At 40.7% G+C, this 120,349-nt stretch overlaps 2 protein-coding genes across 7 annotated transcripts; both read right to left on the reverse strand.

The window, feature by feature from the left end:
• Nucleotides 1-7,858: 7,858 nt before the first annotated feature.
• Nucleotides 7,859-78,366, reverse strand: LOC110958063 (supervillin-like). 5 transcript variants are annotated; one of them, XM_051953511.1, is made up of 38 exons: nucleotides 78,288-78,366; nucleotides 75,124-75,187; nucleotides 72,566-72,657; nucleotides 72,414-72,471; nucleotides 72,146-72,294; nucleotides 66,290-67,106; nucleotides 60,012-60,049; nucleotides 59,848-59,909; nucleotides 59,530-59,666; nucleotides 59,188-59,268; nucleotides 53,742-54,033; nucleotides 52,667-52,732; nucleotides 48,023-48,719; nucleotides 44,771-45,290; nucleotides 34,738-34,870; nucleotides 31,609-31,665; nucleotides 30,742-30,819; nucleotides 30,088-30,235; nucleotides 28,223-28,318; nucleotides 27,837-27,917; nucleotides 27,400-27,577; nucleotides 27,117-27,289; nucleotides 26,695-26,850; nucleotides 25,948-26,084; nucleotides 25,323-25,470; nucleotides 25,080-25,225; nucleotides 22,258-22,433; nucleotides 21,999-22,146; nucleotides 21,446-21,725; nucleotides 20,239-20,390; nucleotides 19,916-20,021; nucleotides 19,237-19,444; nucleotides 18,740-18,873; nucleotides 17,555-17,710; nucleotides 15,137-15,280; nucleotides 13,647-13,768; nucleotides 12,820-12,975; nucleotides 7,859-8,596 (listed from the first exon to the last, which is right to left on the reverse strand). In XM_051953511.1, the coding sequence occupies exons 1-38, from the start codon at nucleotides 78,349-78,351 to the stop codon at nucleotides 8,510-8,512; spliced, it is 6,537 nt and encodes a 2,178-aa protein (XP_051809471.1). In that variant the 5' UTR covers nucleotides 78,352-78,366; the 3' UTR covers nucleotides 7,859-8,509. The 5 variants fall into 5 exon arrangements, with proteins under 5 accessions (XP_051809471.1, XP_051809474.1, XP_051809473.1 ...); XM_051953514.1 differs by lacking the exon at nucleotides 59,188-59,268; XM_051953513.1 differs by lacking the exon at nucleotides 52,667-52,732.
• Nucleotides 78,367-94,020: 15,654 nt separating this feature from the next.
• On the reverse strand, nucleotides 94,021-108,381 carry LOC110958062 (junctional cadherin 5-associated protein). Of its 2 annotated transcripts, none has more exons than XM_022204366.2 (4): nucleotides 108,210-108,381; nucleotides 102,695-103,127; nucleotides 96,710-100,605; nucleotides 94,021-95,843 (listed from the first exon to the last, which is right to left on the reverse strand). In XM_022204366.2, exons 2-4 carry the CDS (start codon nucleotides 103,018-103,020, stop codon nucleotides 95,809-95,811), a joined length of 4,257 nt encoding a protein of 1,418 aa, XP_022060058.1. In that variant the 5' UTR covers nucleotides 103,021-103,127; nucleotides 108,210-108,381; the 3' UTR covers nucleotides 94,021-95,808. The 2 variants fall into 2 exon arrangements, with proteins under 2 accessions (XP_022060058.1, XP_051809477.1); XM_051953517.1 differs by having other exon boundaries at nucleotides 108,174-108,381.
• Between the last annotated feature and the right edge of the window lie 11,968 nt (nucleotides 108,382-120,349).

The raw sequence follows: 120,349 nt of genomic DNA on the forward strand, positions 1-120,349 counted from the left end.
TCTTATTTTCAGGAAGTTATAATCTCTCCTTACCTGTAAAGACCCTACATCCTTGTCCCTGCTGCTGGCCTCTGATCCATCTCCTCCCTGACTCTGCTCTTTCTGTTATGGCAATAAACATAAAAAATGTGGTAAGAAAAATTCTGAAATAGCATTAGGAAGAGTAAAAATTGCAGTAGAATTTAACCTCAAAATCACTTTAACCCATAGATACATATTTTTTTCTCAGCCACTTATATATATTTTTTTCACCTCTGCAGACCCTGCATGGTCAACATTACTGCTGGCCGCTGCCTCTGGTCCATCTCCTGCCTGACTCTGCTCTTTGTTATGGAAATAATCATTAAAAAATCTGAAAATCAAAATTCTGAGATAGAATTTGAAAGAGAAGCAGTAAAAATAGTTGTAAATTTATACCATAGATAGCCAATTCTTTTTTCTCCTCCCTGACTCTCCTCTTTTGGGACCAAAAGACTTAAATACATGGAGAGCAATTGTGAGCACATCTTCTGCCCAGAAATGAAAGAGGACTGGGTTTATTCCAAGAATAAACTAATTAGCAAGTAATGTAACAGAGGCAACCACATTTGAATTATTGTTAACTAGCTTAACATATTGAGATATTGCCACGTTTTACCTTGTCATCATTTAGCTAACATCATTTTGCATCCAACAAGGTCACACAACTTACACGGTTTCTTTTGAAAAAACTGTGTAAAGTTTTTTGCTTCTTGCTGGCTGTGGCTGGTTTGCTAAACATTACTCCAGACGCACGTTCAGCACTGCTCAGCACAGCAGCACGTCTCCTCTGGAACACCTGCGTTAGCATGCGCTCATGGTGCATTCAAAGACGGCTCGGGAAAACACGTCACTGGATGCTAATAACGGGTTTAGCTGTTGTAACGGCTGAAAAAAGTGCGGGAGACAGAGCGGACAGATGTGGAAAGTGCGGGGAACATGTCCCACGTGTACCCCGCGTCCGTTACGCCCATGCTCCTTCCACTCTCTCGCCTCACTCTCATATCACCGCTCTGCAGTGCATGCTTCCCCATTTTCGCTATGAAGAGGCGGGCCATAAAGCAACTAATCATGGCACGTTTCTTCTAAAAAAAAAGTCACTTTGACCAATCCCTATCCTTCTGATTTAGCGCTCACAGCACTTGCTTTGTGTGAGTGACAGGAGGGTGGGCGTGTACTCTGTAAGGCTTCTAGCGCTGCTGTCTCTGGCCTGTCTGCCAAAAAGCCGATCAACTTTTTTTCATTGGCCTGTCAGTCCGTGGCTGGCCTGTCCAGGCAGGCCAATAAGGAGGCAGGCCACCGGGAAAAGTCCCGCCTCTCCCGATTGCCAGTCCGGGCCTGGTTGGAAGCCAGATTTGGGCTGAATCCCAAACCGCCCCCTACACACTCCCCCTCCACTACCGAGTGTCACTCCAAAAGAAGTCACACTCGCAGCTGTGGAGGGTACTTTAATTGAAGGGGGAGGGTATAAATACGATCGTCAGGAATGGGACGCCCTGTCGCCTCACCGGAAAACGGAAGACGTCATCGCCATGGGAACACAAAGACGCCTACTGTCATGGCTGTAGCGCTGTGGCACAGGTTGCAACTAACAAGGATCGCTGCTGCTTCCAGAAGACGAAAGCATCCCACTTTTTTTCACTCACATGTTTTCCAATCCTATTATCTGGCATTTCAAATCCAACAAATAAATGAATGAATAAACAAATTCTGTCAGTTGTGTTCAAATTTTAAGGTGTCAGGGGATGCACAATTAAATCAAACGTCAGCAGAGAAGAAGATTTGTTTCTTTTGATTTATCTTTTTACACCACTCTTTTTGTGATGTTCTGTCAGTGTGAAAAAGGCGTGTGAGAAATAATGGACACATGTGGAACTTACATCGATATGTTGTTTCCTCCTCCATTTTGATGTTGCACTTCCTGAAAAAGTTGTCCAGAGTGAGCATCGATGCAGACTCGCTATTTAAGGGCTGAACAATCCACTCTCCCTCCGCACTACGCGGTTTGGGACGGCCCTTAATATGGAAGACCCTCCACGGGAACGCGCAAACGGAGGGGTAGTGTGTAGGGATAGTGTGTAGGGGGCGGTTTGGGATTCAGCCGGAGTGTGTAGGGGCGGTTTGGGATTCAGCCGTAGTGTAATGCACAAAAAGGGCTTGACAAGAGAGGCGCTGTTTTGCTCCTCACAAAGTGGAAATGCCTGATGTAGTGTTTTGACAACAAGGAATGACAAAAATATAAAACATAAAATACATAGTGGTGAAGATTATTTATATTTTTTCTTTCTTGCATATTTTTGGGGAAGCCAGGCTTCCCTTGGCCTCTGTGAAAAACCGCCACTGTCTATGGAGACGCCAGCGTGTCGTCATTTGCTATGGTCACGTGGTACAAGACTGCTACTGGATGGCAAGAACTGGCAGTAACATAACGGCTTGCTACGAGAACGGTGTCGGGTTTGAAACAAATACGTAAAGTTATCGCTTTTCATGAATGAAATTGCACATGTATTTACCACAATGGTAATATCGTGTGTAGTTGTTGGTTGTACGAAGCGTTTTGAGAAGGGATCAGGCTTGGAATTTCACCGTATACCGATGTCAGGAGAGAGAATATGGCGGTGGCTTCAGCCATCAACAGGAAAAATTGTACCCCAGTAAGCAGCAGAGATCGTGTTTGTGGCTCCCACTTTTCTTCGGGTAAACTATTCAACAGTTTAGCATGTTTAGTATGTCCAACTTTGAACTTATTTACCAAAAGATATTGATTTAGTGTCGCATCCTTCGCGTGAAGTGATCTCTACACTTTCGGTTTGGTTCAGTGTTGTCATGTGTTACCGATCGCTTTTTAGGTGATGAAAGTATACTAAAGTCGATTGAAGTATATTCAATAACATCTCCTTAAGCCAGCAGCCTCCTATTTGTAACCACATTTGTTTCTGTATGTGTCTAGCGATCGTTTTTTTTAGAATTGTCCTATTTTCGATCACCAATGCTGTGGGTCTGTTACTGTTACATAGAAGCCATACTGCAGACAAAAAATACAGCAACGTATTGACGTTTCTTTGACATCTTGTTGAAGATTAACAGAAGATATATTATTTTTAATTCATAATTATATATTTTTGGGTGGGTGAACTGCCCAGCGGTGTCAATCAAGTAAAAATAAATGTCGGTGAAGGAAATGTCTGGCCAGAATGAAGGATCGTCAACCCACCCAGTCTTCAAATTGTAGGGATCTGGCAAGGTTTTACTGTTTCCCTGATATTTCAGCTTACTCACGTATATTTGTCGGGCCTCAGGTGATAAGGATTGAGCATAATCGGACAATTTCACGGAAGGATAGTTCGCATCAGCCATTGTTCCTCTGGTTCCTTTTGCCAACCAGCGCGGTAATCACGTGACTTCGTGACGTCACTGTTTGTAAACACTGGCGTCTCCCATACACAATTGAATAAAACCTAGTTATTTGTAAAGATATTGCAGCAACACTGTCGACATGCGATAAATCCACACTTGACTCGCACACTATTTTATGTTAAATAAATAAGAAAGAGGAGAAAAAACATATTTTGGAGTCTTGTAAGTCTTTTCTTCAGGAGGAAATGACATCATGTGGAGCAGGTCATGTGATCTGGAATTAACACACTTCCTTGAGGTGTTTTTGTAATGGGTAACTTAGTTGGAAGTTATCTCTCAGACACAGATGCAATTTGTTACTTTGCATATAAAATTTGATATATTGCCAAAAAACATCTGTCATGATTATCTCAACTTAAAAAGAACACAAAACAATTTTGGAATAAGTTCATTTTATTATTGTTAAACCTAATGAGAAGGTGGTTGTTGTTAAATTTGGACATTAAACTAGTTGACATTTTAGGTATCCAGTAAAGACATGATCATAATTAACATATAAAATTATTTTGTTACTTTTAAGAAAAATGTATGGAAGATATATTCCATGCACTTCAAAAGTCCTTCAGTTATATGGTTCGTTACAATATCTATACATCCAGACTACACCCAAAAACCATGCCGCTGGTGCTCCTGGAGAAAGCAGCTCCTGTCTGACAGAGAGCTTCAATGGAAGTAAGGTGGATTTTATGAAGGTGTGTCACTTGATACTAGGTGTGGTTCAATTCGCTGACGACCCTCCCTCAGCTCTGAAAATGAAAAGACCTGGGTTATTTCTCAATATGCATACTTCTCTGTACTTGCATTCTGACGTACTTGTGAAGCATCATCAGTCAGAGACCAAGTACTGTTCAAATTCAAAGTACGTCTCTGGACAAGAACAGATGAAATTCCTGGATGTGTTCTCATGCATTTCGCACCGACCAGCGGCAACGGCAGAGGTAGCTCAAGTATTTTCAGGAAGACTACACTGTAACAAGTTTCTGTAGTTTTAACAGTATTATTATTGTAAAATGACCAAATATCTACTGTAGAACCTGTTTACAGTAAGTTGCTGTAGATCTGCAATGCATCATGGGTAAAATTCACTGAGAGGCTAGATTTACAGTAAATAAATTTTTTACTGTAAATCACATTACAGTAATTTTGAGCACGAATTTTCAGCAGCACATTTTGCATCGTTCTAACAAACATTGTCTTCATCATCACGCAAGGATCCGCCATCTTAATATTCTCCTGAACTTTACCGGATGTCTGGCTACCTGTTTTATTCCAAAGTCGTTTTCTGGACCTTGCTCATCAAGATTCTACTTTTTTTGTCCATGACTCCAGCAGGTAACTTACTTCATTATTTGGTAATTTTACGCTAAATTGAAGCAGTTTGGTCAGGTAACGGCTGGTGTGTCCAAGGGTAACTGAGAGAAGAAAAGAGACGCTCTCCTCAGCTAGTCAGAGGACTGGACTTTAGCTGACTACTTGCTGATGAAATTTTGATAGAGTTTGGTTTTTACATTTGTTGATAATGTTAAGAAGTTAGCCAAGGTAATGTTACCGTATAAACGTTAAATTTAAACCGTGGGCGTCAGAGCGCGCGCGTCTCTCGCTCTGTGTGTGTGTGTGTGTGTGTGTGTGCACGTGTGAGTGCACGCGCACATATATGAGAATCTGACCTGGCTTTGGTTTATGAGGCCGGAGTATACCCACTAGAAAAAACTAGATTACACCACTGGACATAGCACTTTAAATTTTAATCACACTGATTTGCAGATTTCAAATATAAACACACTTTCTACATGACAAACCTGATGGTGCAGTACTTGATCCACATTGGTCCCCTTGCTGCCCCTCTGGTTGTTCCTCTGCCCCTCTGGTTGTTCCTCTGTTCCTCTGGTTGTCCCTCTGTTCGTTCCTCTCTCTGTCTTGCATGTTTTCTTCATCCTCATCCTCTGGAAGGTCCCTCTCTGACTTTCATTTCCTGTCTCCTCTCCATCCTCCTCCAGGGTTCAGTGAATATCAATCATAACTCTCAATAATACCCCAGTTTTTCCTGAAACGCTGCTGCATGACCAAACTTAACAACAAAAATAAAGGCTTTGCAATGATTACTGGGGAAAGGTATGAGTACTTTTGGACACATCATTTTAACTAAAAGTGGAAATTATATAATATAGAAATAGTTAACATTCATCTTTCACATCTCTGACACCACACCTTACCATATTTCATCACTTTTCATGTCATTTTTAACATAAAAACATCACCATAAATCTATGACCAATTAACTGTATATATGATGGGGTTGTTCGTTTCTGTCTCATCTGATCAGCGAGTACACATGGAAGATTCAGTTATAATTAACAAAATTAGCATGCAATGCACCAACAAGAATAGGGACAGCAGCTGCCTGGTTTATGTCGCCATCTAGTGACCACACTGAGCAGTGACAGGCTCCTGAAAGAGGCTGAGATTCCTGCAAAGTCCTCCATATATACACCGACGAGGCATAACATTCTGACCACTGACAGGTGAAGAGAAAAACACTAATGATCTTTACATCATGGCACCTGTTAGCAGTTTGTATGTATTAGGCAGCAAGTGAACATTTTGTACTCAAAGTTGATTTGTTCGAAGCAGGAAAAATGGGTAAGCATAAGGAATTTAAGTGAGTTTGACAAGGGCCAAATTGTCATGGCTGGGTCAGAGCATCTCCAAAACTGCAGCTCTTGTGGTGTGTTGTGAGAATCTATCAAAAGCGGTCCAAAGAAGGAACAGTGGTGAACCAGCGACAGGGTCATGGGCAGCCAAAGCGCATTGATGCACCGAGGGAGGAAGGCCGACCCATGCTGTCCGATCCAACAAACAAGCTACTGTTGCTCAGATTGCTGAAGAAGTTAATGCTGGTTCTTTCTGATAGAAAGGCGTCACAGTATACAGTGCATCCCAGTTTGTTGGATATGGGGTTGCATAGAACAGTCAGGGTGCCTATGCTGATCCCTGTGCACCACTGAAAGACCAACAATCAGAAGCATCAGAAGAAGGAGCAATGGAAGAAAGTGGCCTGGTCTGATGAATCACATTTTCTTTGACATCACTTACCTGAGGAACACATGGGACCAAGATGCACAATAGGAAGAAGGCAAACCAGAAGTCTCTACTTCGATAGCACTTACCATAGACTAAACTTTTCAGTTGTATTCATTTCTACATCCTGAAGGTTTATCTAAAAGGATTTGTTCAAATATCAATCATAGTCTCATTCATGAAGCATTTCCATCCATCCATTATCTGTAACATTCAAAGCTACTGACAATTTAGAGTTAACAATTAGCCTGGGCATGTTTTGGACTGTGGGAGGAAGTCGGAGTACCTGGAGAAAACCCATGCATGCACAGGGAGAACACGCAAACTCCATGCAGAAGATTCCAGGAAGGCGGGGACACAAACCAGGAATCTTCTAGCTACAAGGCATAAATACTAACCACTACCCCACTGTGCAGCCTATGCAGCATTTCATTTCTAAAAATAGATTGAAAATTAGTTTTCTCTGACTGGTGATGGTATATTGTATTTGACTGAGTGAAAAAACTTACACTGCAAAATTTCAAAACAAGACAGCCATTTTGAAGCTGCTTTTATTGGACGTTCAGATTTTTGCTCTAGAAAGTTTTTAATGCAAGTTCAGGCTTTTTTTTCCAGATATAATACAGTATTTGCATATTTAAATAAAAAAAAATCACAAATTATGTAATACAAATGTAAGCAATAAACTGGGAAACTTAATGGCTACATTTGTTGATTTAAACTTTCACCTTTAAATGGCAGTTTTCAATAAATTTACAAAATAAAGGACAGGTTGAGCCAGAAAAATCAACTTCAGTTGCATTTACATTTGTTCATATATCATTCATAGCCACATTTATGTAGCCTTTTATTCCTAATACATGTGCTGCAACTAAGTTTCTTCTGACTTGTGGCAGTATTTTAATTATTGTTTTTTTAGTTTAGAATCAGGCTTTACCCACTGATTTTGGCAAAATAGTGCATTTTTTAGAAACATAGCAACCCAAATTCATTTTTAATTTTACAATTTCACAAAGCTTGCCATTTAAAAAATACTGTTCTACTGTAAGAAATTCACTGGAGAAGTTTCATGTTGATATTCAAGTGTAATTTCACCCTATATACACCCTATACAGAAGATTAGATATTGTTTTCAAGCATGGTGACAAAGGTTTAAAGTGCATTTTGGACAAAACAAGCAATTTGATTATATGAACTTTGAAAAATCCTCTAAATTTACTCAGACAATATCAATCTCTGCAAGTTATTTGTTATTTTTATGACTCGCAGCTGTACAATTTGAACTCAGTGCTTTAATGTATGAAGTGCAGTAACCAAAAACAACAATAAAAAGACTTCTTTTGAGTTGAGCATTATTGTGATTTAATTCACTATGTCTTATATCACAAAGAAAGTCTTAAAAATGCAGACTAGATTTTCTGTATATAAACTGTACACAAAAAGCAAGGCACTATACATTCAGATTCGTCAAGCTGCTGTTTCTCTTCTCATTAAAGTCAAACCCTTAAATTACAGTTTTCCTCTCAGGCGCTCGGCGGGTCGGAGTCACTTCAGCAGTCGAGTTTCCTACGAGGCCTGACGGCATCTGACACGACAGGATTTTGTCTTCTTTTTTTTTTTACATAGATACAAAGTCACAAACGCACCTACGCTCACATTTCCACAAACGAATGTTACGTACACACATTATATACACGACCACAGCATGGCACCCCGACGACGAGCGTTTTCTTCCACGAGTTCCACTTCAGAAGAGATTTCAGACACACAGACACCATGTATGAACCAAAGCGAGGTATTTTTACCTGACATTAAACCGCTTGAATTTAATTTTTGTTAAGTAATGACAAAGTTGAGAAGTAAAACATGACTATAAAGCGAGGCGAGTGCAGCTCCGTTTTTCTCCTTTGACGTCGTTTTTCTTAAGAATCGGGTACACAACAGGTCGATCTCTCTCCTGCTTCTCACTTTCCACTTTTTACCGCTTCACGTTCTGCTAAAACAGTCCTTTGGCCTTCTTTAAGTTCACTTGCTTCCACCCTGGCAGACGTTCGTATTCCTCCCTCTTCATTTCCAATGCTTTCTGCAGACGGGAAAAAAAAACACACACAGTTAAATACTGTTTCAGAGAGAAGTCTTGGTGTTTTCCTGTCACTCATACTGGTTTTTAGCTGCTACACCCCCTGGCAAAAATTATGGAATCACCAGTCTTGGAGGATGTTCGTCCAGTTGTTTAATTTTGTAGAAAAAAGGCAGATCACAGACATGCCACAAAACTAAAGTCATTTAAAATGGTAACTTTCTGGCTTTGAGAAACACTAAAAGAAATCAAGAAAAAAAGTGGTAGTCAGTAATAATTGCTTTTTTAGATCAAGCAGAGGGAAAAAGTCATGGAATCACTCAACCCTGAGGAAAAAATTACGGAATCATGAAAAAAAAAATCACTACAACACACCACTAGTACTTTGTTGCACCACCTCTGGCTTTTTAACAGCTTGCAGTCTCTGAGGCATCTACTCCACGAGTGACAAACAGTACTCTTCAATCTGGCTCCAACTTTTGCAGGTTGGGGCCTTGTCATGGACCATTTTCTTCAATTTCCACCACAGGTTTTCAATTGGATTGAGATCCAGACTATTTTCAGGCCATGATACTGGCCTTGTGTCTTTCTTCAAGGAAAGTTTTCAGTTTTTGCTCTATGGCAAGATGCATTGTCATCTTGAAAATTGATGTCATCCCCAAACATCCTTTCAACTGATGGAATAAGAAAAGTGTCCAAAATATCAACAAAAACATGTGCATTTATTAAAAATGTAATGACAGTCAGCTCCCCAGTGCCTTATCTGACATGCAGCCCCAGATCATCAATTACTGTGGAAATTTGCATGTTTTCTTCAGGCAGTCATCTTCATAAATCTCACTGGAATGACACCAAACAAAAGGTCCAGCATCATCACCTTGCCCAATGCAGATTCACGATTCATCACTGAATATGACTTTCATCCTGTCATCCATGACTGCTTTTCCTTAGCCCATTATAACCTTGTTTTTTCTGTTTAGGTGTTAATGATGGCTTTCATTTAGCCTTTCTGTATATAAATCCCATTTCCTTTAGGCAGTTTCTTGCAGTTCAGTCACAGACGTCGACTCTAATTTCCGCTCATTTGTTGCTCATTTGTTTTGCTGTGCATTTTCTGTTTTCAAGTTTTCTGTCTCAATGCTTTGAAGTCTTCCTTGGTCTACCAGTATGCTGCCTTTTACAACCTTCCCATGTTGTTTGAACTTGGTCCAGATTTTAGACACAGCTGACTGTGAACAAACATCGTTTGCAACATTTCGTGATGATGTACCTTCCTTAAGAAGTTTGATAATCTTCTCCTTTGTTTCAATGGACATCTCTCATGTTGGATTCATGTCAATCCACTTGGTGCAACAGTTCTCCAAGGTGTGACACTTCTTTTTAACTGCAGACTAACAAGCAGATTTAATCTGATGCAGGTGATAGTTTTGGAAATAGAAAGTTACAGGGTGTTTCCTTTTTTTTTCCTCAGAATTGGTGATTCCATAATTTCTTCCCTCTGCTTGATCTAAAAAAGCAATTGTCATTGATTACGATAATTGTTTTTCTTGATTTCTTTTGGTGTTTCTTAAAGTCAGAAAGCTGCCATTTTAAATGATTTTTTTAAAAAATTTTTGTGGCATGTCTGTGTTCTGCTTTTTTTTCTACAAAATTAAACAACTGAATGAGCATCCTCCAAGACTGGTGATTCCATCATTTTTGCCAGGGGTTTACTAAAGACTAAAGGACACAAGAAATGCAGCTTGATGATCTGATGGGAGTCTAAAAAGTTGTTGATGTCAGTTCACCGGCATAAGTTTATTCTTTGATCCATTCTTCTTAATTTTTCCTTTTAGCACCTAGAGAAAATCCTGTTCCTGAGATATCCACCATATCCCAACGAATTACGTGTAATTTCAGAGGAGTTTTCTTTACTATTCATTCAAGGGCAGGGCTCTGAAGAAGCTATTCTCTTCCTCTGTCTCCTGCACTGCAACCCTAATCTACTAAAATTCCAAGCGCAATGGATGAAAGACTGACTGTAAAATGACCCAAAAAAAAGGTCTAAGGACTGCACCACCTTAAAGAAAGTGAGTTTACACTTATCAAACACCATAATAAAACAGATTCTGCTTCATGCTGATGTGATTGCAGCACATCATTCATGCTGGATTCAGATCTGTTGACTTGGGAAACCTCTGAACTCCTGAAACCAGTCTGAGGCTACGTTTTTGCCTCCTGACGTCTCGCCGACAGCTGCTCTCTCGGTGCTCTGTGGGCTGCTAACTGAGAACAGATTCTGTCCAGTGAGGTTGTTTTCATGCCTTCATTTCGTGCTCCACAGACAGACGGTGAGTCAGACTGCAGTGTAGCTGCTGGTGAATCACTCAAGTGCTTTTATTTGCACTGAGAGGAGAAAAAAGAAAAAGAGTCTCAGGTGGAAGGACTGAGTGCGTAAAGAGAAGAGCGACAGCAGCAGAGAAGTGATGCAGGAGTGACGTGAGGCCGGAGAGACGAACCGCAGCTGCACAAATACATCTGACAATCATCACGACGGTATAGATCTGACAAAAAAACCCAGCTATTTTAAAAGCCCATTCCTGCTAGGAATAAAGATATATGGTACAATACGGGTGCAGCTAATTATTAATCTGATGAAATATGACAAATAGAATTGCTTTGTCTATAAAATGCTGATAAATCCAACCAACTGTAAAAAAAAATACAAAATGCTTAATTTGCAATCATATATCAGCTCCCAGTTTGGGTTCGGGAGGCAGACACTCTCTCTGTTTTCAAGACCAGGCTTCAAACTTTCCTTTTTGGCAAAGCTTATAGGCAGGGATGACTTTGGAGTCCAAATGTACGGAGAACAACTGACTTCTTCGACATCCCTTAGTTATGCTGCTTGGTGCCATATATATAAAATTGAATATAAAACTGAGAAAATAGCAAATCCTTACATAATTGAATGCAACCAAATTACTACTAATCAAATTAATTTGTTCAGCTTCGACATATAATGCCATAATTACAATATAATATACATTAACACACCTTCTGTACATAAATACACATTGAAAGCTAAAATACTGAATTGTTTGATCGACTCATTTGTAACTTTCCATCTTCTTTCCTGCAGGAACGGGATCCAAATTTAGCTCATGTCATTTTCCATTTATCTACTGTGTGAGAAAGACCTTCGCGAATGTAGCTAATATAGAGAACTGTCCAACAGAGTTCTGCTCTTTCAGGATGATGTTTTCAGACATAACTGTGCAGCCGAGCGCAAACGTTCCGACTCCACCACAATCCGTATAAAGAAGGGAAAGGCAGTGCTGACGTGCTCGAGAAAAGAACAGCTCCCCAGTGCTGATGAGTCACACTCGTCTTACCTGAATCCACCTACAACTTGGTCTGAAAAGTGAGAGTTGGACGGAGTTAGATGGGTTTAATTGCGGGAGATGTGCAGTAGTAATAGATCAGATTAAAATGGATAAAATCGACCTTTGATTATAGTGTGTATAACGTTATATAATCTTAACATGCTGCTGTCATTTTCTTCTTATATCTTGATGTGTTTACAGCATAAATGTCAGTCAGAATCTGTGAAATACTTCAATGTGCACACCTCAGAGTGCTTCACAGTCATGTTTGTAACTGTTAAAATGTATTAAGGAGGATTTGTTTTTCATTTGGAGATTTTAATGACAGCTGCTACATTGTTTTTGCACTTATGTTACTTTAAAATTTATACAATGTATATATTGTATTTTATGCACATATTTCTGAATAATTTTTTACCAGTTCGATGGTGAGCTAATGCATCAAAGTTCATTCAAATGTGCACCATCTAATGCGTGTAATGATTGACAATAAAGTGGCTATTCTGTTCTATATAACTGACTGAAAACCTTTGCCTAGAAATGCAAACGTCTCCCTCTTTAAGCCCTAATTTCAGTCAGAGTTGATAATTAGATGTAAAATCTTCTCCTTTTATCGCATTATTAGTGATATAGTGTGTCAGGTAAAATTTACAAAGCAAAATGTAACAAATAAGTAGACATTTCAGTAGTCAGAAGTCAGCTGAAATAAAGACCAGATCTTTTCCTGTGATGACCATGTAGAGTTCCATCATTTAACAAAAAAAAAAAGATCTAAAAGTCTGGTTCGGTATATTTTTATCCTGTCTGAAATTTGATAAATAAACAAATGTGACGTTCTGTACAGCCGTTTCTGTTACCGACCTCAAAGTCCTGGTCAGACAGGTAGATCTCCAGGCGCAGCGGGTCGACTCCCTCTGGAAGAGGCCGGGCCTGAAGCTGAGCCAGAGGGAAGGTGTTCTGACAGAGTCGGGCCAACACGTCTTCCACCAGGATGATCTGGTTACACACCTCTGCCTCCTGCAGCCACCACACAGCAGGAAATAAAAACAGTATAATGTAAACATCATAGGTATTTTTCTGTATTTCCAACAAAGTATTTTCACTTTGTTTGCATATGTGCAGGAAAAGAGAGAGATCAGGTTATCGTTGCTGTTGTGTCACATTTTATTTTGCTGTGTAACCCTCTGAACCCACAAAACTGGCTGTGGGTTTGAAAGGCAAGGCATTTTTAGTTGTATAACGCATTTAATACACTGTAGTAGCTCAATGCGTTTCCTAAAGATTGTTTCCTCAAACAAACACACATATTTATATTTATGCAAAAAAAACTAATTGAGACACATGCGACACTTGGAAAAATGTTGAACGTGTTGATTCCAATTGTCTCACTTTTTGTGAATGAAATAGTTAAAGAAATTCTAATTTGTTTTTAGCATTTATTAAATTCTGTATCATACTGCACAGAAGACATTTATGAACTCTCTCTGCTTAAAGTCATGGTTATTCTGTTTCCATAGAGGTGCAGGATTTTATACTGCAGTGAAAAATGAACCCACGATGAGTAAAAATATGACAGGATCAGAAAATGCCCAGAAACTGCTCGGAGTTCAAACGTGAAGTCAGTGGAACCCTCCTGACTGCTTACTGATACGTACGACAGAATATTTCTATAATTCAGTGCCACTGACCCTCTCTGTGATCTCAGCCACGTCCTCTCTGTGCTCCCAGCTGGGAAACATGTTGGTGAAGGTGAGTGGCTCCAGACCGGCGTGGATCAGGTACGACTTCTGAGGCTTCTTCTCATTTTTCTCTGCAGGGACAAAGTCAATAGAACTATTACAACCTCAGGTTAGGTACAAAACTAACAAGACAAGACGACATGGTCATCAATATCCCCCGCCACATGTGATGTCTATGAGTCTATATCCAAAATAGTGATCAAGGGCCATAACTCTGTTAAATATTATCGCACAGGTCTCATTTTTGAACTTGATCAAGGTGTCCATGGTGTGAAGCTACACACTAAATTTCGTAATCCTAGCTGGAATAGCTTCTGAGAAAAGCTGTCCCCTTCATGTCGGATGGACGGACAGACGCACGGACGGAGGCCAAACCTATGTCCCCCTTTTCCACTTCGTGGAGGCGGGGGATAAAAAGCACTCAGAGAGCGCAGTACTCTGCCAAGGCCGCTCAGTCATTGTATGTTTTTGAAATCTTTCAACAATTTGTGGTCCACGGCAGTGGATTTGCAATAATGATAATAATAATAATAACAAATAACACATTTTATATATAGGTGCCTTTCAGAACAATCAAAGTCGTCATACAGAGGAAACTAAGTCAAAACACATTCAAATAAACAGCATAAAACGGAAAGATGCAAAAAATTTAAAAGAAGGAAATTTAGCAATAGGATCCCAATCATGTGATCGGCTGACGTAGTGTTCACTTGTTGTCATAGTTACAGTGACGCCGTGCCACTATCTCGCAATGATACAAAAATCCTTAACAAATCCGTGGATCCAGACTATAAGTCGCATCACTGCCAAAAATCTATTCACATGGTCCTTGTGTCATTTCTGACCTTTCCTGAAAATTTCATCCAAACCCATTCATCCGTTTTTGAATAATGTTGTCAACAGACAGACAAAGCAACGTTGATCGTCACATAACTTCGCTGCGTTCTTTGGTGGAGTAAAAATATTATGGCTTAATGAAAAAAGGTAAAAAGCATTATTTTGACATTTATTCTCATCTTTTGAGTTCTAAATTTCTAAGTTCTTCTAGAAAATATCTTAGATTTAATTAGATAATTGCCTATCTCCAAATCTTGTGCTATCATCCACTGAACACAGTAACATCAGTTCACACATTCAGAATGAAAGGCAATGAGTAGCAACATAATGTATTTGGGGATTTTAGGGTATTTGGTCCATTTCTTTGAAACCCTGTGGCTGTGTAATAAGTAAAATGAGTCAAATTATGAAGGCAAAGCATGAACAAAACTACTGTTTGTTTAGCACAAAGCATTCATAGTTTCTAGTCACATATTTCTACAATCACGTGATGTTTTATGTTCTTATAGGTGTTTGAAAATTAATCTTCAGAACTATTTTGGTCCTGATAATTGAATAAAATTGTTGATGCAGCTTTAACCGATCATCCTCCTTCTGCTCACCTTTGCAGTACTGCAGCACCGTTTCCATCGCACACTTCCTGTCTGCATCCCAGCGGATACGTGCCGAGCCGGTGCTCTCACTGTCCTGAGGCCACCAGCCCTGCCACAAGTAAACCTCATGGAAGTTATCCACCAGGAACAAAGCTGTGCAGGAGAGGGAGAAATTCTTTTTCAACATGAGATACAACAGGATTATTTTCTCCCAAATGATCAGCCGAGTCTGTTTGAGCATCAGAATGAGGATAAATCACTATAGATACAGAAGCTGATTTCCATTTGGCTAAAAAGGCTTCCTTTGTTCACGTCTCTTTGAGTTTTAACAAAGAGGTATGAGAAAAGTAGAGTTTTATTTACCAAAGGATGTTTTGGAGAGATGGCAGCTACGGCGCACAGAACCTTAACTGTCAAATGTGTAGAAGTCAATTTGTTATGGTCTGTTAATTGGGGTAGTTGATCACCGTTTCCTCCCTTTGTGCGTTTCCCTCCTCTTTTGACTGCCTCATTGTTTTCACCTACAGTTGTCCTCAAAATTATTCATACCCTTGGCAATTTTTATGATTTTTTATTTTTGTGATGGAATTAATAAATTTGGGCAAGTTTGTTTATGAGTTATATGTGACCAACAAGTAAAGGAATAACAATAATACACAATTTATGAAAATCTTTATTTCAGAGGTATTTATTTCACTGGCTTTCAAAATAATCCATGTTCAAAATTATTCTGCCTGGTGAAGTGATTCAATTAGGGTCTTGGTTGTTGTCCGGGGGTTGTTGTTGACCTCTCGGCAGATTTTCTGGGCAAGTTTGGGTGACACCTTGTGCTTCCTGCCACGCCCACTGAGATTCTTAACAGTGTTGAACTTCTTGTGCTTGTTGATTATGCTCTGGACGGTTGACACAGGGAAATCATACTGCTTGGAAATGGCCTTGTAACCCTTTCCTTTACTGTGGGCACATACAAGACGTTGTCGCAGATCCTCACTGAGCTCCTTCTTCTTGGCCATACTGGTCAGAAGTTAAGAATAACCAGAACATGTTGCCCCTATTTACATTCTTCGGAAAAGATGCCACTGGTCACAAAAAACCATGAGCGTATTCCACTGATCATCTTGAAATAAATTTAGGCCAAAAATTATTAAATTATTAGGAATTTAAACCAAAAAAAGATATCTTTCTGACACGGTGCCAGAGGTATGAATAATTCTGAACATCAGTGAGAACTAACTTTTGGCCATATCTATTCCTATATGTGAGTGAAGTTTCGACACTCATATGTGAATTTGCACATAGCAACAAGAAGAAAAAAGATATTGAGGAAATACAAATATAATACCTATTGCAAATACAGAATCTGATAAAGAATGTTATTTTTCATAATTTTGAGGACAACTGTATGTCTTGTTTGTCACCTCCAGTCAGTTCTGTGTTTTATACTCATTTTGTCCTGGTTGTGGACCACATATTTGTCCACATCTGATTATAGTTTGTGCTTTCAGTTTGCTGAATGATGTTTATCCAATTTGGGTTTTTTTTTTAAAGATTTTTTTGGATTTGTGTATTTTTTTTTAAACCTGTTTTCTTGCTTTAGTTTCTCCAGATGTCTTTCAGACTTTTAGTTTTGGTTTTTCAAGACCTACAGCCTCATCTTTATTTGCTCATCCACCAGCCTTTGTTAGCCTTCCATAAGTTTTGGTCCTTAATTGATCATCCTCTTTTATAGCTATGAAATGCTCAAGGGAAAATGTCTTGTTCTTGCTGACTGCATGCCTATTACTGAATATACTGTAAATATTTATGTATAGAAAAAATAAGCTATTCCCTTTTTGTTGACAAAAAAGAAAAGCCAGATGGGAACAGACAATGGAGCGATAAAAACAGCTACAGTACGCCGAGGGAAGAAAAAAATAACACCAGTTTTTTTTTTTTGTTAAAAACTAGAACTGTTTTGTGTATTTCATGTTAAAGCTGAAAAATTATTATAACTGTGAGGTTACTGATCTACTGTTGTATATCTTCTGGATAATACAAAATGACAATGGAAATTACAAAAGAAGAAAAAAAAAAGAAAAGTCTTTTAGTTTTGCAGAAAAACCTAAACATACAGTTGCAGCAAATGTTTTTGATATTACACATTCCATACTTTTATTTAATGAGTAAACCTGAATAACATTAGAGCTGCTCCTGATAGTGTCTGTTTTTGTATGTATTTTGCCCACATATTTGAAAATCATGCAGTGCTGTTGCTTTAATGCTGTTTATGCAACAGACCAGCTGCTCATTTTACAGCTGATGATAGAGGACATGGCATGTAAAGAGTGTTGCATAAGATACACCTGTGTTTTCTCACTCAGAGCTTCTCCAGCAAGGACGGAAGGAAGCCTAAATTAGCAGAAATAAGTGTTTGTATGTGGGCCTCACCAGGCTGTGCTGCGTTATAAAGTTCTTCCTGCAGGAAGGGCAGCGAGCTGACCAGGTCTGGAGCTCTGGATGGGTGGAAGAACTCACTCGCCACGAAATCTCCAGATGTGCTGCTCAGCTGGAAGAGCCGTGGGGTGAAGTTGAATTTACCTGGATCTGATGACACACAACAAAACATTTAAATTACAACCTAGCACCCATTCGTGTCTTTTTCACTTGGTTGTTGTTCAGAAATCAATGAATATTTGATCATTTTTAATACTGTTTTTATACAAAACCGTTTTTCTCCTCTATTGTTAATCTGAAACTCAAAATCCATTTATCAGAGGCAGAAACTGCAGAGAGAATTGTTGAATTTTCAGCTTTTCAAGGGCCTCTCAGCATAATATCAATGTCAGTAAATGTAAGCTTAAAATTACGGTATTTCATCACAATCACTTTATTCTACATGTTCTGCTTACAAAATGTGCCAAATACAAAGTGTTTACACCAAACAGATTCTGTAAATGACACAAAATTCTGCACTCCTCAGTGTAGCTGTGAAGTCATTAGTGACCGAGTTGAGATAAACAGTTATGTGACAAAAATTCTGTGACTTTTCAGGATAACTGCGGATTGTATTCACACAGAGCAGAGAGGAGGCAAGCATGGATTGAAAATTGAAAATGCAAGTAGTTAAGCATCTCTAGTGCGTAGAACCACTGTGTGCTTTTTCCAACATTTGTAACAACTGTGGCAACTAAAAAGGCTTGAATGTTAATCCCACTTTGACTTTATAATAAATAATCAAAGAATTTGAACTTTATTTTCATTTTTTAATATAATTTCTGGCTTTATAACCGTTTCACATTGCACTAAACACATTTGAGTTTTCTTTACTTCTAGACATGATTGTCGAGACTGTCTCCATTGAAGTGGAGACAGAAATTGTGACCGTTTTAACTTGCATAGCGAAATTTAAAAACAAATTATAATAATTTGTAAAAATAAAATTATATTTGTCCATTCTAAGGCTTTTCAAATGGCTAAAATCTCATCTAAATTGCTTTTTTTTTTTGGTCATGTTTAAGTACCAAAACATATAATTTCTTTCCCTTTCTGTCTAAAATAATTGCACTGTTTGTCATTTGAGGGATTATCTATGACTAGCTAAAACCCCACAGGTGCAGGGTTTTTTTTTTTAACCTTGCAGCATGCAGTCGTAGGCCTTCCTATCTTTTCTCCCCAGAGCCTCCCAGAAGCCTGGAGGCTCAACTCCTTCATCACATTCATGGATGGTGACTTTGCTGCTGCTGTGGAGTCCTGCTTCCAGAGGACACCTGAGGCAGCGAAAAGAGAGGCAGAATTTAACACACATGTGAAAATCAGAAATACGGTCTAGACATTGTTAATGGGGAAAATGACTATTTTAGCTGGAAATGACTGATTTTTAATGGAATATCTACATAGGGGTACAGAGATCCTGTGTTCTAATGGTACATTGTGTTAGCTAATCATGTTGAAGGGCTAATTGGTGATTAGAAAACCCTTGTGCAGTTATGTTAGCACATGAGTAAAAGTTCAAGTTTTCAGGGAAAACATGAAATTGTCTGAGTAACCCCAAATTGTTGAACAGTGTATGTGATGTCTGAACGCCACAATACCAACAACTGGCCAAAGTTCCCCTCCTGATGAAAACTCACTGCTCTTTGATCTTGAGTGCGGCAGTGCTTCCGACGCTGCGAGTGTGAAGCTGTGACTTGCAGCCGTGCCACAGGTACATGACGGCCTTGTTGATGTTGAGTAGGATCATGGAGGCTCTGGAGCGCAGGCTGCTGCAGTGACACGCCACCTCCAGCAGGTGGCCCTCCACCGGAACCTCGCCACGCACGCAGTACAGACGCCACTCACCTGCAGACAGAGGCACAGGTGAATGTTATCAGTGGAGTGACAGGAAATGTGTCATTGCTCAGTCAGTATTGCAGGAAGTTATTTTAAACATGATCACAATAAATATAATAACACAAAACTGATCATTTAGGTCATTTACTTATGACAGTAAAAGTTCTGCAAGGGAAAGGCAACGTTTTATTCAAATTGCAATTCTTTTACTTTGAAAAATGTCTTCAAATCTCATTTCTTGACCACCAAGATAAAACTAAATCAGCTCAGAATTAAGAATCAAATTGAAATCACTTGAAATATTTTAGGGTAAAAAAACTATAAATAAGATACTGTGACAATATTCCAACATAGTTTACTGACCTTATTAAGGCACTGAGAAGGTGCTGTGTCATATTCACAGAGATGTCAGGGACCTCGCTTGGAAATCATGATTGTAAAATGAGAAATAGCTAAAATACAAAGCAGAAATGTATTTACTCTGAGTGTTCTCCTCCTCCTCCTCCCTCTTGCCGGCGTGGACGATCATCCCTCCATTGAAGCACTGCAGGAAACATGGTGGCTCTTTTCCTTGCTGCACTTGAACCTGGAACACACAGAAGTGGAAGTCAGTTAGAGATTACTGTGGCTGACTGTTGACAAGAAATAAAACGTGAATGAAACTGCTTGGTAAACATGTGTTTGCAGCCTTCAGTCCAATGTGTTCATAAAATAGATCAGATCAAACATTAAGCCAACTAAAATCAATGACTTAAAAATGTAATTATGTTCTCCTGGCTGTAAATAAGCTTTGTCTCTTGTACCTGTGCTCCTCTTTCTTCGTCCAGCTCCACTGTCATCAGCGCCGATGTTCCCTTCTCGCTGACGGTGGAGTGTCGACCCTGCCAGAAGAAATAGCAGCATTTCTCCTTCCCTGGTCCGGTGCTCCTCACCTCGGGGTTTTGCCTGCGACCCACTGCGACACACAAGAACCAACAACCTACTCTAAATTATCAGTGCTTTAAAAATAACAAAGTCTAAACATTTCTTGTATGTTTACTATTTACCATTACAGTCAGATGCAAGAATATTCATTAGCATTGTGTACAGGTCTCCATATGTGACTTTGGTATCCTCAACACCATCTAAACAGAGCAAATGTGGCAACTCCCATCCACTCAAAAATCTGAGTGTGAAAAAGTACCAAAAAAATGATTTATGTGGGATTTACTCTGACTCATTCAAGATGTTCTTCTAGTTCTCGACTATAAACATTTTTGAAGTAAGTTTTATTCTGAGAACTTTTATACAAAGTGCCCATTTTCACAACATAAAACTATCAGAAATAATCAATAACCCTCTAAACTTCAAGCAGTTTCTAGGTGTTTTTTTACACTCCTGTTATGTTTTTACTCAATGAAGGCTCAATTTTCGCTGCAATATAAAGTCCTGCACCTCTATGGAAACTACACAGTCATTGCTATAAGTTTTTAAAAAATCTAAGTGTTTTTTGTGTAGTATGATAAAGTTAGAATGCCACAAAACATGTATGTATACACAGCCCTGTTAAGCTGAAAAGTAAGCCAGTTTAACCTGGTTAAGCTGAAAAGTCCTTGGATATTTGTCACAGAACTGTAGCTGAGTCACTAATGGCTTTACTGTTGAACTAGAGAGCACAAAATTCTTTGATTTTTGCAGAATTTGGCTCAAGAAAACAGTTAAATGTTTAAATAAGACATGTAGAATGAAGCAATTTAAGAATTAACATATTTTTAAGCTTAGCTTTTGTTCATTTTCCCAACTAAACTGCACCTCATGGATGAGTACCTCAAGGATCATCGGAAAGTTCAACATCCATTAGTTCTGTCTTTTTATTCTACTGATTTTGACTTTAATAAATGGCATCATTCTGGAGATAAGATAAAACCCTCCAGCAGGTTTTGGGGCTCAGAGAGTTGACAAACAAGGACAAAAAACCATTTTGCATCAAAGTGACAGGGTTTAGGTACAGAGGGTGAACATGTGACTAACCTGAAGTGCTGACCATGTACTTCCATTTGACCACGTAGGCGTCTCCCTCGTGGAACTGCCCGATGCTCTGGCGTGGCAATCGGCTGTAGTCGAACTCCAGGATGTGCCAAACGTCCACAGACACTGTGCTTATCTCCTGAGTCCTCATGTGGTCCTCCGTCTCCACCGGTCCATAACCGCGACCAATGTTCACCCCATCCAGAATGGTGGAGATGGACGACTGGAGGACAGGCAGCATTAAGGTGGCGTCATACGGCCGACACTCTCGTCCTGGAGCCTCCTGGGAGAAAAATAACAAACAGGAGTTATTATAAAGAGTAAATGAGGCACTTGGACGCCTCGTACAGCATCCACCCAAATGCATATGCTCTCTAGTTCTAGTTTTGGTCCCAGCATGTAACAAACTGTTCCTGGCAACATTAACTGAGACTGCATGTGGCGATCTAACAGACAAACAGATGGGGAGATACAAAAGACATATGAAGCCTCTGTGGTGGGTGTGACCTGCATTATAAATTTATGTATCCTCACAAATCACGAGCTGGATTTGCACCTTTGGTTCAGGTTCAAGCTCGCTGCCTTCCTTTGGTGTTGGTGACTTTGCTTCAGTCCAGTCCATGAACTTCTCCTTGAACAGGATTGTCTCGTTGTGCTCTGTCAGCCGGCCGAATATCGCCCAATCAGGACGACCCTGGCCCTTCCTGTGGAGGGAAATGTCAAAGATGTCAAGATTGAACTTGGAAGCTGAGGATATTTTCTCTGGTTAGCTTAAGACTGCAATGGAGTGAATAAAATTCAACGTGTGTTCCTGCCTGGGTATGAGTGTGTTGCAGCCTCCGGGATCCAGTGGGTTGACATCACAGCAGGTGTAGTCAAACATCCCGTTCCACAGGTGTTTGGCGAGCTGGAAGGCCACCTTCCTTTGGGGCAGAGTCACCTCTTTACCGTGCCAAACGTACACCTCGCTGCCAAAGTCAAACACCAACACCTGCAGCACCCGCAGCACAACAAAAACAGTCCCGTTAACTAACGCTGTGCAGCTGCTTTGTGTGCAGTTAATACCACACAAGCTGCCTATGGACAAAGTCAATTGTAAGAATGTCTGAATTCCTTTTTAAAGGAAGATCTATCAAACTAAATGATCTGCCATGAGGAGGTTAGGCATAAAATCTAATTTACATGCTTATTTGTCCATATTCAGCTTGTGTGGTGTATAAATACTTACAAAAACACAAAATAAACCTGAGAAACAACTACTGAAAGAATATTATGTAATATTTACCACAACCTGCAGAGACGTTTTTTTTTTTTTAAAATCAACTAATATCTACAGGGAGAAATGATGCTTGATGTTCAAAATAAGCAGCGTAACTGCAGTGTGCTTTTGGTCTTTGCCCCAGAGTCCTGAACCTAATTCATTTTTCAGCAGCAGCAGTGCACAGATGGACGTAGGAGGTGCTCATCACAGCACCTGCTGTTGCTAAGCAACAAATTAAAACCAGCTTGAGGCACAGAGGACCATGTAAAAAAAAAAAAAACTAAAGTGTTTTTTATATTCAGAGCTTGGTGGCTTAAATGCAAAATCCACTGTCAGATGCTCTTTTCAGTGATTACTATGAATGTTGTAATACAATGACAAGCTGACAAGCAGCTGTTTTGCATTCTGGCTTAATGAGGCTACAGAGATGCTGAAAAGCGGCTTCTTCACATGCAACCAAACAATTTTTATTGATATATGAAAGCAAGCCAGCAAAGGATGTAAAGACATGTTTATCGAAAAACAAGAGCCCTTTTCAGCCATGGGATTTCTAACACTGATGGTTTCATCAATCTAATAAAATGATTAATACTTCTTTCTAACATAGGTCCTTTTTCTTCTATTATTCCTCACAGCTTCATTCAGACATACTCACCACAGTGACGTCACATGTGCAAGACTATGAGCTACAAATAAAAAATGACTAAGCCTAAACTAATAGCAAGCTTATTAACGTGGAGGAAAGGATCAGTCAGGATCTAACAGTAAATAACATCTTTGGTCAATTCCTGAGTTCCATTAATGCTTTCAGGATATTATTTTATGATAAAATGTGATCTGTTTACGAAAGCCAAAATATTTTTCTGACGTTTTTAACAAGATAGCTGTCATGTTCGGTGGTTTTGGTTTTATTTAGTGTAATATTTTGACATCACCTTTCCTTGTGTGTCACTTGTGTTCTCAGTTTTTGTGCTTTCCCTCCTTTTTGATACCCTCGTTAGTTTCACCAGCGTCTTATTTTCCCAGTCACTTCTTTATTTCTATACAATCTTGTGTCTTTACCTGTCATTTTCCATTTTATCCTCTTTGTGTACCTCATGTTCCACATCTGATTCTGGATTGTGCTCTTAGTTTTTTGAATCGTGTTTTGTCTCCTGGTTCCACAGCCTGTTTGCGTCCTGCCTTTCCTACCAGCTTCCGGTGTCTCTGAGTTAAGGTTAGCTTTAGTTTGTTTTTGTTTTCCTTATGGACCAATTATTCCTGGATCGCCAGTCGCCTTTTCTTTGTTTCACCTGTTATCTTTCTGGCAAACTTTCTTCTTGAAGGTCTTTTTTTAAATCACAATCTGACTGTCTTGTGTCTGCACTTGGTTCCTTTTCCTATCAAGATTTAAGTCTCACGGTGCTATACTTGCCCTACTGACCTAATTAACTAAAACCACGTTACTCATCAAATCTGTGAATATCTTCCTATACATTAAAGGGGCAGCATGAAGCTCAGACTTGTCAAGTGTTAAAGGCATTATGGAGGATGTTTTTGTTGTTTAATTTGTCTGATTCACATAAAATGAATATACTGACCTTTAGTGGACTTGTATGTATGGTTTATAAAAGAACAAAAAATAAAAAAAAATAACTGTGGACATGACATGACCTGAAAAACATCAGCCAATCAACGCGCTCGGACCGAGGCATTTGCTTTGCTCCCTTTCCTGTCAATCAAAAATCTTCCAGCTCAGGCCTAGTTACGTAGATTACGTACGCCTTGGACTTACGTGTTTTGTGTATGTGTTGCTTTGGTATAGCTTCGTAGTTAGCTGGCGACTTGTTTTGCTCATCTTTTTTTACATAATGGCAGATAAAGATCCAGGGGGACCCAGCCGTAAAAGAAAGTCATTTTTTTAGGTCAGAGAAAATAAAACACAACTGGATTGCGAGAATGCAAAAACAAAAGTGATTACTGGCGAGTCATTTGGGCGATGGTGTCAGCTCAAGCAACAAATGGACCTAAAGACAGATGCCTTGGTTGCTAAATTCCTTCTGGACAGGTAAAATGTATTATTGATTATTGATTATACTGCGGCTGTAGGCAACTTCACGAGTCCTACGCAAGTTTGTGGAGGGGGGGCATTTCTTCGTAAATGTTAAGAGGGGGGAGGTTAGAGGGGGGTGAGGGAGAGGTTGTATGTGCGCATGCACATGCTACGTTCAAAGTCGTAGGAAATTAAATCTCCTCTAATGCCTTTAAAAGTGATCTGTAAATTTTGCCACGTCTCAAGAAGGGACTAAGTTGCTCCTTTAGAAATAAAGCAGACATGTTTAGATGCCATTAGATTAATGTAAAAGAGCCTAAAAGGGGATATAAAGTCCAACTAACCTCCTTGGATGCCAGCAGGGCACTGCGAGGGACTTTGCCCCATTCGTCATCATCAGGAACCAGTTTATCGTCCAGCAGTCTGAAGATACAGTTGGTTTCCACGATAGCATTCTCAAACTGCTCATCCTCCTCAGGCGGACCCGAGGCTGCACCACAATTGGACACATCAATATAATAAGCTATATATATCAACAGAAGTGCTATGTATTTTTACTATTTTAAACAGTTTAATTAATGTCTTACATTGGTAGGTCATCTGTCCACCTAGGACCGTCCAGAACTGCTGGGTGTCTGGACCCTGTGGGTTAACTCCTTCCTCGATGGTCTGCACCTGGTTCGCCCTGCAGCCCATGTCCTTCTTTGTCTGGATGTAGGTGGCCAAATCTATCGCCTATCGACAAGAAAAACATTTTTACTTGCCAGCCTTTAATAGTGACAGAATAACTCTCATGATTATGTTGCTAAAAACAAAAAGGAAATTTCACTTTTTATGATGAATCCAGGAACGGTGAAATTATCTCTCAAGCTAATTTAGTGAGAAGGTGCAACTTTACAGCTGAGTCACAAACTGAAGACAACATGAGGTTACTGTGCTTTTTGTGCATAAAATCTTAATAAAATTTGTAAACCGCGCAGAAGAAGGAGGCGGAGTAGAAAAACAAATGTTTATTAGAAAGTGTCTGGACAGACCTCCTTTGGGGAAATGGAGGAGGCGGAAAGCATGTGTCTGACGAGGAGGACAGATGGGTATATGTGCCCGTGTGTGCCGAGAATGAAAATGAGAATCATCAATGAATCATCTTTGTCTGAAGTCTAATATTGCAGCAGCAGCAGCTCTGAACACACCAGACAGAGAGATAATACTCACCTTAGCTTTCTCAATGACATTCGAAAACTCTCCAATCCAAACAAAGCAGTGGTCCTGAGTGACCAACAGGAAACAGTCCCCGCTGTTCAGAGAGGACGCTCTGGGCTCCACTAATCTGGTCTGAACGTGGCGACGACCTGCAAGAAATACAGTAACCTTTATTATCTGCAATCTATCTTCAGCCTAATAACATCTTATTTTTAAAAAAAAGGAACAAATCTTGGGAAGCATACTTATTTGTGAAATAGATGGGAAAAACTGTACATCTCACATTTATACATTTTTAGATTAGCTTGCTTAGCTTCTTACAATGACTGCAAACAAAGAGAATAGGTAGCATGGATGTGATCAAAAGTTACAAAATCCCACCAAGTTAATCTGTTGTATCTTGCTTCTTTAATATATAGACAAAGCTGAAGAGAAAAACATCAATTTGCAGTTTTCTGGACAGTTATGGGTCTGACTATTTCTTGGCTGAAAGCAGTAATTTCTTTAAATCTCCAGTGGTTGCCTGGCAACTGCTCCTGGTCAGGAAACAGACACTAAATATAGATCTGAAATATAGACCTATATCTATCTTTCCCTGAAAAAAAAGAGAAACAAATGCTACTTAATCTTAAATAGATTGTGGCCGGTGTAAGTTCAGGTCCTAATTAGTGGTAAAATCCTGAAAACAACGAAAGTGGCTGGTAAGGAGCTGCAAAAGATGTCAGGCAGGCAATGACAACCACGTAACAGAGTTTTTACCTTTGATCTGCATCAGCATGAGGTTCTTGTACGGCACGGCGCTGTTGTTGGACATCTGATCTGAGATGTTGATGCTGCGCAGACTCACGCTGCTGAAATTTTCTTTACTGGCCAGACCTGCCAGAGCAGCCTCAGAGTACTCAGAGGTTTTATTCACTAGAATTAGAAATATTACACACTTTAGAAAAACACAGACCTACAGGGGAGGGAGGAAAAAAAACATAAATGCTTCATTAAAGTTTAAAATAACAAGATCCCTACAGGAAACTCTGCTACAAAAGTGGGTCGTGTGAGGCGGCGTGCTAATTTGTACTGTTTACACAATAAACAAAGAGGCTGCAAACGTTTCCAGTGTTTTCCTATTGGGATTTTTGAAGAAACACAACATGACAGGGATTAAACACACAGATACAGAAACTCACTCTTTTCAGCCTTCATCCTTTTGCTCTCCACTTGGGCCACGTTCAATCTCTGCTCCGTGTACTCGTGTCGGATGTCCTCTCTGGCCGCCAGCATCTTCAGAGGGTTTTTGGATGATTGAACGTTCCTGGATGGACGAACTGACCGCTTGTGCTGCACCATGGCCGAAGTCAGCCTGGGGAGGGAGAAAACAGACATACGAGCATGATGAAAAATTCGGAAATTATGATCAAGAGACTCCCTGCTGCCTGCTGATATAATACAGATATTTTAGTATTTCCTTACTTGGGACCCTGAGAACCGAAGATGGTGTCAAAGTCTTCGCTGATCTCGATCCTGGTGGGCATGCGTGGGAATTCAGCAACACGTCTGTAGAACTTGGAGAAGATTTCATCATCCAGCTTCATCACCTCCTTCACTGCCTTCTCAGTCACTGTTATGGTGGTTTCCTGCAAACCTGCCACTGAATAAAACAAGTTGCAAAGCAGAGATGAGATTAGGCCTCAGTGCAGTTACAAAAATTATACACAACAGTTGAAGCTTTTCCAAAAGAGAAGTGGTCGACAGGATACTGCAGTTGAAGATGACAGAGCATGCAAGCTGCAAAATGACTCAGAGTTTGGGTGCTGCTTTTGCTAGAAATTGCACTAATATCAATGGTTTCCCACTTAATATCAAACATATCTCTTAATGGAGCTTGCAGTCAGTGTAGAAGTGCGTACCTTTGCTATTCAGACGTCCCAGGAAGCTCTCCAGCTTGTCTAGTTTCTTATCAGACTCCATGTCTGGTCGGGCCTCAATTTCTGGAGATGAAACAATAATTACATTTTAAAATCAATAGGGGCATTTAGGATAAAATTATCCTGAAGTAAACAAACCAAAAACACATTTTGGGCCTGCTATTGTTTGTGCTCAATCAGGTATTATGGCTATTAAATGATTTGTCGTCGATGCACTGTTATTTTTCTGTTTGTTTTTTTGCAAGTAATAGGGTTAAAAGTGATCTTGAGGTCAATGCATTTCTGTTCACGGAGTTGTAAAACTAACCAACAGGGATTTCTTTTGCTGAAGTGACAGCACTGACACAACACTCGCCAATCTTTCTCACCCTCTTGTGGTTTGGTGATGGCCGGCGTGTTGCTCTTGAGTTTGGTCGATACTGGTGACAGTATGGGACTGATAACTGAGGAGGAGGCTGCCAGACCTGTAGACACACAGACAGAATGATCTTACACTTTGAAGATACAAGCTCCTGTCGGTAGCAGTGTAGCGCAAACAGTGCTTATGTTTAATAATATGCAGGATAAATCAACTCAAAGTAGTGACTGAGATATGCGTTGTGCATACCAAAACATTATTTTCCATTTTTACAGTCTTAAAGAGAAAATTCAGTTTTGTTCAAATATTGTGTTACAATTTAGCTCTCAGATTATATGCTTGTTTCATTTAGATCACCATTACCCACAGAAACAGTGGCTTATCATCCTGGGTTTCCTTTAATATCTGGGCAATACTTTAATATCAGAAATACATCAAAATACAACCACAATTACTAAGACATTAAACCTACACCAACTCAAACCTGGTCTAATACACATGAAAGCTCTAAAGAGCAATTTCCTCTCTTAAATAAGTGATCAATAAAATAACAACTCTTTGTATAAATTACAATCAAATTCAGAAAAGATAGCTCTGAATCCCTATCACTTCTTCACGTACAGATTTTTTTTAAAAAACCTGTTAACTTCACACCTTAGTAAAATGAGGAATGATTTTTGACTGACCATTTAACCATCCAACATGAGCAAAACCTCTGTTTCTTAGATCCTGTTCACACGTGGCAAAAACATGCATGGTTGGGTTTACCAAATAAACAATTTCTGCAAAATGAAATTGTGTATTTAGTAAACCAATTACAACTGAACAGCTCTAAGAGCAGGTGTGAATGCTCTAATTCAGGATGTGTTGATATCCACTTCGGTGGTCGAAGCTGCATATGGCTACATTAAAGGACCGACTCGCATGGTCTGCCCAAGTGAAAATGCGTACTGCTTTGTGCACCATTAATATCACATCAAAGTGCAACAAAAAAACAACAACCCAGAAACAGTCATTTCTTTCTCTTCTTTTAATTTTCTTGGCATGGAAGGTGGGCTGCACAGTGCTGTAGTGGTTAGCACTTTTGCCTTGCAGCAAGAAGATCCCCGGTTCAAATCCCGGGGTGGGCCTTCGATCTTTCTGCATGGAGTTTGCATGCTCTCCCTGTGCATGCGTGGGTTTTCTCCGGGCACTCCGGCTTCCTCCCACAGTCCAGAAATATGCTGAGGTTAATTGGTTACTCTAAATTGCCCGTAGGTGTGAATGTGAGTGTGATTGTTTGTCTGTATATGAACCCCGCGACAGACTGGCGACCTGTCCAGGGTGTCCTCTGCCTTCGCCCGAGTCAGCTGAGATAGGCTCCAGCGACCCTAGTGAGGATAAAGCGGTGTATAGAGAATGGATGGATGAATGGCATGGAAGGTGCATTGCTGCCTCCTGCTGGTTAAAACAACAAAGCAGTCAGTCATCGCAAACGCAAATGATGTTTGTGTCTTTATAGTTATAGAGCAAAAAAGGGAGAAAATGTAGTCACTCGAATCCCATGTAGAGATGCACTGTAATGCCAGGTGTGAACTGATGTACTTAGAGCTGTCAATTTGTGATCAGATCAGCCAGAGATGCATGTTTTTACCAGGCATGAACAGGGTTGTTGCGGCTAATTGAGAGGATATTAAGCTATCTCTGGCATTTGCAGCTTTCTGTTGAGCAGCTGCATGAAATGAAACATGGTATACTTTTGATTGAAACTGAAGAGATGTGGGATAGGGAACTACAACTCTCTGCTGTAACCACATTGTTTGATTTCCCATGTGTATAATTTTGTGTAAACGTCTTTCGTTGTTGCATTTTCAAACTGCAGACTTTTGCACTGACCTTTCTTGACCATTCGTGCAGCCACTGTGTACTGTGTGGAGTCATTAGCTGCTCCTTTGCCTTTCGTCTTCCAGGCATCCTCCCGAGTTGAAATCATCTGTTTTCTCTCCTCGATGGTCATCTGGGCCTCGATTTCCTCTCCCATCTTCTGCACAGACACAATGAAATTCAAATTACGAGAGATTATTGAGTTAAAACGCCCGGTCTTGCATGCAAAGCAATACTCTGCACAATGAGGGCAGATGCCAGCTTTATTGTTAGTCATGTTGGACTTTTTTCTAACATAAAAGCATAAAACAAGTCCAAGAAGCCAAATCAAAAGCTTCTATACAAGCCTACATCTACTGAGAACCACACCAGTTCTCACACAGCTTCACTGTAGCTTAATGTCACCACTTTATTCCCTCATGAGCAATTATTCATGTTGTGACAGTATCAAACCAAGGGGATGTAAAGAGATTGGATGCATTCAAGCATGCTAAGTGCATGGCTATATCATCGACTTTAGTCCTCAGAGGAAGCGACGGCTGCACACCGAAATGTACTCGTGTTGTAAATAAAAGCGTCCTTCACACCGCTGGCTGCAAACCAAGCAAGAAAGATACATCTCCGGTACATGCTGCCCATTGGAGCGTGCTCGGTACATGTCCTTACCTGACTATGATGCTCAATATACTGACACTTTTGGCCAAGGGAGATAGTGGGAGAAAATGTGGAGGAGAAGACGGGTTCCTGAGGATGTAGAAGTGGGCGGAAAAGTGAAAGAGAGGAAAGGACAGGAAGAGGAAATGGAAGAGGAACAATGAACACACAGATGAAGGAAGGTAAGGGATGGATGCAAAAGGAGAGGAACCCAAGGCCAGGCTATCCATTTATGATCACTAGCAAAGCCTTAGAAATGTTAATTACATTGCGGGGAACACCATCAGATGAGTACATTTATACAGTTAGCAACAAAGCAGCAAAGTGCAAAAGCCATTTTCCTGCTGGTACTTTGCAAGCTGTAACAGCCACAAAAAGCCTCTGTGCAGTAAAACATGACCGCTTAAAACTCAGAGGTGCATTAAGAAATAGCTAGTCTCAAATATATCTGTATCAAGCAAGTTTTACCAATCTCTTAGGCCTGTGACTCTTTTAAACAGCACAAAATCAATTCACAGCCCCTCATTAAAGGCTACATACAGTTTTTCTTTGAGTTGTGAAGACTCCGACTAAGATTTTATTTATTTCACACTGTCAGAGTACTTAATTAAACTCATTTCATGGGTCTAAAGATTTTAAATAATCAAATATTTGACAAGAAAAAGGCTAGATAAGTGTGCTGCACAGATTAAGTTTAAAATTATGTAATTTTTTGTTGGTCCACTGTTTTGGACAGCAGCATTAAAGGCTGCAAATAGAAAGCATCCAGAGAGCAGCAGATTCAGGAGAAGCGGCAAACAGCCAATCAAACAACACTGTGATTGGACAATAAGGGTCCCACGCAAAGCTGATTGGTTCAGGGCTGCGTTCAGGTCTTACCCACAGCTGCTCAGACACAGACACAGCAGAGTAGTCCTGAGCGACCACCCCTTCCTCCTGAGGGGTTAAACACAGGGGAAGTACTCGATCAGAGAGAGAGAGGGAAAAGGGGTGACGACCATTGTTGTTAATGGATTTAGGGGTGAGACGGCCGGGAGGATTACCATCCAGGGTTTAAGCAGGCAGTTTCACCCCTCAGAATACTAATGTGAAGTAGATGAGCTACAGAAAAGAACTCCTTTAAAGTGCCTCAGTCCTAAATCCTTAAATTAGATCCTTTGAGCTTATAAATTCATCTCAAGCTGCCGTTTAATCCAGCAGAGATGCATATAAATACACATAAGAGATTCCCGAAATATTTCTCGCTTTAAAATAAGCTTTTAAAGTTATTATCTCTTGGGATTTAAGTGAAATTTAGCCTGAAGCTTCCTCAAATCTGATCTCATAAAAAAAAAAAAAAAGAGAATGTATTCCCAGTCTCTGAGTGTGCTAATTCTGCAAGCAGACGATTTTGTGTTTACAGTCTACGAGGGGCTGGATGCTGCAATGATCTGGACCGCTGGGCTCAAACAACAGATGGACCAAAGGGAATGAATGAAAGAAGCACTTAACTAAAGGAGGGAGAGGGGGACAGGAGCTGGCATGGTAACGATGAAGGACAGGGAGTGAAATGTGGCACTGGGGGAACTAGAACACCCACAAGTGTAATATGTTTCAGGAAAATCTACATTTCTATTCAGAGACACAGACCGAGATCAAAACACAGCTGTGGCAGGAAAACAGTGGAAGGTGAACGTCAAAATGCAAGGAGAAATTCAGTTTTATCTTCAACCTTGGATTGATTTTAATCTCCATTGATTTCACCATTATTCATATTGATCATGACTCACCAGCAGGACTGATGGGGCTTCAGAAAACTGTAGTTTTACAGCAGCATCCACTGCAACGTAAACTAGCAGCTGATACAGAATTTCTAAGAAAATTACAGTTTTATCAAAACGTCAAAAAAGTTTAATCAGTGAGGAGAATGACCTATGAGACAAATTCAAGTGAAGAAACTTGACTAAATAAGAGGGAATGTGGTAGAGCACATTTTGCATTGTTTTTGAAAAGACAGAGTTAAAGGTGAAGTCTGAGATTCTAACCCAATACACTTTTGGCGAAATTAAGCGAATATCTCCACATGGTCAGCTAGCCTTTAAGTGTCTGACAATAAATGTGATGTTTGTATACAGCACTAACTCTCTCAACTGGAAACAAAGAGGTTTGGACAGATCTATATAATACTGTTCCAATAAGCACTTTGCACACTTGGCAGAGGGAGGTGGAGGAAAACTATGGGTAAATGGAAGCAAAAGAGATTAGTAAGAGTAAAATCAGGCACATATAGAACATTTCAGTTCTATCATATCTTATCTAATGTTATCTCACGTTAGCTTGTGCTATCTCAGCTTATGGTATCTCAAGTTATCCTATCTTTCGTTATCTCAAGTTATCTTATGGTATGCTATTTTATCTCATGTTATCTCAAGCTATTTTATGTTATCTTAAGTTATCTTACGCTATCTTATGCTATCTCAAGTTATCTAATCTTTTGTTAGCTTCAGGTATTTTATGCTATTTCAGTTTATCTATTCTGATGCTATCATAAGTTGTCTTATGTTGTCTTATTTCATCTTATGTTATCTCATTGTATTTTATGTTCTCTCAAGTCATCTTATTCTATCTCAAGTCATCTCATTTTATACTAATTAGAGATGACAAGTTAATGGACAAAATCAACATAAAGTGTCTTAGTAAGGTGTTTGGCCACTTTATGCCACCAGGCCCTTTGCAGTGCTCCTTGGCTTTGATTGTGCATGTCTCTGGAATTGTATTTGAGGAATGGAAAACCATTTTTCTAAAAGACATTCCTTTATTTAGTTTTTTTGAAGGGGGTAGAAAGAGTCTTAAAAAATCTTTCATAGGTGCTCAGTTGGGATCTGGTGACTGTGAAGGCCACAGCATACGATTCATATCACGTTCATCAGTTCATTCAGTGAGCCTTCATGCCTTGTGTATGTTGGCATTGTCATTATGGGGGAGACCACTGCCATCAACATAAAAATGCTTCATCATGGGATAAAGCTGATCATACATAACAACTTCATATTAATTTGCAGTGACCCTTACTTCAAAGTGCTCCCAAAATGTCCCCTACAGAATAACAGAGCCACCAGATTTCTTCACTGTCAGGGCCAAGAGTTCAGGTTTTTCCCTTAAATTGTCACCCATTTGCGTCTAAATGTAGCCTCGCCCCATGTTCTGAAGGCACAAGGGTCTAGGCACGCTCGACAGGGAGGGAGGCGGGCTAAAAGGTTGTCTTTCAAATCACTCTGCAGCAATTGGGTAGGTATACAACCAATCAGCACAACAAATAGGCTGACATAGTTCCTGGAGCGCCGGCGGATTGTGGCTAAGTCCCATTAGCTTCCCAACCAGCGGAGCCAACTGGTATATTAAGGATTTGCCATATCCCGTCGGCATAAGTCCAAATACGTCTTTCTTCTCAATGAAACACTTCAGTGCCGTCCTTTGTTTATCTTTCAAGTTGAATTTTAGCTTCAAATCTTTAAGGGCTGTGGCCAAAGCCGAGTCGAAAGATAACTTTATTGTGCGCCGGTTGTTTCTGTCAGAATCGTCACGCCTCTGTCGTCACTTAGTTACGCCCGCCTTCTGACTCTACACTTCATGGTGATTGGTCCGGCCAGTGTTAGGAGAATCCAGCCTCGAGCCTTATGGAGGGTAACTAGACCCACCCTGGCAGAGAATTAAATTTGTTGCCGTGGGTTGTCTAGCGCAGCTAGGCTAGTCTAAATGTGCTAAGTAGATAAATATCAACAACCTCCCACAATCACAGATTCCACCTTTAGGGCTCATGCTAACAGATGCTGGTTTAAATTAAGTATTTTGAGTAATATTTCAAGGTAAGGTGCGATACAATTTTTTTGTTGTTTATTATTTACATATAAAAAGCATTATATTCTTGTTACAAATGACTTCTTTGTTAGGAGATGCCACAAGTGTGAAAAAAGCAATGCTTCTGAGCTGTGGCTACCAGCTGTTTATTGTTGTAAGTAAAAAACTAACCTTCTTTTGGGAGGTCTGCTCTGTCTCCCATAGCTGAGCCTGCTGCTCAGTGGACGCCACTTTAACCACCTCCTGCTTCTTGTTGATCCTGTTCCTCCAGTCCTCCTCGCCACTCTTCTTCAGCAGTGCCACTCTGACAAAAGAAAAAAAAATCGTTTTACAGCTGAAAGCATGATATATGTTTAAAAATCTCCACTATAATCATGTTTTCATTCCAGATTTCACACCACTGCAGTGTTTTAAAGAACCCAACACATTTCTGTCACAATATTTCATGACCATGCATTCTACATCTAGATAAAAGTAAAATATTGCACACAAGCCGAGTGTTTTTTCCCATTCAAACCCAAATCTTTCACTGAAATTGAGTCAAGTCACACCTGGTACACGGACGAAGCTTTAGATGTTGAAGCTTGTGTTTTTTTCACAGGAGCTAATTTTAGACTCATTGATCACAGTTGCCGTAATATACTATCAGAAAATCTAAAAATAAATGGAGACAAAGCTGTTGAAATGATGAAGACTTTCTTCATGTACTACTGTTTCCATTATTATCATCCATTATTTCATGGGTGAAAAACCAGGTCAGAGATTTCTGCTCCTTGGCCAGCAAACGTGCCTGTAATAAAGGGCCTCAGAAGACAGCGGGAGGATTATGATAACTGATGGCTGAGGGGTAAAAGAAAGTATGTCATCGTCTCATCTGCTTGAGCGTGGACAGGGCAGAAATGAGGGCATCGGGAGAAATCTGTAAGTCTCAGAGGATACTAGTCCACGCAGCTCTCTGGATGCTAAAAATGAATCTGTCTCACCTCTAAAGAGTTAAACAAACCTATATACCGTGAGGAAGGACAGGCAGTGACTTACGCCTGATTCTGTCAAACACTGCTAATTTATTAGACGGATGCTTTTGACTCAGCCAGCAAAAAAAATAATGTGTCAGTGTCTGATCTTTGCTGACATTTCAGTTTTAACCTTGTTGAGGGCCGAGCTCTGACTGGACCCTGAAAATTGTGAATGAGTTTAGAAATCTCTGCAAATTTGCAAGTTTAGCATTAATTCAATGCTTCTCTTCCTGGCCTTTATATATATATATATATATATATATATATATATACATATATATATATATATATATACACACACACACACACACACATTTTTCCTTTCACTTGAGAAAATAGAATTTAACTGTTTATTTTTTGAAGAATTTACAGTGTCTTATTTAACCTTTTTGTAACTCCAAAATGCTGTTAAACTAGTGGTTTTGGCAGGTTTTAGATTAACTGAATACTTTTGCATTTACACTTTAATTTACACTTGACTGAAAAGGTCATTTTTACCTCATTAAGTATCTTGAAAATTAGTTTTTCTTGTTGTCTGTGTATGATCGTTGCTGACTTCTCAGTTTTCAGCTTGTAAAAAGTCGAGCTCAAAGTGGAAATCAGATTTATGAATTGAATCACACCTGACTAGACCAGCTTGCTAGGCTTTAGGATCTAAAGACCACCTTTTTTCATTTCAATTTTCTATTGACCGGCTGACTACTATTGGACACCAGTGAAATGTGGCTTTTATTGAGAATAAATTATAATTAATTATTAGTGATCTACCATTTTGTTGGATAGGAGCATTTTGTACTTTCTTTTGTTGTGGATTTTCGTAACTTCTGCCACTGATCTTGACAAACTTTGTTAGTTTTGGACCTTGATAATAATTCAAAGCTGCAGAATCTTGTCCGATCTAATTATGGCACTGTTTAATCCTCTGAACTTCAAAACTCGCTGGCAGATTTGAAAGGCATGCTATATTTTTAAAATCACCAAACTGAGACCATTTATCTGAGCTAGAAACTCTGAAAACAGAAAAAATTTGGTTGGATTTCCAACAATTTGCAGTAGTGCTTGAACTAATCGTGTAAGATATGCAGTTGTTATCAGAAAAAATTCCAAATCTAATGGGCTTTCTCATCAAAATCACTTAATTATACATGTCTTGTTCAACATTTTGCCAAAAATACACCATCAGCAGTAATCAGATTCTGTAAAAACAAAGTACTGAACTCCTCAGCACTAATGAAATTACATGACTGATTCAACTGTAACCAACAGTCATGTGACAAAAGTGAGAGGGCTTTTAGACTGAACTGCAGGCTGCGTTTACACACAGCAGAGTGGAGACAAGTCTGTAAACAAATTGAAACTGGACGTAGTAAAATAGTATGTGGAGCCACTGTTTTCTCCCCAGTGCTGGTAACACCTGCGACCGCTTGGAAAAATTTTGTATATTTTCATTCCAGGTTTCTTAAATTTTTGTAAAATATTCAATCAAAGAAATTCACCTGGCCTTTTTTGGCTTTTTTTTTTTTTTTTTTTTTTTTTTGGTAAATCTCTTTTATTGTTTTTTCACGTTTAAAATAAGAACATAACAGTGAAACGAATGCCTCACACCTTTACACGTATATGTACACGTTCGGCAGTAATATGATTAGCTCTTGCATCATAGAGACACAGAAATAGAGATGATGTAATATAAATTACATATATATACATGTACACGTATATAAACACATATATACACACATACATACACGTGGATACTTTGCAAACAAAACAAACAAATAAAAAAAAAAGAGCGAGAAAAAGAAAAGTCAGAAATCCTTTCCTTCCATTTGGGGTTAAAATGCTTCTAGAGTTTTGCCATCAGGCTATGTTTTATGGTTAAAATAATCAATAAATGGCTGCCAAACCTTGTGGAACTTTCTTTCTTGATTCTTCAATACAAATCTAATTTTCTCCAGCTCTAAATGTCTCATGACATCAGTCATAAGATTTGAATAAGTTGGTGCTGCCTTTTGCTTCCAGTTCAGTAATATCAATCTTCGCGCGAGTATACTGACAAACAGAACGATGCAATCTTCAATGTTACTTTTTGTCATACTCGGATCAATGATTCCTAAAACCGCCACCAACGGGTCTGCATCAATAGGTCTCCCTAAAATACAGGACAGTGATTTAAAAATAGAATCCCAATAATCTGATAGTTTGGGACAGCTCCAGAACATATGCCCTAGTGTTGCTGGTCCAAGCCCACACCTGTCACATGAAGGATCCTTTTTTGGCTTTTTTAAATGAATTATGGCATTAAAACACTGAGCAATCAGCTGTCATGGCGGCGGTGGCAGGCAGCAGTTTGGCAGGTGCTGCTGCATCCGTGTCTGTATCTCTCTTAAAACAACATGAGAGATCGCCTGACTTTTTTATAAACGGAACTTCTGCATCTTGGAATATACGTCTTAAATACAGTAAAGCAAGGGCACCTTCGTTACATCTTTGGGCTACCTTGTATGTGCTGCTTCTACTACTGACTCAACTGTGGGGAAATTGGTCTGCCATGTGCAGATGCGAGCGCTCCTCGGCCTTCCAGAAACAGGCTTCGGTGTGCTTGGATGTAGTTGAACCAGAACCACTTGTATCATGGTGCCAGTACACGTTATACGCAAATGTTTTAAATGGCGGACGAGCGTGCATTGGCAGTGCGCTATTTCAGCGGCGTGGCCTAAGGCAAACATTGGTGCCAACAAGTTGGACTCGGAAATACTCTATCCTGCTTTGTTCGTTTTTACTTCTATGCGGAGATATCCACTTAAATCCTGGACCTGCGGACCACATGAATCGAGGGGACGCTTCAAAATCAGCTGTTCCCTCTCCTTTGGTGGAAATGTCGCGGCCCCATTTTTACGAGGCCTGTGTGGGAAGACGAGGTAATGCTACAAATTCTACTCCTAATAACATCTCCGGGACAATGTTAACGCCTTTAGCTCACGCAAAATTAGCAAACACTGCAACTATCATCGCTGCAAAAAAACAACAGCATATGAAACTGTTTGAGACTGTAAATCACGCGAGCGTGCTCTGGAACCCGAAAACTAAGCCAAAGGGTATTTTCGGAGGACATTTGAATATCCGTAGCGTTGTCTCAAAGACTGAGCAGATAGAGCATTTGTTGACTGATTCAAATCTCGATTATCTCTGCTTGACAGAAACTTGGTTAACCCCGTCTATTCCTTCATCAGTTGTGAATGTGCCGGGATATACTTTGTACAGGCGTGATAGATTGAAGGGTAAAGGCGGTGGTGTGTTGATCTATGTAAAAAATCATATTCAAAGTCAGATACTGGATTTTAACGATTGTAATCTGGAATGTGTTGGTATCATTATTACTTTGTCCCCCCAAATGATTTTTTGTGTTATTGTAATATATCGACCCCCAAAAGCTACTAATGATTTCTTTGTTTCTCTTGGTAGACTGCTTAAACAGTGTGAGGGAAAGGAAGTTATTCTTTTGGGTGATTTTAACTTAAATTGGTCTGAGAGATCGTGCAGGTATAAACTTGAGGAAATAACAAAATCCTTTCAAATGACACAGATGTTAGATAAACCAACGCGAATAACAAAATCTTCACAAACTTTAATAGATCTAATATTTACAAATAAGCCTGAGAGAGTTACTAAAATTTATAATTTAATTACAGGTATGTCTGATCATAATTTAACCTTATTAGCTCGAAAATTGACAAAGGCAAGGTATAAAGAAGAAATTCAAATTAAAGGTAAAACATGTATCACTTTTATTTCAAAGAAAGATCTGAATCAAATTGAAAACGATCTAAAACAAATAAACTGGACAGACATCCTCAAGAATAAATCTTGTGAAGAGGGTTGTCATGATTTAATGTTAACTGTAAATAGTATTTTAACAAAATATACAAAAAATAGGCAAAGAAGGCAAAGTACAAAACAAAATTTGCCGTGGTTCACTAAAGCTATCTGGGAAATGATGAAAAAGCGAGATATGGCATTGAAAGCTTTCCTGAGGTCCGGATTAATAACTGATCGTCTTAATTTTACAAGTCAGAGAAATAAGGTTACAGTAGCACTTCGAAAAGCCAAGGCTGGGTTTTTCCTTGACATTATTAAAAATGCACAAGGAAATAGTAGAATAATATGGAAAACTATTAATAAATTGCTTGGAAAAGAAAAATCTGAAAGTGAGGGTATTCGTCTTAAAATAAATGGAAATATAGTTAATGATTCTTTGGCAATAGCAACAAATTTTAATGATTATTTTATAAATGGTGTCAAAACATTGGCCAAAGACTTTAAATTCGTTGATCCTATTTCTGTCATTAATGACAATTCCAATATGATCCTTTGCCCAATAAATACAGTTAAAGTTAAAAAAATAATTACAACATTGAATAGTAGTAAGGCAAAAGATATTTATGGTATAGATACAACTTTTTTAAAACATTATAGGGATATTTTTTCTGATCCATTAACAAAGATGATTAATCATTCGATCAGGGAGGGTATTTTTCCTGCAGTTTTAAAACCAGCCATTATTACCCCTATTTTTAAATCTGGAGACAAACAAGACATGAGTTGTTATCGTCCGATAAGTATTCTTCCTGCCGTATCAAAGGTGCTTGAGAAAATTGTTGCAGAGCAACTGACCAACCACCTGGACTCACAATTACTCTTAAATCCAATGCAATTTGGTTTTAGGCAAAGATATTCAACAGATTCAGCCTGTTGTTATTTTTTGGAAACAGTCAGGGCATTCATAGATCGGGGAGGGGTGGTGGCAGCAGTCTTCATTGATCTGCGTAAAGCCTTTGATACAGTTAATCATCAGATATTGCATAATAAGTTAAATAAATATCATTTTTCTAATCATACCCAAAAGTGGCTGCAATCTTACCTAAGTGACCGACATCAATGTGTGCGGGTGAATAACGTTAAATCTGAATTTAAATCTGCCTCTATGGGAGTGCCGCAGGGGTCTATTTTAGGACCCTTGCTTTTCAGCATTTATATAAATGACCTCCCTGCAGTGTGTCCTGATGTTGAGATAATAATGTATGCCGACGATACGGTGATTTTTACTTTCGGGAAAGATGAGTTTGAGGTTGTGGAAAAGTTAAATAAGGAGATGCAGAAAGTAGCCAAATGGCTACAGACATCCTGCCTCACTCTAAACTTAGATAAAACAGTCTCAATGTTTTTTTCAAATAAAAGAAAACTATTAAAAATATGTGAAATCGAAGTAAATGGGCAAAAACTTAAAAATGTAGATGAAACAAAATACTTGGGTTTAACAATAGATTCAAATCTTTGTTTTAAAACCCATATTAAAAAAATTGGTAATAAACTGAAATTCAATTTAATGAATTATAAACATATTAGAAATTCTTTAACAACAGAGGCCTCTTATACTTATCTCAATACGATGATTGTCCCGCATCTTTTATATTGTATGTCCAGCTGGTCTCAGGCTTGTGAAACATCAGTGAAACCACTTGAGTCTTTGTATAAGAGAGCCCTAAAAATCCATGATAGAAAGCCTTTTCGATATCATCACTGTAACATCCTTAATAAATACAATTTTTTTAGTTTTGATAATTTAATTAAATTCAATCAAATTTCCTTATTATTTAAAATAATTCATAATCTGACTGCCCCCCCACTGAGAAAGTTTATTACTCTGAGTGCAGAACAAATTTCTCGGTCTACACGGTCGACAGTCAGAGGAGAGTGTATTGTTCCAAGGTGCAGAACTACTTTTGGCCAACAGTCATTTTCTTACAGAGCTGTGAGCCTTTGGAACACTCTTCCCAGTGAAATCATGGCATGCACAGACTTTAGCGTGTTCAAGCGTTTAACTAGAACATGGTTATTGTCGCAGCAAGTTTGTACACATTGAGTGACTGGGGTAAACTGTAACTGTATGTGTTACTGTGTGACTGTTACAATGTACTGTTTTTTTTTTTTTTTTTTTTTTTTTTTTTTTTTTTTTTCTTTTAATGGTAACAGCAACCTGCCCAGGGACTACAGGTGGAAATTAGCTCTTTGTGCTATAACCTGGCACATGCATATTTTCCTTATATGGATTAATGTTTATTGTGCATTGTCCCTGATTAAATAAATGAAATAAATAAATAAAAAAATAAAAATAAATAAATAACTACCTCTAGTTATGGTTGTACTTTTTCCAAAAAGGTACCAGACTTTATAATGCAGTAACACACTGTAGGATCCACCAGTCATTATCAACAGTGAAACAGAACCAGGACAGGGTTTGTTTATCCCCCCACCTAAAGCTCTGGAGTCCCAGCACCTCTGCAGCCACAGGATGGAGACAGGCTCCCCTTTTGATCAGTGAAGCAAGAGGGACACCAGAACACCACGCCAGATGTGGGAAATGTCTGGCATGGGGGTGTGAAGGACCGAGGCAGCAGGAAGCGAGACCGAGAGCCAACGTTAAAGGATTCCCCCATTACAGACCTCCAGGATGTGTATTGGACCTGTCTTAGCAAGAGACTGGCTCAAAACCCCCAAGTATCACCAAGCCTCCAAGGAACCGAATTGATGGCCATAAAAATTCTGACTGATTCCTAAACCACAGACGGGAAGAAGCTCAGAAACCTGGAGGACCACTTCAAAGACATTCCATTCACAGACAAAGGAACTCTGAACTCCAGTCAGAACCAACAAAGATAATCATCCCACAATTCTGGACAAAACTCATTTTATGTACATCCATTTCACCGAACAAGTGAACTTTTCAATGACTTCATGATTAATCTACCTCTTGCCTTACTTTTAATATTTTATTCCTCCTGACTAATATCAATGTCATAATTTTAACATGTCTGCCGATCACATATGAGCATGCTTGGCATCATTTTAATCAGCTATCGGCTAGTAATGCTCCTAGATAAACCATGTTCACCAGATTTCAATATTTTGGAAAGTGACAGAAATTACCTGAAAATGTAACTCTGTGAGGGACATCTGGACATCAGCCCTCCCTGACGGAGGATGTACCAGACCCCTGCTGAGTTAATAATATGCAAAGACCCCCTTTAAAAGACCACATCTGAAAGCACCATTTTGAGTTCTCCTGAATTTTGAAGTCGACTTGCTATCCATTCACTCTGAGGCTCCACTTAGTCCACCGTTGTTCCGACCCACTTCCACAGGCCAACCGGACCGCACGCATCATCGTCACCTTCGTCATCATCATCATGGGCATGCAAGTACCTTTCAATCACTGAATACTTGGTGCATTCTTCTAAACTCTTAGATTTCCTAAAACCGTTAAATTGGCAGGCTTTCACATTGGCATTTCCCAAAAGTTACAGCTGCTTTCAGGTGTGGTCTTCTAATTCCTTCCTCCCAGAGGATTATAATGTAATACTCTCCCAACAATGAGTCGTAATATTGCACTCTATTCCTTCCTTCCCTATCATTCACATTCCGCTTATTGCTTGTTTTATGTTCTATGTGTATTGTTGTGCTCTTAGTTGATAGACGTCATTAACCCTTTAAACTGCAGTCAATTCCAGCCATTTTCAGCACAAAAAAACCCCCCGCTAATATTCTATTTGTAAATAAAAATATGACGAGAAATACAGGGAATATTGGACGCGCATAGCGAAGTGCATTTCCTTGAAAATGACCAATTCGTGGATTATATACCGACTTCAAGACATGTTTTGGACAAAATATTTTACTGGCTTGTTTCGTCTGGATGACCAAGGTTGGATTACGGCTGTTTTTTGTGGAATATTTTCATCTGTGTGTAATAATGAACCCGGAAATGTGAGTTGCCCTGTGTACGTTGAAGCCGTGTATAGAGAACGGATGGATGAATATTCGTTGTTTGTCGGACAAATGTGTTTATATTACCCGCTGTGGTTATCACATCTGAAAGTGGTTTTTCCGGTGGATTCATGAGAATCTAAGCTTTCCATCGGTGTTTAGTGTTTGTATAATCACGTTTGCAGTTTCAGACATTTAGCAAATTGCTTATGCAGATCTCAAAGTGTACCGCGGGCGGGACACTGAAGCGCAACTGAAGCGCAACGGGTTAATCATAGTTAGTTGTTGTTGCCCTGTTGTTGTTAGTAAATGAATGTTTTAATAACTAAGTCCAGTTGACTCAATTGTTTATTGTTCACATTTTGGTCCCGAACTTGTATTTGATTCCAGCTACCGAAATTCTACTCATAATCTTATTGAGCTAAAATAATTCCCTTGATTACTTTATGAGGATTTTCTTGTCTGCAGCAAGAGATGTTTCAGATGCTGCATTATTATTTTTAGGGTAACTCAAATATTTCGCTGGCTAAATGATGATTAATCAGAATCAGAATTACTTTATTCATCCCTGAAGGGAAATTCAGTTGTCAGGGTTCTTATCTGTTTAATTTTGAATTGAATAGCCTGATTGCTGATGGCAAGAAAGATTTCCTAAATCTTTCGGTCTTGCAGCGCAGGGATAGGAGCCGTCCACTGATGTTTCGTTGTTCTTTGATGCAGATATGAAATGGATGATCCATGTTGGTCAGAATGGCCTCCATCTTGCTCAGTGCCCGTCTCTCCACCTCATCCTCCAATGTGTTCAATCCGATTCCAACCACAGAGCCAGCTTTTTTAATCAGTTTGTTCAGACGCCTTGCATCCTTCTGTTTTATGCTTTGGAAAACCCTTGTGCAGTTATGTTAGCACATGAATAAAACAGTGAGTTTTCATGGAAACATGAAATTGTCTGGATGACCCCAAACTTTTGAACAGTAGTGTATATGTACACTCCAGTTTTCTTTTTCTAAAATAAATAATCAAATAGATTCACCCAGCCTTGTTGTTTTTTTTTCTTAAGAATCATGGCATTACAATTTTGTCATAGGGTACAGAAGACATTTTTCAAACCTCTCTACTTCTACCCATAGTTGTACGGTTTCCAAAAAGGTACCGGACTTTATGTTGTAGTGACAGGAGCAAAAAATACACAGAAATCAGTTGTGGTTCAGAGGATTGAGCTTGGTTTCAAATGACAAAAATTGTTGTCATGCTGTCATTTTGCTCTGCCTTTGACTGTCACACCGTATGTAGTTACAAATTAACCAAATACATGTAAAAACATTGGAGTATATTTCAAGTACAATACTGGCATCACTGCCACTCACCTCTCCTTGATGGACATCTGTTTGGCGGACATGCCGTCAGACAGTTGGTCTCCGGACTCCGTTGGGGACAGCAGATCTCCAGAATGGACACTGTGCCTGCTGAAGTCCTCGCTGTGGTCCAGGGGCAGGGACTGAGACTTGACCAGCGCCTGGGGGAACGACTGAGGTTTGGGCGGAGTCTGTGGAGGCACCTGGGGCTTGGGTTGAGTCTGGGGGCCTGTCTGGGGGTAAGGTTTGGGGAGGGGCTGGATGAATCCCTGAGGTTTGGGCTGGGTCTGCGGGGAGTGGGTGAAAGGTTTGGGGTACGTTGGTGGTGGCTGGGAGTAGGGCTGGGGCTGGACGTATGACGGAGGTTTGGGTTGGGTTGGAGGAGGCTGCTGGGTGAAGGGTTTGGGAAGAGACTGAGGAGGCTGGATGATGGTATGCTGCTGCTGCTGTTGGCTGCTTGAAACGTGGGAAACTGTCCTAGATGATACTTTGGCGATGAGAGGCCTCAGTGGCGCTGGATGATCCAACAAGTCTGCAAGTCAAAGTGCATCACAATCATATATTTAAAATGTCTGACATGAAAGAAATGAAAGCCACAACAAAATTTGGTGTTTTTATGCAATAGAATATAATATTTCCAGATCTCCCCACAGTCTTCTGTAAAAGTGAAACTGCCTATGATGAAAGCTACATTATTGCTGACTGTATAGCTTAATATGCTGCAAGGACTCAAAGGATGTAATACCAGGCAGATTAGTTGAGTAAAATTACAGATATCAACAACATCTCTTTGACTAATCATAATGACACTGTGACTAGTCAGAATTTCTATTCTAGGTCTTCATATTGTTAGTCTGACTGGTCAAAATGACAGAAATAACTGTAATCCGTAATCTGTAATGATGTGATTCATCAAAATATCAGTTACAGATATCTTAAATGTCATTATGACTAGTCTGAATTTGTTGTGTTCATGCGAGGTTTCTGATTGCATATAACGCCAAAAAGTATTAAAATAGTGCAAGCAGCAGTCATGGTGACAAACTATGGTGTTAGAGAATACTGCGTAGCAGCAAGAAGTCATCAGTGAGGAGTTTGTCAAGAACAAGAGCTTCATTCTTTAGAGGCTCGTGGTCAAAATTTACTAGAACTTCAGCTTCAGGCTTTTCTGACATGGTGGTCTGAAGAGAAAGCTGCCTCTGCCTCCCACTTTCTGTAGCCTTTGGCGAAACAATAGTTATCTACAACGTCATTTCGCTGAGTCAAAAGCTGTAATTAAAGATATCCATAACTACATTTATGTGATAATTCCAGTTTGTGATGTGTGCCAATTCTTTCTTCATTTATCTTGAATTGAGGGGAATTAAAGCTATTTTAAACTAAAATTAGGGCTATTCATAATTTAATTGTAGATATCTAAAACTGGGATTAACACATGCAGCTGAATTGTATCTGTAATGAGAAACATCCATACATGTGAGGGGTAAAAATGTTGAAGAAGAACGCTGTGGATACCTGAAATATTCTTTTTGACCAGGACGAGCGGATTTCTGCATTACATATCTAACCTAGCTATTAAACAATAACAGCATGTTACAGAGTTCTATTGATTTTGCTAAAGTTTTAACAATTTTCTGTGTTTTGAGTTAATCTGACTAATTCAGCCTCTTTTCAGTTCAAAGCTGCTGTGGTAAGAGTTTCTGCTGAGGTCACATCTTAAATCTGTACGTCATCCTGTCTTTAAAGTCAACAAGTGTGTCGAAGAAATGTCAGTCAAGTTGTTTTAAAATGTGTGGCTGCAGAATGAAACTATTTTTAATCTTTAGCCAGTGCATTCAGGGATGTTTCATTTTCAATTTTACAGCTGGAGGCAGCAAAAATGACCAAATTGTTCTTTCCATGGCATCCATTTTATTTCATAGTTTTTCTCTAAATTCGGTTTTCTGACAACAGACAGTAGTTTGCTACTGCAATACCTTCAAGAAGCTGGAATCTGTAATATGTACCAACCAAGAAAACCAATCCTGACACACTTTCTAGATGGAAAGAGTTTTTGTAGATATTGATAAAATACGGCCATCTTGCACACTAACGTGCTGACAACTACAGACTGATTATCCTGATGATCATGAAGTATGGGTGTCTGGAGGTTTAAATGTGCATCAGTTAATGGACACACACATATTAGATTACCATTAATTCCCGTGTGTAATGAGAGCTCATCTCTGAATCACATGTATGCACATATGCAGAAGGTTTTGTAAGAAAGAAACATGAGCAATAGTTTTTTTTAAAAAGCCAGCTGAGTGGGCTGCAGTGATATATATACTGTCTGGTCCCCATTAGGAAGACTGATGCTTGTCTTTTGTTAAGGTCAGTTTAAGGGCTGTCAGGCAGTGTAGTGTTAAGTCCCCTGAGAATTGGAACAAGTCAGTGAAAGTCCTGCCAGCCTCATGATAAGACGGTATAATGGGCAGTGCTTTAGTGAAGATTTACCCATGCAGAACTAAATAGAATATCGCCTGCAGACAAGGCTTCCTTTGTGTCCTTCCTGTCCTCTACCTGTTTCATTTAAGTGCCGGACAATTGTCTTGCACACTCTGAGTGCTTTCATCTCTCCGATACTGTTTTTGTGCATGCATGGGAAAGGACCACCCCTGGACACACGCTGCATTAGCACATAAAACAGGTCAGGCCCATTTCTCTGTAGTATGTGCACTGCTCAGCCACAGGCGTAATGTGCTGCAAAGGGACCACAGCCCCTTTTTTAGGCCACGACAGTGAACACACACACACAGAGCTCCATCTGAAAACCTTTTTGCTGTCTGTCTGGCTGACAAACAGCATGACAGGAAAGGGCTTCCTCTTTCTAGACAAAGGGAGCCACGAGGTAAATTCATGGAAAAATATGCTAATTAGATGCAGCCTCAGACGCCTCTCTCTCTCTCTCTCTCTCTCTCTCTCTCTCTCTCTCTCTCTCTCTCTCTCTCTGTCTCTCTTGCTTTCTATATCGGCCAAATCAAATACCCCCAGCTGGGACAAGTGTGTGTGCAGCCGGCAAAAAGCAATCATGCGTGGGAGCACTCTGCATAAGACAATGAGGATAATGAGAACAGCCCCTTCCCCAGACATTTCTTTTTTTTAAAAAAATCTTTTTGTCACTTCTTGCCTCTCTCTTTTCGTTCCAATTCTCCTCCTCCATTCCTCTCTCTATCTTTTTATCTACCTTTTCTCCCTCTTGAGGTCACCAGAGAAGCCTCCTACCTGAGATGCCAGCCTTGTTCCAGCTGCTACTCCTCCCCTGCTCCTGTGTGGAGGTACTACGAGCTGCTGCAGCCTCTCTCAGGTATCCCCCTCTTCCTCGGTCACCTCCCTCTGCTCTCTCCCGGCTCTCCTGGGAGTCTCTCCAGCTGGGCAGTGGCTCAGACTCGCCCCTCCACGACGAGAGCTCGGTGGAGTGCTGAGGCTGGTGATGCTGCTGCCTGTCGTCCGAGTGTGGCTTCCCCTTAACGCTGCCGCCTTGGTTGTCTTCTCTGGCTCCTCCCTGCTGTCTCCCCCTAACCTCCTCCTCCGCCGCTGCCACCGCCTCCCCCTGCTGCCTGTGACCGGGGGAGGAGGTGGGAGCAGGAGGGGCCCCCGCTCTCTCTCCGCTCTCAATTAGGAGAGGGGAGGAGTTGGGCTCAGGCTCGGGGTGGCCTGGGTCCCCGCTTTGGGTCATGGAGAAATACCTCAGCGCCCTCTCCTGGTGGAAGCCGGCACTGCTGGACGCCTGTTGTTGGGCAGGGATGTAGGGGGCGGCGGTGGACTTCCCCAGACGAAGACCATCACCGTCGCCGTTGCCTCCGCTGCCGCCAGGTGCCACGGTCACTGTACTGACGGAGGCCTGGGAGGTGACAGCTGCCACAGATCGAACCAGGGAGGCTGACAGCGGCTCCAGTTTGATTTCGCCTCCATTTTTCAGCTGCAAGAACAGATGGAGTCGTGTCAGAAAGTTGGGAGGGACAGAATGACAGCAGAAGAGCTGCAGGGATGGATTAAATACAACTAAGCGGGGGAAGTTCGAGATTAATAAAGGGATGTGTGGGTGTTACAGAGGGCATGTGATGTTTAATGGATGGATGAAAGAAAGAATGAACAAGGAGGACAAAGAGGCAGGACAGATTGATGAGGTAGACACAGCAGCATACAAAGCCAATAAAGTTTGTAATTTGCTCAGGAACCCACAGCTAAACATCAAAACTAAACCACTCATAAATGTTTGAAGGTTAATTTTACCTGGATGCCAATTAGTAACGTCCTTTTATTTGCATTCATACTTGCTTACTACTCAACTTAACATTTGATTTTAAAAAATCATGAAATTGTCTGTTCATTGAAGATAATGCAGTGATGTCTGGGTGATAAAACTGAATAAAAGATATTCCTGTTAGCTTAATTAAGTGTTAGAGTTGGATGTGCGAAACTAGAACTCAGATCATGCAATAAATATCACTGTATTGGAAATCTAAAAATATAAATTACATCTAGTGCATGAAGCTGAGATTTAATAAAAAAAATGACAAAATAGTTTCCAAGAACGACCAAGAAATTAGTAATGTTCTTATGTTGGCAAAGCACACTGAGTCATTTACTATTTACTTAATTGGAAACTATTATTTACATGCGAAACAGCTTTAAAGGGTAGAAAAACACAACATTGACTGTCTAAATCCCAAACAGCTTCTGAATATTTTCTGCTCCTGTTCCATTTTTAGCAAATTTTACACTGCAACATAGAGTCCTGCGCCTCTATGAAAACAGCACAACCATGGCTAAAATAAATAAGCACCAAAAAAAAATGCATTTTATGCAGTACCACAAAGTTCTGATGCCATACATCATTTTAAAAAAGCTGAATATCTTTAAATATTTATTTTACAAAAAAAGAAAGCTGGAATCTACTTTTTTTCCTACCTCAAATGCCTCCATTTGTTACCAATACTGAAAAAAACCCCATTATATTTACTTTTAAAAAATTTGCTTCCATATGTTTTGCCTATTTGCTCTGTACAAAGCCTGCAGTTCAGTCCAGTTTAGAAGAAACGTCCCTAATTTTTTGTCACATCACTGCTAGTTGCAGGTGAGTCACTAATTACTTCTAAGTTGAACTAAACAATGCAGTTGTCCCCCCCCCCACACAATCTATTTGACACAAAAGGTATGTTTTGGTCCATTTTTAAGTGCATTTTTCTCACTGTTCTGCACATCAGAATCAATTTACTTTCCTGTAAATATCTCTTATTTAATCTCCACATTTGTCTCCTCTTTGCTCTAACACAGCTTGCAGTTCAACCGTAAAGACTTCGAATTTTTCGTCACGTCACTGTTGGTTGCAGATAAGTCACTTTTGGTTTCTCAGTTGTGCTGAGAAGTGCAGATTTTTTCTTTTTTATAGAATCTTTTGATATAAATGGTCTATGTTAAGTTTCGATTCAGTTCATTTTCCAGACAGAACTACGAGTCATGAATAATTAATTCAAGGGCTTAAACTTAAAAATCCAACAATTCTTTTTGTTTTCACAGTTTGTGGGTCTAATAATTTATGTAATTGTGGTCATTTTAAAAGACAAGAATGCGTGTCGGCTAGTTTATGGGGTTCAGGGGATTACAGCAGTATCACTATTACAATCAGTATTAATGCATTGCCTATGTGGCTCTTCTCTCCTGTAACTTATTCCAGTAGCCTAGCCACGCTAGCCCCATGTTCTGAAGGCACAAGGGTCTAGGCACGCTCGACAAGGAGGGAGGCGGGCTAAAAGACTGTCTATCAAATCCCTCTGCAGCAATTGGGTAGGTATACAACCAATCAACGCAACGAATAGGCTGACGTAGTTCCTAGAGCGCCGGCGGATTGTGGCTAAGTCCCATTAGCTTCCCAACCAGCGGAGCCGCGGAGCCAACTGGTATATTAAGGATTTGCCATATCCCGTCGGCATAAGTCCAAATACGTCTTTCTTCTCAATGAAACACTTAAGTGCCGTCCTTTGTTTATCTTTCAAGTTGAATTTTAGCTTCAAATCTTTAAGGGCTGTGGCCAAAGCCGAGTCGAAAGATAACTGCTTATTGTGCGCCGGTTGTTTCTGTCAGAATCGTCACGCCTCTGTCGTCACTTCTTTCGCCCGCCTTCTGACTCTACACTTCATGGTGATTCATCCGGCCAGTATTAGGAGCATCCAGCCTCGAGCCTTATGGAGGGTAACTAGACCCACCCTGGCAGAGAATTAAATTCGTTGCCGTGGGTTGTCTAGCACAGCTAGGCTATTATTCCAGCAGAGTTAGTTCAAACTTCTTTTTTTTTTTTGCAATTTGCAATTTGCAGGCATCTTCAAGATGCCCAAACTCCACACCATACTATCACAAATTGATTTGGTTTGCAATTCAAGGTCTGGTTATTGACCCTCCCAGATTAGCCTAGCCGCGCTAGACAACCTACGGCAACGAATTTAATTCTCTGCCAGGGTGGGTCTAGTTACCCTCCATAAGGCTCGAGGCTGGATTCTCCTAAAACTGGCCGGACCAATCACCATGAAGTGTAGAGTCAGAAGGCGGGCGTAACGAAGTGACGACAGAGGCGTGACGATTCTGACAGAAACAACCGGCGCACAATAAGCAGCTATCTTTCGACTCGGCTTTGGCCACAGCCCTTAAAGATTTGAAGCTAAAATTCAACTTGAAAGATAAACAAAGGACAGCACTGAAGTGTTTCATTGAGAAGAAAGACGTGTTTGGACTTATGCCGACGGGATATGGCAAATCCTTAATATACCAGTTGGCTCCGCGGCTCCGCTGGTTGGGAAGCTAATGGGACTCAGCCACACAATCCGCCGGTGCTCTCGGAACTACGTCAGCCTATCCGTTGCGTTGATTGGTTGTATACCTACCCAATTGCTGCAGAGGGATTTGATAGACAACCTTTTAGCCCACCTCCCTCCCTGTCGAGCTTCCCTAGACCCTTGTGCCGTCAGAAACATGGGATCTAGCATGGCTAGGCTACTCCCAGATAGCAAACTATGGGTGAATCAATGTTGAATCTATGTTGAGACCTAACGTAGAAATTGTACAGAAAGCGCAAGGTTGATAAAATGTTGAGTCAACGTTTGCTTACATAGATTACATGTTTGCAAACATAGATTCAACATTAATTAAACACTGACCTGTCAAACATTTTAATTAAACCAAAATACAATGTAGATTCAATGGCATCTTTTAAACACAAACTTCAATGTTGACAAAATGTTGTTGAATCAGCATTGATCCAACAATCAATCTTCAACCGTAACCAAAATTCAACCTTCTTAACCCTAATTCAACATTGATTTAACATCTTTTGTTATCTGGGTAAAGTGTGATTTATGGTTGAAAAACAAACGTTGACTCAACATTTTATCAGCCTTGCGCTTTCTGTATAATTTCTACGTTAGGTCTCAACATAGATTCAACATTGATTCACCCATAGTTTGCTATCTGGGCTCACACAATCAGTATCATGGCAAGTTCCATCCACATACTCATTCCCCAGATAAACATATTTTTTCACTAGTTTATTCAGGTTGGAAGCAGGCCTGAATCAACTAATCAGAACTACTTGCTTGCATTCAAGTATCCCATGCTTGCCGTGCAATGAACAAGCATGTCATAGAAGCAACTATCAATAAAAATGAGCAACAGACAGCAAACAAAGCGCCCTACACTTTTCCTTACATGCTGCATTACAAGTCATACAACTAACACACCAATATTCATATTCATTAAGCTGAGAATTAAAAGCCACTACCACATCAAGACACAAACACCAATCACTAGCAGGACCGATCAACAGTGACTCGATGCAACCGATCAGAAGCTCCATTTAGGCAGCCTGGGTCTTACATGTTCTCCCTGATTGGCCTCTAAGTCACCATTACACACCGCAGAGGTTGCTGCCAGCTCACCTTCCTGTGTGAACAACAGTTATTGACTCAGAACATAGTGCAGATAAAGTAAAACTATTATACTGAGAGAAGAAACGTCTTTGCACCTCAGCTGCAGTAACATAACTATATGGAGTTATCGAACAAAGCTGGAATTCCATGCTAGGTGAAGTTTTGACGGTACAGATCTGAAATAATTCCATCAACGGGCAACTTAATTATGCAAAAGGACAAAAATACATATTCAATGGAGCCAAACTGGTTTCTTGTCTCCCATATGAGACCTCTCAGTCATTTGTAATGTCTAGAGGCAATTTTATATAAAAAATCAAAAGCAAAGCAAACTCTGTGACCTGCGAGAGTCATCCAGCTGCACGGAGAGCCATTTCATGCATCCACAAAGCACCATGGAAAATTTGTGTGCCACAAAATACTCACTGTGAGGAATATAAGTGACCTGGAAGTGAATTGTCTGGAGCTGCAGGGTTCTTTAAGAGGCTCTTCCAATCAAGTATCTCTACATGCTATGTTGTCAGATTGAACTATTTCCCATTACCTTCTGCACATCTGTCCCTTTGAATTATCCTGTTTGAAAAGGTTCACTTGAGAGTTAAACAGATTTCTGCAATACACTCCACAGATTCATCATGCTACTACTATTACTTGGATTCACAGATATCTACAGCCATAACACTTGGCCGGCACAGAAGTCTAACTGTAATTTGCACTCTTTGAATCTTATTTGTATTCACGATTTTGTTTGGGCAGTTAGTATGAATGCTGCTAAGGTCAGTAAGTGTGTTTGGGCTGCAAAAACAGGGAAAAAGATCATCTGTTGTGATGCTACAAACCGTGAGCATCTCCTAGTAGTCTAACCTTCCAATATTATGCCTTTCCTCAATTATCATTAACTATAACTTATCTGAGCATTTTCGTGGTTTCACTTAACATTTATTTTTGTGTAAATGCTTATAAAGCACCACACTTTTACATTTTTTCTTTCAGAAACAGTACATGAGGTAAATCCAATGTACCTGTTCCACTTCTCCCTGGGTGATGGGTTGAGTCTGAAATCGGGTGTTGGCTCGGCGCTGGCGGGTGTCTCCTCGAGCCCCCTCAGCTGTTTTGCCCGTGGGGTGGGCGAGACGGTTGAACAGGGCCATCTTCTCGGACAAAGTGAGCGAGGAAAGGTCGGGCTCATCCGACACAAGCCCCTGGCCGTCTAACTCTGCCCCAGAGCTCGAAGCTTGAGCTGGTCTCTCATGCTCAAGAGCTTCCTTCTCCTGATCCTGGACTGCTGAGCCTGGCTGAGAGGAGGTCTGAACGCTGTTGGAGTGGGCGGTAAAAATTAATCAATTCACTCTGATTTAAAATGAAAAGTTATCTCCTAGGCTGGCACATTTTTTGTCATGATCTGTGATTTTGGTTAGATTTTTCATGTTTTGTTTTTACATTCCCTTTACCAGGGTGTCACGTGTTTTTTCATTCCTCCCTTTGTTTGTGTTCTCTCCTTGTTTTGATTTATTAGTTTCACTTGTATCTTGCATACTACCTGTGTCTTGTCTCCCCAGTCAGTTGTCTGTGCATATATAGTCTTGTCTTTTACTCTGTCTTTGCCAATTTGTCCTGTTCTGTCTTCCAGAATACCTGTTGTCTTCCCTGGTCTTCACCTGCCCATTACCTGCTCAGGTTTCCTCACGTTGCTTTCCAAGTTCTGGTTGATACATTTAATATTGTGAACCCGTTTGTGTAACTTCACTTTCAGCATAGTTTGTTGCTTTGTTTTTGTTGCCATTTTGGAAATTTGGTGAATCTTTACCAGTTCCCTAAGCCTTTAATTTATCTTTTTTGATCTAGATCACCTTTTGTTTTTTAATAGGGAGTGGCTAAAGATACGGACCCGTACCCGTAGCCTGTGGCCTACGGATACGGCACTTTCCATTTGCCAGACAGATACGGACCCGTATGAGAGTCTCATGAGTCAAGAAGCTGCTAACCACTGCAAACTGTTGAAAGGTAAGCAAAGGTTAGAGTTAGGGTTAGGGTTAGGGTCCGTACCTGTAGTACCAATGCTACGGGTCCGTACCGCTAGCGTCTACCGGGAGTCACGTGACCAGATCTCGCGTATCTGATTGGCAAATGGAAAGTGCCGTATCCGTAGGCCACAGGCTACGGGTACGGGTCCGTACCTCTAGCAACAACCTTTTTAATACCGTCCTCCAGTGTCTGCATTTGGGTCCTTTCCAAAACAACCCCCATGATATTTTTATGTCTTCGCATGACAAATATGTCAGTGAAAGGCCAGGGGCATTTTACATACAGCCAATAACAGGCTTTATCGTCACATTCCTGCATCATGAGAATAGAAATTAAGGTGCAAGTTGTACTGTAATAACTGTAACCTATTCAAACAAAACATCAAAGTCATAAAATTCTCACTTATCAAGAAGTCTTAAGACAGTAAAAGCGCAGTAATCATCCTCTAAATATGACAAACGAATATGCATGTAAATACTCTATATGGAAATAACTGTGGCAACTGTGTCAGATTACAGCCACAGCAACAGAAGCATAAGTAGATCAGCACACATATGCCAGATAATCATATAATGCACTTGGATGTTTGTAAGGGTTATGGTGATCTCCCAGCAGTGAGCTGAGTTCAACCTTGGCTGGTAAACAAACTGCAGGACATGTGAACTCAGACATGCAGAAGGCTTTAACTGGCTCAACCTCTGACCTTTTCTGAAGAAATGGTATCCATTTCTTCACTCATATTCATGACCTGCATGTGAGAAATGCTGCAGAAGAAATGCTTGGAAACTAGACATGGAGTGTACTGAATGAGTTATTGTGTAAACTCCAGCTTCTTTGCCCTATAAGGTGCACACAGCTAAGGAGAAGCACATGAAGGGGCAGAAATAACAAGTAAAGGTGATCTGGAGGAGCAAATCAGCACTGCAACCAGGAGAGGGAGATACAGGGTTGTTCACCACAAACAACACAACATATTACATTCATAGAGGGAATTTCAGCAACAACGCAGATGCCTCTTAGTGAGAAGCTGTAATTACAGCATATACTGTAAATCTGCAGGTTTTAATTGTAGATGTCACACAAGGTATAGTTTTGTTTAAATTACTGCAAAGTAATCTCTGCTGTGGATCCAATTAGTAAAATACCTCAGTACGTTAAGTTTAGGATTGAAGATTATTTTTCTCTGATTCTTTTATCACCTAGTGATTCAATAAAAAAATCATGAAGATGCAGAAAAAACAATGACCTTGTTTCACTAAGTGGATTCAAAACTAAATTAATTAATTAAAATGGTCCTGCACCCTATCCCAGATTTTATTCAAATTTTTAGAAGTACATTCTACTGCTTGAGATCTAAAAATCATTAAATCTCGGGTGTTTTTCGTGCACATTCTATGGGCCAAAGTATAAAACAATGACATAAACCGATCAGCTATAACATTAAAACCACATTCCCCCCTTGTGTCACTACAACAGCTCTGAACCATCGACCTCTGGACTCAGACATGTGAAGGTGTCCAATTTAATCAGGCACTAAGACAGTAGCAGTGGATGCTTTAAGCCCTGTCAAATGTTGGGTGGGTCCTCCATGGATCCCAAAGATTCTCAGTCAGATTGAAGTCTTGAGAATTTGGAGGTGAAGTCAGTATCTTGGACTCTTTACATCTTAAAATTACTCCATTCTTTTTGTGGCGGGGCACACTATACCACTAAAATCAGATCAGACGGGCCAAGAAGGACTATGGGAAGAAGCTGGAGGAGAAGCTGGTTCAGAACAACGCACGGGACGTGTGGAGAGGACTTAAGAACATTTCTGGACATGGACAGAGTGCCAGAGGGACAGCTGATGGAGACCAGCGCAGGGCGGATGAGCTGAACTGTTACTTTAACAGATTTGACTCTCCCCCCACCCCCTCTACCCCCCCCCCTTCCTGCTCCCCCCTCTTCACACATCCCCAGCCCAGCAGACCCTCCCCTTCCTGCGACACCTTCACCGGCCCCCAATTCACCCTCACGGACTATTCCCACCCCCTGCAGCCCACCTCACTCCCCCCCTCACTCCCCCCTCTCCTTCACACCGGACCAGGTGAGGAGAGAGCTGAGGCGACTGAAGCAGAGGAAATCTGCAGGACCAGACGGCATCAGTCCCAGGCTGCTGAGGACCTGCGCAGACCAGCTCTGTGAGGTCCTCTGCCACCTCTACAACCTGAGCCTCAGCCTGGAGTGGGTCCCCGTCCTGTGGAAAACCTCCTGCGTGGTCCCAGTGCCTAAAACAGCTCACGCCAAGGAACTGGCCCACTACAGACCTGTCGCCCTCACCTCCCACCTCATGAAGACCATGGAGAGGCTCCTCCTCCACTACCTCCGCTCAGTGGTGAGCTCCGACCTGGACCCGCTGCAGTTTGCCTACAGGCCCAACATGGGGGTAGAAGACGCTGTCATCTACCTGCTGCAGCGAGCGCTCACTCACCTGGAGAGCGCCGGCAGCGCTGTGAGAGTCATGTTCTTTGACTTCTCCAGCGCCTTCAACACCATCAGGCCAGTGCTGCGGCGGGGGAAGCTGGTGGACGCGGGAGTTGATGGACATCTCGCTGCCTGGACCACTGACTACCTCACTGACCGTCCACAGTACGTGCGGCTGCATGGCTGTGAGTCAGAGGTGGTAGTCTGCAGCACGGGGGCGCCCCAGGTCACCGTCCTCTCGCCCTTCCTCTTCACCATCTACACCTCGGACTTCACCTACAACACAAACAGCTGCCATCTCCAGAAGTTCTCCGATGACTCCGCCATTGTGGGCCGTGTGTCTGAGGGGAACGAGCTGGAGTATCGGTCGGTCATCATGGACTTTGTGGACTGGTGTGAGCGCAACCACCTGTGCCTCAACACCAGTAAGACGAAGGAGATGGTGGTCGACTTCAGGAGAAGGACACTCCCACATCCACCAGTGAACATCCAGGGGCAGGACATTGAAACAGTGGACAGTTTCAAGTACCTGGGTGTTCACCTCAACAATAAACTGGACTGGTCCCACAACACTGATGCTCTGTACAAGAAGGGCCAGAGTCGCCTCCACCTTCTGAGGAGGCTGAGGTCCTTCGGAGTGTGCAGACCTCTACTAAGGACTTTTTATGACACTGTGGTAGCCTCTGCTTTCCTCTACGCTGTCGTCTGCTGGGCCCCGGGCAGCACAGAGCGGGACATGAAGAGACTGAACAAGCTGACCAAGAGGGCCAGCTCTGTCCTGGGCTGCCCACTGGACTCTGTGATGGATGTGGGTGAGAGGAGGATGTTGACCAAGCTCTCATCCATCATGGACAACAGCTCCCACCCACTGCACCGGACTGTAGTGGAGCTGAGCAGCTCCTTTAGCACGAGACTCAGACACCCTCAGTGCAAGAAGGAGCGCTACCGCAGGTCCTTCTTCCCACTGCCATCAGACTATATAACACTACTGTGTAGTTGTTATTATGTGCAATATTTATTATCTTGTTCTTGCACTTTCGTGACTTTTGCACTCCTCTGTTTTATGTTTCTAAGAGCCCTGTGACGGTAAATTTCTCCTTTGTGAGATTAATAAAGTCTATCTTATCTTATCTTATCTTAAAAGAGGCTTGTCCCGCCAAAGAATACTGTTGCCATGAAGTATGTGATCTGCAGCAATGTGTAAGTAGGAGGTATTTGTCAAAGTAACATCCACATAGATACCAGAACCCAAGGTTTCCCAGTAGAACCCTGCTTAGAGCATCACAATGCTTCCACACTCTTTCCTTCTTTCCATCGTTCCCGTTGTCATCTCTTCCCTATGCAGGTAAATATCAACATGACGTCAAAGAAAAACACAATTCATCAGGCCAAGCCACCTTTTCCCATTGCTACACGGTCCAGTTCTGATGCTCCCATGCCCATTTGGTGGTGAACAGGGCTCAGCAGGAACCCTCTGAGGCTCTAATTCCTTTTTTGTTATCATTAACAGCATTGAGATTTTTAGTAATTTATGCTACGGCATCTTTTCTGTGGGGCCAATGAACTTGTTTCAAGTTCACCAGTTGTCTTTCTTTCAACCCTTCTTGGTAGCTACTAACTACTACATCCCATGAACTCCCCACAACACCTGGCATTTTTGTAGATCTCTTACTTAGTCGTATAGAGATCACAAATTCGCTCTTGCCAAAGTCCCTTAGATCCTTATATTTTCCCATTTTTGTTGTATGTAGCACAACAACTTCAAGACCTGGCTGTTCACTTGCTGCCTAATATATCCAACCCCTTGTCAAGTGACAGTGTTATGAGATAATCGATGTTATTCACTTCCCCTGCCAGTGGTTTCATTGTAGTAGCTGATCAGTGTACAAGGAGGTAGGGTACAAAGACCATACAAACTATATGTCTGTTATTTAAGTATATTACTAACACATGCACACATGAGAAAGCAGCCCAGCCCACCTGATGCTAGTCACACTTGTGTTGGCTACTGTGGGGCTATTAATGAGGTCTCCCATAGGTTGTGACGATGTGGCAGGATCACTTAAAAGGAGAGAAAAGAGGGTATAGATGGAAAGTAGTGTGAAGCAGATAAACCTGGGCAACAAAAAAATGGTCAAAAACCAAAAAAGAAAGAAAGCAAGTAAAAATGAGGAAGAAGACAGAAGACGAGCAGAACATTACAGACAAGAGCAGAAAAAAATAAAAGAAGACAAGCCCAAGGGAAATGTGGGGAAAGACATGAAAAAGGAAGATATTTTCACACTGAGCACAACTAAATACAACTATGACAGCAAGAACTACCTTGAAGCGTTGACCACCTCCCTGTTGGTGACGGGTTGTGTGTGTGCTCGATCCTGGACTCTTCTAAGACGTCTTTCAACAGCAGCATTTCTTGAGCGTGGTTTGGGAACGCCTCCATCTGATGTCCTTTCCAGCTCCTGGAACAGAATATTAGTAAAACTATTAGCTATAGCTCTCAGTTTACCTGGATGTATAAAATCTGGCACCCGAAAGTACACAATCATTGTCTGCTGTAAATCTAAAAATTATGAGTTTAAAGCAGTAGGCAAGTATACAACATTGTGAATGACTGAAATGTACATAAAGCAGTAAATGTACCCTGAAGAGAGATCTCTTTGCAGCCACACTCATCTTTGCTCTCTCGTCCAGTTTTTCCTCATCTGCTGAAGACAAGAGAAATCTATGTAACATGCCATCTATATATTTAAATGTCGAAATGTCATTAAAATCTAAAGAAACATTTATACATAGACCCTACTTACCCTCAGGATCCTGTAGTTGTGATGGGCTTAGGCGGGACCTGTAGAAAAGGATATACACCAAGCATTAGCATGTTGAAAACATTAGTTAAAATGGGGAACCACTAGATTTTATCATGACCTGAAAACCAGCACAGAACCATGCTGTCACCCCATTCAATTTGTATTGTTCTTTGTAAGTCAAATCGTTCAGAAGAGCTCCTGCAGGTCGCCACAGGGAGCCGATCCTGTACCTATCAGACTCCAAACGCTCTGCAGAGGTGATGGGCTGGGTCCTAAACCTCTCCGACATGCGACTGTCTCCTGGGGTGATGTAGCGCCGAGGCCTCCGAGTACCTCTTTCCCGGTCACCGCTGCTAGCTGGCTCTACCTCCACAGCTGAGAGATCTACTTTAGTAGTCTCACTGTTATTGGTGAGCGGTTTGGAAAGATTGACGTAGACAACAATTAGGGAAAAGTAAAATGGTATTAAAAATGGTTGGTTAAAAAGTTCTTTTAGCAGCTTAACATTTGACCAGAAACTGCCCTCAGATTAAAAAAATACAAGACTAAGCACAACTTAACTGCCACCCAACTGTGAGGAGCAACTACCGATTGTTAACATGCAGCAGCAGAGTGTAACTTGCAAGAACTGATGCCAACTTGCACAAACAAATTTAGTTCAGACACTACAATAAACAATCCACCTTGACACATATCATGCCACAGAATTACATAAACTATTATCTTTGGCTCATAACTGGATTATTTATTTATAGCAGCTTACTAATGCGTTGTTAGACAGTTATTTAGCGATGCAACACAGAGCCCATGCCAGTGGACCTACAACTCAGGGTTCCGGTTGGCATTCTCCAGATAAGAGTGTCGCAGTTGTGCTACTGACACCCTGGTGTCCAGGGTTCCCATCTCCCCGTTAGCGATCCCTGGTGCAGGGACAGTTCTGGATGCCTCTCTGCTGGCCGCTGCCCTCTCCATACGATACATGGCAGAGTGCTGACTCACACCGATATCTGACATGGACCGGGTTCGTATCTTGGGTTTGGTTTGGTTTCCGCTCATCTCCAGGCTTCTGTGTTTGGCCTGAGGCAAAGAAGAACCCTTCTGGAGGTAGACAGCTGAGTCAAACCTCTGGTGCCCAGATTCAGCCTGCTGCTGCTGCCTCTGAACCTCAAATTCTTCATCTAGTTGGGGCTGTTGTTGATTTTTCTGGGAATCTTGCTGCCAACTCTGATGCTCTTGTCTTTGCAGCTCATACTCCTGCTGTCTTTGAGACTGCTGTTGTCCCTGAATATCCTGCTGCTGTCTCAGGTGCTCGTACTGATGCTGCCTTTGAGGATCTTGCTGTTGAATCTGAGCAGCATGTTGTCTCCTTCTGGGTTCATACTGTTGCTGTGCTGGGGGCTGTGCTGGGGGTTCTGGCTGCTGGATCTTGGGCTCTTGATGGTGTACTGGCTCCGAGGACTGATGCTGTCTCATCAGCTGGCGTACAGAGGTGTGGGAAGGTTGCATAGATCTAAATATCCTCTCCTCTTGGCTACCATGGCTGGACAGATGCTCTTGACTCCTTTCTCTGATCCTTTCAACATTTCTTTCCCTCCCTCTTTCCCTTGGTCTCTCCTGATCCCAGTCTTCCTCCATTCTACTCGTCCTTCTTCTTTCTGGGCTGTTGCTCTGCCAGTCCATGTCTTCATGCCGGCCCCTATTAATATCATCTACACTTTTTTCTCTTCTGCGAATCTCTGAGGGCAACACAGCTTTCCTGCTCTTTAGCAGGCCTTCCGTATGAGCCTCTTCCTTTAGGGCCTGCTTGGCCTCCAATCTCGCCTCCCTGTGTGAAGCATAGATTTGGTCGGCACTGACCCTCCTTCGTGGTTGTACCTCAGGAGGTCCAGAGGGTTTGGCACTTGGGGCTGTCATGGCCAAGTAGGGCTGAGAGTCCACAGCAGGGCCAGAGTGTTGGTACTCAGAGGTGGAGGGAGTGTAGGCTGTTTGCCCATGGGCAGGATTGTGGCCGGGGCTGGGCTGGGGCTGGGGAATAGTCCTTTGTTGAGTAGGTTCTGAATGTTGTGGTGCATATTGAGCATTGCTCCCCTGAGTACGATGTCTGTTAGCCTGGTGCCTGTCTGGACTCCAGTCAGGGGGCCTCTGGGCAGATTCATCCCTGGACAATCGTTCCCTTACTCGGATTCTTGGGGAGAGGAATGCATAAGGGACACTGAGATTACAGTTCAATGAAAGAGCTACAACCTTTTTTGAACTCAGGACTCAACAAAAGCTGGTCAAGAGGTCATAAATAAAGATTTTTTTTCCCAAAAGCAGCTTCAGGTTTATTATCCAACTTTATCTTTAACAGTAGATTGTAGTAATATCAAAAACAATAGTTGTGTTGGTGGCTGAGAGAGCAGATCACCTTAACACCCATAGCTCTAACCTACAGTAAGTATTATATTTAAATTTTTTAGGAAACAAATTAAATCCTACTGCACATTGTGAAACATATAGAACAAAAGTTGAAACCTTAAGACTATCATGGGACCAACTTCAGCATCCAAATCCTTCACTAGTATGGGAAGGTTAAGTTGCAGCATGCCCTGGCTTCAAATTTGAGCCCAACCTTCCCCCTCTCTTCTCTCTGATGTCTCCATGCCAAAAAAGTAAGTCAAACTATTTTCATCCCCAGCCTCCTGACCTCTGGTAGCCAAAGGTTGCACTAATCTCATTGTGCACCACTAAGCCAGACATAATTGATGGGCCTCTTCTTTATCTGACATGGCACAAAGGACTTAAACGGTGCTTGTGATACATGAGTACACAGTAATACCACCAGCTGATAAGGCCACAAAGGAAGTCGGAGCCAGTGCCAGACCCTGCACCTTTAAATCAAAAGTGATCAGAATGTCCTCTTAAGGCATAAATACAACAGAGTACGGTACAGAGGTAGCATGGTGGTTTTATTTTTTGTGTCTGAATAACTTTTGCCATGTCTCTGTGAATTCCACCTGTGCATTCAGCTCAAAGGCTGGTCCTCCTTTCAGGGCAATCAGCAAGCCACTAGGTCACTTAGCTGGGTTGCTTCCCAAAGACTTTAAAGTTTAATGGCAGCACAACTTGGACAAAATCAAAGGTTTCTCATAATAAGCTTCCTCCTGACATCCTTTTTTCACAAACCCATATCAGGAGATTAAAAGACATTCATGCAAAAGCGAGGGAGATGAATGTCTTCTGCAACAACATTGTCAATGTCACTGACACTGTACAAGATGTAATTTCAGAGAGGTTAAAAGGCCAGAATTTGAGGAGGGGGCATATGAGTGCAATCTTGCTGACAAGTACTAAGTCAGCAGGTCTGAGACTGACTGGGTCAGTCTGGAGCTGACTAATGTTGTCACCCCATCAGCTCCGGTTCACCAACACCACTCAGCTGTAGATGAAACCAGGCCACACACGGCCACACTGCTTTAACAGGAATGGAGGTGCTGGGGGTGGTACTGTACTGATGGAAAATGGACAGTTTTACAGAGTTCTGGATGTGTTTAGAGACTTATTTGACATAAGAAAAGTCAGGTACCTCAAGTTTCCTGTTACTGTACTCCTTTAATCAAGATGTGCATCATCTTTTCTGGAGTAAGTCCGTGATTTTTAAAGTATATTAAGATTAAACCACAAATGAGTGTCACTATAGCAAAACATAGTGACGTTGTATTTATGAAAACAGGAAATTTTAATGTGAAACTGCTTAGATGCAGAAAAACTGATAAAAATTAGTTTTAATGTCTGGTAACTCTTTGAATGGAAAAATGTTAAATTATGAGTCTAAGTTAGAAATGAAAGTTTGTCAGTTGAAAAGTGAAAACACCAAACAATTGTTAAATGGGGCATTAATTAATGAGGGAATTAAGTATAATATTATTTAGTTAAACAGTCGATCTATAGGAAAGAGTTAGCTGCTTGTCCACCAGGAACATGTTTCTAAAATTTCTCGCATATTTTAACATATTTAGAATTCGCAGGATCTACAGCACTGAATTTTAGGCATTTTAAACTCCTTTTCCACATTAATATCCTAGGAAAAAGAAAACAATGCATAAAAAAGCTGAGCTTTCAGTTGAAATCAGGATCATAACCACAATTCAGTGAATGTCTGAATGCTGCCAGGTAAAACACATGTACCCAGTGGACAGCGGGTTTTTGGTGGGTCTTCACACTCATGACATTCTGAGTGGACAGTACCTGGAAGGCCAGCTGAAGACTGTGTGTCTGTCACTTTCTGACTCTGTGTTGAGAGACCAGTCGCTCTTTGACAGGGCGGCCAGGCTACAGGATGATGTGGTGAGAGAGTCAAACCTCGAGGGAAACTTCTGATCATTTGAGTCACCGAGCTGCACTGAGCAGTCAGATCCTTTACCACAATCACAACTACTTTTGGTGCGTCTGAGTCACTGATTTAAAATTGGTTGTGTTGTGCAACATGATGAGTTGATGTAACATAAAAGCACCTTGTCCTAACTCTAATAAATATAGCTTCAGCTCAGCACAGTATGTCTCTGCCTCACTGTCATCAAATCCATTCTCCTTTATTTACATTACCTAAAAAGTATTGCAATTCTCACTCCTTTTGTGGTAGCATTTTTAAGTTTATAACAGAAAGTGACAAGTGCTAAGATAACAAACCAACTTGCTGTTTAAAAAGGTTTACCATTGGGGCAAGTAGGGGAATCATATCCAATCCAAAAGCCAACCCTGCAACCTCCCCCCTCACCCCCACAACCTTTCCCTGATGAGCTCCCCAGAGCTCCTTTCTATGCGAAACTGGAGCAGGACAAGCATGGCAGAACTAGACCCACAGTCTAGAAAGATTCCAGCACTGGCAGACTGGAAGTACTACCAGACTATCAGCAGAGAATCGTCCAAACTGCACAGATTGCCGAATGTGTTAAAATATAATAATGCTTTTACTTTTTCATTAAACATATGAACTCCAAAACCCACTGGCAGGTTTGAGAGGGATGATATCTTTCAAAAAATGGCAAAATTACACCCTTTATTAGAGCCTGAAATTGTAGAAACAGAAAAAATTGGTGGATTTTCAACATCTTCTGTTTTAGAATTCTCCACTGTTACCTTCCGCCTGATCCTGGACATTCTGCAGGGCCAAGATTTTATGTCGGTGTTCCATCTACTAAAGTCCAGTTGGCTGATTTAGCACTTGTAGAAATAACAAGGCTTAATCTTTAAAATCAAAGGCACAATCTGCCTCGGGTGCCTTCATATTGGCGGACAGTGAGCGTCATACATCCTGGCTGTCGGTCAGGAAGAGCGAGGAAATAGCGGATTTGATAGATTTATTTTCAAAGACATAATGCTGTTCATCAGTAAATTTAACAAAATCTAAGCTTAAAATTTGAACATTTCATCAAAATCACATTACTCTATATGACTCATATAGAAAGTCACCAGAAATGAACAATTTGATCCATCTAGATGCTGTAAAATCCAAAAAATGTTAGAGTCATCTGCACAACCAAAAAGCTTCTAGTGATTCAGCTGTTCCCAGTCATCACATAGCAGTCTTTTTGCTTGAACTGGATTGAACTACAGGTTGTACTTACAAAGCACAGATAGGAGACAAGTATGAAAACAAATGAAAAATGTTATAGTCAAAATCTCTAGTAGGGCTGGACCCGAATATCTGAATATTCGTTCGCTACGGCGGTATCCGGATATTAATTTTGGTATCCGAATATTCGGGCCGTCTCTGCGATGTCTCTCTCACATCCCGCCACATCCCCCCCCACCCACAACATGTCCAGGTGAAGCTTCCCAAAATATAAATTTGTCACAAAATTTAAAAAAAAATAGAATATTTATGAAATATAGAATATAGGAAAATAGATATTCTTGTACATGTTTTCATGACTTTGACAAAAAAAAAAAAGATGTGTGGAAAGTTCAAGTCACACCACAACAACCAAAGTCTGAAAAGTGCTTTCCTGTCATGTCAGGCGTTAAGAGTGTATTTCAGTTTTATATTTGTGTGTTTTTATGAGAAAAAATGCCTAAAATCTGATGAAAATATCATTTTTGTAACATATTAGTGGTAAATTTTCACAATTATCCAATTCAACAATATACCACTTTTCATAATATGTTGTTTTTTTAAAATAATGTTTTGTGTTTATGCTTTGAGTTTAGCTGTATTTTCCTCTTAAAGTTCTTAATGCAGAACTACAATGTGACGTAATGTATTTTATGATTGCTGTAACTAGATTTTATGAACTTACCCCTGCCTGTTGAGGATGCTCTGAGCCTGCTGCTCGATGAATAAATCCCCAGGTGAGATGCCGTAGCGAGTGGAGGGCAGGGATGCTCGGCGGGCGGTGCGAGGAGAGCTGGGCACTGCTGCGATGCTGTAGTCCCTGGTGGAAGCTGGACTGGGCTCCTTGTGGCCAGCGTCCTGGTGGTGCTGTTGCTGTTCCTGTGGCTGATGCTGGTCCTGGGTCCTGCTTCTGGAGGCAACTGAGCGCTCTTGAGTTCCACCTCGGCGGTAGTTCTCCATGTTCATCACTCTTTCCCGCTCCGAAAATCTGCTTGGTCTTTCTTGAGTGGGGAGAGGGGCTTGGTTTGATTGGGCGGGGCCTGATGTGCTGTCAGGTGCAGGATCTGGGTGAGTCCTCATGTAAACCCTGCCCACTCCGGAGCGATATGGCACTCTGGGCTCCCGCCCTTGTGCCTCTACTTCCGGCCTGTCTCGCCTGGCAGTGGTTTGTTGATCAGAGGCTTCCGGATCACGCCTGGAGCGGTAGCGCGGTGTGTAATCAATGTCCGCTTCCTGATCCAGGAGGATGCCGTAACGCTCTGACAGCTGGCGGCGGCGCTCAGCTTTGTAGCGGGCGATGCGTTCAGCCTTCGAGCTGAGGCTGGTAGAGTCTGTGGGACCAGATGTGGGTGTTGACGAGGTGGTTAATGTTACTGGGTCGACGTAGACCAACACTGGCTCTGCACGCCCACTGCCAGCACCACCTTTGACCTGAGGTGGTCTGTCTGGAGACGACACCTGCTTCTGTGGTGCCTCCAGCTCCTCTCGACTGTAGCGCCTCACTGTGGTAAACAGAAATACTCCATTACCTATCACTAGCATTCCTTGATTTCCAAGAATTCTACTACCGTATTTTCACGACCAAAAGGCGCACTGTACCAAAAGGCGCAGTCTCAGTTATGTGTGCCATGACTGTATTTAACACACACATAAGGCGCACCTGATTATATGGCGAGGGTTTTATATACAATCCCACACTTCCCCCTTTAACGTTCTCATGGTGTCCTCTACTACGTCGGCCTTACAACAACAACACACACACAAGCATACAAGTGTGCGTATTTAAAAATAGAGCTGGAGCAAAACTGAGTTTGGTTGTGCTTTAAGTATTGATTACAAAGTACTCAATTTTTTTAAATCATCAATAGGCGCGGGCATGGTAAAACACACGGATTAAACAAGCACACAAGTGTGCATATTTAAAAATAGAGCGGGAGCAAAACTGAGTTTGGTATTCACTTTTTTTTTTTTTACCGGTAATCGTCATCAATCAAACCCATGGAAGTCCTCATCCTCTGTTTCTGAATTGAACCGCTGCGCTAAACCTCCATCAAACATGCCAGGTTCACTTTCTTCACTGTCAGAGTCACTTTTCGTGCCGTGCGGCGCCTCGGAAATAATGCCGGCTTTTGCGAAAGCTCGAACAACAGTGCCAGCAGACACGTTAGCCCAAGCATCTACAATCCATTGGCAAACTGTGGCGTAACTCGCCCGGCGCTGCCTTCCACTCTTAGTGAAACTGTGGTCTCCATCGGTCATCCATCGCTCCCACTCCGCTCGCAACCTTACTTTGAACGGCCGGTTCACACCGATGTCCAGCGGTTGGAGTTCCTTTGTCAGGCCTCCCGGAATGACAGCAAGCTGAGAGTTCATTTGCTTCACTTGTTTTTTCACATCGGCTGTGAGATGGGCACGCATAGAGTCACAGATCAACAGCGATGGTGATGCGTGGAAAAAACCACCTGGTTTATGTCCGTCGTACAACAACAACACACAGGACGCACTGCACCATAGGGCGCGCCGCACAATTTGAAGAAAATCTAAGACTTTTATGTGCGCCTTATAGTCGTGAAAATACGGTACCTTCATGTCAATTTCCGACCACTGTTCGGAAAACACTGTATAGTGTTCAAAAGCTCTGATTTGTTTGACTTGGCAGGAAATAAAACAAAATTCCAAGAAAAAGCAAACAAATATGGATGCATAGGACACAAATATGACCTTATTCTAAACAAAACATATCACTTATGGTGCCATGATAAAATACTGTCATTTCCGGACTATAAGCCGCGACTTCTTTCTCACACTGTAAACCCTGCGGCTTATGCAATGATGCGGCTAATTTGTAGATTTTTACGGATGGGCTTCATGTCGCCAATACCTCATCACATCAGACCAATGAAATTACCGAAAAGGTCACAGTGGACCATTAAACTGTTCAAATTTAATCAAACACACTCACACTAAATTCTTCAAATCACTCATTTTGCGCTTCATACACACACCCTCATCATGGAAACACATGAAGAAATGCATATGATGCAGCTTTAAAGTTAAAGGCAATCAATCTGCCTGTCGAAAAAGTAAATAGAGCTGCTGCACGTAACCTTGGCATCAGTGAATCCATGGGATACACTGTCCCCGGCTGTTTGGGAGCAAACGCTCCCAAACGCAACGGTCTCGGATTTCCAAGCATCTCATTTCCACACGGCTCGTTCGTGCACACGAACTACAATGTAACATTCACTGTTCGGAATAAAGCATTTATGCAATTAAAGTTAAGAAATAATCTTTCCATGTAAATATCTCATGTTACAAAGTGGACCCCTGTGGCTTACAGTCAGGCGCGGCTTATATATGTACAAAACTTTATATCTTTTTAAATTTAGTGAGTGCTGCTTATATTCAGGTGCGCTCAATAGTCCGGAAATTACTGTATACAGAAATTTTCTATTTTTGCATATTTGTCACATGTAAATGTTTCTGATCATCACACTAATTTTAATGCAAAACAAAGATAACCCAAGAAAACACAAAATGCAATTTTTAGGAGATTATTTTATTTTCGGAATAAGAAATGTTTTTCTGTCCACCTTTTCCTATGTGAAAAAGTAATTGCCCCCTTAGTTACCAATCTAGGAAGTGACCAAATTAATTTAGCTATGGGGTCCAGTTTCACCGTCCACATTCACATATGATAACTGCCTAAACATCACTAAAAAGAACATTTCTGGCATTGTGAAGTAGCTAAAGGGTCTCAAAAAGCAGCACGTGATGCCACGTTCTAAAGACATTCAAGAACAGATGAGACATTTCTCCAAGAGCACATTGATATCTAATCCAGGAGGTCACAAAAAAACCCAGACAAGCATCAAATGGTCTCCTGGTCTCACTTGCCTCAGTTCATGTCCATCCACATGATTCCATAATAAGCAACAGACCGGGCAAAAATGGCATCCACAAGAGAGTTGCAAGGCACAAAGCACTACTGACCAGAAACATCATGAAGGTTCGTCTGGCATTTGCAAAAATAAAAAATAAAAATCTAGATGAGCCCCAAGACTTTTGATAATATCCTATGGACTGATGCATCAAAGGTGAAAGTTTTTGGAGGACATTGGCCCCATTCCATCTGGTATAAAGTCAATACTGCATTCCACTAGAAGAACATCATACCAACGATGAAACATGGTGATTTTATGATGGTTTGGGGCTGCTTTGCTCTCACAGCATCCACTCATATTTGACGGGGCCATAAATTTGAATTCTGCACTCTATCAGAAAATCTAACTGGAGAATATCCACCTTTCAGTTCATGGCCTAAAGCTCAACCCAAATTATGCAGCAAGACAATGACTCAAAGCACACAAGCAAGTCCACCTATGAGTGGCTCAAAGAGAACAAAATTAAGGTTACATAGTTGCCAAGTCAAAGTCCAGACTGTAGTCCAACTGAGATGTTGTGGCAGGACCATAAAAGGGCAGTTCATGCTTGCAAACCATTTAATGTGGCCGTTTTTAAGCTATTCTGTAGGGAAGAGTAGTCCAAAATTCCTCCACGGCGATGTAAAACATTGATTACAGGCTATCACAAACATTTAACTGCAGTTGTTGTTGCCAAGGGTGATCCAACCACTTATTAGGTTTTAGGGGGGCAATTACCTTTTCACAGGGGTGATATAGGTTTTAAACAACTCTTTTAAAAATCATCACATAATAACCACATTTTGTGTTTTGTGGGCTATCTCTGATTAATATAAACATGTATATTAGATAGATGATCTGGAACAATTAGGTGTGAGAAATATGCAAAAATAGAAGACATCAGGCAAATACTTTTTCACAGCACTGTACATTCATATGTTAGTCCCTCCAGGAATTTGCGAAGTTGCGATTGCACCAATTCCCGTGAATTCAATCAATCTCCGTGAATTCTGCGTGACCTTGCAATTTTGTCCATTCACCAAAACTTTTCCGCGATTTTGGCCAGCCTCCCATAAATTCCACCAATCATAGCAGTCTGTAGCATAAACGTAATGCACGTACGTCACCGAATTCACTTCCTTGTTTATGGTTTGAAAATCCAGACGTGCGATAATAATGTCTCTCATTTACCAACAAAAATTAGTGCTAAAGACCTTGAAAAACAATTCCCTCATGTTCTTCACGAAGGCGGAGGTGAACTGTTTTGCACCCCATGCAACGTTGTGGTGCAATTTAAAAAAGAATAAATAAATAAAAATTATCGATTGACAAACATGTTTCTATAACAAAACATATTAGGAAAATGACTAAACGAGCGGACCACAGACCAGACAAATCACTGTGACGGAAGCTGTTGCATCCAGATCTGTTGCTAGCACTGAAAGAATGAAGGTGAGTTAGATTAATTACTCTGCCAAGGAACGCAGCAGAGTTATGTAACAATAGGCATGTGTGAATCATTCCTCTGTTAGCAACATTACTCAAAAACGGACCAACGGATCTGGACAAAATTTTCAGGGAAGGTCAGAAATGACACAAGGACCAAGTGATTACATTTTGGCAGTGATGCTGCTTATAGTCCAGATCCAAGGATTTGTTAAGGATTTCCCATTGAGATAGCGGCACGGTAATCATGACAAGAAGTAAACACAACTTCAGCAGCCTGCTGAGGATCACGTAATTGCGATCCTACGGCAAATCCACCGCTGTGGACTTGTAGACTCAATACAAGGAAGAATTAATTAAATTGTGGGGGTGTTTCTGAGTCCCATCAATTCTCGCTGCCCGCTGCATATTTAGGTCACACGATTCGGTATCCATACATAAAATACACATGCAAAAAAATGCCTTCAGCACAAGGTCAGGGAATAAACAGTCTTGGTGGAGTACTTCGGTCTCTGAATGCTTTTCGTGTTAATTGACAAGCTGTGAGTGTATGTTAACACGTGTGCCAGGATGTGAAATTAACTTCTTAAGCCACTGACAGATATGTCCAAATATGACTCACTCAATAGTAAATGATCATTTAATGGCTTAAATCTACCAACCACTTCATGTTAAACCAGTATCTGTCTAGTGCTAATGTCTTACTGTAGTGTGCGAGCTTGTGTAAATGGGTTGGAGCATGTTAAAGAATTAGTTTCAGAATAAATATTGTCAATTAAAATGTTGAAACATGTTCTAAAAGCAAAAAAAATGCATCTTTTTAGCAATTGTCACTGTCTCCCGTAGTTTCATTACAACAAATAAGTTTAAAATGTTGCAACTTACATCGCAATTTTTAGAAAAGATGCCGCAAATTCGAGCATTTTAGGCCACAACAATCTCGAAACACACCCGCGAAATCCTGGAGGGACTGATATGTCTTTATAAACTCATTTTATGCAAAATGCAACAACATGCAACAACTTGCAGCTCCACAGGATGTTCACAAATACTCCATTACGAACATAAATCAGTAGTTCTTTGTCAATTATGGGACACATTTCAGTAATGGCAGTCCAAGTCCAACAAAGCCAGCATCATATATTCTCTGCAGTGCATCGTGCCATGCTTACCCATCACACAAGGCTCACAGGGGTCTGAGGCGCGGGTGTACCGCGGTGGATCCTCTTCCAGCATCCTGTTGGCGACTAAACCACCAGGGACCAGCGCAGGTGGTGCATCACTTTCAATTCCCTCCAGACGTCGGGCTATTCTCTCCTTTCTATTGGAGGCAAAATGCAAAGGGTAAAGGTCAGCAATGATTAAGCTGCGTCAGTCTTCATGCAAATATGTAGACATGTTTATATAAAGATGATATGATGAGATGACTCCAGGAGATACCTGTTCATTCCTGAATCCTTTGTGACAGGTCCCTCAAAGTATTTCTTCAACTCTGAAACTAAAAGTATGAACAATTAGTCATAAAAATGGAAAAATTAGCTATTTATTTGTTTTATTCTGTGCTATTGTAAGAGGTTAGAACTGATGCATACCCTTAGGAAGGACGGCCAGAAGTTTGGCATCTGTATCTGAAACACTCTTGACCAGGGTGGTCTTGTCATTCAGAGAGAAGTCACTCTGAAAACTGAATGAAGACAGACTCACAAACCAGCTATCAACAAGATATTAATTACATTGTGGTTTATTTATGACTAGGGCTGTAGTGTCCAGACTGACTGGTTGATTGGTTGGTCTATAATATAGTCGACCATATAGACTCTATATGGTCTCATCTGAACCCATTCCCATTGGTCATCGGTGTTACTTTCATAAAGTGAAAAACACCACATCGATAGCCTTTCAGGATTAACACCTCGTTTTCACATCGTTTAGCTTTATGCCTGTAAATCTGTATAATATTTGAAATGTGCCCCATGGTGTTTCATTTCATCTGCATCTCATTACGTATTAATGGGAACTTCACCACCACCAAACAAAAGAGGCTAATCAGAGTCCATCAGTTTTTACTATCCAGTTTTATGGGATATGTGCATGGAGTGTAACTACCGCTAAAACAGGAAAAATAATATATGAAGAAAAATAAGGGAGGAGATTAACCTGTCACATGTGGAGTAAGTGTAAGTTTGGTGAAATGCTTTGTTACAGGATGTATAAACCACTAGAGTAAGTGTGTCGTCTGTATGATCCACAGCTAGCATGTGTTAAATTAGCTAAACTAGTGTTACACATTTATATGATTTGACTATCAACATAAACGACTGAATAGCCTGTTAGCTAATTCACCTTTCTATTTTCCTGTTACATAGTCTGGTCTCTCTGAAATCTATTGCAGAAGTTCACATTTTTTAAGGTATTCAAGGCAAACTCCGGACAAGAAAAAATGGAAGGAGGAATTTCGCAACACATTGGAGATAGTGATTGCTCCTACAGGAATAAATGGAGCTCCAGTTGATTCGTATACGAACACAGAACTATATGCAACCAATGCATGATACATTATTTTTGGCAGCGGAAGAAACAGATCACCTGTGAACACCCCCGCATTTCCACAGTTTTGACTTTAAACAACCTGATGGAGACTACTAGGTCTAAATTATCATCAAATGTAAACTTTGCAAACAGCAGTTTGCATATCACAGCACAAAAACTAACACAGTGGATTATTATTCTTAAAATGGTAGGCTAACTTATCTGCATTATAATCTTCAATATTGGGATCAGAAAGTTCTTGGAAATAATATAAATATGGAAGGTGCACCCCAGTATGTTCCAAATCTGCTGTTTATCATTTCAGTTTAAAATAACCAGGTTGCAATGATTTAATGTGCTGCAAATTCAAGCTTTTCATGGCTATTTTTGATTCATTCAGGCTAATAGCACTAGCAGCTAGAGCAAACTCAGCGATTTAGCCAATTTAGTTTATCTACACAAAAATGCAGATTGTTTTCCCCCATGACCCTTTGACTGCTTAAAGAATAAGTAAGATTTTAGTCAAACAATATTTTCTTTCTCTTTTTATTACAAGCATGAACTAAAAAAAAACAATGCATAGAACATCTTCTTGCTCAAAACAAATATGAATCACAATAGCACAAGCAGGTACTTTGTTTTAATTTGTTCAGTGATAAAAGTGGTGACACAGACAGCACAGAATAGCAAACCAAATGCAGCCTAAATCTCACTCAGATAGTCGACAAGATCTTGACAAATCTGCCTTAATGGACTTCTTTTAAAGAGGTTGATGTAGGTTAAGGTGAATCAGCGGGTGTCACTTCCATCGAGATCGAACTTAAGAACTGGGTCATCAAATCCCGACTCTCCTCCAACTGATCATCGAGGTTGCTCTTATTTACTTTCTACAGGCTTCCTAAAGTATTGAATTCATTATTTAAACAACATCATCTATTTCTGTAATTTAATATTTGTTCTCAAAATCATTTTATTTTTGACTCTTTGAATTGTAGGTCAATTGTGGGCATCTACTACTTAAAAATGCCTGAAAGGAGGCAAGTTAAGGTGAGTGTTGACTCTTGACTTGAGCCAAATGTAATGCTATTATAGCCAGTATCAAAAGTATCAATCAAATTTTGATGATCTGGTTGTATTTTGTTGGTTTTTTTGTTGTTGTTAAATACTCTTTATTTATTCTTAAACTATCCATACCTGTGATGTTATTGCTACTCTCCTACAGCTCTAAGCTTCTAATGCTAAAACAACCCAAAGAAATCTCGTAAACTAATGCAAAATGGGGCTCAGTGCACAGTGGTCGTGGGGGAGGTATTATGGCTTTAATGCCATGTGAACGAAAAAGTGTCTTAGCATAAGCTGTTCCAGGCATCTCCAGCTTTTAGTGCTTACTAAGCACGATAAGCTAATGCACTCTTGTAAATCTGTATGCTTAAGATATGTGTATCTTGATGACAAAGCGAAATGATAGGAATATCAATGCTACACGTCACTCCTGTAGCTCCACTTTTGTGTCTGGTGCCTGTTGAGATGGTATTAAATTTGTGTCTCTACCATTTGATCCATGTCTATGTGCAGTGACTGCAAATGAAAAAACAAAGAGGCTCTTTTTTTCCTGGCTCACCTTAAGGCGTCTGTTGGCAGCGAGGTTGAGCTGCAGAGTTTGGTGGCAGCTTTAGATCCAAATCCTGAGAACAGAGACAAGACAAAACTTCAATAATACAGAAATCTACATTGCACCTGTTCGTTGAAGTATCTTTCATTTGTGGTAAGTATCTCTGTGCTGACAATTTGTGTGTTTGAGTGTGTTATCGTTGTCAAAATAAAAGTAATGTAGCTCTTAATGTTCTTCATCCAAACATCAATAAACCTTTTCTGGAGAGGCATTAAGTTTATCATTTGTATAGTAAATGAGTAGCCACTTTCAGAACATTAGTCTGAAAAAGTGAAGTCCTTCAATCTATTTTCTTCTCTTTCTTCTCTCATGCACTTTTATGATCTTAATGTCTACTTTTATGTTTTATTTCTATTATTTTAATGTATGTCTACCTTTAAATATTTTTTGAATGTATTTTTTTTGCTGTTGTAAAGCAGCTTGAATTGCCTTGTGTATAAATCATGCAATACAAATAACTTCGGCTTGCCTTGAATTTCTTTATGTACAGTTAGTATTGCCAGAACCCAGTATGATATTATCCAGGATGTCACTATGATGAAATATGTGCAAACAAGCATTTCTGGTAGCTCAATAACGTTCATGCCAACAGACGCCTAAAGCATTTCTGGTGTACTATATTGTAATGCACATGGCATGATTGAACTGTTTAGTTTAGGTAGTAATAATTGTTACAGCACTAGAAGCAGTAGTATGCTCTTTCTCTGGTTATTGATTCAACCCCTAAAAACTAATCTCTTTTATCACAGTTTATCAAAGTTCTCACAAAACTGGTAAAAGCCTGAATTTAATGGTTAGATGTCCATTAATGTGTCCATTTAAAATTGGGCTCATCCAAAGAATTTCACCCATAACACCGACTGAGTTGGGTTATCAAAATGTTAACATTAAAACTAAAATTACCTTATGACTCTTCATGGTTAACCAGCACCACTGACAAAAAGAGTTTGTCTATGGCTATACTTCCTGGCATTATTTATTTATTTATGGGTTGTTATTTATTGTTGCTGCTTTTCCAATAAGTTGATGACTGTAATGACTAGATTAAAATAGAAATTTATTTCCCCACAACAAATATCTAAACTTTTAAATGAATAATTCAACATTATATTTGATCCTCTAATCATCACCTTCATCTAATTCCTCCATCAATACTGTGTTGTTAAAATGATGTTAAAAATAAGCATAGTTGCAGCTTGTCAGATACCCAATCAGAACAATAGCAGATGTCAAATTAATATTTCTTAATTATTGTATGTCTTAGCAACTCTTTCCTTGAACTGGAGGCTCTACTAATCTCACACACTGGTCACAACAAACTGGTCAGAACATGGATTCCCTTCATCACCATAGTAATACGTGTAACGTGTATGAAGTAATGCGCATCATAATCATGGGAAAGTTTTTTTTGTATCAGTTTGAGGAAGGAACATAATATCAACAATATACAGATCGTAGCAACAGTCTCAGTTTGAGCCATTTTGTCGCTTGTTTGAATAAACAGTAAATGTAAAACAACCGACCCCAACATTAGATGATGCAGAAAACACTTGGTACATGAAGAAACATTTAGAAAATCTATTTTAAGTGATTACTATGAACAGAATGTGATCTGAATCTTGATAACCCCAATAGCTTGTATCATGTTTGACTGGAGACAAAATGTAAACAGGAACATGTTGTCTATTGCTGCAGTCTCAACAAAGAGCTACCAGTTGCTCTCACAAGATGTTCTACTTTGTAGTTTTTATGTTGCATTACATCAGTATGACGTAAAAATGGAAAACTGATTGAAATAAAGTTTAATAAGTAGAATTTCAACAGAAGCTACTTTCCTCTCTCATATTCAACACCAACAATGTTTGGTTCAGTTCTCACAAGAACTTTCTAACTTCCCTGTCAGAAACTCAGAAAGTTCACATCCAGTTCCCAGTTGAGAGCCGACCTCTCTACTCTCATGTCACTGCAACAGCAGCCTGTTGTAAAGTTGTATCCCAGTATAGGAGACAGATCATGTTGCTGCTCCAGATGCCTCCTGAACACCTCGGACTTATTTTGGCGTCCAGTGACTGTGTGGCAACCCAGGGGAGGCTTTTTCTCGACAGAAAGTGTAGATTTGAACAGTTGTGACGGTGATCAGGTTCAAGGGCTTCGCAGGAGTTAGTGATGAAACTCAAGGACATGTTTTGACCTCAGACAGAAGGCAAGGCCAGAAATCTGTGGTGGATTTTGAAACTGCTGCTGAATAAATGTCGCAATCATTTACTCTCCTCTGGATAGAAAACACTGATCTGAGATTTAAAATCTCTCTGACAACTTTGACACTCAATTTTCCATCATTAAATGCCATGACCTCCTTCATTCCTTTCTCTCAAATCCACAAACACTCAAAATTTTCACGACCACTGGGAATCTTGTGGAGCTGCATGTGTCTGTCTGCTCATCTTTCTGTCTGCAACTTCACAAACACATTTCCTCCAGTGGAAAGCCCCTTGTACCAATGTCAGTCTGGCTTTCCTTGGAAACGCCTGCAGGTTGTCAACAAAACAAGCAGTGCAAGGCTCAAACCTGGCAGTGACAGAGAGGAGCTTAGGCGGCTGACGGTCCCAAAGTGAGCATGGCGAGGAGAAGGATTTTCTATAAATATTCAGAGGTGCAAAATAGACTCAGTGACTGAGCTGGGCCTTTGCTTTCCACACAATCCAATGATACACCTTATGATCTTTGTATGTGAAGAAGAGTGCATTTATGGAGTAAAACAACAGGAGAGTGAAAAAGACTCAAGAGATAACCATGTACCTGTTGAATAATAAGTGCTAAAAGACCAAACCACATAGGTAATCCAATGAAAGCAGTTTGCATGCTAGCATTACACATGAAAGCCGGTTTAGAACATCCAAAAAAAGGAATGAGTGACTCTTACACATCATAAACTCTCATTTCATTTGACCAAGCCAAGCAAATGAAAGCACACTAAGGAATCAACCAGGAAAAGCTGAATCTTCCTGCTTTACTGACAGCCACCACACAAGTGACAAACTGCATTCCAAGTCCTCCAAACTACTCGAGCAGTCACAAAACCAGACCAAACTCTCCTCCTCCACAGGCCTTACCTTGGCCACAGGTTGGCTGCACATGGTTCACATGGTAACTAGAAATCCATGGGTTTCGAAACATGTTTAGGAAGCAAAACAGAAGGAAGCCCTGCTGCTAGTCTGCCCTCCGGTCGCAGCAATGGTGGTAATGATGGTGGTGGACAGCAAGAGAGGCAGCGGTCGAGAGGCAGCGGTCGAGAGGCAGCGAGCCGACCGGCAGGGATGGAGGTGGTTTCACGACCACACACACACACACACCAGACACACAGCGCCAGCAGAGTCTCGGCCACAAAGCGAACCACAGCCGACACAGACTGGCAGTCGGATAGTAAGTGTGTGTTGGTGTGTATGACAGTGTGTGTGTGTGTGTGTGTGTGTGTGTGTGTGTGTGTGTGTGTGTGTGTAGGTGTGTGCAATAGAGCTACAGAGAGAGAGAGAGAGAGAGAGACAGCACAGCAGGGTGCTAAAGCAGCTCAGAGCCCTAATCAGATTACAGGCAGAAATTAGCCTTGATGATAAAAACTCTGGAACGGGATTGGAGGAGGGTGCCAGCAGGACTGCAGGGGGTGTTATGGGGTCCAGAGCTACTGGAAGTCAGATGGTAGCTGAACACATGCACACATCAGGCCAACATGGCTGGTTGCCATCAAACTTCCCAAAACTAAAGCCAAATAGTGCATTAATATTATTATCGTTGTCAGCTTGTCATATGGCTTAGCTTTGAATGTTCCTTATTCTTGCAGTTAAAGGCTACCAGATCGTCAAATTCAAAGTATCATTGGGAATATGATTCATTTTGGTTGTAAGGCTTTTACTGACATTGCTGCCAGTCCTGCTAAAAACTTTATTAGGCTGTCACATTTAAAGCAGTACAGCAGTATTGATGATTTCCTCGCATCTCATTTTGTCATTAAATGCAACACAACTAGCACTGATATTAAAATGTGGGCATTTAAAGAGACTTCATGTTTTTCAGAGCTACATTTCCTATTAGAAAGATTAATCTTTATTGATGTAGACTATCTCAGTTTCTGCTACGTACTGTTTCACTGTCTTCCTCCTACCGTGTCACACATATAAGCCCAGTGAAACTCTGTGCCTGAAGTACCAAAACAATCTCATCTAAGAAACGACGAAAACCACTTGTGTAAGTCGTCACCTCATCATATCAGTGAGAGTGAGACGAGTGAAGAAGGCAGAGCAGCCTGGAGGTCGCAGTGAGGTTGGATTAAGCCGGCATTCATATGACGCAACTTTGACAAAACCCATAACTGCTCCAGAAGCTCTGCAGCCGGCCTCTTCTAGTAAAATAACTCATCTAAACACGTCATGGCAACGGAGGATACGAATGTAGGATGTATCTTTCCAGCATTTACAGTATTATAGTCAGGTTTTTTGAAACAGGTGGCTAAATAATGACACAGAGTCTGTGAGCCTCTTCCTTTGTCTCTCTTTTATCCCCTGTTTCAGTGAACATTTTACCTTGTTAACATGTCCATGTAGTGTATTTTTTATTCTGAATGACAAATCATGAGTGAAATAAGCAGTCAACACCATGGCAGAGCATTTCTATCTTAAAACTGCAGTGTACTAGCCTAGCCGTGCTAGACCCATGTTCTGAAGGCACAAGGGTCTAGGACCGCCCGACAGGGAGGGAGGCGGGCTAAAAGGTTGTCTATCAAATCACTCTGCAGCAATTAGGTAGGTATACAACCAATCAGCACAACAAATAGGCTGACATAGTTCCTGGAGCGCCGGCGGATTGTGGCTAAGTCCCATTAGCTTCCCAACCAGCGGAGCCAACTGGTATATTAAGGATTTGCCATATCCCGTCGGCATAAGTCCAAATACGTCTTTCTTCTCAATGAAACACTTCAGTGCCATCCTTTGTTTATCTTTCAAGTTGAATTTTAGCTTCAAATCTTTAAGGGCTGTGGCCAAAGCCGAGTCGAAAGATAACTGTTTATTGTGTGCCGGTTGTTTCTGTCAGAATCGTCACGCCTCTGTCGTCACTTAGTTACGCCCGCCTTCTGACTCTACACTTCATGGTGATTGGTCCGGCCAGTTTTAGGAGAATCCAGCCTCGAGCCTTATGGAGGGTAACTCGACCCACCCTGGCAGAGAATTAAATTCGTTGCCGTGGGTTGTCTAGCGCGGCTAGGCTAGCAGTGTACCCATGACATCTCAAAAACATGAAATTAAAACTTGTGGTGTTTCATGTAACAAACCCTAGGAACCAATCTGACCAGATACCAAAGTGGAGCTTTCTGTATTATTTTTCTTCTTCAGAATCTGTTTTTAGTTCGAACATGAACCTGAATTACTCCAATATTACAGCTTGTCATTGTATAGTGGTTGTACAGTGTTAAAGCAGGTGTGCTGGTGTGAGAAACAGGAAAATGAGGAAGAATGGGTGGACAGAGAGGCGGGGACTTTGTAGATTTGCACATTTTAGAGGAAGCAGCCATGTAGTGCTACATTTACGGAATTTTAAGGCAAAAAAAGTGCTTGTTTTCATTGAGAAACTTTTAAATATTTAGTTTTGATATACATATGTCAAGTTCCTTGGGGTTAAATCAATGACTGGAGAGGGACTTTAGCTGTTTGTAAAAAATAAAAGTAGAGTATCTCCAGCCGCAACAGGATAAAGAGCAGATTTGCATCATGAACTCATATCACATCCCAATTTTATTTGAGTAACAAAAACTCAAATATTGACAGATTGCCTGTGATTATGCACCATGTTCTGTATTTATTTGTCCACCACGTCATAAAAGTGCAACAGCTGTAGCAGCACATAGACTTCAAATCATATCTTGTTGAACACTCATGACATTCTGTGGATCTGCAATAAAAGTGGCAATGCAAAGTTCTGCAGAGAGTGGAGGACTCTGCTACATATGACTGCAAGAGTGCAAAACAATAAATCATCTCTATCTTTGCTCTAAGATATAAGACTGTTGCCAAAGTGCTGTGTGCATTACACACAGAAGCAGGCAGTCATTCACAGTTTCTGCAGCCCTTCGTTTGGGGCATGAAAGCTGTTTCCTGAGAAGAAAATGCATCACAGGGATTTTAAATGCTCCATACTTGTTAATTTTTGCTATTTAAGTCCCAACCAGACAAAAAAACAACAGCACGACACTCCTGTCACAGTCTTGGAGTCTGTCTTGTTCTTGCTTGCTTGTATACTCACTTGTCTCCTCCGTGTGATGCTTTTTCTCACCCTTTCGCATACAAACTCCCCCCCTCACCTTCCCCAGTCTGCCTGTGCTCCCTGTAGACGCCCCTAATAAGGCAACATGTGTTGTGAGTGGCTGCCTGGGAGAGAGGTCACCCTGTCAGCCAGCCGGCTTGTGTTTATCAGGGGACCGTCTCCACGCCTGCTCTGCCTTGTTTTCTTTCCCAGTCCTTCTCCCTTTTCATTCCCCAGATTTGTCATCCTTGCCATCCGTCTCGCACTCTCCTCTGACCACTCCTACTCGTTCTCCACTACTCCCTCTCATTCCTCATGTCCTTCTTGCTCTTCTCCCCTTTCTTGCATTTCAGTGTATTTGTCTGTTGTCTTTCTCATCTGTTCACATCTATCTCAGTATTTACCTCTCCTTTCACAATGACACAACACCCCATGTCACTCACTCTCTAGCACATGCAAATTCATAATTTCAAAACAGACCACACGTCACTCATAAGGCTTTTCTTAGAAGTAAACCACACTGGCATAAGACATAAAGCCTTCCAAGTAACTAAATTAAGATGGATTGTGGGTGGGGAAGCTGATGACAGCATGTGAACTTCAGTCAGACATCGTGTCCAGTACACAAGTTGAAGACCCTCCTTTGTCATCCAAGTTGTTAGTAAATAGATGACAGATATCTCTAACTCTAGGGTGAAAGTTTTGTATCGTACTTGCACAATCTCTAGTTTTTGCTGGTGTCTTTGTGTTTTTTAATCATTAGATGCCAAAAATATTGATGATCTTGGCACTCACATTCTCACATAAAAATTATTTGAATTTCTAAAAGCACAACTGCTTTACTTTTCAAATTGAGATCTTCTGGCAAGAGTTTATCTGCAAGAAATAATTCATAAGTAGAACGCCTGCAGCTTGTTACACACCACCCCAGCTGTCAGGCCTATAACTTTGTCAAACAAAGCATTGTTTTACCATCGGCTACACACAAAAAACACTGAGAATGCTCACAAAACCACTTGCTGTAATTTTAACTGTCTCTTGATGTGTTGTGTCAAAGACAAAATGCTAAACTTTGCTTAACATTTTCAAGCTGGAGTACAGGATGTACGAACTGGTCATGCACCCATCAATAAAACTCAACACCCAGGACATCATGTAAACACCATAAGGCAAAGGATCTTAACAAATGCCTGCATGACTCAACATCAAAGCATTTCCCTGCTAATCAAACTGGAACTGTGAAGCTCTGCGGCTCACCGGACAAACAGAGTTTCAGCTAAATTTGACGTTTTTCCAATAGACACCAAAGCCATAAGTTCCTTTGTTTCTGTCTGTCTTGATTTAGATGAAGGCATTATGGTTGACATGAGTTGAGCACAAACTTCTGTTTTGGTCTCCCAGACTAAAGACAAGACAAAAATATGTAACCAAATCCCATGCAAAGGTCATTTTTGGTGCAGCAGATGTGAGCCGGCTGTCACTTCTTGGGGCGAAAGACAGAATATGTTCATTTCAAGCTGAGGGCAGAAATTTGCAGAGAGATTCCTCAAATACGTGTTTGTTGGAAGAAGAAAAAATCTGCCTCAGTTAAGCACAAGAGCCACAATATTAACCATAACAAGACAACTGCTAAATCACCTCTATCTGCTAATCAGCAGAATTGGGAAACCTAATAAACAAATGTTGTAGATGTGACTGTTTATTTCATTTTAAAGTGATTAACAGCACACTCAGCATCTGGATTTTTGTCAACAACTTGCAGGTGATTTGATCTACTCTGAGCCACAACATTAAAACCACTGACAACTGAAGTGAATAACACGAATCGTCTCATTGAAATGCAACGCTCTGCTGGGAAACTGTGGATCCTGGTATTCATGTGGACGTAACTTTGACACGCCTCACCCACCTAAACATTGTTGTAGACAAACAACTTGGCAATAGCACTCATAAACACCAGCAGCCTCCATCAGCCTGACAATGCACCCCATCATACTGCTCAGGAACAGCTAAACAAACATGGCAAAAAGCACAACACATTTATTTGAACCCACAAGACCCAGAAGTCCCGTGTCCAACAGCACAAGGCAGACCTACACAAATTTAAGCTACATCATTGTTTTCATAGACAGACCTGAACATGCCATTTTTTGCAACACATCTTTATATTTTAAAATTCCACATTTCTCACTGTCCTTACAACAACTTTTTGTCTGATTTTGTGATGGCATAGACAGCACTGCTGCTTAATTTTGCTATACGCGATGCAATAAAAACAAACAATTTTTGGACATGTATATTTTGTATCACTGTATGTTTCACATGAGTCCATGGATATTCTGTCTGTTAAATCTAAAAAAAAAAAAACAAATAAAATAAATAAGAATTTATATTTTGTTCTATTATATTGAGCAGGTAGTTTATTGTCGTGGCTGATCGGTGTACAACTCAATAGCGAGACTGCATTTATTTGTTAACATATTTGTGCTTTTATTCCACCAGTTGATCTAGACACAGTTTTACTGTTAAATATTGTCATACTGAAGGACTAGTCAGCATTCGCTCATTCATTCATGAGTCCAAAAACTGGTCTTGTTCTCAAGAAAAATAATGGGTATTCCAACTTATGTTTGGTTGATTTTTTTAATGTGGAAATTAAAGTGTGTATATGGAAGATCTTCACTTCTCTTCTCCCCATATTTTTAGTACTAATTGCTTCATCAGTAGTAAAGGTGGTTAGGTAACTCACTCAGCATTATCCTTGAGGTTTTTCTGATTATTTGTTGATGGTACTTTGTTTTTGTGTCTCTTATCTAAACAATATAGCTGCTATGTATAACTTCCTGCACTTTTCCCAGCATAATGGCACCTGATGTTTGGAGCGGATGTTGCTAATTGCTGAAGGAAATGCAACTTGTAGATGTCTTTGAAAATCAAAAAAAGTTCAGTTGCCTTCTACTTGAAGCTCTTTGGATTAGCATACCTGGATGATTGACAGTCTGCAAAGACAAAAAGCGAAGTGGTTTTAATTTCATAATGCCAATGCTCAACATTGTGCTCCAAACTGGCCTGATTTTATCAGGAGAAACTATCTTTGCTTTGCATGTCCATCTGCACTGATGTACTCTGTCGCACACTCATATATGCACTAAGATAAACACATTCATTCACATATAGAACAAGTACAATATCCACACCAATACTAATACACAGGTCAAATGTGAGCCTGAGGCGGCACAGCTGGGACCTTCATCCTCCTCCTTCCTTCAAACATTTACTCTGGCATTCCTCTTCAGATCCAGCTCCACGTTCCTCTCTGCTGCCTTGCATCAACTCGGCCTGACACTCAGCACAGAAATCTGTCTGCTCTGCTCTTATATGGATATCGATGAGCACAGAGGCCGGTGCTGAGGAGAGACTCTCAAGTTCTACAATTCTTAGACAGAGCAGGAGGGAGGCAAGAAAAAGAAACACAAACTGAGAGTGAAGGAGGAGGAAGATGATGGTTTCATGCCAGAAATGGTTAATAGAGGATTTGACTGTCTTCTCTTAAAGGTGCATCGCCCACGAACATCTTCACATTATGGAACATTGTGAGGCAACCGAAAGTAATTCAAGAGCGGATTCATGTTTGATTTGATCCAATATGTGGTGATTTGTTAGCCAGTATGCATTACTGCAGGGTTAATTCTGCAGGTTTTTTGCTTTTGTGCATACAGAAAACTAAGACTGAGACACAGGACAGTCTGCAACACATGCCACAGCTCTGATTATAGCTCATCTTACAGTATGCACCTAAACACTCCTAGTCATTTAGATCAACCACTACAAGCTAAAACACATCTACGAAGACAAAATGAAACTTTTTTAAGGCCAAGCTGGTAGTTTAGTGTATTCATTCAACTGCTTGATTGTTGTATTCAAACTATTTATCCAATTTTCTTTCAATTCAGCTTTGATAGATTGACGAAACCCTGCATTTAACATTACCAAACAGTTTTTTATATGCCATATTAAGTACTTAATTCTGTAGCAGCTAAGAGGAGAACCAAGAGAGGTTTTTTCAGGAAGATATATGAGCCAACTGGATTTAATTGCTATTGAAATATCCCAACAATACCACGATGTCCACCAACTACTACACAATGTCAGCATGTTTGTTCCTATATTTAACTAATATAATTAGTTATGGATGGTTCATAAGCATCTCTGAGCATCCTGGGTAAAGAACACAATTGCAAGTATGTATGTTGGTCAACATCAAAGATTTATGTCACATGACAGCAGTGACACAATCAGAGAGTCACCTGGCCTCCTGATGCACAATCACAATAAAAGGATGGCGCTGATCTCAAGGAGAAACTGAAGCATGAGACCAACAGGTTGCACACCTCACTCCACCTCATGAGTCATGAATCTGTAATACAAGCTTTTTATAACGTGGCCCAACCAGAAGATTCAAAAAACCTCTGTACAGAGAAACACCCATCAAGGCTTCTGATTGCTCCTATGCCCATAATCCTGGAGCTTTGATGGCACGGTCTTCGCAGGAATTCAAGAAATGGGTCAGATAGGGAAAATAAATGGATCCAAAGATTTGAAAGTTTCAACTTTAAACACTTTGCTGCCCTGATAAATCACTGGCCCTTCATTTATAGGAAAATTATCCTTATAACTATACGAAACTGCTGCTACAATCACTAACATTGCTGGTACACTTATCCTGTAAACCCCACTAATGACCAAAACAGCAGAAGACACTTGTTTCCAAAGCTTTCTTTTCTGACATTCATTGGTCAGCCAACTACGTAAAAGCAACGCATGCGTCTCTGCTCTGCATATCTTAACCTATTAACAAACAGAGAAATGGTTGTTTCACAGCCGGGTGAAAATAAACACGTATGTCTACAGCAGTTGGAGGTTTGCGACAGTCTGTGTTATCATATGTGGATGACCGGAGTCCAGTGGCAGCGGGTCAAGCATGGGGCCAGTCAGTAAACCTGTCTGTTCATGTTGATGAGCGCAGCAGGTGCAAGCAGCAGCCTTGCGGCATCACACGCTTACACACCAACACACACACACAAACACACCCAAACACACCACAAAAACACAACTGGGGAGAAATGACGCCCGGCCAGTGCTGGAACAACACACCAGCCCAACACATACCCGTCAGATCAGCTGCACACACATACCACCATACAGCTATAATCTGGAGCTTGGAATGCTAATACCCGTGTGGTTACTTGAGACATGTGAGCAAAGTAAGTAGAGGGAGACTCGGCTGGGGCGTTACATTTAGTCCTACAGGGGAGGAAATTTAAACTAGATGGCACCCGAATTCTGCTGAGTTTTGGTTATGGAGGCTACTGTGTGGTTTGGCAAAAAAAATTTAATGACTTTCTGAATTCTGAATCTGAAAGACACTTAAAACTTCAAAATCCCCCATAACTACTAATACTGTGAGCTGATAAACAAGCTGTATATCAGAGTTTGTAAATATAAAAAAGAAGGAAAATTTGACAGCAATGACCACATTCCTTTTGGTGCTGCCAGGTTTATGGGATGTGAAACAAGTTCTTGTTATCTTATGGTCATCTTTCCATGTATGCAGATATACAACAGCTGTCTCACAAAAGTAAACTCATTTTCATCTACTTGTCAGATCAAGAAATTCTCATTGCTACATGTCACCTACTACAAGCATGAGTTTTAAAGCAAGAGAAAATTATACTTACAATTCACTTTAACTCCAGTAGTAAGGGACTGATGGACGTGGTTCACAGTCCATTCATCCTGATGGGAGAGACGTGATGCCGCCAAACACCTAGTTCCTTCTTCAGAGTAAAGCTGATGCTGAGGAGGCTGGAGGTGCAGGTGTGAGCAGGTAAAACCCAAACGGAGGATCCTAAGTCATCTGTCATGAAGCAGATCCAACCTCAGCAGCCGACAAATATAGCCTGGTGCTTTCCCTCCAGCTCTGCTGCACCGGGCCAAATAAATAAGTCCGGGAAGAGCCAAGCAGAGAAAGAGAAGAAGGGAGAGGGAACGAGAGGGAGTGGGGTATGGAGGAGAGGGGTGAAGGAGAGAGGCAAGGACTGAGGTGAAAAGAGGGATGAAGCTGACAAAAAAGGGACACGAGAGGAGTGTCCAAGAGGAAGTGATTCTTCAAACTACTCCAAAAGTCAAGGCAGTGGTTGGTAAAACGTCCATTCTTGTGAACCAGCTTTGGGATCCTGGTCGTATAGAGTTCAGACTGGTGGTGGAGAGGTGACACAACAGTGCTTCCAAAGGGTTTGGGGAGTGCGGGCCAAAATCGGTGTGGTAACCTCATCCCACGGCAACCATGTATGGACTGAAGAGAGCAGGCTCGATAGAGGGGCATCTGCCATAAATAGCCAGGAAGCGTCGGGCTCCCAGCGCAGGGGGATCGAATCAGCTGTTAAAACTACAATCCAGCAGCACAGGGCGATCCAGGATCTGCAGAGACTCATGTGCTCCAGCACTGCAACAGCACAGAGACCAGGCTTCAATTTAAAGCATCAAGCAGTGCGTGTTTGCATTAAAGTTGCGCTTGCATTAACATCAGCCAGTTTGCTCACCAATGTATTCAAAGCAACTTAGAATGTGTCACGTTTACGAGTTTTAAGCGCAAAATTAAAAGTTATAGATCTGAGCTTTAGTGTGCACAATCTCCACCCACTTTTAATGAATTATGACCGTGATCTTTGCCAAAGTACTTAGCACTGAGTAGCTGTGAGAGACACAAAACAGGATCTGTTCTTCACTGTTCATGTCCAGTTGTTCACCTACGCAAGCACACATGCACAGTGCAGCATAAACATTTTTGAAAAGTTGTGCAACTTTTTCCTAACACTGGGAATGCGCTCAACTTTATTTGCCACTTCAAGAGGCAGTGAAGTCAGTAAAATCCTTGACTGGTTATGCTCCTAACAGACTTAATAAAGCTATCAGTTTCTTTAACAGCAAATTCACAGCATGCATCAACATGTAAATTGCTGCAATTAAGGGGCTTCAGGGGCTTTAAATTCAGTATTAAAATTGGCTGTATATGGGGTAAACTGTCCCATTTTACGTACACGTCTGCACTTGAGCGTGAATACAGACATTTGCATTGTCAGGTCCTCTGGTGAAAGAAGAAATACATGAATTTAGGATTTTGGTTCCTACCTTTGTTCATTGGTTGTTTGTCTCCATCTGGTGGTGTTACACTAAAACAGCAGGACAATTCATTTCTTCTGTCTCACTTTAAAATGTGTACACCAAATAAAAGACAAACAAAAAAAATGAGTTAAGATAGCTGATGTATTTTAATATTTCTACTCCTCATACCATACACTAAGAAGCAAACAGAGATACCATCTCATGAATGCATAATTTGTAGCCATTGTGGAATTTTTGCACATTAACATTAAATTTGAAAAGAATATTTCATTTAATTTTTTGCATTTTAATTTAAGAAATCCCTGCTTTACTATTCTCTAAGAATGTGTTAATTCATGTCATTTTTTCCTGCTTTTATCATTGCCTCAATGTTCCATGACACAGTACAAGAGTATCAGGTTTTGAATGAACCCTATTTATGTACTTCATTTAATCGTCAGCTCTTTTGTTGCTATATTTCACTGGTTCTAGTTATGTTTGCATCATTTTCTATCTTCCTCTACTCTTTATATGCTCTGACAAAATCTGCACATTCAGGATCTTTACAGCTTCACCTTCCTGACCTGTTTTGGGGTGTGGTACAGTGGAGAATGCAGTCTATGTACGGTGGCTGAATATTGTAGGAGAAGGGGGACAACTGTCACTGTGGCATTAATGGAGCTACTTATTCCCTGAGCCGCAGACGCGAGTCGGCCTGACAGGTGTACAGTAATGACAGATATGTAGTTTACTTAGTGTGGACCGACTCAGACTCAGGTAGCTGTGATGGAAAGACAGCTGGAGATGGATGGGGTCCATCCAGTCCATGAGGTCCATAGAACATCCATCCATCCATTCTCTATACACCGCTTTATCCTCACTAGGGGGTGCTGGAGCCCATCCCAGCTGACTCGGGCGAAGGCAGGGGACACCCTGGACAGGTCGCCAGTCTGTCACAGGGCTACATATACAGACAAACAATCACACTCACATTCACATCTACGGGCAATTTAGAGTGATCAATTAACCTCAGCATATTTTTGGACTGTGGGAGGAAGCCGGAGTGCCCGGAAAAACCCACGCATGCACAGGGAGAACATGCAAACTCCATGCAGAAAGATCCCAGAGTCGGGCCGGGACTCGAACAGAGACACCACATATGTACAGTAGATTATAAATAAAAGGTATGATATATTACTATATACAGTGGCAAGAAAAAGTATATGGACCTTTATTTTGCATACTTAGACCTGGTTTTCTGCATTAGATGGTCTTAGTTGTGATCTGATCTTCATCTAGAGAACAACTGTGGACAAATACAATGTGTTTAAGCTAAAAAGACACAAATAATGATATTTTGTGTGATGCTCATTAAACAGTCTCAGTAACACTGAAAAAACATTTCTCCACTCAGACAAGCAGTTATGGTAGCTGAGGAGGAGACCTGAACAACATCCATGTGAAATTTTTGACAGTTCTTCCTCTAAGGCTTCAGCCCAGCTACAGTTTTAATGTGTCTGGTTTCTTAGCGTTATTCTTTTGGGTCTGCAGTACATTTACCTCAATATTTGGGATCCTTCTGTGTCCACCAGCTAGACAACCACCCTAACTTTATCCTGCAAGACGCCTCCATGATATTCCTTCACCATTACTCCCAGTGATCCTGAGCTGGGCAAATTAGCAGCTCCAAATCCAGATGATGCTGCCACCACGCTTCACCTTTGGGATGATGCTTTCATGTTAGCTCTCATTCCCCAGCATACCCAGTGCTGCACGTTTCCCCAAACATTTCCTCAGTAGTGTTGAGGAGAATGTTTTTGAAGGTGTTTGCACACCTGTGGGGAGAACAGACACAGTGGTTAATCATCTCCATTTAACTCTATAAAGCAGGAATGTACTATAACTATTCTTGATCGCAAGTCTTCTGAGATTTCTTTTTGTGCGAGGAATGTTTTTCATCAGCAAGTGCTTCTTTGCTTCTAGCAAAACATGTTTTCATATCAAATCCAGTTTACCTATGTAGCATGTTTTACAACAACAAAAGCTGTCCATGCTAGATGTCTCCAACTAGCATAAAAGGACCCAAATGCAGTCACAACAGGCAACTTCAATCCAAAAAATATTTTGCAGAGTTACAAAAAAAGCAGAGCAGCTAACGGAAAACAGCTAAAAGTGTTAAAATAAACAATGCAAAGCAAAAGCCAAACTGGCTTCTTTAAATAAACTAATCCAAATGTAAAAACAAACACAAATTTGGTGAAAGAACCTAATATCCAAAATGCAAAACACAGACATGGAAAACACGAGAGGCACATGGAACATACAGAAAGTATCGGTGGGAGAAAAGACAAGAGTGTCCTAAACAGGAGATCATCAAACAGGTACTGTAGGTGATGCGGATCATGGCAGTCAAAAGGAAGGAAACAGACAGAGACAGAAAAATTAAAAAAAACAAACAGACGGAGACAGGAAGTAAAGACAACAAAAGACACACAAGGGCAGGGAAGGTCAAAATAAAGGAGGTAATAAACAGCACAGTGCAAAACATGCAAGACTACAGGATAAAAATGTACAGAAGCAACTTGTCAAACTAAATAAAATAAATATATAAAAAGAACTAGGCCAAACAGGACAACTTTAAGACACTTAAAAACTCTCATAAAAACTGGATTATATTTGGCTAGAAAAAACAGCTACTATGACTAAGAGAGAAGCAGCAGTCAAAACGGAAGTAATTGGACTAGTGCATCATGTGTTTTACATAGCAGATAGTAGCTAATTTACTGCAGTATATTATAGGGTCAACAAGACATTTACACAAAATGAAGAACATTTAAGTGTAAATGCATGACGTGTATGTTCACTTTTTTTTTTTCCAAACTTAGGTTTTAAAAAAATCTAAATATATTTAAAAAAACGACATTACTAACTGAAGCTGCAGAATGATATGAATTCAACAAGCAGATCTTTACACAAATTTGGACATATAAATTGAAATACATGGAATGTATGTTCACAGTGTGTACATATTTAGGATTTTAAATGTCCAAACTGTGTTAGAGGGTTAAAATACATTTTTTTAAAAGTAATATGTTGTAGTTCTTAATTAGATGTTATGCCATCACACGGAATGGACATTTACTGTCTCATTAGTGTTTATTCATTTTAGTGTGATCCAGTAGTGTGTCTAAATTAATTAAGTGCCATTAATAAACCACTTATGTGGCTTACTGTAAGACTGTTGATAAGAGTAAACTGTTGTGTTTCCATGTATTTAAGCACAGATTCATTATCATATTATCATATGACAGATTCATTGTCATTATAATTAAGTTGTATTTTAAGGCTGTGCTGTGCATGTAATCATTCATTCATGCATTCATTCATTCATTCATTCACCCTTTTCCTTATTCCACTGACCTAATTTTGCTAAATATTGCACCTTAAATACATTTACTATTACTGACAGAAGCTGCATGTACATTATGCATCCCTTAATGTTTCCACCTGCCAAAATGCCCACGAGCAAAAAAAAGACCGCTCACCTACATAGGGATCAATAAAGTATCACATAAGAGGAAGTGCTAATCTGGCTTCTCCCTCTCCTGTTAGAAGAAGATGGCACACGGAGGAATTTGAAGAGAATGGACGCCCTCCAAGCCTCACAGAGCATGCTGGGAGGTTTTTACAAGGTTCAGCTCAAGCATTGTCTTTGCCAACGCTTTGATCCAGCAAGTGGAGCACAGTGTGACAGTCTGGCAGGGTAATTGAGCTGAAATTGCCAGTACACAAGTGTACATGTGTGAAAACACACACATATTTGAGCACATACACTTACTTGCTGTCACCTTAACATTACTCAAAGAACAGAAATCAACTCTCTGAAAATGCATGTTTTGAAAAATATGAAAGCAATTAGGACATTTTTGCTGAACTTGTAGTTTACTAGTGTTTATGTTTGTCCTTCCAATACAATATTAGTCACCAGTGAATATGCAATACTCATACATGAAGTATCCAAAACAAACACAATCACAAACACATTTTTCATGCAAAGAGTTTATTTATGAATCAGACTGCAGTATCATACAACAGCAGCACAATCATATGACTATGGATTATGCTCATATTTATAGATACAAAGATAAAGGCATGTCTTAAAGGAAAAAAATGAATGAGTTCTCTTTTGATTTACTCTAAAAATAGCTTTTAAATACTTGGCATAGTTTTGTAAATTAAATTATGAAACATAATGTTTTGCCCACTGGTTTTACTATTGGAGTACCAAATGCAAATATACTTTATGAAAAACATTTTTTTTCCTCCTCTCTCTTGCATTTCATGCAAGGAAGAAAAAAAAATGTCAGTGAGTACAAAAAGCACTTAAATCTCATATGAAAATAGAAAATATTACAAGTGTGCATAATTACTTCATGTTGCACGTAACCTGCAGTACAAAAAGTCAAATGACACTACGTTCAAGTGTACCTGACATGCCAATTATTGAGGGGGGGCGTATGTACTGAAAAAGCTATTTAAATGTTGTCAGGGGCAGTTTACTCACAAGACCGAGGCGAGGCCTTTCAGTCTTCAAAATGAATTGAAAATGAGATGTGTTAGTAATTATGGGTGTGCCAGCTTGTCCTCCCTGTGATGCTGAGTATGGGCTTGCCTTGAAACATTTGATCTCATCCTGTACGTTTTATAATTATGCATTTTTTTGTGTGTAACTTGAAGTTCACAGTTTTGATTCGATGTTCCTACAGATAAACAGCATGAAGAGCAGAAACTATCCACAATGCTACTGTACCTCTCCAGCCAGAGGGATGGCAGAGCAGTAGGCTGTTTGTGAAAACCTAAGGTATGAAACAGTGCTTAGTACGTTAGTATTTGGCATTTCCTGGAGTAGAATGTAATGCACACGTAATAAGGCGACATGATTCTTTCAAATTTACAAGAAATGTCTGAAATACCAAGACAGAGTTCTGAGTTGATAAAATGCTACAACTGTAAAATGCTACATAACAATTAAGTGATACTTAATGAATGATTAAACAGTGATGGAGTCCTTCAGATTTGGCGTTGATACGTCACATCCGTGCAACAGTGCTTTTGTGGAAAAACCACATAACTGAAAACTCATTTCAATTTAAGCTTTAGGTTTTAAATGCAATAAAAAACATCTGTATTATTTTTAATCCATCTGTATTGTTTTGCAGATATGTGGTTTTTAACCTAAAATAGCATACTGCATTGTATCCTTTAGTACAAGAAGTGTCGGTGACAGCAGAACAGTTTACACAAAATGAACACGCCGTGGAATGAAAGAAACAGACAAAGAAAAGAGGGAAGTTAGGAGGAAGAGGAAAAGAAGGAAGGTTGGTAGGAACGGAAAGAAAAAAATTCCCAATTTTATTTCTAAACATGTTTCGAGGAACCAACAACAGAACAATACATGGTCTGAATTGGAAGACATACAAAAGACAGAAATAAGACACAGGTCATGTCTGACCACCAACATGGGAAATACAGCGGAGATGGACTGATGTGTCAAATATCACAAGAAGCGTCCAACATTGACTCTGTTAGCGTTTGAAAAAGCACTATCAAATAAGAAATCATGGCACAATCAAAAAGTTTCCATCATGTCAACTCTCGCAGTGATGAACCCTATCACTCACCGAAACCGAATCGTGTGATCAAGGCACACCGTAGGGCCATCCCTTCCTTATATCGCTCTGTTATTTTTAAAGCACTAGAAAATTCTGTATACTCTCAATATGATACTATACACACAATGATACCTTCCAGCTTGATATAAGTGTGGAGAAATAAAACTTCATGGTTAAATACAAAATTTCTCTTAAAATATTTAAAATATACTTTATTTTGTACATTATGCAAACTGATTAACAATTCGATGATAACAAAAATAAATATTCCGTGAAATGTTGTCTCTTTGTGATACAGATGTATGAACGTAGATATATATCATGAAGTAAAGCACCCACCCCGTTAAGCGCCCACATACCCTGACACGATTCCATTTCCCTGTAATATGATCTGAATGACATGTTCACATTAAAACTCCTGACAATGGTTCCTACAGGTAGCTCCACTACACCACCGAGCTGTTTGTACAACAATATTGCTCTACGTATCTTTTTTTCTCTAGATCCATATAACCATCTTTAATGTTTATCAAAGTTGCCGACCACCACTTCAACTCAGTCTGTGCCTTTATTGCTTCCTGAAATTACCTGGAGATGGGACTGATCAGGGGACTATCTAGAGACTTCACCTGATCCGACCAGGAATTACACGTCTGGTTAAGAAAGGCAACTCTCCCACTCCAGCGTAGAACCAATGTATCTTATAACAAGTCGCTGATCTATCATGTCATGTGGCATAGAGTCACTCTTCATTGAAGAGCTCTATGGGTTGTGGTTGCAGTGTGTACAAAAGCAATGAGAGAGGGCACGATGTTGTGTAGATTTTAAAAAAAGAAAGGCTGATTTATCTCATCTGAAAATCAAAACAGTTCTTTAGCCAAAGACAGTGAAGTCCAGTTCTAAAACAGCTGTCGCCTCACCACAATCAGATACGCAGTTTATTTTGGTGTAGTTTAAATGCAACAGAACAGGTTTGTGACAGTAACCCTTCTATGACTACGTTAGGTTAAACATAAACACTTACATTCATATCCTTAACAGCTCGCCCGTAAACAAACAGATTCGTTCAATGCGCGAAAAACTGTTTATCGCCAGGGACGTTCTCGAAGTTCTAGTATGCATGACAGAATTGCATAATGTCTGCCAATGAGAAAAGCATAGGGAGGATAGACTAGAAAGGACAAGCCGCTACAAGAAGACTAACTAGTAGAAACCTTATTGAGGATGGGGCTGGGCATGGAGGACAGATGGGGAAGTCAATTTGGGAAGGCTGGGGAGGGATTTCGGGGTGGAAGTTGGCCCACAAGTTAAAAGGGGGCACCTCCCTTTGGCAGTGGAACAGCACTCTTAGTAGTCAACGCAGCGCCGAGGGTGAGGGTGTACACAATGCTCTTGTCGGACAAGAAGGCCATTTCAGTGTCAAGATGAGATGAAGGCATTCTAGTAGGCAGCCAGGTCACAGTGTTGGAGCTAAAAACCTCAGATGGAGATGATGGACGCAGTCTTTCTACACTGTCTCCCCTCGGCTGGGATCATGGGGTTCTATGATGTGAAGAAGAAAAATATTCATTCACAAAAGCATATATTTTAAAAATCTAACATTTTTATCTGTCATACATCAAAGTAATCAGACAAAAAAATGGTGCAATATCTATCGTAGGCAAAAAATAACTCACTTTTGACAGAGCAGTGGAACAAACACATCAGTGATATTTTAATCGGTGATAATTTCCTGAGAGTACAAAACTTCCGTTATCTTTGGGCGGTGACACCATTTTGTGGAGATGTTTTAAACAACAAGGCCCACTGATATTTTCTTCAATTTTGATAAGTTGTAACAATGCATTTCTCTTGTGCTCCCATATTTCCATGAACCAACAGCCTAAATAGCCTTCTAAATGTGGAATTGTATGGTTGGTGGCAAAATGCTAAACAATCAGTTAAATAAATATCTCTCTCAAGCAATTTAATGTTTCAATAAGTTGGATAAAAAAATACATTTGGCACAATAATGCCTGTCTTTTAAAGAGCTGTATGCGTAACATTTACTGTGGATACCTCACTTTCTCATACATCTTTCAGCATTTAAATAAAATTAACATGTACTCTTGTGGTTTAGTCTGCAGTGGTCCTGAAGCATGCATAATAAATCAGTGGATAGCAACAGAGAAACTGCACATTGCACTGAACAAACATTTTAAGTGGCTGTGTTGATATTTTCCTTTTTCATTTGAATATGGTCTTCTGTGTAGGCCAAGAACCACAAGGGAAATACATGTATTACTTTTAATGTTACCCAGCATAACTTTTAAATGTAAGTAAGTTTGTAAAGCTGTACAGTTACTACTTTAATTTTGACACTTTTCCAACTATCCTTTAAGTTTTATTTCCCAATTTTCTTATCTTACCTGAGAGAGATGACTCCTCCTCATCTTGCAACACTGTCTCCTCAGAGACCTGCTGTGAATGGGTGACCTCTTGATTGTTCTCTTTGTCTCCCTGAGGAGCAGGGTGGAGCTCCTCCACTTGTTCTTCCTTGCCCTCCCCTTCTGCCTCCCCTTCTGCTTCCCCCTCCCCAGAGTCATTACTCCTAATGCTCAGGCGCCTCATACGATACATAACATCCACCTCCCTCATCCGGGCCATTCGCTCTACTGCCACCCGGCCTGGAGAAATTGCCAGCTTGTTCTGCAATGCCTCGATTCGGTGGGAGGGGCCCCTGCTCCTCCTCTCCCCCTCCAAGCTAAGAGATAGTCTACGGTCTAGGTTTGGGGGAACTGAAAGTGGCAGTCTGTCTGGTGGAAACTCCGGTAACCCTGGGTGGTCTCGCCCCAGATGAGTCCGTAGACCAAGTCTATGCTCTGGGACAGCAAATGGCTTCTTCTCTTGCTCCTGCTTGTCATCAGTTGTTGTGTTGTCTAGTCCCTCACTTTTCACGTCAGCTGTCTGTTTGTCTACACTGCCTTCAGGTGTTTCTCCTGTAATGGCTTCCTTCTCTTCTAATTGTACTTCCTTAGCTACTGTTTCATTAACACTCTGCTCCTCTGTGACTTGGGCGTCTGTTGGCAGATCAGTTGCTAATATTGTGGATGCAGAGGAGAGATCCTCTGAAGCTCCATTCGCTGGTATGCTCTCGGCAGAATTACCTGTGCATGAACTGTCCAAGTTTTCTGCCTGAGCATTGTCTGCTTTTTCACCCTCTCCCACATTTTCCTGTGTCAGTGACTGCTGCTCCCTTGTTTCAGCACACAGTTCAGACCCTGACTGATTCAAACTTGACTCATTTGACACCTCTGTTTTTGTATCTTCAGCTGGACTTTCCAATGCTGCGCATTGTGGTGGACTGCCATTTTGATTGGTCGAGCTGTCTGAGCTGTTCTCCTCATGAAGTGGAGGCAATGGACCCTGTCTCATCTGATTCTCCAGTTCTCTTTTACAAATAGGACACTCCTCCTCTGATTCAACACCAATATCTTGAAGAGGCTCTGCATCATTAGGTCTGCCAGCGGACGCTTTATTGGCATCCGCCGGGTCTCTTGGCTGACGCAAAGTCTGGCAAATGTCCTCATAATCAGGAGGACTAGTGAGCGTAGAGGCATCTTGCATGGGTTGTCGATCTGCCCACGGCACTTCAGCTGCTGTGGTGTGCGTTGTTGGGCTGAAGTCACAAAGTGGTGTCTCAATAGGCTCATCTGGCAGGTCTAGTTTCACTGTCCTGCCATCATTGCTCCTTCTACGCGAAAGATGCGCCACAATCCTGTATTCTCTGAAGCCTGTCTCCCGAGGTGGGACCGGGAGCTCCTCTCTAAGCTGCTTGCTGAAGGTTACCGATTTTGTTGCAGGCCTGGAGAAGGCGCTCTTCACTTCCCTGTATTCTGGGTCAACAGACCAGCTTACTGCACTGCGCCTAAGGCTGCTGGGCTTGTTGAGAGGTTCTGATGTCAATCGAATTTTAATTCGCTCAGGAATTTGAACAGAACCATTGGGGACTTTATTGCTGGCAGTGCCTAGCTCCAAGATGTCTTTGTAGGCCTCATTGAGGTCCTCTATGCACTTGTCAACACTGGGCTGTTTGCTGATCTGCTGCTGCTGCTGTTGATCCTGGACTTCTTTTTTAATGGTTTCCAGCTCTTTGACTGCATCCCATGGTCGCTGGCTGACCGGTTTCAGTAGGAACTGTTCAAATGCCTCATGCCCGCTGTTTGCTGCTGGTTTGGTCTCCTCCACATTTCCTGAGGGTGGTACTGCTGGCTGCTGAGCTGTGCTCTTGTTCAGCTGGTTGGAGAAGGTGGAGGTCAGGGAGAATGCGCTGTTGCTTGACAATTTCAGGCTCTTTACTCCCTTTATAGGAAAACTGAAGGCAGTGCCCACAACACCACTGCTATCAGGAGCGACTTCAGTGCCAGGAGGAACAGGGTCTTGTTGTGCTTCCTTGTTTTCAGGGGCAGATTTTCGGGCCTCTGGGCTGGTTTGTGTCTCCTGGTCTCGATACTGGTTTGCAGGCCAGGATCCTGACAGCTTCAGCTCCTTGTAATGATTTATCTTAGGGGGTCTACATGGTAGTTTCTTAAACATTTTGCTGCTCGCTCTACTGCTTGTTTTGCTGCTCGCTATGCTACCAGTCAGTGCTTGCAGCTCAGCTTCAGCTGAAGATGTGCTTTGGAGACTTTGGTTTGTTAAATGGCCAGTTTTGTTGTCACTAGGACTGTCCGCTGGGTCTGGTGACTTCTCATTATTATTATTCTGATCGCGGATTGTCCCAGTGAGCTGCGGAGTAACAGGGACAGATACCAAACAAAAAATCGTTTCACTAAGTCTCTTTTTTAGATTCTTGGTTTTATCCTTCTCTGGTGGTTCAGGTTGTTCCACTTTTTTTACCTCTGTCACAGTTTCAGAGACACCCTGGTCAGCCGGTTTACATGGGGGTGGTGGTGGTTTACCCAGAATAGATGAAGGAAAAAATTGAGCACGATTTTGTTCTGAAGCTACACTGTCACTTTTTTTGTTTATTCCCCTGTTGCACCATCGATTACTGCTTTCGTTGTCATTAAGTGCTGTTTTGCGGGTTTCAGTATTGAGAGCTGGCCCCTGTTGGGGAGGAAAGGCACTATCATGTGTAGATTGTCCTAAACTCTTCGCAGGCGGAATCTCTTTGTTGATGTTACGGATCTTGTCTGAGTCAGTGAGAGAATTCCCGCTAGGCCCTCCTGAGATTTGCTTCACTCTTGGGTCTTCAGTGGGTAGCTGACGGGCATGACTTGGTTGTTCTTCATGTCCAGAATGTACCTGTTTTCGATAGGATGCAGCACGTTCTCCATAATGTTCCAGCCAGGAACAGCTTGCCTGTCTGGAAAGCCACCTTCCAGGATCTGAGCTGGGCATCTGCAAAGCTTCTGCCCTCCATCGAAAGCTTGCCATTTCATTGCGATTGATTGATACTGCTCTTGGGGGTGGGGCTCTTTTATAAGATGGGGGTGGGATGTAGCCAGGGGGCTCCATTCCAGTGATGGCAGAGTGTTGTGCGAAATAGTCTTGTCTCAGGTCCCCACCCCTTGGATAATAGATGGACCTGTCTTTTTGTTTGGCACCCTGGTCTATAGCAAGCATTTCTGCGCTACCCCTAGTCTGCTGGTGAATCTCATATGACGGAGGCTTTAAAGGCCTACTAAACCTGGGCTTTGGTAAAAGTGCAACATGGCTGCTTGGCCCGAGACTCCTACCCCAGCGGTCCCTGCCACCACCATAGATGTACCTACTGTAGGGCCCAGAGAAGACAGTGCTGTTAAACCGCTGTTGTCTATCAGGTAGGCTAGGCCTCGATGGAATGAGCTCTCTGCCGTCATTTTCACCAGGTGACAAAACTCTGGGGAGAGACTGAGACTTTGCTTTAGTTCTAGGGTGAAAAAACCCTTCAGGTGTCCTCAGGCGATACTGTTCCAGAGCCCACCTTTCCCCATCCCCATCCGACAGCTGCCTCCCCAGACCCACAGCAGGCCTCCACTCCTCTGTACCAAGACTTTGGCACTTCCTCTCCCCAGTCACCCTCAGTTGACCAGGGCCTGCGTCCGGGTCCCTTAACCAGGAAATGTCCTCCCATAGCTGCTGCGCTTGCCTCTCTGCCCTGTATTCCTCTGCTGTGATCAGGGCTTGTGGCCTCCATGCTCCAGCAGAGGCCCTCAGCTCCCTGCCATCAGCATAGTCCAGAAGAATGCTGAAGTCCTGGCCTCGCCTCCGCCAGTAGGACACATCCCTCTCATCATGGCTCAGCGGGTCTGAGTAAGTCAAACTAGGAACATCGTAGAACCTAAAAAGGTAAAAAAAAAAAAAAAAAAAGATCAGCGTTAATAAGGCAGACACAGTATTACAAAAAGACAGTGGGATGGACTAAATCTACATTGACTCAGATAAACAATTTTTCTTTTGTTACAGAGGTTGCAAGGTGAGTAACATTCAACACACAGTTATTAGGTTTAGACACACAAAAAACTACCAGCAATAAAATATATCACCAAGAGGATTATCTCAGTTTCTATCATAGTATAATGAACCATGACATCCTTTTGGGATTTAATCATTGTTTAACATTAAAAGTGACATGTCTGTTGCACTCCCAAGCATGTATTTTGGTTTTGGCAGTATTGGCTTTCCAGCACAACTTAATCAAGAAGAGCCAGCACATATGAGACAGAAGTGCTTAAGTCAGCGGCTCCAAAGTCCCTTGAAGACACCATGAAATTGTGATGCTACTGCAATATGATCTGCATATTAAATTGTGCTGACCTTATCTTGGAAGCTGGTCATCTGGACAGCGACTGTGGCTGTTAAAGAAAATCTAAGTAAAACATCCTATTACCTGAGAGGAGCTCCCCATCCCACGTTTATTTCATCACATGCCTCAATTAGTAAGACCAAAACTGTACATTTTTAGTAAATACACATTAAACAATACATGCAGTGAAGAACAAACTTTTATTCAGATTAACTGTGTCTCAGCAAAAAGCAGTTCAAGAGAAAAACAGAAAAGGAGTGCCTATTTGATTGGTACTAGGGTAAAAATGCAACATCAAACGCGATTCTGTAATTTTAAAAGTGCTTGATGAAACTAATATAAAATGGCAACTGTGCGACGGGTTATTGTTGGCAGGTTCACTACAGTGGTTCCACTACACTGTGATAAAGCAGTGCTGCCTGGAGATAATTTTAGTTATGGTTCCATATTTACCTCCTGTGTTCAGTATAGGGCTTACATGCATGTTGAAGATGCCAAAACAATTATTTTAAATATAGCATGCTAAACAGTAGCAGTTTTAAAAATGCTTCTTTGTGCTCATGAGGGTCATTTTGTCGAATTACGCTGTCATTTAAATGTTCTGATTTTCTAAAGCAGCCCTGAACATTTTCTTACTGTGGTGAAGCAGAGGAAACACTGTGATTTCCATGAATATCCTCAGGTCATCAGTCACATCCAAGCACGTTTTAAACCACCCAATGACAGTCGAGTATAATGAGAGAGGGAGTGTGGGTTTGAAATGGTTGTTGAAATTCAAATATAACCATCAAATCTTTCAGATAAAATAAATGAGAGATTGCATTTTTCTCAGTGTAGTTGATCCATATTACGCAACAGCCTCATTGATTTGCAGTTCCTTTTTGAAAAAAGACGTAAAAATATAAACACATGAGACAGTATAAGTTTCTACAATGTGCAGACTAATAACTGAAAACGGCAGATGGAAAATATTGAATTACACTGCCCTTTTGAAGAGCTCCATCTAATATCTGCACTGCACTAAATCACTGTTAGTCACTGTACTCATTCATTTAAGCAGCAAAGTCAATGGATCATCCTCAGCAGCATATGCTACTGTATGGCTGAGGGGAGCCGCGCTGTGCACACTTGCCCAGCAACATGCTTACATCACAGAGCACGTGCTGGGCGTGATTCAGTGTGCCAGTGTTTACAGTGGAGTGATTACGCGCCTGTCTTGAGGCATGTTCAGTTCTCCTCAGTTTGCTCACTGTCTAGTGCTGCTGTTTACATCTGCCTGCCTGGTCGAGGCTTTGGAGACGATACTGGCGCATGGGTGGGCTCCACAGAGACACGAGGCATGTCTCCATGCAGGCATGTAAACAACTCAAATGAACGCAAAGCTACCTTTCATAATTCCCCATATCCCAGCATAAGATATGTGAGTAGTGCTGCTGCAGCCACAGTGTTCTGCAGCTCTAGAAGGAGGGGAAGGGAAGAGGAGGGGAAGAAAAACCCTGCGCAGTGCAGACTCACTTTTGCATGCAATACTGAAGGACCCCAGTGAGAAAGGGGGGAGAGGAAAGAAAAAGGGAAGGTAAAGGGTGTGGGGGATGGCAAAAGAGGGGGGAATAAAAACACTCACCCACTATCTGTAGCGAGAGAATCACCCAAGGGCTGAGCATCACCTAGGATACCGATGCCGGCTTCTTTTCTCCTTTGGTTCCTTTCCCCGCACTCGTTGTCTGTGGTGGGGTAGCCCTTCACCAGCGCCTGCCTGCTGCCGTAGATGCCTGTGATAGATGCCCCCCGGTCCGCCTCATACCCGTTCAGCGTCCCCCGGCCAGCCCTGTTGTCCACGAGTTCACGCTGGCAATCAGCAGGGCGCTTGTCATAAGGCGTGGCAGACGGAGGGCCGCTCTTGGGCAATTTATATCCGTGCGAAATGAGAAGGTCCTCCACACTGTACATGGTGGTGTCTCTCTCACTTCTGGGCAGGAGGGCAAAGGTGGGTGTGTTGCCTTATGCGCAGTGCTGCTGGTGGAAGCTGGAGCACGGTTGCTCAGCAGAGGCCATCACTAAGGAGAGGACAGGGGAGGGAAGAGGTACCACATTATTTCTGCATGCACCCAAATCAAGGATGTGCCTTTATCAGAGCTGATCTCAGAAAACAAATTTTTGTGTTGGTTATAAGCATGCTACTTATTCAACACATGCTATGTGTTATCTTAAATTAAACATGAACATGTGCGAAACATAACACAGTCTTTTGTGCAAACATAGCTGTGCAAATCTAGAATGCACAACTAAAGTGATAAAGGTGCAAAATTGAACATCCTTTATTAGTATTCTGTAGCGCAGTCCAATTCAATTGTCTGAACATTGGACAAATCGCTGCCAAGTCTAGAAATCAGAAAATGTGTGTTATTAGCCACACCCTTTTGTTCCACCCAAAGACGTTTTATCATCTTTCCAAAGTGTCTAAAGCCATTGTCTAATAAAAGAATTGCTAGATTGAGAGTTGCTCTTATCCTGTTAAGCCACTGCCTACATAATGATTTCTCTACCCTTTGTCAGACAGCTGTACAGGGGAAAATGTGATTTAACCTCAACACAGGCAGGTTCTAGGTGGAACATTCGCCATCAGTCATGACAATCACATATTGTTCTCCAGTCACTCAGAGCAGCATTTGGGCAGATTCACTCATGCAGACATAAAATGCTGCTCTTTCTGTAACAGATAGTTGAACATCTCTTAAGAAAAACTACAAGAAATTCTGATACATTAAGCAAAAACAGGAGATTCAGTACCTCAACATACACAGTCTGTATCAGATGTGCTTAAGTAATCCATATTACTGTAGCTGCACCATGTATTTTCCATGTCCCTAAGTTTATAGAGCTGCAAACAACCAGTCTCTTGACAAATGCTGGGGAAACTCTATATTCTACATGAAATATTTTAAATAATATGCTCCTCTGTTCTTTATGCATGTTAGAATGCACAAAGTGCATAAGTAGCCAATATTTCTTATGCTGTAGTGACCTTAGAATAATAATATGGTACATGTCTTACTCGTAATTAAAGTGATTCAGCTCCCGGTTCATAAAATCGATGTGCAAAGTTGATGTCTGACTTGCAAAGTTAACAAAAAAAAAACTACAATGAAAACTGCATTTAGATGTGGAAAAAATTGAAAGAAAATTAGTTTTAACTAAGAAAAGTGTACATTTATCCATATAGCTAAGATGTTATAATGGAACACAATCCCAACTTTTCTGTATTCACCATTTTTATTACAAAACAGTTTTTGAAAAAAAGGTTTTTAAAAAAGACTTTTTCAGTTGAAACCAACCAAACCAAAACTTTCCAGGGCACCACAAAAGGCGTGGTCATCACTAAATCTGTTCAATAACAAAGCAACCTAACAATTTCTTACATTTTTTATCTTAGACTGTGGTTACCGTTTTTTTATTACATGGTACAAAGCGGATTACTTTCAGGTGTTTTAGATGTCACTAACAGTTACTCTGATGACTGTTGTCTTAGTTATAGTCCAATGTGTGACACTTATATGTGACACTTGCGTCAATCATTTACTAGTTTTCAGTATAAAACTTTAAAATACTCCATTTACATTTCATTAAAAGAGCAAATCCTCATAATTTACAAGTGGAAACTGGTGCATTTTTATACAATTAAAGTCTCCAATATCATAATAGTTTTTGATTGGTTTACTGTAGACTCATTTTCTAATGATTAATGGATTCATCTAATAATGAATGTAATAAATAAAGTTTAACAAAAAAAAGGTGGTGAACAAAATTTTAATGTCCAAGTTCTACTTGTGAATGTGTTTGTTTGTTGCGTGTGTATTCACAACCAGGCCTGCCTCTGACATATTAATTAGCGGCTATAACGGCCCGTCCTGCCTGGAGATGACAGTGCATGGCTTATAAAACAGTAACACAGTGATCAAAGGCTTTGCACACATTAGCATTTTGGCTAATCATGTTTGGACTTGAATAATGGCTTGCTTTTCTTTTTCTATTGTGAAGGTGCCACTTAAATCACAAATACAGTGTTGAATGAAAGACTTTAGTGTTAAAATAGACTTGCATACCTCCACTCATTTAAAGTTTTGGGCGAGACTTTGTCAGATTTGATCAAAGCAAACACTTTTATTTCTGGAGTTACCTGAAACTGCAGCTGCTTCAACTCTATAGTTGTTTATGAACACGAAATTATGTACGCAGATGATGTGACAAAACTTTATATGACTGAATGTGATCCAAAATTATGCGGACGGGACTGAAAATGTTTTTCAAAGCCACATCTGTTGTGTCTCTCTGCAAGTTATCAGGACAGAGTACCTGTTGTTATGTGTGCATGAATAAAACACACTATTTTCATGCGGCTCTTAAATCAATGCACTTAAATAAACTTATATGAGACATTGTTCTGTACTTTTTGTTATAAGTGACACCTTGGCGTATCTCAAAAGCTATTAAAAATGAATTTATAGTTCTTTTCTGTGCTATTCATTATAATCATTATAAAAGACAATACAATTCAATTGATTTTAAAGTCATATTAATCTCCTGTTTTTGTTGTTTTTTGGTAGAAGTCCCTAAGTATTGATGTGATCATTTAAAAATGACTGTATTATACAAAGTTTTTACATCAGATGGCTTAAAATTAAGCATATAGCTTAATAGCTGTTAATATTTACAGAGATTGACAGCATTCTGACTTCAGTCAACAATTTTCATGATCAGTTGATCTGAGTGATTATTATCTTGATTAGTGGATTCATCATCCATATGTCAATAAGCTCACATTACTTGTTTTAATCCAATAACAATCTAAAGCCAAAGCATACTTAATTAGCAATGGTAACTAATAAAAACAAGCAGAAAGTTCTTTAATATAAGAAGGTGAAACCAGCATATTTTGCATTTTGCCTGAAACAGTGAATCCCTAATGATAATAGTTTATAAATGTTTCTTTCCATCAACTGACTAATTTTTGCAGCTCTGCAGTATACAGTCACAGAAAGTTTGCTCCTTGCACTTATATTCAAAACATCTCTTGAATAAAGGATTATTGCATTCAGATGATTTGGAAAATTCTGTCTTCTCCTCTTGACCTTAAAGTGACCTTAACATTTCTCCCTCTGTAACTTTGTCCACTTTGCAGTAAGGAGTTGCCCTCATGTGGGAGCTTTTTTTTATACAATATGATTTTCTGTAGCACTTCAAATCAGCCTAAATAGCCTGCAAATAATTAATACTGTCCACATGTATCAAGCTCAGCAGAAAATCTCCACTTTAAGTCCACGCTGACCATATTTTCAAGGACAACACATGTGATAAACAGATAAGCCAATTTATTAATGCCACTATAACTTCACTGATTAGACGAGCCTGAAAACAACATTAAAAATCAGCATGCTGGAATCAGGGCTTCTAATGTATAAGTCCTCCAACTATTCCTAGCTCTTCAAGTGGAGCGAATAGGTAGTGTGGTAAATGCAGCAAAAAATCAACTCAAGGACTTCTTGAATTAGCCAAAACCAGGAACAGCCATGCTCAGTGAGGAGGGACTCATGTGGAAAAAGTAGCTTCCTTTAACGCTGAATTTCATCCGAGAGGACCACAGCGAACCACACAGTGGCTCTTCTTCTTTTCTTTTTTTTTTGACAAGGTCACAGCTTCAAATGATTGCAGTGGAAATGTGGCACATGAGCCCCCTGTTTTGCATAGCAACAACAAAACTACCATTAATAACTACACCCCAACCGTAGTCTCACTCGCAAGCCACTGATGCGCCACTGCATGTGGCATCTCCATGCACGAGGAGGACAAACAATAAGGTCAGCTGATATAAAAAGTTGCTGCCGAGGCTGTTCGTTAGCCGGTAATGATGAAGAGTTGAGCCATTTTGGATCAAATTTTGACGTGCTTCCATTGATAACTTTCCTGCACTGCCTCAGACACACAACTTGGAGGGTACATTTACTTTCAAGTTTATTTTAAAAGAATTCAGTTTTATTGAGAACCCTCCCAGAGCTGAAGGGGGAAAAGGAGCCCCTCACCCCCACCCCTCAATGTACAGCCAGGCCAAGACTGCATGCACAGGTAGTGGCCACTGTAACACATCAGCACTAGCAGGCAGCACCACCCTAACTGCTAAGGGAGTGTACCTACATCTTACCTAGTGACAGGGAAAAACAGAGCAGCCACAGATCAGGCTAATCATGGAGAGAGAGAGAGAGAGAAAGAAAAAACTCATTCAAAGCACAAGTTCAGCATCAGATTCCCTGCAAAAACATCTCTCCCCTCCTGATCATTCTGCCTGGATAACTCACTGTATGAATGAATAATGACCTGAAATAGATCCCTGGTATCATAACACCACACTTATCAATAAAATAACACTGTTGTGATAGATGGATATATTATACATACACAGCCATGACCTATTATAACCCGTTTTGCTGAGCTGCAGCGTTATATGGCACAGCCTACATAAAAATTGACTGCTATGAAATGATTTTTTTTTTCTTCAAATCAGCTCCAGATACCTGCTTCACCCAATGCCGCAAGTCCAGTCCACAGCGTCTACCAGGGGGATTAAAAAAATCTACCTGCACGCAATGCAAGTTGAAAATACACTCATCGGATCCAACCAGAAGCAATTCGGTGCATTTAAAAAAAAAAAAAAACATGAAAATGCAGGGGAAATGCACGCAGCGAGCGCACATCTCCATCCCCGCCTCGCCACCACCACCAGCGGCGCGGATCTTGTCGAAGGGCGAACATTTTGAGGTGTGTGCAAGTTGACGCGAGGAGGTTTTTTTTTTCTTTCTTTCTTTTTTTTTTTTGCAGATGCGTCTTTGGTGAATGTTTACCAAAGACCCACTGCCCTCCTGCGCTACCACGGAAAGCTACGTGAGACACAAACACGCACACAAAATATAGACATATGTAGATATATATAGAGAGAGAGACACACAGCAACCCCTCCCTAGATATCAGCCAGTGTCGGCAGAGCGGGAAACAACATGCAGCAAGAAGGATGCCATAACATTGCAATGAAAATGACAGAAGAAAAAACCCACCCCGAATAAGGGCGTAGCGACAGGAGAGACGCATACCTGGGAAGATGCTTGGCGCGGCCGTCGCAGTTCCCCTGCGCCCAGCTTCAGCTGCTGAGACTGAGAGCACTGCACAGAGCCTGAGCCGAGCATGCCTATTGGTAGGCAGAGACGCGCTGGTTGCTGGCTGCCTGGACTGGGCTCTCCTCACTACAGCTGAGGTGGGGTGGGCTCCTCACATGCAGCCAGCTACAGAAACAGGGATGTCAGAATGGTTTCTTCCAAACTGTTTCTCCCAACTTTCCCCTTTTTTCATAGCAACAGTCATTTTTCCACCCCATTCGATCTTGCACATCGACTTGAATGGTAACTACACACATGTGCAGCACTAATTCATCCCCCTAATCTCTGCTGCTTTAAACCCACCTCATGCGGTGCTTCTGCTCATTTTTGCTGCAGTACTTTTTGCAATCAAAACTCCATCTTCTGTTAAGTTTTTTTTGACGCGCAGTACGGCAGTGAAGCAGCGCCGCACCCTTGGTGATGTTGATGACTCGTCACTGTGTGTGTCCCCCCCTCCCATCCAATGCCAAGACAGCTTGGCTAATTAAATGTGCTGGGCTCAGGCCTTCCTGTGCCAACTGTGACATGCTGCACTCTGAGGGATCCCTCGTTTGGAGGAGTGGCAGGACGACGTCCACATCCCAGAGATCCACTCGCTCGTGATGAAATGTTCAGGGGGTCACTGCATGGTAGTCCCTTGAACATGCAGTGACCCTCCTATGTTTTGTACTTTGTGTTGGCTGCCTGTTGGTGAAAGCTTTGACCTTTCACTGTTCTTTCTTCAGCTCCAGGGAGCAAACACATCAGTAGGGAGAATTTTCACCAATCAGGCATAACATTATGACCACCTGCCTAATACTGTGTTGGTCTCCTTGATGCTGCTCAAAGTCCTCTTACCCAGTGGGGCATGAACACATGACCTCTAGGAATGACCTGTGGGACCAGGATGGTGCAGTGAATTCTGTGGGTCTGATGTGGCTTCCGCTCTCTGTCTGTTGTCCCTCTGTGGTCTCCTAAATGTCTCTCAAGCAGCAAAAACTGAACAAGAAACACAAGCAGATGCCTCAAACCAGGAAAATTAGCTCCGCACAATGGCTAAGGCTATGCTAACGTCTAGCACCTAAGTTAGACAGCAGTAACAGATTAACATGAAACAGGAAAACAATAATTAATATGCTTTAAGATATGGACTTTAGTGGGCAATAAAAGTGATAGAACAGTGAAATATTAAGAAAACACAGAAGAAGAGCAAGAGACAAACTGATCAATCTCAGTCGATAACACATAAACAGAGGAGATCATTTTATCACTCATTTCTATTTTGCATATTCAGTCATAGTCACTTTTATTAACAACGATGCCTAGTTTTGAAAGACAACTTGGTGCTATCACATGCTGTAGAAGCATTACATTTTATGTAATTACACTCAACAAAAATCTAAACGCAACACTTTTGTTTTTGCTCCCATTTTTTATGAGATGAACTCAAAGATCTAAAACTTTTTCCACATACACAATATCACCATTTCTCTCAAATATTGTTCACAAATCTGTCTAAATCTATGATAGTGAGCACTTCTCCTTTGCTGAGATAATCCATCCCACCTCACAGGTGTGCCATATCAAGATGCTGATTAGACACCATGATTAGTGCACAGGTGTGCCTTAGACTGCCCACAATAAAAGGACACTCTGAAAGGTGCAGTTTTATCACACAGCACAATGCCACAGATGTGGCAAGATTTGTGAGAGCGTGTAATTGGCATGCTGACAGCAGGAATGTCAACCAGAGCTGTTGCTCGTGTATATATTTGATGACCAATAATCATTGGTAAACCCATATTGGTTGATCCCTAGTACGTTTGTCAGCTAGAATATATGAAAACAGATAAAAACAGAAAATGTGATGCCTGGAGATGCACAGAAATCATGCTTGGTTCATTCTGTCCTCCTTAATAACTCAGATGGAGTCTATTCAGAGCAGAGTCGGTGCAGTTCAAGTGATCCCCAGCAGCCAAAATGCCTTGACCCAATACAGGCCCTATTCTAGGACACCTGGTTGTCACGCTGATGATAAATGACGCACCTGGCTGACACTGGCTCAAAGCTAACCTGAGTGCCGCTAACTGCAGCTGATGTTCATCCCAGATTCGTCCGGGGCCACATCTTAAACACACAGTTGAAAGTGGAAGCCACACATGGGCCTGAGCCAGCTCATATTTTGTTCTGGTGCCAAGACACGTCCAAGTCGGCTGACACTCTGCTAAAACCGGCCTCAATAGGCTGCACTGTGCTTGGAAGGCATTTCACACTATGTACATGCATCAAAAACACAGCAGCGCACGTCCAGCCAGCGTGATTTTAGGCACTTTCTGTTCCAAAATGTTGGACAGATTACAGAAAGTTTTTGATTTCGTATGTTTGAGTTTCCAGGTCTGATTTTTCAGCTGGTTTGGGGAATTCACGACCTTTGTGCTGTCAATCTGCCTCCTCAAGGCTTCTGCCCAAACCGCCTGACACTAAGGGTGCTTTCACACCTGTTAGTCCGTTAGAGTGGTTCGTTTGGACCCAAAAGTTGTTACAATGTTGCTAATTTCAACTGGTTCGGTTCGCATTCACACCAGTGTTTTCGCAGTTGAACCAACTACGATGAATGTTATATCTCCCACCAGTCGTTTGGCGGCGCTGTTCACAAAAATAATGAAGTAGGTGAACGCTGATTGGCACAGCATGTGAAGAGGGAAAAATCCCAGAAGGAAACAACAGGCTGATTTATTCGTAAACAATGAACTATGTTCTCCTGTTCCTTCTTGTTGCCATATATTCGTATCATTGCTTTATGCAGCAAGCACAAATACTGCTGTTGTTCCAGCATGAAGCTCGCATTCGGTACGAGAACATTACACAGTTGTTTTTGGCACGGAGAAGATGCATTGCAAGACGTTATCGTTATCCCAAAATTCCCTGTGCAGGTTGCTACGGAAGCTCCCGTAGACCAAAACGTCTGCTGCGCCATCAAGCCGGTCCGAATGGAGACAGGTTTGTGTTCTCACCAGGAGCGAACCGAACTGGAGTTCACAGAGAAGCGGACCGAGACCACCTCTCGAAGGTGGTCTCGGTCCGGTTCTTTAGTCCGCACCAAAAACATCTGGTCTGCTTTCACACCAGCCCAAACGAACCGTACTTGCTGGTGTTGCGGACTCCATTCCGCTTTAAGCGGACCAAAATGCGTAAGTGTGAAAGCACCCTAAGACATCAATATGGAGCTGGAAAATGTGCCTGTTTTGTCTTAGAGTTCAGTTTGTGTGTATAAAGTAATACAGTGAAGAAGCAGTAGTGAACAATGATGTTTTATCAACATTTTTTACTGGCCCCATTTTCAAAATCCTGTTTAATGAATATAATATTAACCATAAACTTCTTCTCTCCTTTTCTGAAGGTGTTGGACTTTAATGTGGTTGTTGTAATTTCTGTCCTTGAACTTAGAAGCTTAGTTCGTAACCATTTTTGGTCATTTCTGCAAAGAAATCTGATTAATTGTGTGATAAAATCTTGACTAAAGGTCCATTTTCTAGCTTTTTTTCTGATGTTTTTAGTAGGATTTTGTTGAGAAAGGATTAAATGCCACTGAAAGCGGGAAAATACACTAGTGCATGCATCTTGTTTGCGGATTTTCTGCAGTTTGTTAGAAGTAGGGATTGTTAGAGTTAACATCAAATTCTCATTTATCACTGGGAGGCTGATGTTTTATCCAGTTAGCAGCACTTAAACTTGCTAAAGCCGAAGTGAGATGTTAAGTACATTTTAAAAAATCAGAGGAGTTTTTCTAAATGTCAGTCCATATAATTATCTGTAATGTTAAAAAGACTCACTCAACAACAAATCTACTTTAGGGACAGGTCAGCTTCATAAAATGCCTTTTTCCTCTTCAACTGATTGCCGGTAGCATTGGATAAATGCAAAAATGTGAATTAGCCTGGAACTTCGCAGGTCATTCTCGATTTCCAAAAGGCAGCAAAGAGCCTCTGGATGCAATTGGACAGACCAAAAATCAGAGAAACATGCAACTTAGCACTAATGCACAAACATGCCTGCACAGCTTTTGTGTCCAACCCTCCACTATCAGATCAACGGTTGTGATTGGCCGAGCAGGAACAAGGTAGAAATCTATTTGAATGGGTGTCCAAATACATGAGCAAATGAAACACAAGCTTTCAGATTCATCTGCTTCCAAGGCTAGAAGGCTGGTGTCCTCTACAGTAATAATCAAGAAGCTTCTCAAGTCATGTAATAACCAACTCATATTAGTAAAATCATGCCATGTTACAGACAGAAATTCTAAAACCTGCTTGAGCTGTGAGTGCATTCATTACACTTACTGTCATGTTTTTCCCTAAATTTAATCCGATGCCGTACAAAGTTCACGTCGTATAGTTTCAAAAATTAATCCATCTCCATTTCATATCTAATTGAAGAAAGTATGTTGTCTCATGTTTAGGTGCTGTTTGAAGATATAAATAAATATTCATGCAGAAAATATTTCACATTTTTGATTCAGTTTTAAAAATATGGGTGCTTTTAAGGTTTACAACCTCCTTCAGAAGGAGATTATTTCTGCCTGGTTCAGTTGTACCACATAACAGAGATTGTGATATATGCAGGGAGAATTTTTGTTTAATTCTACCGTTGTACTGTCTACACTGTTTGGGATTCAGCAAGTCAAGAGATTATAATCTCCTCCGCTCTACTGGTAACGATTAGCAGATTAGTAGATAAAGTAGTTAGCAACTATTTTAACAAGCTGTTAATCTTTTGAAGTCATTTTTCATGCAATAATGCACAAAGATTGCTACCAAGTTGAAAATGTTTTGGTTTTGGACTGTTGCTCAGAAAAAAATCAATCAGTTCAGGTTGTCATTTTGTCCTCTAAGTAATTCTGATGTAAATTTTCACTGTCCTGAGGCAAACAATGGACTTTTTTTAATGTCCAAAAAGTGAAAGCTAAAGACTCTGATCTGAGTACAGGAATTGTCACTAGTGGCAGAATATCTCACCTGAGAGACACTTAATTATAGAAAAGTAGCTTGTTTAACCTGTTTCCAACTTAAGAAGTTTAATCCTGTTTTCTTTGCCAGAAGTGGACATTGTTTCACATATGTGTTTTTTATTGATAAAAAATACAACTATGGATATGTTTTTGTAATGTTCCATGTCAAACTGCAGGCATTTCATCAAGTCATCATCACTTCATCTGTGCCATCCTACTAATGTAACAGCCATTCATTTAAATGCACCAATATCTAAGTACCGATGCACTAGTTAGTTACCTGTCTGTGGTAAACTTCTAAGTTGTACGCTTACTTTTGAAACTTGCAGTTAAAAACTCACTTTAGTGTCCATTTAGTAGCTCTTCTGAGGTTAATATGTTATAATCCTACAAGCAGATGGAATTTGCCTTTAATTCTGTTTCTAGATGCTCAAATTCCCACTTTCTCTGAGCGTCAAGGGTTGAAAGAACCAAAAACGAAAATGAGGGTGATATTTTAGAGCTCTGTGTTGCCTTGTTCTGAATCTTGAGTCACTTTGCTCTGTTCACAACTAGATCTTGCTCACTTTCAGACCTCTTTTAGACTCAGACGAGGGTGACGTGACTGAACGAGGTCTTGAGATTTATTTAAAAATAGTCTGCAGTTTGTAAGTGATGTAGAATCATGTCATTTGGCAGACGGAAAATGACTTTGCCATTTCTGCAGCTCGTCTCAGAGCCTGCAGCATGCAACAGTGGGTGGTCTAACCACTATATCAGCTCTGCTCTACTTCACATGGCAGGCTGACTTTAACTGGGTACAGGCCTTTTTCTCTAATTTACTGCTTTTGCAAGAATCAACTAAAGACCTCAGGAGATGTGTCACCAAAAAAGTTAAATGAGGAGGCCTTTTCTTGAATCAGAAGGTTTGTCTAGATGCTGTCAAAGACTATCTGCACCTCTGGGAAGTATTAACTTTGAGATTTTGTCACCCAGGAGCGTTTATTTTTTTTACTTTATTGTATACGTAGACATAATGTTGGACTTTTATTGTGCTTATTCTGAGAGCAGCTGTTACCAGGATGTGAATGTCTCACTGTAGACTGAAGTCATTACACTTTCCATAGGTGTTGCTGCATGTTTTTCCCATCAGCAGTGCAGCAGGAAGAAAGACTTTTGAAGATTTTTTTTTTTTGCGACTTGATGAAGGTTGGTGACTTTAGAGTGTTATAGTGGAGCCTTGTGATTCATTAAGATGGAAAAAGCAGCAGGGAAAATAATCAGACCAGTGCTCTGAACTTCAAATGGTTTGTGCTACTATGGACGTCTGGTTCAGGAGGTGATTTCTATACCTGAAGACAATTCTTAGTGATTAGTTTCATCTGGTGTTTCCAAGTGCAGATTTTACTGCATTATGAAACACTTACAAATCACAGACATGCTCTATTATTTTGAAAATCAACTCTGTGGTCGTCCAAGCTTCTTGGCACAGTTCTGTATTTCTTCTGTAGGTCTGTAGAGGGTCAAATTCTCCTTTTATTTAGGAGGCATTTTTGCGTCGGGGGCTATTGTCACTGGTCTTTCTGTAAAGCGTGCAAAACACTGGACTCCTGTTTATATTCCAAGTTAAACAGGCGGCTTCCATTCTTGCTAATACCAAGTGAACAGCACATTATTATAGCTGAGATGTAGTGTAATTTATGCCCTTACAGCGCTCTGGAAAGTCTTTAAGGCTCACTGTTAGAACCTTATGGGAGTTATAGTTGTATGAAAATACAGTGGCTTCACTGTGACTGGTCTTTGACATTTTAGTTTTACATGAGAGTCTGTGTACCTGAACCTGCACCATATACCAGCATTAACACTCAAAACCAAAGAAACCAAAGAAAACAAACAACTGACTGGTTTGGAAGCACACTGTATATTTATTAAAAATGCCAATATTCCACCATTTATGAGATTCAGACACTGTGAAAACATAGAGGATCATTGGATTTTCAACTTTCTAACGATCCTTGAACTCGTGTGTGACCTTCACTCGGTAAAATCAACCAAAGCTAACCTCTAAATTGTGATATTTTATCAAAATCACCATATTCTGCATGTCATATTTTTAAAATAACAAAAATAAATAATTTGCATTAAACAGATTTGCTAAAACAACAAAAAATTCTCTTCTTCGTGCTGCATTTACGAAGCCATTGCTGAATGAACTCTATCCGACAGTCCAGTGACAAAAATTCTGGAATTTTTTGGTTGAACTTGGTTGAACTGCAGGCTGTGTTCACACAGAGCTGATAAGAGACAGGTAAGGAAATACATTTAAAATGCAAGTGGTAATAATATAGCTAATATTTTTTTCAGGACTGCTACCACTGTGTGCACGAGTAAAATAAATATTCAAAGAAATTGAATTGTTTTCTTTATGATTTATGACATTGTAGTTGTGTCATGCTGTGCAGAAGACATTTTCATTCTAGTTGTGGTTGTGGTTGTGCTGTTTCCATAAAGCTGCAGGAATTTATGTTGCAGTGAAAAATGCGTCCATAGTGATTACAAATGTAAGTAAAGAAACACTGCTTGGAGTTCAGAGGGTTAACTGAGCTTTTAGCCACTTGGGGGCAGCACATTAAACTAACTAATATTATTACTTTGATATGATACTGTGAATGGATTTGCAAACAGTTTCATAAGTACACATCTAGACAACAAATAGCAATTTTATCCCTTGTATGGAGTTGCTTTCTGCCCACCTGGCAAACGATCCAGTATTCACTCTCCTTTTAGCTCTGTGGGAATTATTCAACTCTTTAGACACTAAATGCTCCACTGTGTTTATCAGACACAGATGGGGGACAAATTAAAGGAAAACTCAACATATAGTATCTTAGTATGATGTTGTCCACCATGTGCTGCCAGAATATCATCAATACTCCTTGGTATTGATTCTCCGAGTGTCTGAAAGACAGGAACACCATTCTTCCAAAGACTATCAGTCCAAAGTCTCCCATAGGAATTTAACTGGTTGAGATCTGATGAATGATTCACGTCATTTTCACTCTCATTGAACCACACAATGCCTCTCTGAGCCTTATGGATGAGGAGATTCAGGGGAAAAGGTCCAAACCATACCAACAAAATGCCCCCACAGCACCAAAGCCATCCCATCCCTTCACTGTAGTGCTCCAGGGTTCAAGTTTTCCTTTAATTTGCCACTTATGTGTTGTTGCTAAATTTACCTGTCTGCTGTTATGTGCTCAGGAGGGTTTTCAAAAAAATTTTAACAGGAAAAAAACACTTTGAGAGCAGTGAGAGTGAACCAGATGTCACATGGTGTAAAACCAAATGAGCTAGCTTGTTACAAAGAGGGGTGGAGAACAGATATTGGGCTGGCAAAAAAAAAAAAAAATTAAAAACCTCCTTGAAAATTGGAAGCTATCGAAGCCTGTTTCCGCCACTGGGAAAAAAAAGTAAAATGCTATCTCATAATTATGAGATACAAAGTCATAATTATGACTTGTATCTCATAATTATCATTTTGTATCTCATAATTATGACTTACAATCTCATAATTTTGAGATAGCAAGTCATAATTATGAGATAGTAAGTCATAATTATGAGATGGAAAGTCAAAATTATGAGATAGAAAGTCATAATTATGAGATAGAAAGTCATAATTCTGAGATAGAAAGTCAAAATTATGAGATAGAAAGTCATAATTATGAGATAGAAAGTCAAAATTATGAGATAAAAAGTCATAATTATGAGATCCTAAGCCATAATTATGAGATAGAAAGTCATAATTATGAGATAGCAAGTCAAAATTATAAGATAAGTCCTAATTACAAGATAATAAGTCATAATTATGAGATCGTAAGTCATAATTATGAATTAGTCAGAATTATGACTTAAATCTCATAAGTATGAGATAGCATTTGACTTTTTTTTTCAAGCGGCGGAAACAGGCTTCCATAGCAGCTGCTTTTTTGCAGTTTTTAAAACAGCACATCTCCAAAAAGAAGAAAAGGAAACACAAATAGCAAGAGAAAAGAAAAGGTTACAAGGAAACTTTTACAAATTGCCTCCAGCGGTTAACAATGCTGCCTCTTCAACCAACGATTCAACAATTTCAGTATACTTTTATATATATATATATATATATATATATATATATATATATATATATATATATATATATATATATATATATATATATCCCAATTCAAGCTGGCCAATCAGGACACATCTATTATCCAATCATGTTTAGGATCTCACCTACCCCGTGAACCAATAAAATAGCTACTATGTAGGCATGCCCCTTTTTTAACCTCCAGGACAAGATGGCCTCCACAAGGAAGACGCTCAGGTGATGTTTCTCTGAGCCCAATGTTTGCTCGCTTTATAATCAGACAGTTAATCTTGACTTTAAAGAGTTCACTTTTCTCTGTAGCCACTGAACTAAATAAAGTAAACAGAAAAGCAACAGGGTGTGATTCATACACACCTTTCTACATAAAGGTTTGTAGGTGGTCAGATAAGGAGCTTGAGCTTTCTAGTGTCACTAAAGTTTGCTGAAAATGCTTTACAGAGGTTAAACTGCTAATTCAGGTGATAACTTGTGGTACAATTTTCACAATATATATAGATAGTCATACATTGCTTATGCACCGTGAAATACTGAATAAATCGGCTTTATCTAAACAAGCATAAAGCACATGATACACACGTGGACAAAATTGTTGGTACCCCTCAGTTAAAGAAGGAAAAACCCACAATTCTCACTGAAATCACTTGAAACTCACAAAAGTAACAATAAATAAAAATTTATTGAAAATTAAATAATCAAAATCAGCCATCACTTTTGAATTGTTGATTAACATAATTATTTAAAAAAAACAAACTAATGAAATAGGGCTGGACAAAAATGATGGTACCCATAACTTAATATTTTGTTGCACAACCTTTTGAGGCAATCACTGCAATTAAACGATTTCTGTATTTGTCAATGAGCGTTCTGCAGCTGTCAACAGGTATTTTGGCCCACTCCTCATGAGCAAACAGCTCCAGTTGTCTCAGGTTTGATGGGTGTCTTCTCCAAATGGCATGTTTCAGCTCCTTCCACATATGTTCAATGGGATTCAGATCTGGGCTCATAGAAGGCCACTTTAGAATAGTCCAACGCTTTTCTCTCAGCCATTCTTGGGTGTTTTTGGCTGTGTGTTTTGGATCGTTGTCCTGTTGGAAGACCCATGACCTGCGACTGAGACCAAGCTTTCTGACACTAGGCAGCACATTTCTCTCCAGAATGCCTTGATAGTCTTCAGATTTCATCGTACCTTGCACACTTTCAAGACACCCTGTGCCAGATGCAGCAAAGCAGCCCCAAAACATTACTGAGCCTCCTCCATGTTTCACCGTAGGGACAGTGTTCTTTTCTTCGTATGCTTGGTTTTTGAGTCTATGAACATAGAGTTGATGTGCCTTACCAAAAAGCTCCAGTTTGGTCTCATCTGTCCAAAGGACATTCTCCCAGAAGCTTTGTGGCTTGTCAACATGCATTTTTGCAAATTCCAGTCTGGCTTTTTTATGAGTTTTTTTCAGCAGTGGTGTCCTCCTTGGTCGTCTCCCATGAAGTCCACTTTGGCTCAAACAACGACGAATGGTGCGATCTGACACTGATGTACCTTGGCCTTGGAGTTCACCTTTAATTTCTTTGGAGGTTGCTCTGGGCTCTTTGGATACAATTCCAACGATCCGTCTCTTCAATTTGTCATCAATTTTCCTCTTGCGGCCATGTCCAGGGAGGTTGGCTACTGTCCCGTGGGTCTTGAACTTCTGAATAATATGAGCCACTGTTGTCACAGGAACTTCAAGCTGTTTAGAGATGGTCTTATAGCCTTTACCTTTAAGATGTTTGTCTATCATTTTTTTTCGGATGTCCTGGGACAATTCTCTCCTTCGCTTTCTGTTGTCCATGTTCAGTGTGGTACACACCTTTTCACCAAACAGCAGGGTGACTACTTGTCTCCCTTTAAATAGGCAGACTGACTGATTATGAGTTTGGAAACACCTGTGATGTCAATTAAATGACACACCTGAGTTAATCATGTCACTCTGGTCAAATAGTTTTCAATCTTTTATAAAGGTACCATCATTTTTGTCCAGGCCTGTTTCATTAGTTTGTTTTTTTAAATAATTATGTTAATCAACAATTCAAAAGTGATGGCTGATTTTGATTATTTGATTTTCAATAAATTTTTATTTATTGTTACTTTTGTGAGTTTCAAGTGATTTCAGTGAGAATTGTGGGTTTTTCCTTCTTTAGTTGAAGGGTACCAACAATTTTGTCCACGTGTGTAGCTACGGTTAGTTTTAGGTTCTAATGTTCATTTTAATCTGGACTATAAACACAATAACCTGCTATTGATCCAGTGATTAATAGTAGGTTGACTACTGACTATCCAATTGAGAGTGAAATGAGTTTTGCATTTAAATTTTATTGTCCTTAGCGAACTTACAGTAGATGTACTGTTCCTTATGAACAGATTCAAATCAAATTGTTAATTTTGAGACTGATTTTCAAATTCCAAAAGGTTACTAACAGACTAGTTTCGTAAAAGTTTTCTAACTGACTTGTAGAAACTGGAGGTCAGTCATGATCTTGATAACATTTTTCTTCTACTATTTTTAAAGTTTGCCTCTCTTCCTTTCCTCTTCCACCTCGACTGAAAACACGACTGTCAGGACTTCCTTCCATCAAGCGAAACATTGATTTCGGCTCCGCAGGGATCATGCAAAACAGCCTCTCATTAAAATCATAATTAGAACTTGGAAATGGCACATGGGGTTCAACTGTGGGGTGAACAGAAAATCACTGGAAACTATTAAACTTGCACTTAGCCTTTTAGCTCGCAAACGAAACGTGTCTGATCCCAGCTGTGGCCTGTCATACAAAGTGGGGTGCAAATGTCACATCACATTTCTTCGTTAATTTTTTTTTAAATTTTGCTGCTCTTGTTTTCAAGGAGCTCATTAGATGCTCAAACTTGTACCTCTGTGTGATTATTCAAGATGAACTGTACAGAAACCAGTGGATATCCTTCATGACTTA

Source organism: Acanthochromis polyacanthus, chromosome 9 (assembly GCF_021347895.1).
Source record: "Acanthochromis polyacanthus isolate Apoly-LR-REF ecotype Palm Island chromosome 9, KAUST_Apoly_ChrSc, whole genome shotgun sequence".
Lineage (NCBI taxonomy): Eukaryota > Metazoa > Chordata > Actinopteri > Pomacentridae > Acanthochromis > Acanthochromis polyacanthus.

Coding starts and splice junctions, on each gene's coding strand:
- LOC110958063 (XM_051953511.1), bottom strand. CDS start 78,351: ATGTTTCGAAACCCATGGATTTCTAGTTACCATGTGAACCATGTGCAG. Junction 45,291..48,022: donor GAACAAGGCTGGCATCTCAG/GTAGGAGGCTTC, acceptor TTTGACTTGCAG/ACTTGTTGGATCATCCAGCG. Junction 18,874..19,236: donor GCACTCAAGATCAAAGAGCA/GTGAGTTTTCAT, acceptor TCGCTGCCTCAG/GTGTCCTCTGGAAGCAGGAC.
- LOC110958062 (XM_022204366.2), bottom strand. CDS start 103,020: ATGTACAGTGTGGAGGACCTTCTCATTTCGCACGGATATAAATTGCCC. Junction 100,606..102,694: donor TCTCTCGCTACAGATAGTGG/GTGAGTGTTTTT, acceptor TTACCTTTTTAG/GTTCTACGATGTTCCTAGTT. Junction 95,844..96,709: donor GGAGGAGTCATCTCTCTCAG/GTAAGATAAGAA, acceptor TTCACATCATAG/AACCCCATGATCCCAGCCGA.